Here is a 144,179-nt window from a genome sequence, read left to right on the forward strand (position 1 = left end):
CTTTTTAAAAACATTTGACTAAGCTTATATTTGTTTCATTTTGCTCCACTTTGCTCAACAAGCTTTGAAACATAGAGCCCCACATTTTGAAATTTTAATCAACATTTGAGTATATATATTTAATAATGTTTTAATAAATTATTAAATTATGATTTTAAAATTTGTTCAAACCCCTTATTTCTTTGCTCGTGAATCTGGGTGCATGACATGAGAGGTAGGGCCCACATAACTATTATTTAAAACTTTTGCCTCATTCCCCACATATGTATGTTATTATTTAAATCATGAAAGTGAGTTAAATAAGAAAAGATTAATGTTAATCCTGAGAGCACAACCACAACTTGATGAGGCAAGTTGGGTCCCTTGTGGGCTTGGCCTAATTTTTTTTTGCAAGTAACTAGGCTCCTTGAGTTGACTTGAAACCACCTCAATGTGCATTCAGATAAAAAAATGTGAAGAATATAATCACCGAGTTTTGACTTTTTGACTCTTTTGTTCAGTGACCAAAATGAGCTTGGAGCCTCTGGAAACACTTTTAAAAACTGATCAAATACTAACATGAGACCGTGGCAACTGGCAGACATGTAGACCGATATGTTAGAAATCATACTTCAAAGTGGATTCACATGATGATGCATGGGGTGCAAGATACTAATCACCAAAGTTGATTACTTTATACTTTCTGCACTGGAGCCTGCCAAAACCCTTTCAAACCTTGTTTCATATGCATCGTGGAAAAATAGCAAATGAAATCGCAATGAATTGAAAACTTGCACACGAGATTATTGAAATATAGAGATTTTAGGGAACCAATTGGTTTGATGTGCAGGTCATTGGGTTGAAAGATAAAAAACAAAATGCAGGGCTACTTTAATGGCTTTAACATTGTTTTGTCAGTAAAATTGAACAATCTGCATTTCGTTTTGACCAAGAAAAGATATCAAACAGAGTCCGGGGGCCATACAAACTGGTAGGTAAGCTCATTAAGATATGGAAAATCACAAGAAAATAATAATCATCCAGATGTGAAATCTGAATGCTCAATTTGAGCTCTTTGAAAAACATTTCACTATGCAAACTACAAATGGTTTGGACTTGGCAAACATGTCAAATGAAGTCTTGGGGATTTGACAATTGGCAAAGGGGTACATCAATATGATAAAAATATAGGAAAAATATTGGTTTGTCATGACACTCAACAAGGTGTGAAATGCAAGCCTCCAAAGTAGGTCACTCAGAAAAGTTTTCCAAGGGTATCTTTCATGTGCCCTAGCAAAATCTTCAACATGATTACTTCAAATTCCTTCTAAATTTGAAGGTGTCAACAAGTCATTCACAAAATCCAATTATATTATATATCTTTATCCTTTATTTTTTATTAAATTTTCAAACGCTCAAAGTGAAAAGGTGTACCTAGTGCGGGTAAATTCTGACAATATTTTTCAAACACACATTTAATTATTCCTTTTTTGTCTAATAAGGTATTGTCGTAGCCAGTGGAGTGGACATGTGGTAATATGATGTAGAGGTATTGTTCAACATATTTAATGAAAAATAAATGCGGGACATATATAATAATGAGCATTTAATTTTATGAATTTAATATAAAATTTACAATTTAAGAAAAGGGAAATTTAAAATTTATAGTTACTGTTTGCACTGTGAACCAATAGAAAGGAAGATAAATGATATTTTTTAAATAGTTAAATAAAAGAAACAATTGTAAACTATAGAATTATAATTGAATTTTTTTCATTCTAATCAATGATTAGTTGAATTAATTAAAAAAATGAACTCAATAAATGCATTAGTATACTGCCTATGGTAGGAAATAATAAATTTGGAGGTTTGTAATAGCCGTAATATTGATCTAAGATTTAAAATAAAAATAATTGATGGTCAAATTACATAGACCAAAAATGTAGTTAAATTTTGAAATTTGTCCTTGTGAATTATGGAGCTTTTGTCATTTGTAAAGTAAGGAAACCAACATCAACATATAAAAAGAAATTCGTTTAGACATGATTGTGCTTCACTAGCCATAAAACTTACATAACTATTTTTTTTTTAATTCTTAAGAACTAATTATACCATGTTCAAAATCCTGCTTTCACCAAAGCCTCTAGTTGTCATTCATGTAAAGTAAAATGTAAAACAAATTTTATACTACTGTTGGTGGATGGGGCGAACCCAAGTAGCTGCCACCAAACAAAGGGTATAGCCCTAAAGTGAGCATGTTGCCACAACAAAGAAACCAAAATCTTCTTGAAAAGTAGTGGCTCCACTATCTAGGATGCCAAAAAGATTGTCAAAGCAAAGCATTAAAAAAAAATATAGCTAATAAATATCCCTATTCATAGACACGTATTAAGTAACTTATAAACAAAAGAAAAATAGGAAGGGCATTACTTCCCAACACCAATTCAATGTAAGAATTTTGGCGAAGTGGTAAAAAATAAATTATCGTGCAACAATTACAAGATATAAAATTCACCTTGAAAATCCATCTAAGAGTAATTTTCCATTCTACATTATATTATATTGTTTAAGGAGGTACAAGATCTATGGTATTTATAAATTAAATTAAAATATATTATAAAATTATGAAATTCTTGTAAAATTTGTTTCCAAATAAAATAACTTGGATAATTAAAATAAAATATACTATAAAATATCTAACTATGTATAGAAAGAAGGAAATGCTTCAATATTTAACTGTTTGTGTTTTGACCATAAGAATAAGAGATTGAGTTGAGAGAAAAGTGGAAAATAGAATATATGTTGAAAGAAAAGTGCAAATCTTGAACTTTTATAGTTATTTAAGTGAACGATAGTTATGATAATGTGTTATCAAACAATAGAAATACTTTTTGGTTTGTTTTAAATGCAAAACTACTGACCAAGAGGTCGAGATATAAATGTTAAATTGATTTGAAAAAATGCCTTAGTATAACGTTGCCAAGCAAACCCCACATAATTTAAGATTCATGGACAACACGAGAAAATACTATACTATCTAAAGGCTAAGTATGAGATGATGATCTTTACTTAAATATCATTTGCAAAATCTTGAAAGAGGAAAATGTGGAGGCACACAAACATCTTGGCTCTAAGTTCCATGAAAAGAAATTACATACTTATGAAATCCTAGGAAGACCATGAACACAAAATGTGCAAAAAATAGATTTTGTTGAAAGAATTAGAAATTATTAGCTAAAAACTAATTGCTTAGCGGGTATATAAAACATGCAAATAAGAAAGAAAATAATAGAAGCACCATTAAAGGTGATCGTAGATTGACTACCTTTGCAAAAGGGATAACTTTAAGAAACCACCCCCCGGGCAACTATGTAAAATCCTGGCGAATCGGACTTTATTTTCGGGAGGAAATTTTCATATCGATGGCAAAATGTTTTTTTAAAATGAGAAAAAAATTTATTTTGTATTGGCGATTTTTTTCTAGGGTACGATAATTCCATAAATTTATGGCGAATAATACCTTGTTCTATGGGGAAATATTTATTGTGGGAGGCGAATAATTTTTGTTAAAAGGAACAAATATATAATTGTATGAGCGAAAATTTTTACTCTGAAGGAAAAATTATTTAAATGTATTGCCGATTTTTATCCACCGCTTGAAAATTATTTAAATGTATTGGCGAATATTTTGTTATTTATGGAAAAATATATAATTTATTGGCAATTTCATGAATTCATTGCCATTAATAGACAAGGCACATCACATCACATCAGTACATCACATCACATAAATTCATAATACAATGAGTCCGGACTCTGCACGATTTATCAATAAGTGCGACCTCTTTGACACGTGAAGGGTGACACACCTAAAATCTATCAATGATTTTAAACCGTTCGATGATCGTAGATCAATGGGTGAAGTTTTATTTCGGCCCAATTTTCTGAAGAGAACATAGCTCACCAGAAAGTGCCCGGAATGGAATTGGATTCAATAGACACGTATCAAATGTCACGAATCACGATCGATAATTTTGTTCATTTAATATATATCTATTCACTTACGACAATCCACTCTATCCCCACGACTTCCAATGTGATACTTGCCAATTTGGTACTGGTTCATAGCTATTTCCATTTTTGCACAATAGTGCATTTATGGGAAAGATTTGCAGAGATACGAAAGATTTAAAAACATTTATAGCAGTTAATACGGTTAAAGAAGTAATTATTACAATCAAGAGCTTCAACAATTTATATACGATCTCTGCTTCTTTCATCTTCAATTAGCCTTTGCCATTTGGTATTTAAATCGTCAGAGCTTCAGCTGATGGTGTTTTAGGTTTATAGGCTCACGTAACCAGGTTGTTTAATTTGTTAATCTATTTTCTCAAGATGGACACTCTCATCCGCTTAAGAAGCATTTCTGCAGAGGACCAGAGGGCCTTTCTAGGCTCCGTTAGAGACCCAACCCTCGAATCAGTCTGCAATGAGGTTGGGTCGTTCACCAATGAGGCTGTGCGGATGGTGCTGGGCAGAGAGTTTCTGGAAAATGAAAATAGGTACCGTGTTAACACGAACATTACATCCCGCTTCTTAGCATCTCTTCTGGACCTAGGAGGAGACAAGGTGGATATGCAGATGTTGTTGAGGAAGGTTTTTAAGGATGACTTCCTTGGAGATGACATTACTCTTATCGTCCTTGCAGAAGTAGGGGTAGGGATCCCTTGGGCGAGTGAATTATCCAAGCTTCTCCTCCCTGACCAAGCAATGCCAGTGACCAGGCAACCGTTTCTCCTAAACCTTAATGCGGAGCAGTTGACGCATCACAAAAAATGGGCACGAATTAGCAGGGACTTCCTCCGGAAATGGTTCCTCCTAGACCACTTTCCAAACTACATGTGGCTTGAAGAATTATCTCAGCTTATGCTGTCTGAAGAATTCTATATGGAAGGAGGGCCAGATTCTTAGGGCAAAATTGTAAACAATTCCACTACTTGTGCCCTAGCCCTGCCTGCCTGTAGTTTTTTTTTCGTATGTCCTCGAACCCTAACAGGCTGAGTGACAGTGGCTCACTCATTTTGGCTTTTAAGTTTTTGGGGGACTCAAGTCTCAAACGAAAAAATTGTAAATTTCAAAAGCACAAATATTAATGATAATTTTTCAAATTCCAGTTTGTTTCAGTTTGCCTCTTACAGTCTTATGGATATAAAAATGCTTTCTATGATTCTATTTCATTTTTATTAATTAATTTCTTTCAAATGCTTTTTGTATATGAGCTACGTTATTTCAATTATTTATTTTTGATTAAGTAAAACAAGTTTTAGGGGACCCGAAGCCCTATTACAATTCAAAAGATAAGCATTAAAGAGACGAAACAAAACAACTGGAAACACCAACACAAAAACCAACAGCTAAGAAAAAGACAACAAGAAGCCAACAAGAAGTTGGCTCCAAACCCAGCATTACAAATTACTTGAAAACTTTAATAGATTCCTCAGCATTTTGAACCAAGAGCATCATCACCTTGGCTGCTTCCCTCAGGTTGTTGTTTTCCTCTCTTAGCTGGCTATCTTTTGTATTGATCTCCATCCTAGTAGTGTTTTGCCTTGTTCTGCGCCTAGGAGTCTAGTGGGTGGTGTTGGAAGTTGGAATATCATCAATGACAACCAGATTCTTTTCCTGATTTTTCCTTTCCAGATGATCCACCAAAGCATTCATGTTCTGTGATGAGACTTTGAGGACCTGGAGACTATGGTTCATGAAGTTTTTTAGAGCCTTCTCGGTACAATCGACCCTGGAGTTGATGTTGTCTTTATCCTCTTCAGCCCGTTCTTTCAAGGTTCTTATAACATCCTCCAGGTGTTTCAAATCCCCTTTGATCAAATCTTTTTCTAGCCAATCCTCCATCTCAATAGCTTCATTGGTTTCCATCTCATCAGTCTTTTTCCCAAAGTCCTTAATCAACTTATAAATCTTGTTTTCCAACTCCCTCTGTTTACTTTGCATGTTGGTATTGTTGTCAACAACCCATTTCTGGAAGTTGAAGGACTCCAGAGTACAGTTATAGGCGGTATTTAGGATGGTGTTCGCAGAATCCCTACCCTGTTCTGTGCCCACAGAGTTAGGATTGTCATCCTCCTAAGAATTCGGAGCAACATTCCTGCTATTCGAGCCCATAGGGTTAAAGTGAGGGTTTTCAGAGTTACCCCCTTCATCCTCTTCACCAATGTTCTCATTCTTTTCATACTCCATATCATTTTCAAAATCCTTACCCTTTTCCTTCTCCACATCACAGTGCACCTCTGTGTCTACATTATCTGTGTCAGCTTTCCTTTTTTTGTGGGTAGATGCGCTAGGCTATTCCTCATTCGAATCTGAATCTTTGTCGCTCTCAGAGATATGTGCATTCATGATCAGAGGGTCATCTTTGGTCACCCTAGCCTTGTCCTTAAGATGTTCATAAATGAGCAATATAAGCCCCTCATGGGCTATAGGGTAGGAGTTTGGCTTTTTAGCATGGTTAGTAAGACTCTCATTCAGAGAGGACGCTAGATAAAAAGGCAGGGAAATTTTGGCCCCATGACAGAAGTGATTCAAAATAGCAAAGTGATAGTTATAATTTTTTGTAAATCTATCGTCAATAGTTAAATACTCCATTAAAACCCTAAAAAAAATTTGCCAAAAGGGCTTTACCTGCTGGGGAATGTAATAGGAAATGTTGTCTTTCTTCACAAGCTGGCCCTTCTCATCCTCCGATTTCAGGAAGATTTTGAACGCTTCAACTGCATACTTCCGATCCCTATAAAATTTGGTGCCCTCCGTCTGCAGACCCATGACCTCTGCGACCAGGTTCTCATCAATTTGCCATATCTTCTTGAACAGGGTAACTCTGTTGTTACTCCAGCCTCTGGCAAAACCATGAGAAACAGAATTTCTGCTTCCGTGAAGCTTTTCCATATAGTCAGTAAAGCCATATCTGTGAAGTCTTCTCCAGACTTTTCGTTCGCTCTTCCAATTTTCGCATCCCGGGGGCTTGTTCTTGTTTAAATTTCCACCCATTTTGAGCTCCAGGTAGAAGTACCAGCAACTATAATTCATAGTCCGCAGATGAAACCCCAAATGCTTGTAAATTCTGGAGTTACTGAACAGAGACTCTTTTGTTGTTTTGAAACTTATGTTTATGGCCGCACAAACCCAGCAATTATGATTATAATCTTCCTCACGCATATGATCATGGAAATGATGCCAAAAAGCACTCATTAACTGGCAGTTAATCCACCCCCAAAATCTGTCTTTGGAATTCATTCCCCAAAATATAATCATGATATTAACTAGACCCATTGATACGATCAAAATATAATTGCTCTTCAACCTCCCTTTTACAATGAGTTTCTCCAATATATTTAACATCATTCTCTAAATTGACCCCTTCATTAGCTAAGAGGTTCGCTACCTTATTACCTTCTCTTAGAGTATGAGTTATGCTAACACTAACATAGTTATTTAACAAATATTTAGCACTTTTAACTAAGTTAGTAATATTCCAAGAAACAGAGCTTGTACCTTTGAGGGCTTGGATGATGTTTAAGGAGTCCCCTTCCAGCCAGATTTTTTTGAATTTGAATCCCTGAGCAAGCTGGAGGCATTTTAGCATGGCCAGAGCTTCAGCCACATGATTTCTGATAACTCCTCCACCACCAGACTTCCTAGGATTGCCCTTAGCTGCCCCATCGAAATTCACCTTTATCCAATCATGATCAAGAAAGCGCCAAACAATGTTATCTATCCTATTCTTATTGTCAGATCTGTAGACTTTATGTATTAGGTTCCATTCAGTGAGGATATCTTTTTCCATATCATTCATATCAGTAATAAACCATTGCTTATTGTTCTTATGAGGAATATTGATGTTCTCTTTTATGGCCCTGCAGATTTTTTCAAAATCACCTGAGAGTTACACTTAGCTTCCCTAAATATTCTGTTATTTCTTTCTTTCCAAATGCCTCAGCAAATCATGGGGAGTGTCAAGGACCAAAGGTTCTTGATAAGCTGGCATTTAGTGGGGAAATTCCATTGCCAGATAATATCCTTGATACTCTTGTTCATAACCCAACTAACTTTCCATTTCTCCCACATTTTACACCAAATTTCCCACGTAAAGGAGCAGTGAAAAAAGAGATGATCAACTGATTCTTCCTCTTTCTGGCATAGCTCGCATCTATTAGGGAATTTAAAACCTCTTTGGACCAAATTGTCAAGAGTAAGGATACTATTGTGAGAAGCAATCCAAAAGAAAATATTGACTTTAGGGATCAGGATGTTGTTCCAAACTTTCCTCCAAATGGGATTACTGGTATGAGAAAAAGTGTTTTTGTAGGCTGAAGCAACCGTAAATTCACCTGTAGGATTACTTTTCCAGAGAAAAACATCATCATAGTCTTTGTTAAGGGAAAAGGACAACAACTCCTTCTGGAGTAAGGAAAATCCGGAATGAATAACATCAAGCCTCACCCATTTGTCCTCCTTCCAGTAGTCACACACCATAAGCCCAAACCTCCTTTTACATTCCTCAATAACTTGATTGTTGTCTTGATCATAAAGAGCTTCATTCTTCATCCAAGGGTCCTCCCAAAACCTTATTTTGTCACCATTTCCAAGGACCCATCCAACGTCAGCTTTGGCCACTTTTATGGATTTGATAATACTATTCCAAATGAAGGATCCAACAGGAATGTCTTTAGAGTCAAGGACCCCTTGGATAGGCTGATTCTGAATATATTTATCAAACCATATTTGATTCCAATCTTTCTTGGTATCATAAGCTCTCCATAATTGTTTAGCTAGAAGAGCTTTGTTAAAGGTTTTTAGAGCTTTAATCCCCAACCCTCGTTTGTTCTTTGGTCTACAAACTTTGTCCCAAGCAACCAAGGGTATCCTCTTTTTTTCTTCAACTCCTGACCATAAAAATCTCTTCTGGATTCTTTCCAATGCTTCAGCAAATTTAGCCGAGATACCAAATAAACTAAAGGCATAAACAGGGAGGTTCTGGAGAGTAGCTTGAAGGAGCTGCAATTTCCCAGCCTAAGATAAAATAAAACCTTTCCATCCAACAAGTTTTTTGTTGAATTTATCAATGATCATATTCCAAAAGGAGTTTGGGGGAGTTAAACCCAAGGGAAGACCTAGATAGGTGGAAGGGAGCATGTCCACCTTACAACCAATAATTTTAGCAATTTTTTGTTGTCTTAAGACCAAAGTATTCATGAAATATATAGCCGATTTGTCCCAATTGACTTGCTGACCAGTAGCCAAAGCATAGGAATTAAGAGCAGTTTTGAAGGCTTCAGCTTCCCTAATAGAAGAATATCCCATTAGGATAGTATCATCAACAAACTGTTGATGAGAGCAAAAAACATTAGCAGAGGAAGGTTGAAGACCTTTGATGGTTTTACTCAATTTCAGATTGTGAATCAATCTACTCATGCTCTCAGCCAAAATGGTGAAGAGAATAAGAGATATAGGATCTCCTTGTCTGAGCCCCCTTGACGTTTTAAAGAACTTTGTAGGAGATCCATTAATTAGAATAGAGAACAAAGGAGTGGTGATCAGCTCTCTGATAATTTTGGTTATATTTTCATCAAATCCAAAAGCCTCCATGATTCTGAAAAGAACATGCCACACCACTCTATCATAAGCCTTTGCCAGATCCAACTTTATCAAGAAGCCTTCTTTTTTAGCAGAATTGAGGGAATGAATGTTCTCATGCACAAGAATGATATAGTCCAAAATTTGCCTTGCCAGGAACAAAACCTTTCTGCTCCTCAAAGATGATGAAGGGGAGAACAGCCAAAATTCTAGTGGTCAAAACTTTAGATATGATCTTATAGAAAGAGTTACATAGACTTATTGGCCTAAATTTTCCCATAGAGTCCGCCCCAGCAACTTTAGGGATTAGGGCTGTAAACGTGGAGTTGAGTTCCTTAAGGATTCTTCTAGCTCCAAAAAATTCTTTGAGCGCATTAACTGTGTCTTCTCCCACAATATGCTAGAATTCCTAGAAGAAAAACATAGGGAAACCATCAGGACCCAGGGCTTTATCCCCTTGAAACGAAAAGATAGCTTTTTTAATTTCTTCAGCAGACGGGATAGCAGATAGGGCCTTATTCTGAATAGGATTAATGATATTAGGAATAATATTAACCAAATTGTGTTGGTGGGTATGATCAATGTCCTTGCTACTAGTGAGGAGCTAATTGAAGAACTTGACAACTTCATCCCTATTTTCCTCCTTATTAAGAAGAGTTTTGTCCTCTACAATAAGTTTTGAAATTCTATTCGCTGCTTTGTGTTTCAAAGATGTCATATGGAAAAATTTATTGTTTCTGTCCCCAACCTCCAGCCAGATCGCCCTGGATCTCTGCCTCCAATATATTTCTTCCCTAGAAATAATGTTGTGGAGTTTGACTAGAACATCATCTTCCATGGCTTTGGAATGCTTTTTATAGCCATCTTTCTGAATTGAATTTTGGATCTGATCCAACTCCTCCTTTAGCTTTTTCTTTGAATCAAAAATATCACCAAAGACCTTCTTGTTCCATATCTTAATGTTGACTTTGACATTTTTAAGTTTTTTGGCAACTTTATACATGGCAGTTCCATTTACATCAATATTCCACCAGTTAGCAATAGATTTTTCAAGATTAGGGTGGGAAATCCACATCTTTTCAAAATGAAAAGGGAAGCTCTAATTATTCTTAAAATTCTCAGCAACAAAAGAGATGGGATAATGGTTTGAACCAATTCTATTAATAACAGAAAGGGAGCATCTATGGGAAAGAATCCAATCATTAATGACAAGGGATCTATCAAGTCTTACCTGAATGAGATTTTCAATTATTTGTTAAACAATGGAAATAAATTTAATACTGTGATCTTTTTTATGTAATGCCATAAAAAAAAAAATCAGTTCGTTCCATTAATTATTTGTACATTGAATATGGTTGATTATAATTTTATAAATATACAGTCATTTGAAATACAAAATTTCAAAAGTTTCAAGATACAAAAGTTTATCGGTAAAGGTTTTTTCATTCTATTAATTCAAAAGTTTCAAGATACAAAATTTGCAGTCATTCATGCATAAACGCAGACAGAGAGAAAACCATACTGCCCATAGCTTATAACAAGCAAACAAAAAAACCAGTTCATTGCCGATAGGCTGCTCACTCAGTCTCACTATCCCCCTGAGTCACCTCCTCCCAGTCCCTTCCCTCCTCGGAGGTTGATGCTTTGGCTTTCCCTTTTGCCGCTTCAACTTTCATTTTTGGAATGCAGTTTAGGCACCCGAAGTCGAGGTCGCCCTCCAAGCTTGCAAGTAGCTGTATGGCCCTTCCTTCTTGAGCCCTATCTCTCAATTCCCTACCAACCTCCATCCTTGCCACCACATGCAAAGCCTTCAGGACTTCATCCACCTGGTTAATTTCACAAAGAGTTTCATCGCTTCCCACCCCACTCGGGCACGTTCACGGCACTGGTATTTGATTTCATCCTCTGGGCCATGAATAAAAGGAAGTAATTTGTCCTGGTCGTCCCCTTCCTTAATTCGAATGCCAACTCTCGGCACCACCCACTCCAAGATTGAATCCAGGTTAATAAAAAAATCCCCATCAATCAATTTGACCAATGCGAGTTTTACCTTTTCCACCTCCAGTTCGAATTCACATGCCCACGCTAGAATCAGAGAGTAAACCTCCATGTTAGTTTTATACCTGTGACTGATATATGCCACTTCCTCCGCAAGCATCAGTCGAGCTATCGCCCACAACTTCTCCTCCTTAAACTTGAACAGTCCTTGCATTCGTTTATCAGATACTTTGCCCAAAAAGGGCACCAACTTCTTGTCTGTTCGAAGTGTGAAATTGGCCTCCATGGTCACCTGCAATTTCAAAATCACTTCCTGCAAAAAAATGTCTTACAAAAGCCACGATTCTACGAACTACAGATTTGTTCTGCTTCAAAGCAAAAACTAGAAGCTACGATTCTACGAACTACAGATTTGTTCTGCTTCAAAGCAAAAACTGGTACACAAATCATAAGGTAATAAATTTTGCCTCTGTCTTAACTTTTATAGGTCGGGTAATGAATGTGCACGATAAGGCATTAATGCCATGAGATCAAGAAATAGATTTCCTGCCATCCTCCCCTTCCTCCGTTTGTGCGACATGCCGCAGACAACTCCTTCTGCAACAATTAATCACCACCTTGGCATTTGTACTTTCCAAATTTGCTCGCCTTAACAGGTTGAGGACTGCACATTTTTTTAAATTAATACACTAAATTTATGTTGAACATTTATATATATTTTAAAACTATTTTTTAAAATTATATATCGTAAACATATTTTCAAAGAATTTTGTTAAACTTTAAATTAATATTTTAGATTTAATATTGAATGTTTTCTTTTTTATATTAAACTTTAACCTTTCAAATTGTATATCAAAATTTATATTTTTATTTAGTTATTTGTTTTATTCTAGAATCTAAGTTTCATGTTTTATACTATTTTTGAATTTCAAATTTTTACAAATAATATTAACATTATATTTAATAGTTATCTCAAACTATTGCAGTTTGCACATCTTTAAAATTCAAATGTCTCTTATTATGGGACCGACGACATCTGACAACACTCAAGTTCTCAACAGGTATCATCGTCCGTCGGATGAGCAAAGATCAACGGCTTAGGGTGGATTTCAGCCCAAATGTGGGTATTGAACACATTTGTGAGAACTTCGCTCGGAATGGAACATTGTAAACTTAATTAAATATAATTAAGTCTATAGTCTATAGACTATAAATCTCTTTTTCGGGCAGAATTTTTAAATGATTAAATAGACTTTAAAAACAGACTCGAAAAGTGTCACGAGTATGGTGACGTGCCAGAAAAATGGCAAAAGTCGTGGGACCCACTTCATCTCAAAACAGGTACCATCGACCCGATGACCGTTGGATGAACAAAGATCAACGACTTATGGTTGAATTTCGGCCCGAAAGTGGAAAGTGAACACCTTTCTAAGAACTTCACCCAAAATTGGACATTTTAAATTTAATTAAATATATTTAAGTCTATAAAGCTTTTTTTAGGGCAGAGCTTTAAAATGATTAAATAGACTTAAAAATCAAACCCGAAAAGTGACACGTGTCCGAGTATGGTGACGTGCCAGAAAATTGGCAGAAGTTGTGGGACCCACTACATCTGAAAACAGGTATCATTGACTGTTGGATGAATAAAGACCAACGACTTAGGGTGGATTTCGGGGTGAATGTGGGAAGTGAACAACTTTCTGAGAACTTTGCTCGGAAAAGTGACATGAGTATGGTGACGTGCCCGAAAACTGGCAGAAGTCATGGGACCCACAACAACTGACAACAGGTACCATCGTCCGTTGGATGAGCAAAGATCAACGACATGGTGAATTTCGGCCCAAATGTGGGAAGTGAACACATTTGGGAGAACTTCGCCCGAAATTGAAACGTTTTAAATTTAATTAAATATAATTAAGTCTATAAAGCACTTTTTTCGAGCGGAAGTTTAAAATTATTAAAAAGACATAAAAAACAGACCCGTAAAGTCACAACAGGTACCTTGGGGTCCCTCATCTGTTGGATGAGCAAAGATCAACGACTTAGGGTGGATTTCGGCCCGAATGTGGGAAGTGAACATATTTGGGAGAACTTCACCCAGAATTGAACGTATTACATTTAATGTCCTCAGAATTTATACTGAAGTAATGAATGTTTTGTCCTTCGGCATCGAATAGTTATTAATAGTAATTAATCAAATTACAACATGATTCTAGATATTTTGCCCTTTAGGTTTTACTTTTCTGCTTTTCAGATTTTTCAAAATAAGAGACTCGTAAATCATAATCGTCTTTCATTTCATGGACAAACCTGTAAATCGAGGGAGATTCAGAAACAACTACTAGATTGAGGAATGCAAGTTGCAACAGAGACTGTCTGCGCCAATCTAGTGAAATAGAAATTCCAATTTCCGGGTAAAATCTAGAACACCTACATCCCGCCTTTTTTGCTTTTAGGAATCTTGTGGTCCAATTTGAGGGTTAGCATTTTCAAGTTTTTATCTAGCATTGTTTTGAATTATTAACAATAATAGTGATGGGGAAAACGGGAAGCAGTAGTTCAACAAGAAGCCAAGTGAAAAACAAAACGTACCTAACCGAACTGGTTAAAACACCAGGTTTCACTGATGAATACCATGATATTTATGACCCTGCTATCCATGGTGAAAAGCGTATCATAGATATTAGATATACATTGTCTAGTAAGGCGGGAGATGCATCCAGGGCAAAATTTACTGTTTTCAACCCAATGTTACAACAAAAAACAAATAAAATCGCATCGTGGGATGTTTGATTGGGAATCATGGTGTTACCTGAAGTATTCCCTTGCCCTGATTTTGTCATGGTCTGCGTCGAAAATTATGATGAAGATAAAAAAGCAATTGTCAATAAAAATACAAAAGAGGAAATTCTATCCATAAACGAGGGAGAATTTGCTCGTTTGTTGAACCTAGGATTTGAAGCCCAAAACTCAAACGTCCAAATTGACCTTGAAAAGCTGGCAGGGAATTATGAGAGTCTCGATCCAAGTCGCAGAGATTCATTTGTCAAAGCTTTAATAAAGAGTGGTAGTGGTACTGTTATTGTGTTGGATCAGAATCGTAAGCCTCCTTATGATTCTAACATTTTTGTTCCATGGGTTGGGGATAGTATTTCTTTGCTGTCATTTTGTCTGGGATTGGAAAATGATAGGGAAGTGGGTGAAAGCCTTCTTGAAATGATTTATAATATCCATTGTGAAGGTCAGCCAATAAGATATAATTTTACTGAGCACATTGTAAAATCCATGCAAAAACAATTACTAATGATCAAAAAAGGTTCCTGTAAGACATTTAGGTTCTCATCGTACTTGTGTTATCTCCTATCCAAGTATCGTGCAATATTCGAGACCAACAAGTTTTAAATTGTGAGCTATAAGATTGATGAGAAGACTGGGAAGAGAACAGAGTGTCCAATATATGATTGGACCCCAAAGATAAGGATGCATGATAACAGAAAGAACTACAACCATTTTGTAGACCTCTTTTTGGCACCAATGTATAATGAAATTACAAGCACTCCAATGCCTAGGTTGCTTGTGTCTTGTAGAGATTGCATTCAACTCGGACGTCAAATAGAATTGGCTGACTGGTTCTTCATGGAAGAATTCACTGTGTTAAGGTTTTACGGATTGGCAGTAAAGCCATACAGACTTCCAATACATGTGACAGAGAGGGTATTTGCATTAGAGTATGTACGACAATTGGAGAGCACAGATAGGCACTTCCATGGTCAGCAAAAGAAGAACATATTTCCTTCCTTGCCTTTCTCATTTGGAGGGTTCACATTTGAGAGAAAATCATTCAATGTGGCACATGATTTTTTGATAGTTTTTAACTTTGGTGATGAGGGTCTCTGGCAGTATGATCTAGTCGGTGTAGTTCAAGCAAGGCTTAAGAAAAATGGGAACTCTTCAACGTTATGTCAACATGAAAGTAAACCATTGCTAGAAAAGCTTAGAAACAAGGACTCCTGGGATGAGGTTAAAAAAGAGATGGATAAAATTGCAGCTGACAATAACATTTCAATAGAAGAAATTTCATCACAAATTATGGCATTGCACACACACAGGACAATAGAGGAGGGCCAGGGCATCCAAAATAGGAGGTCCTACAATTTCTACCTAAAATCTGCTAATCCATCTAAGAAAACTATTCCCAAATCAATTATGCACGAATGTAAAGAGAATTATTGGACTCAAACCAAAATAAATGATTTTTGGACTATGAGGAGGAATCTCGATGAACCAAAGACAAGTGCAGAATTTGAGAGCATCAACGAGGATGCAAAGTTTAGCAAATTGTGGAATATGGAGCATCCCACAACATCATATGAAAAGAGTGAAGATGTTGATCAATATGAGCCTGAGGTTGAGCCCACTCAAACAACTACTACAGTCCCTAAAATATTAGGTGCAGTCCATGAGGCAATGAAAGACAAATATAGCAAAGGAGCAAGCATTGTGGAAAAAATGGGATTTGAAGGTGGTGGTCTAGGTCCCAGAGGAGAGGGCATTTGGTATCCACTTCAGGAACAAATTCCATCAGGGTCAAAATCAAAAGGTCCTTATAAACCAGTCATTGGACTTGATTCTTCAGATTCATCACCGATAGGTACTACTCATTACCCTTAGAGTCCACCTACATTTGTTTCAGGTTCAAATCCATAACCACCACCACATCATGGTATCCCCATTGGTGGTGAATGAAGTACCACTACCAGTGGTGGGGAATCTGGGGATAGTATTCCTATTAATGTTCAGTCAAGTGCCGCTTTGATTGGTGATGTTGGCATGGGTACTACTACTGATACTAGTTGTCTTGGTGTTGGACAAGGGCAACAACAAAATATCTTTCACAAGAGGCCACTAGAGATAGATACTCAATGTCATACTATTGAGAATCCTATATCAAGTGCCACTGACACTACAAATCAATCATTTGCAGCTTCAGATCACACACCTCAAAAGACTATGAAAACTACACATGAAAGTGTCAGTGGGAGTGGGACAACATCAGGAACTATTGTTGGTAATCCTGGTCAAGCATTAGTTAAAACCACAGGAATAAGTGGAACTGGAGCCTATGGTACTCCTATGTCACCTTTCAAACATTCAATTGCTTCAACAAGCCCAGATTTTCAATTTCGTGATTACTATGAAAAATATGAACACACAACAAAAGCAAATAAAGAAAAGAAAAGAAATCATTTCATAGGGTTTCCGTGTCTGAAGTTGTAAATGAACAGCCTGCAAGGAACAGGGTATTTCCAACATATGACCCACAGAAAGACATGATGGAGTTCATGGTTGTTATGCCCCCGACCCCATCTAAAGATAAAAATTCACCACACAGTCAGATAGATCCCTCTCAATTTCAAGTTAGCACCCTCCAAATGGATTTTTTCAAAGTACATAATGTGGACAAAATTAGTGTGTCAAAAAGGACTAACGAAGTGGTCTACACTTCACTGCTAAAGGTAGAGAGAGAAACAAATAAATTGGAGAAACAAATAGAAAAGTTACAAGCAGACTTGGAAAACGAAAAATCAAGGAGGAAAGCAACAGATAGCAAGTGCAATGATTTATAGAAAAGGATAAAAAATTCGGGCTCTGCAGTAGAAATTGCAGAGCAGGAGAAGAAGGATGCAGAAATTGAAGGACCTGACAGAAAAACTGGCTAAAAGCAGTAAAAAAATTATTGAGGAAAAAGCCAGTTTTCAAAAATTATACAAAAGTTATGAGTCTGTTGCTGCCGAAATGAGAAAATTATAGGACCTATTAGATCATGGGAAGGAAAAAGAAAAACATTTGCAAGATGAAGTAGAGGAAGAACGAAAAAAATGTGCACAAATGAAAGAAGACCTGCACAATGCAAATGATAAAATAAAAACTTTGGAGGATAGATTGAAAGATAATATGAAAAATACAACGAAGTATATACAAGAAAACATTTGGTGGCAAATAACGCAGAGGAGTGAGAAGTTGTGTGAATGGTTTCAATTGACTGAAAGTATGGGTCTAATTTTTATAAAAATCAAAGGGCACTATGAGAAGAGCATACATGTTTATTCAAAAGGGGAAATGGCAAAAAAGATTCTGAAAGTAGTCTACAGTTCTAGTGACAGCTACTTGGCATCCAAGGGAATTAAGAGCCGCATTGATGCCACAGTTAAGACATCATCTATCATTAAAAAATGCCAGAAGCTAAGGGAAACATCAGAAGTTATGGAAAGTTGTGGAAAAAAGATAGTGAAGCTGCAAGAAAAGAAAAATAATTTGATTAAACTTGGTTTGCCTAAGCCTGTTGACACATCAAATAAATTCATTGGAGAAGAAGCTTACAAAAAAAGCATGGAGATAAAAATGAAGTCTGATTTAGACTTGCTTCCAAAGGACACAACTCTCAAAAGCTTTCTGGAATTCATCCAACCATTTACAACTCTAAATTTGATATTGGACGAAACAATGATGTCAATTAATTCTTCTAAATATGGAATGTTGACGAAGTTGGAGTTGACTTTCCATAGTTTACATAATATTGACCTTCCATCAGATGAAGAGTGGAGCACCCTACAAAAACTAGCACAAAATTCTTAAGAATCATAGTATGTATTGCACAATTTTCTTCTTTTATTCTTTATTTCAAGGTTTTATGTTTTTTCTGTTTGCTATTTTGCTAATCCAGCCTATGAATCTATTTTATGAATAGGAAAAAAAATAGCACTCGCTATTGCTATTTTGCTAATCTAGCCTATGAATCTATGATGGACACATTGCACAGTGCAAAACTTCTCAAATTCTCAAATTCTCCCTTGCTTTAACATTTATGCATTTCTCTATTTTTGATTAGTAGGTTTTAGGCACTGCTATTATCTATGTTTAATTTGTCATGGCGTGAATTAATATTTAATTTTGAACTATTTTTTGAACAGGAGACATCAAAACATGTAGCAGATGTTAAATTGCTAATATGGCCTGTGATGGCCATATAAATTTGTGCTGAGTTTGTGATTTTGATGTTCAGTGTTCACATGTTGCAAACTTGCAATTCGACCTGAAGCTGTTGTTGCTCCCTTGTTTCTATAGAAGGGAATTCATGATCATTTGCAATTTTGCAAAGGGTTCTGAAACTTTGTATTCACTTTTGCATGGACATTGGAGAATCACACATGAGTTGTTGTTGCTCTCTTGTTTCTATAAAAGAGAATTCAGGGTCATTTGCAAAGGGTTTTGAAACTTTGTATTCACTTCTGCAATTGGCATGGAGAATCACACAGATTGGTGTATTACTACTGAATGAATTGTATCATATGGCTATATTTTGAAATAATTAATGAAAATCTAAGTTCTCGACATGTGTATTACTATTGAATGAATTGTATCATATGGTTCTGAAATGTATCACATAGATTTGAGACTCAAACATGTATAAATAAACAATAAACATCTCTGCATCAATAAACACATTATGGTTTTTTTTTCTTATTATGCTAAATAGAAAGTTGAAAAATACAATTACAAATCAATATTAAATTCTAATTGCAAAAAGTAATATGCTTTTGTAATATGAATGACGAGATACAGTAACAAGATTAATAAATACCAATCTCTTACAGTTGCCATTCATCCTCATCAAATTCAGTGCTTTCTTGATTCTCGTCTGTGGTTTCTTCACTTTGAGTCCGAGTCTGCATATCTTCACCGAACTGCATCTCAATGCTACCAATAGGTCCAGTAGTCCCACTGGCACTTTGGTTTGAAGTGTTGTCCAAACCTCTTCTTTCACATTTGGACCTCCAGATTTGCAGTGCCCTATCGTAAGGAAAAGTATGGACATCATACCTAGATGTATAGAGCCTCAAACAATTTTCCAAATTTTTGTTTGGTTTGTTTCTTATCTTCAATTTTAGGAACCCCAAAGCACTGAAAACTCTCTCATCTTCCACCAAACCCAATATCATGGTAAGACATAAATCATCAAGCTTCACATATTCTGGCATTGAATCACGTAAGGCTGTGTTCTCAGCTATATATTTCCAAAGCCTTGTTATTGATCCCTCTTCACGGGGGTTCTCCATTTTGGCATATTGTTCTTTCATAGTGTATGCAAAATGAGATGATTGCTCTCAAAGATGAGTTTCGTCTAATATTCCATTTATAGTTACTCCATTCAATTCTCTGGATATGCAAAATTGTTTTATCAAAGTCAGCAGCTTACTTCAAAAATCAGATGCACTGTTGAGGATCCAATAATGAGGAAACACAATAGACATGGCTTCAAGTAGGTTGTCAGGAGGGAATCTGCTTCTAATTTGTGAGGAAAGATCATATGCAATTTTATTCATAGAAGTAGTTACAGTCTCAACAATCTTGTCGAAAACTCTTGCTAGTTTCTTCCTGGGGCGCTTTCCTGGTTCCTCGGGGTTGACCATGGCATAGAAGTGCATTGGTATCTCAACTCTCCGTACATTGGCACATACCTCCCCGTCTGCACCGATTTGTAAAAAGTTATCAGGATTGTTCAAATCTGTGAGTGTCCGCCACTTAACAAATTTTTCATCAGATAGTGTTGGTTGATTTCGATAGAGATTGTCGAGGGTCATGCATGTCATCTTACGTAACGTAGCATATTCTGCAATATACAGAGCTCTTTTGTGGGCAGCCTTCATAATATCCCTTATTTCCTCTAGCATGGGCAGAAGAGCTGCTAAAGTTAAGAGTGTCTCTAAATTACTTAACCTGCTAAGAAGTTCAGGAAATTTTGGTTGATCTGATTCGTCGCGAGTTGTGTGAAATAGTCCAATCAAGGATGGATATTCTGAAAACACTCGATGCGCTGGACCATCCAAAGAGATCCATCTGGTATCATTATCCTTGAGAAGCTTGTTCCCATGAGTTAATCCATCAACAAAGTGTTGAAATTCCATAAATTGCTTGGGACTTCAACAGAAGTTTGAATAGAGCTCTCTGATTAAAATTTCAATTTTTTTAACCGAAGCAAACTTGCTCACAATTCCAAAAGCTAGATTCATTTGTGAGCCATGCAGTGAATTGCAGTAATGTACGGTGCAAATAAAGTTTCAATCTTTGTACAAAGACCGTTCCTGTGACCTTGCATTACTGAAGCTCCATCTGCTCCAACACAAACCAATTTTTTGGCTACCATCATGTCATTCATACCTCCATATTCAATTAAACTTCTCTTTAGTAGTTGAAATAAATTTTCCACTGTCGCACTCTCCTTCATTTTAGGAACAAATAGTAGATGAGGTTGGTAGGTACGATTCTCTACAATATAAACATGCATGCATACCCATGAAGTATTGTCTACTGCTGTAACTTCGTCTAAAGAAAATGCAATGAAGTTTGACTCTCTTATTTTTTCCTGTACATCTTCTTTTTCAACCTCAGCAAGACAACTTGCCCATTCCCATCCACTGTTTACTGACCAGTGTCTATTAGGATAGTTAGGAACTTTCAAAAAGTGTAATAAACCACTAATTGATGGGAAATTTGTCATAGCACGCCCTTTGCTCAAAATATGAAAAACAACGCTTAACTGAACAACTTTTCCCAGATGGTCTATTTGCATTACTTTTCCAAAAACAACTTCAATAAAACCTTTAACTTCAGCAGGCTTCATCTGTAATTTCTCATGAAAATAATACTCTTCGACATTCCTCACATGCTTACATTCCTCCTTTGTTTTCCATCTTATCATTGATTTTTCAACCCCATCTATCATTTGTTTTTCATAAACTTTACCCATATGCTTTTCTATGGTGTCAAATTTTAGCTGCAACCTAATTTCCTTATTATGTTTCCAAGTGCAAATCTTACACCTGCATTCTATTGGAGGCTCGCCTTCAATTGGATTCTCCACTAGTTCAATGAATGGATACTTTGATGCCCAATTAATTTGAAAATTCCTCACTGACATTCCCACTCCCGATCCTTTTTTGATATGGCTTTTCTTTTCCCCTTTTGTGCATTATCATCAATGGCATTATCACCCAAGTCGATTATATCATTCCGGCTAACTTGGGTATCTACCAGATAATCTTCTTCAAGATCATCCTGATCTGAGATATCAAGTTTGCCGCTGTCTTCAACATACGGTGCAGGTGGCAAATTTTGTACTTGTACTTGTGATGATGTACCTTCCTGATTTTCACCACAATCTTTTTAAATGCCAAAGTACGAAGACAACGTTTTGCTTTTTGTTTTCCTCTCCTGGCCTTCCCCACATTCAGGTTTCCTACCCATCTTCCTGTTCGACATCTCCAACGAAATAAAGGCTGCCAAAAAAATATCAATTTGTTGAAGAAGCAATAATAGACTATAATGTATAATATACCACTTCAAAAATATCATCGCTCACCTTTAGGCTTTAGTCACTAGCAGTCGCCAATGCAGTCAACAACAATGATTTTACTTGGTCTGAAACTTCGCTATTGATTAGAATTCAGAGCCTAGAACCCACCAGATTGTGTGTGAGATAGATCTGATCTTTGCATGTATTTAAATTTTATACCAATCCTTAAATGGCGAATTCCGCGGGAATATTATATGGTATAAAAATATTTGGCGAATCCTGTGTAACTATAACATGACTTATGTAATTTTTGAGGCGATTATAGGTCGTCCAAATAATAGGCGAATACAATATAGTTGGCGAAAGTTGGGGTGAATGGAGACACGCGTCGACAAGATGTCGGGCGAATTGGGTCCCCCTGGCTAACAAATCTTCACATGCCTATAGGCGAATTAAGGTCATCTATTAAGGCAACCTCAGAGAGTGTAGGCGAAACAATTAAATTTACCGTGTGTCCACCATGTATTGTATTGGCGAAATCGTCGCATGGAAACATTTAATCCCATAAAACATATGGCGATCAGGTTGTGACTTTGACGAAAATTGATAATGTCCTGGCGACATGCCCCCCCACCCCACCAGTCGGTACAAAATATTCGCCATTTTCGACATGGCTGACGTGAAAAATTCGCCATTGGCGAATGTTCGCCACTAAAGTAATCTCTGCTTTGCAACCAGTCAAAGCCAACATTAGATGTTCAGACAAACAATTGTTTGAGTTCTTTTTTGGTTGTAAGGAATGTAACTGACTTGAACTATGCAAATGAAATTGAATTTGATGTTGAGCCACACCTATAATTCTAGATTCTACAGAGAAATTGTTTGTCGCCACACAAAAGCTATTTTAAAAAACTTTAATTTAGACATTTCAGAAGCATTAAAGGAGAAAAAATGATAAATAAAGACTACAAATGCTCAAATGATAGATAAAGACTACAAATGTTCAAATGCTTATGTGCTAAGAATTAGTGTTCACATAGGTGAGGAATATTAGGATGCATAAAATTATAAGTTGATAGGTTTGTTGAGTTTGGTAAATATGTTATTATAATAGTGGTATGAATGTGTTTATATTGAGTTGTTAAAACAACTCACCCTGTTTAGGAATATTGTTTCCTAAAAAATAGTATATGAGAAATCCTATAATTATGTTAGGTATTTGAATGAAAAGAATAAGAAGAAACACAATATTATTTGCTTAATTTTTCTTTTTTATAAATTACTAATATGGTATCGTAGCCACTTTTCATTGCTGCCTGCCAAACCTAGGCGGATGGTCTGGCACTGTTAGAATTGCATTTGCTGAAAGTATAGCAGCTGAAAGGAGGAACACAGATCCTTAAGATAGATCATAGCTTGTTTAAAGAGAGTGTGGATTGAATGCTGATCTAGTTGGTGCAGATCATTGCAAGCTAGTGAAGAAAGGTGAGTTTGTCAATTGGAGGAAGAAAGGAGCCCCCATATCAGATCAGCTAAGGTAAGATTGAAAAATTCGAAGAAAAAATATTATATCATCAACCATATGCGTGGAGCTGCCTATTTGATGTCGTTGAAAATATTGGGCTGCTGATATCTATGAGTTATAGAAGATGCACACAACTATTGCAAATAATAGATCAATCAAAGAAATTGCTAAGTTGAAGGTAAGCGAAGCTATTTTCTAAGCATACCGATTGTCTAATAAGTCCTAGACTTCCATCAACTGCTAGGTATTAAACTTGTTCTAAGATTTGAATAGACCAAAATTTTCCTTTTCCCTCTCTCCCTCAGTTATTTTGTGTTTGAGTTCAGGCAGATCAAAGGAGAAATTTGATTTGAAATATGTGTGATCAAAGTCTGCAATTGCTTATTTCTAATCTGCTCGTGGCCAAGACTATGGATGGTTTTTGTTGCAAGGAGAGGAAAGTTAAAAGGATTTGAAGAAGTTTCAATTTTGTCGAGTTTGATGGTTAGCAAAGATATTGTTTGGCAATTTTATTAGCTTACATCAATCTTCTTCAAGGTTGATGTTATTTGGAGTTGTGTAGAAATGTTGTTTGGGAGTTTGTCGATTCTTCAAAGTAGTATGGTACTATAATTTGCTTTATGAGATTTGTCCCTTTTGTCAAGTATCCATAGTTTACACATTGTTCTTCCTTAGCAATTTAATATTCCCAAATGATTCAAAAATATTTAGTTCATAATAGCTCATTAGTAATGTCTTAGTTTTAGTGTTTAGTTAAATATTTTTCAATCGAAGTTAAATTATTATTATGGATATTATATATTGTCAAATTTAAGGTGCATTATTGGTGGAGCTTGACACCTTTAACGTTTTCTAGATTAGGGGGGAGTCTAATAGTGTTTCTTTGAATGGAGAAAAATAATATATTGATAGAAAAATTTCAAGGTTCAGAGTTCCACACGTGGAAAATCAAGTTACAATTGATCCTTATTGAAAATGATCTATGGGATGTGGTAAATGGCAACAATAAGGCCGACTAATGTTGATGAAATTGCATAGTGGACTACAAAGGATAGAAGGGAAATAGCTCTGATTGGTCTTGGACTTTCAAATGCATATCTCCACCACATTTACTTATCAAAAACCTTAAAGGAAGTGTGGGAAAATTTGAATGCCTTGTTTGGATCAAAAGCATCAAGAGCAAATATGGGGTTAAAGCAGAAATTGTTCGGGCTGAAAATGATGGAGGGTGACAATATTATTCAACATATTAGTAAGTTTAGCTCCCCATCGAATCAATTAACTGGGATAGATGCTAAAGTAGCTGATGATGATTCAAATACTATTTTGTTAAATAAGCATGCCTCCTAGTTATGACAACATTGTTTTCACATTAAACAAAGTAGATGTTACATTGTCCACTTCAATTGATGAAGGAAATAAGAAAATTGAATCAACATAGAGGAAACTGCAATGTATGGGAAAAATAAGCCTAACCATTCCTCCAAATCTAGTTCTTCCACATCAAAGGAAAATTGTTTCTTCAAGAAGAGAATTTTGTGCTACTATTGCAAGAAGAAGGGACACATTGTTATGAATTGCACTCAGTGAACGAAGAATCTCCTTGATGCAAAGCTAAATACAGATAAGGCATTGGCTGTAGATGATGATGATGAAGATCGCGTTCATGGGGTGGCTACTGAAGACCCTCTGCATGAAGATAGTGAGGAGGAACATGTTCTCTAAATCAAATCAATTGGAGGATGGAAGCACAAGAGGCTGGAGGAAATTCAACGACCTCTCGTCAATCACTAGTGATGGGGTTGTGGAAAATTTGCATTAGTGATAAAATTATTTGTGCCAAAAAGACTAAAACCAATATTAGTTTCCAAGTGGCAACGACAACCATCTCATAACATTTGTGATCAAAGTGGCAATGATCTATGATGGTGGCTACATACGCAACACCAAGGGGCTTGGTGTTCAAACTTTTATGTTGTGGTTGGATGTGTATGTCCCTAATCACTTTTCTTGGTTGTATGTGATGTGTTTGTCCCCATTCACAAGATGGTGTAAGTGATTGGAAGTGTTTGTGACTAGTCACGTAAGTTGGTGATTATGATTGGATATGTGTGTACCCAATCACAACTGCTGTGAGTAGAAGTGTATGTCCCTATTCATAACTTTGATGTTGGTGTATTTGGATATAAGTGTTAGTTCCTATCTGGATGGAAGTGCAATAAGCATAGTGAGGCTAGTTCTACTACTGCTACTCATACCTTATATTACTGGTGAGCTACTATGTGTGGTCATCAAGTATTGTGATGTACTTTCACCCCATGTTCACACTAAGGGGGGGTGTTAGGAACCAGTGTTCACATAATTGAGGAAGATTAGGATGCATAAAATAATAAGTTGATAGCTTTGTTGAGTCTGTAAAATATGTTATTATAATAGTGGTACAAATATGTTTATATTGAGTTGTTAAAACAACTCAGTCTATTTAGGAATATTGTTTCCTAAAAAATAGGATATGAGAAATCCTATAAATATGTAAGGTATTTGAATGAAAGAATAAGAAGAAGCATGATATTATTTGCTTATTTTTTTTGTATGCTTCTATTATTTTGCGTAAAATTACTAATATTACGTAGCTCCGATAACGTACATATTAATTTGCATTTGAATAATCTACAAACTTTAGATAGAAAAAGAAACAATGAAGTGAAGATGAAGCTTATATTATATTGACATGAAAATGGTTACAAGAATGTAACACTAAAAAATATTCCACCATTGCACAATTGATACAACATGAACTATTATCCTGTTTTTGTGTATATACACGTTTAAATCTTTTACATTTTAAAAATATTGCAAAATTATAAATCTTAAAAAATTATATAATGAAATTTCCACATTTTAATTTATTTATATTTTAGCTATATTATTAAATTAAAGTCCTAAAAAATTGCTTAAAGATTTATTCAAAGATGGGGAATCCATAAAATTGGAACTATAGAAAGCTAATTCTTTTAACCAATTAAATAGTAATAAATTACTTCGAACAATTTTAAAACTTAAAAATTATACATTACACTAAAATAAACCAATTTCATAATTAAAATAAAATACAACAAAACTGTTTAATCACGAAAGGCAAGTACTAATAACAATAGAAGCCCTTTAATAAGAACACGCAGTTTCCTATTTAAGCCCTAGGACTAAAATAAAATATGCCACTTTTTTCATACAATTTGAAAAACCTTCTTTTTAATCCTTAGCAAAGTTTTACGCAGCAGTTATTTATTCCGCTCTGTGGAGTTACGTGTATTCGATCTACCTATTCCTTCAGTTATCAGTGGTACAAAATTTCTTACGCAACCGAAAACTTCCGTGCCCTCTGCTCACTTTCTCCATCAATGTCTGCAGCAATGGGGACGCCATCCATTCAACGAGGCCTGGTCAATTGTTTTTCTTTTTTCTTCTGTTAATTATTCTCTCTTTCGTCTATTCGGTCAGTATACCACTCCACAAACATGGGTTTGTTCAATACATGGTAATTTTGTGTTCAGGTAGATTTAGTAGAATTCGTAGAATGGCCCGGAGTGGAATGCCTTAATCAGAACCCTGCACATTCCCTCGTCAATGCATTAAAACAGGTATTCATAATGATTTTGTAGAAACATGGAGAAATGTATTTGTGTTTGTAGAAACACGTGTGTACTAATTTGGGTTTTTAGACACATGACAATAGGAACTTGTAGTACATAATTTAGGTTCTAGAAATATGCATTAAATTGTTTAGGTTGTAGAAGCATTTATTGATTTATTTGGGTGAATTGTGAATGTTACTTACATATAATGGACACTGTTCTGGTGGTTTTCAGGGGTACAGGGAAGATGATGGGCTTTTTCTTGAAAGCGATTCGGATGAACAGCTCTTAATCTATTTACCTTTTACACAAGTTGTTAAATTACATTCTTTGGTGATCAAAGGTGGTCTTGAAGAAGGTCAGTGAACTCTTTTCCAAAAGCAACGGTAAAATTGAATTATTTGGAATTTCTGATAGGAAGTCTAGTTTTCTCGTAATATCTGTTTCTTCTCCTTAATCTAAAGTTTCTCTATTGTTTATGCAAGAGGTAAATGTTGATTCGATGAGAGGGGTTCTTGGGGATAAATTTAATTGCCATCTAAAGTGAAATCAGAAATTGAAGTTGTCCGAATCTCAGTGCAAGGTAGAATTAGAGATCAGCGGCCGACCTATTAGTTGTTTGCGGTGATATTTTACACATCCTTTGAAAAGGGGACTGATTTGCTTAGGGACTATAATGAATGTCGCTTTTTGGTAGACTAATTTATTTTAAGAAATCAAGCGAATTTCTCTTAAATAAGTATGAATGAATGTTTTTCAAATTTAAAGTTTTGTGCTAGAGAAGCTTTTTTAATATTTAAATGTAGTTTCTAACAAAAGCTATCTTGGGGAAGCCTACTTGACTCTTTCATGTTTGTTTGCTTCCTGATTTTTATTGATTCGGCTATTACTTCTTATTACTCCTTTCGGTTTACCTGTTGTGATTTGCCCCTCTTATTTAGTTTTATTGCTTTGTAGCTTTGGTTCGTAGGTTCTCCATCTGAGCTGTTGGAAGTATTTTGAATACTCCTAATTAACTATTATAACTTGTAGGTTTGAATCTCACTAACATACTTTGGTTGCTTGTGGACTTTGATAGCTTTTTTAGCTTTCTTTATGTCAACATTTTATGTTATGTGGATGACAAAATATAAAATGTATATTATGCTAAACTAAGTTTTTCCTTTATGCTAAGTTGAGGTTCCTTGTTGGCAACTTTTGTTGAATTTTCAAAGCTCTGATACCATGTTAAATTTTCAAAGCTTTGATATCATATTAAATTTTCAAAGCTTTGATACCATGTTAAATTTTCAAAGCTTTGATGCCATGTTGAATTTAACAACACAAAAGATTGCAACACAAGCCTGCAAGAGCAAACGACAAACAAAAACACCTTCCACAAATGAGAGCTGCACAAAGAATGCTACATTACTCAAAAGCAAAAATGCGTTACAATTGACAACGAGGTGCTTATAAAGAAAGCACCGAGCTAAATTTAGGAGAACTAAAGTGTAAGTATGAGGAGCTAAATAAAGCTCAACTCTAGCTAAACTAGACACACAAAATCTAAATTAGAAGCAAGCACTCTTTAGTGAACTTAAAGCAAAAAAATCATAACTAGTTGTAAAAAAGCAACTAATAGTTAAATATGCTCTACACCCTCCCTTACGTGAAACTTAGTGTGAGTAAAACACTCTAAATGCATGAATGTAGAAATGGATCTCGACAACAAAAGGTCTGATTAGGTACCCATGTACAAACCAATGAAGTCTCTCTAAGCGGAGAAAAGGAGAAAAACCATGTGGGAAAAAATCCCTCTTCAAAAGCGAGAGATGCGATGCATGGAAAGAAACATGAACTGCTAAAAAAGTAAGGCCTCAAATAGATCCCCAAGGACAACTTCCTTCACGCCAAGCATCGATCACAATTGAAGATAATGTGTGGATGCCAAGGGTTTAGTGAAGATGTCTGTAACCTGCTCCTTTGTAGGTATGTAATCCAAGCTGAGAAGACCATCTTGAATCAATTGCCGAATGAAGTGCATGTGGATCTCAATGTGCTTAGTTCACCGATGCTCTATTGGATTGTGAGAAATATGAATGGCAATCAATCCCATGGCCTCATCCATCTTGATTTTGTGCTGAAAAACCTCAAATGGACGATACAAGGTGGGTTGGGTCTCATCCATAAGCAACTTAGTCATCTTATCCTTTTAGGTGTGATAGTTATGGGGCGTGAGATGAACAACAGAGTCTGCCATAGGGTTGAGTTGTGAAGAGGATTTGAAAAAGACAAATCGACCCCCCCACAACAAGAAAACACAAACCCTATACCATGTGGAATTTTCAAAGTTCTGATACCACGTTGAATTTTCAAAGTTCTGATACCACGTTGAATTTCACAACACAAAAGATTGCAACACAAGCTTGCAGGATCAAACAACAAACAAGAACACCTTCCACAAACGAGAGTTGCACAAAAGAATGCTATATTACTTAAAAGCAAAGAATACAAAATGATTACAATTGTACAATGAGGTGCTTATAAAGAAAGCACAAAGCTAAATTTAGGAGAACTAAAGTGTAAGCACGAGGAGCTAAATAAAAATCAACTCTAGCTAAACTACATGCACATATGCTAAATTAGAAGCAAACACTCTTAAGTGAACTTAAGCAAAAAGCATAACTAGTTGTAAAAAGCAACTAATAGCTAAATATGCTCTAACAACTTTATTTGTCAGACTCTTCTTAAGGTGGAAGGGAGACCTTGGGTTTGTGCTTGTGGGGTAGGAATAAGGTGAACTACATTGAGGCAAAACCCCTCTTGGGGAATGGAAGGGGCTATTGAGGAATTGGGCGTCCCTAGTTGCATTGGTTACTAGGCCTTGCGTAGGTTTACTAATGATTTTGTGCCCATGTTGTGATCTGTCATACTAACTCTGGGAAGCTCGACAACATGGAAACCCATTTTGCTCAATTGGCTTTTCCAAAATTTGGTGGAAACTAGGAAATCTCTAGAGAAGGCTGGTTTTCTATGTGTGAGGGCAAGTGTTGGTTGCCTCGAACTACGTTACTCTAACTTATCAATGCAATGGTGCCAGCAATCCACCTTTGTTGCTATTTAGCTTGCTTCAATTCATGAAGGGAAAAAGGGTTGGAGGACATAATTCAAGGAAACAAAAAGGAAAAAGAGGTGATGTACCAAAAGGATGGATGAATTTGGCCCCCTCTTCAAAGCTAAACCTTCTATCCACCTTGGGTGTATTGTGCAACCAAAATTAGTTCAATACTGGTGGTTCAATGCTCAACTAACAAACAAATTGCATAGATAAATAGTAAGCAAAAGCAACATTCTAGGGCTTTGTTAATTAGAGACATGCCCATTTAAGGACCATGACCAAGCACAATAAACACAATAATCCAAATGTGAGGACTCTCCTTGAGGTGAATTGTTAAGCAACACATTGTAGGGACCATATTTGAGGACTTTCTTCAAGGTGAATTGTTAATCAACATAATGAAGAGAACATAAATTACTTAGTGGACCAAAAGATATTTATAAGTGGAAGTTATTTCCTATTTATACAACAAGGCAAATTTTTGGGATCATGCCACTTATAGTGATTTGGGCTACAAAAGAATTATAATGTACAAAAGAAAGGAAAGAGAGAGGGAGGGGGACATATTTTGTAGAGACGATGATCCTCTTGATGATCAAATATAGATGCCTATTGGAGTGTTGGGATGCTTGATAGGTATGGTTGGGCACTTTCTACCCTTTGCCATGATAGAATGAGATGAGTTAGAGGGGAATTTGATAATTGTTTGAAATGCACCTAAGAAATCTAGTAAATATAGGTTGTTGGATGGGCAAGTGGATGATTGTTGTTGGTGTTGAAAATGTAGCTAGATCGTATCCCTTGATTGGGCCGACCTAGCTTGGTAAATTTTAATGTGGCCTTCAGCCTTAAAATTTATTGTGTATGGGCCTATTTGGGATATTATGTAATTTGATTTAGGGCAGGCCCTATTTGGGCGAATTACATATGTGTAACTTGTAAACACAAAATAGGTCAAGACCTATTCATGTAACTTGTAATATCATATGAAAGGCATTTGTATTTAATTGTAACTTGGTGCCAAAATTAAATAAGGCCGACCAAGGTTTAGTGTAGACTTGAATTCATATATATGTGAGATGACTTGAGGATCACAAGTAATCAATCTGTCAAGCGAATATTTCTATCTCTGCTATGTGCGAACTACCTAGCGGCAATCAGCATTTGCAAGTTACTTCTGCATTGTTCTAAGGCAGTGAATTAGACCTCTCAGTCAGTGAACTGTCCTCCTAACTGGGTGAATATCTTTAAGGTCTGCCGAAGTTGTTCTAAGGCTACCGAACCTGCTCAGGCTGCCAAATCTGCTACAGAGTATCGAATTCTTGTGCTAGGGGCGATTCCATCAAGTCTGATCGGAATTGTAAACTCAGATAAGTTACTTTGTGTTATGCCCTAGAAGGGTTAAATTGTAATCTGGTTCTGCGCCTATTAGTAATCAGATCTGAGTTATTCTTGCTGGGTTTTTCACCTCCAAGAGGGAGGTTTTCCCAGGGTACTGCTGTGTTCTTGTGTGTTATGCTGTTATGTGTTTATTTTACCTTGCATTTTATTTTCTGCTAATTTCTGCTAATCTGATAACCAAAAACTAACAGTTGGTGATGATGACCCTATTAGGCAAGTTACCTATTGGTTGTGCATGCCAAACCATTGAGCTCTTTAGAAAAAAAGAAACAACTAGAAGCAACAATTATCTATAAGTAAGGTGAGTGTGTGTGAATGTGTGCAATGAAGGACCTTGAGTAGGAAATTGGAGGTTGTAGATCCAAGAGAGCTTCTATGATTTTCTAGCCTATGGATGTGTGTGCATATTGGAGGGTGCTGAGTTGATGTGCACATAGGGGGTGGGTCATGCGGGATGGAGCTTGTTGAGGTGGCAAATCTGTCTCATGTGATGCAAGATCAATGGCGCGTGGATGTTTGTTTTAACAACGACACTCAAAATTTCTGAAAAGTTCTGCTTGCACCTATTGAGATTTCTTTCAAGATGAAACACTTTAGGATGCTTGTTTCTACAAAAGGTGGTATAGACTCTTGGATTTGCTACCTTGGTAGGCAATCATGTTGAAGATGGTGGTGGAAGAGAAGAGATGTTCTGCTGACTTTTTTGGCAAATGTTTTGTGTTGAAACGAGAACCATTCCTTTCATTGAAAATAAAAATACATATGGACACTATTTACATCTTATTATTTCAATTTTATTTATCTATATGTCAATTGGTATCATGTAAATTAAGGAAAAGAGAATTCATAAACACATTCAAATTAAAATAGCATTGAATGATGCATGCAAATGTTTTCTTGAATTTTCTAATGTAAATAATTATCCGAAAATTGGTTTGGATGTTTGGTTTTGGTTGGTTCTATGCTAGGAACATGCTACAAGTGCACTTGCAGCAAAGAGAAAAGTCTCTTCGATGTTTTGAAGAGTATTTTGTATTCATTTAAGTCCACTTGCAACAAAGAAAAACCTGTTTAAGGTTGCTGCAGTTGAAATAGTTTATAAGTAGTATGTTGCAAGTCATTTGGACTTAATCTTTTGTTGATGTTGTTTGGTTTAAGTGATCTAAATTGCTTTCAGCAATGATTTGAATGCTGAGAATGCGGAAAACAAATATATGGTTGGAGTTTGGGTCTAGTGGTGTCATGGTAGTGGTTTGGAACAACATGATAGAGTTTTGTTATCCATTCGTAGGTTTGCTGCAGGTTAACTCTATCCAATTCTACATGTTGGAGGATGTTGAGGTAGACGTTTATCAGTTAGATTGGTTTGTCTCTTGTTGGCAGCCAATTGACTTTGCTAAATCATGTATATAAGCTCATGTAGAGTCATTTAACGACCACCAATAGCTATGCAGACTAGCAGATTGTTTAACTATTGGAGGTTGCATCTACTGCTGCTTCCTCTAGTGGGCTACACTTATGATCCTTGTCCGCAGCCATTGGGTTTGAGAGGAGGGTCGTTTGGGTGGCATTGGGTATGAGTGGGCAGTTGGATATTTGCAAATGTGCAACTATTCCCTTTCCAATGCAACAATTCACCTTTCCCCTTGTGTAGTGTGGCTAGAGAAAGTATAAAAGGAAGATTCGAGTCATTTTGAAAATTCAGTTGGCTTAGGAAAGTGATTCTCATTTGTGATTTAATCAAGGAGAAGGTAGTTTGCAAAGTTATTCTGTTGCTTGAGTAGGGTGAAGGTAGAGGAGTGTGCAAGTTCTATTATAATACTCTAGAAGACCATTGAAATGGCATTGTACTCCATGAACTAACATCCTATATCGATGGGATGCTAAATGCATACCTTCATGGAGTTTTTCACCCAATTCGGGATTCTCTAGAGGAAATTTTGTGTTGTGTGATCTGTTTTCTTGTGTGTATGTGCTTTGTTATTTGATTTTCTAGTTGTTATTTGAATTATGTATTGCTATAAGTGATTTAATCCTTTCAAGAGTAGTTGTTCAAAGTTTTTCAAAGTGTAAATCCAAGAATCCATAGTTGTTGAGTCATTGGAATTAGGAATTTAGTGATTTATGGATCATGTGGTACTAAAGCCTAAAATTTTGGTTTATTTATTAGGTTTTGGACATCTTATGCCATCTACAAGGTTGCAAGGCAATGAGATGCTAGTTTCTTACCAACTTGAAATTAGAATAAGTTAGTGAAATAGGCTTATAAGAGCAATGTTTGGAGAAGGGGAGGACAAAGGAGTCTATTTAGAAGACTTGAAGAAGATGTAGCAAGGATCTTTAATTTAGTAGGGAAGATAGACTTGATTGAAAGCTTCATGCAAGCCTTTGTTCAGAAAATGGGAATGATGCTTAAGCTTGAGGAAGAACCACAACACCATGAAATGACCATCACATTATGCCATGACCGGCCCTTAGATTTAGATTTAGATGCATGTTTATCTGTCAAAAGTTGAATTTTGAGGTTTGAGCACATGAATTTTGCTTCATGCTCTACACTTCAACCTTGTGTTGGTGATCCAAAATGTATGACATAATTCAAGAGGATGAAATCATGAACCAACACTTAGACTTGGGGATGTTTGTCAGTCAAGATTAATGGGATAAGACTTATGGTCAGACTTGCAGGCAATTAAAGGCCAATTGACAAGAGTGGGTGACTGTTCTGCACTTTTGGCTCTTCAAGGCCAAGGAGGGTGATTTTGGAGGTCACCAACAAGACAATTGCTGAAAAAATAACAACACATTAGGTTGTTACATATGCCACACCTTTTCTATAGGATTGTCCCAAGGATATGTTAATAAAATCTTCACTATATTGGCTCCGTGACAACAAGACTAAAAATATCCTTTAGGTAGATAAAGAGAAACTATGTATGCAATCAAGACTGTTAGTAAAGGCTTTCTCCTTTGTGTGTGTCTGTGCATATATTGAAAAGTACAAAATTGAGCCCAAAATTTAGAACACAGTTGATAATTTATAATTTAATGTCGAGTGTCAAATAATAAATGTTAATGATAAATCAAAATAGTTTATATCATAGTAGTATCACTTGGAGTTGGGATTGACTCAGCAAACCAGAAGTATAAATTCAATTCAATTACCTGGGATTTAATTAGGAAAAACTCAGGAAAAAAACAGTGTTTTCCATTTGGTGCAGTGCAAAACTACCTTATATTTTTGTTTTTTAAAACTGGAGCAGGGTTTTGGGGGCAGCAGTCCCTAGTGGGTGTCTAGGGGCAGCACCTTTTGATGTGTTCCCTCTCACAATATAGGGCAGAGTTGAGGGGCAGAATCTTTGCGGCCAAGCCCAAATTAAAGCCTTCTAGCCCATAAGGATCTCCATGGCACATGCTGTTTATCCTTCATGCTTGCAGAAGTAAATGTAAGAATACAAATGGCAAATGATTAAAATGTAAAATTGAATCTGGGCTAGGGTTTTTGGGAGTGAAATATGTTGGTTTTTTGTGTAACTAGGATAGGAAAATAAATAGGATTTGGATTGCCTTAAGGCATCATCCGAATCCTTATAGGGCAGGGCCCTATCCATTGTATTTATATGTAATGTGTAAAACCATTAAGGGCTGGACCTAACATGTAAAGGGGCGCATCTCAAGGTCCAACGTGTGGACCTATCTCCAGCACACACATTGTGTGGCGTATAGTCTTATGTATTGATCATTTATGATGGGCTGGGCCCAAATGATTGTATTATTAAAAGGACGCATCCCTTCTCCAAACGTGTGGTCCTATATCTTATTTTAGCACATCTCTATGTAGCGTGGGCTCTTGTAACGTGGAAACTATATTGTTTAGGTCCCATGCTTATGGTAGCGTGTGGAACTAATATTATAGTGTTGGCCCCAAGGATCGATTGGGCCGACCCAAGATAGGGCTCACCTCTTGTATATATGCACAAGCATATCTCTAGTCGTAAATGCAATCAAGCAATCCGAATATTAGACAATCAATTTGAAGACCCTGTGCTCTGCAATAAAAGGTCAATGCGAATTCTGATCAAGGAATCAGCGAATTACTTCTGCCATCAGCATTTGCCATACATGCGATCTTGGACAGTGAATACATTGAAGAGGATAGCGAGTTCCTCTTGAAGGTCTACAAACACCATTAGGTCTGCAATCTTCAGTGAAGAACTACGAAGAGCTGGAAGCTGTATGCTGATGATATTCTTATATAAGAAAGAGATAAGTCTGCTATCTTCTGCTGTTACATTGTGCCCTAGCTGGGTTACGACTGTAACTCTAATTCTGCCCTAGGTTGACAGTTATATCAGATAAGTAATCTGATCTTTATTGCCATTGTATTCTACAATTAATAAAAGGATCTAGATCTGATTTGTTGCTGGGTTTTTCCTCCAAGAGGGAGGTTTTCCCAGGGTATGTGTTGTGTCTTGTCTCTTTTGTATTCTTGCATTCACATTGTTCTCTGCAATCTGATCACTAAAGTTAACAGTAATGTCCTTACTTTGAAATAGAATTTAATGGTAAATAATAATAATAAAATATAAATATAAATATAAAAGAATATAATTAAATTTTAATTAAGTTAATGAATGGACAAAGGACATGAAATGAAAAGTTGTGACTCCCTCAAACATGAGATATAAAAGGGAGAAGAGAACCTCATTTGAGGGGGATAATTTGGGAATCAGAAGTGCATTTCTGATTTAAGTAAGGAGTGCAGAAGTGATTGTGAAAGGTTGTGTCCCTTTCAAAGGGCAGAAATAATAAAGAGTTGCACTCTTTTAAAGGGTGCTAAGGGTGAAGGGTGTGTCTCTTGCCAAAGGGCATACATGATGAAGAGGTGTGACTCTCCCTCACATTGGAGGATATAAAGTGGAGAAGTTTTCATTTGAGGAGGGATCCATGGAATAGAACAAAATATCTGAAGCATTTTTAGGAGCAGACCTAAGTCAGAATTATAAGAAAATCTGGAAGAATGATATGAACATTTATCGAAGAGATGAGAACACAAATACAAATCTGCGAACAATAATAAAGTAGACATCAAAGGAAAAGAAGAAGAAATATTAAATCAATAGCCAGAGAATCAGACCTGATGGAATAGAAAGGATTCTCATGCGTGCGCGCACACACACACCTGTGCATTTAAAGAGGGAAACAAAATCGAATTAAATCTGTTCAAATTACCACAACAGACTGAAAATAGATAACCTGCAACAATTCTACAAGTATATTGGGCAAGATTGAGTGTCCTCGCAAAAGGGGACATTACAGAGAGCCACACACATGAAGTGTATTTAAGGTCAAGATTAAGATTGACATATGTGATGGAGAAGTTTGATTGGTTGAAAGGATGTTTGCAGCCATAATAAATCAGACCTGATGGAATAGAAAGGATTCTCATACGCGCGCGCACACGCACACACACACACACACACATATATATATATCTGAGTATAGGCAGCCGATCAGATTGATATAAGCAGCAGACCTGTGCATTTAAAGAGGGAAACAAAATCGAATTAAATCTGTTCAAATTACCACAACAGACTGAAAATAGATAACCTGCAATAATTCTACAAGTATATTGGGCAAGATTGAGTGTCCTCCCAAAAGGGGACATTACAGAGAGCCACACACATGAAGTGTATTTAAGGTCAAGGTTAAGATTGACATATGTGGTGGAGAAGTTGGATTGGTTGAAAGGATATTTGCAGCCATAATGAACTATTTCCACATAACTCCACAAGGAAACAATATGCAAACAAGTTTTCAAAATCCACAATGCAAAAGAATGGACAAGCATACCATCAAGATGGCACAAGATGTACCTTGGGAAAACCCTCATGAAGGACAAACCTAGCTTTAAAAAACATCCACACTCAATGTATTATCTTATTAACAAATAGTACAAGACACTTGCAGAGTCTCCATAACTGCTTTTGAATCATCAAGCTCCCTACATGCACTCCATGTGAACAAGGAAATGAGAATCATAATCACACATCCCAGTCCATGCTTCCTCTCCTCACATATGCAACCTACAAGAGATGCTCAATAAATCTTAACCAACAAGCCAATGGTTATGATAGCTAACCTCAACAATTACTCATGTGCTTGATTTTATAGAAATAAGCTTGCATTAAACCACCAAGTGTTATTACATAAGCCATGTGATTGATGCCATGAGCTTGCAAAACCATGCTCCCCCATTTACTTTTTTTTTAATGAAGTTTTCCCAATATTAAATATTTTACCAATGTGCAAACCCACATTAAATATTTATCCCAATGTTATATACTACATATAAAATGGCTTCAAGAATGTCTTACTCATGCGTTGAATGTGTAACATCATAAAAAAATAGGGAAGCGACAAGTATCATTATACCAACTATAATAAAATAATATCATTACATAATTTATCATCATAATGATAAGGAAATTATTCCATTTGAATTTCACATCCGGACTATAACATAAATTCTTATTTCATAATAAGGCATTTAGTGTTTCAGAACAACCAGAAGTCGGCATATGAACATACTATCATAGCAACCAAATCTTTCATAACTTTGAGAGTATAATATAAATTTTTTGAACTGAAATACGTCTTAATTGGTAAAATTTTAGAGTAGACATAGCAACGAAAGGCAAACCTATTCCATCCTTTCTCCATTTTCTGAGCGAAAGAGAGTGAGAGAGGGCATCACTGCAATGATAATTTGTACCGTTCTTATTAAATAGGAATGGTATTTCCATTAAACAATGGAGTGAGGTTACACTCAAGTGTGTTTTCCATTAAATGCTGTTGGTGGTTAACAACTATTGTGTTGAAAATAGTGTATTTGAGATTTTACAGGGTATATAGCTATTCCAAAGCTTCTAGATTGCTGGTCATAAAAGTTCACTGGATAAAAGCTGTGGATGATTGCACAGGTTCAGGCAAGGGGCTGAAAATATACTACATAACCACAACAAACATGATGTGAAAATGAACTTCATGATGCTGGGGTTGAATTGTTTACTTTTTTTCAATATGCTGGTATTTAACAGTTTGAACTATATAATTATAGAGCTGGTTGTGGACGCAAGACTCATAACTTGTTGCTGATGATGGGTGGTATATGACTGCTATGAATTGCTATAGCAGTCATGTGGAAGTGTAATTTCACTTCCTTAGTCAGTCCAGTTGTCAACATGGGTTAGCCTATAATTAGGGTTCCCGTGGGCTAACGTGGTGGATAGGGAATCCATTTGGGGATTTGGTGACCTTCTGAGGAGTATTGGAGACGTTTTGGGCGTATCATAGCAACCAAATCTTGCATAACTTTGAGAGTATAATATAAAATTTTTGAACTGAAATAAGTCTTAATTGGTAAAATTTTAGTTCAGACATAGCAACGAAAGGCAAACCTATTCCATTCTTTCTCCATTATCTGAGCGAAAGAGAGTGAGAGAGGGCATCACTGAAATGATAATTGGTACTGTTCTTATTAAATAAGAATGGTATTTCCATTAAACTATGGAGTGAGGTTACACTCAAGTGTGTTTTCCATTAAATGCTGTTGGTAGTTAACAACTATTGTGTTGAAAATTGTGTATTTGAGATATTACAGGGTATATAGCTATTCTAAAGCTTCTAGATAGCTGGTCATAAAAGTTCACTGGATAAAAGCTGTGGATGATTGCACAGGTTCAGGCAAGGGGCTGAAAATATACTACATAACCACAACAACCATGATGTGAAAATGAACTTCATGATGCTTGGGTTGAATTGCTTACTTTTTTTCAATATGCTGGTATTTAATAGTTTGAACTATATAATTATAGAGCTGGTTGTGGACACAAGACTCATAACTTGTTGCTGATGATGGGTCGTATATGACTGCTATGAATTGCTATAGCAGTCACGTGGAAGTGTAATGTCACTTCCTTAGATAGTCCAGTTTTCAACATGGGTTAGCCTATAATCAGGGTTTCCGTGGGCTAACATGGTGGATAGGGAGCCCATTTGGGGATTTGGTGACCTTCTGAGGAGTATTGGATATGTTTTGGGGCAGTTTTCTATTTTTTAGGAGGAGACTGCTAGCTGACTGTGACCACCGGAGGGCCGAGGAGCATAGCAGAGTGGCTTAGGAGTGTTTATCATCTATTTGAGACAGTCTCCTAATTTTTAGGAGCACCCCTACTTTTTAGGAGGAGACTGCCAGTTGCATTGCCACATCCAGTCATCATCCTTGGACAGGTGACAACATTCAGTTTTCAGTTTGGGGGAGGCCAAGTGATGGAATTTGAATAAAATTAAATATTAAAAGTTTTGACTTTGATATTTAATAAAAATAAAGTTAAATGATTATAATATCACTTTATAAAAATATTTATAAAGTGATAAAATGATCATAAAGTCACTTCAACTTATTTAATAAAGTGACCCCCCATGCTGTTTTAAAAAGGGAACTTTTATATCATGAAGGAATAATGCTTGGAGAAGTTCGAACTTCTTTAGAAGGGCAAATATTTAATAAAGTTTATTAATTTGCAACTAAATAAATTGAAAGAAACCCGAAAAGCCACGATTAGGGTTTGAGGCAATAAAAGAACATTGGAGGCAACCATTTGATTATCTATCAATCATTTTACAATCAACTTTTTGGGAATTGTGCTCTGCAACTCATTTCAGCAGCATAGCAACTTTGAGGAACAAAATCTCCTTGAAGACAGGTGGATTTGGACGATACCCCAGTTCACAGAATGGAGGGATTGATTCAGAATTCCTCATTGTGCTTCAATTCAGACTTGTTACAGCAGTTTCAGAGGATTAATTGTAGATTGGAGAGGGTTTGGAGACCTTAGAAGGCAGCCATACATTCATTTGCAGCAGCCGTATCCTCCCATAGCAGGCCATACCATCCTACAGACCACAATTTATCTAGAACAGCCGCACAACATAGGAAAGGGTTTGAATTTGTTCCTATCTCTGTTGTCCACATCTATCAGCAAGAATCTGATAATTACTTCAGGTTACAGGAGACAAATGTGGACCAGATCAGTGATTCATTGAGGAAAACTTGGTTAATTCTTAGCAGTTTCAGTATATTTGTTTTTTTTAATTATGGTTGATGCCAATAAACTTGTTTGGAGTCATTGAACTTCCCTGGACGCTCATGTACTGTGATCTATTTGAGAATTTCAATAATACTACCCTGGTTGAGCGCTGGACTCCTACCTAGTATGCGATCTTGTCTTGTTTCAAATTAATTCTAGGAAGTTGCTACCTTGCTGTTTTAAAAATCAGAATTCAGAAAATAAAAATCAGAACTTTATATTTCTGCAAATTGAATTTCAAAGAATTATATCTCTGGTGTATAATTCCATTCCAAGAGTTTTTCCTATCATTGGCATCCTAAAACACATCAAAACCACTTGAAAACTATCCTAAAACCTCAAACCAGCAGCATTAAAATTCAGAAAATTTGTATCAAAATTGGCTGGGGATCTTTCAGGAAGCCTATAATTTCATCTGCTTCCCCATGGCTATTGTATATTTTGCAACAGTCACATCTGTCATATTCCCTTATTTTCTTATAGGAGAATTTTAAAACAATAGTATTAATTTGACAGATCTTAATGACTATTTACATTAAATATTAATTAACTGTTAAATGTTAATTAACTGTTAAATATTAATTGATTGTCAAATATCAATTAACTGTTGAAGATGAATTTGTTATTATGATATTAGATGTAACCATTAAGTGGCTGGAAATATAACAATGATTTGAGAGGGGCAGCGACCTTTCCAAGGGGTTGCTGCCATCAAAAGTTTTGACTGATGGAACGTGACTGTCCACTACGTAAGGGGAAGATTAAATACCCCCAAACAAATTGGGCAAGGGAGGAAAAAAAAAGTTTACGGTTGGAGAAAGCAGAATTGAAGGAACAAGTTCCACTCACACCCACACGATAGTAATTGGTGGAAGATGTCTTCTGGTAAGGATTTCCTGTGCAACACTATTACAGTATTTATATATTTATGTAACTGGCTGTACATAAACAGCTTTGGTAAATCTTTAAGATAGATAAAAAAAAACAACATTCTGTATATTAGTAATCTGAAATATATGTGTTTATATAAGTCTGGCTCTAAAATAATTGCTGATATTCTCAGAAGAGATTGAGAAAGAGGGAGAATGGTTCAGACACCCTCATAAGTTTGAAAAGAGGGAGATCGGTTCAGACACCCTCATAAGTATGAAAAGAGGGAGAACGGTTCAGATACCCTCACAAGTATAATAAGGGGGGAGAATGGTTCAGACACCCTCACAAGTAGATTTTGATCAAGGGAGAACGGTTATTAAGGCACCCTATCAAGTCATCCAATCTAACTTGCTATAATCAGGAACCATCGCTTGAGTTCATCATAAATTAATCTTCTCTATATAACCTTTTTGTTTATTTATGAAACATAGTTAGATTTCTCTATTTCATGAATCATAACTGGTCTATTCTTTCTTATTATTCTTTATTTTCTGCATCAGTACAATCAGCTTACACTTACTAAACACTTACATGTTATAATGAAATAGGTCATTTTCTAACTTGTGTTGCAGGTCTCTCTATTAAAGCAATAAAAGGTATTTCCATTTTTTGATCTATTTTTAGTAGCAGAGAATAGTCTTCTAGGGTAATCTGGGTCATTTTGGAAGGGGACATTACAACATCCAACCCTTAATCAAACATTCCAAATCTCTAAAAACAAATTATGCCCTTCTTGAGAGGTTTTACAGTAACAAAAAATGGTTCAGATGTGACTGTCTTTTCCTTTGATGGTCAATCAGTTTTTTTAAGAGCTTTACATATCTCCTCTTAGCTAGGTTTTAATGTAGTTATCCAAATATCACCAGCATCCTTTTCATAACAGTTTTTACTCCATTTTATGCATCTATGAAATTCTTTTGCAACCAGGAGCTAATTTCAATTTGAAGTACTGCTCTTTAAATTCTGGAACTGTATCACAAATTTCACTGGAGACTCCTAGGCATCCCTGGGACGGTCAGGGGACTCTTAGGAGTCTCCGGGACATTCCGCAGTCCCTGATGTCTTGGCAGCGATGGCAGTGTGGCAGGGGGACGTTTCCCCTAAGTTCCTGCATCCCGAAAATGTCTCTGTCCTGGAAACACGAGGATTTTTGCGGGGGCTCGTCCCCATGATTTAATGGTCACACCTTTACCATTTCCAACTAACATGTTATCAACATACATGACAATGATTAATAGACTATCATTAATCAATTTAAAATAAACATAATGATCACAATCACTACTGACAAACCCATGTTGCAATGCAATCAAACTTTTGATACCATGGTCAAGGTGTCTACTTTGGAGTATATGAAGACTGCTTTAACATGCAAACTACATATTCTTTTCCTTTTACCACAAAACCCGCTAGCTTTTTCATACAATTCTTTCCTTCTACCACAATTTTATTTATCAGATGTAATCAATTATATAAAGTGAACTTACTAATCAAGTCTAGTACAAGTCTTAATCTTTTATACGGCAGCCTTATCGTATGCACAACATTATTGTAGGTTCTTACGGTCAAAGGATATTCAAGTAAACAAAAGTCTATTGGCTCACTTGAAAACCGCATAATATGTTTAACATTTTACTTTAAGCATAGCATTCTATTATAACTGATCCTTTTTCCAGAATACTTAGCTGGTAATGACAAACTTACGTGTCCTCACTGTTAGGATTTCAAGCAGATCCGAAGCAAATATGAACTAACAATTATATGCAGATTTAAATACAAAAGATAAAGAAATAAAACAGGACACAGATAACACAGAGATTTAACGTGGTTCACCCAGAATGGGTTACGTCCACCATACACAGCCGTCCAATCTTTCTTATTATCCAGCAAAACAGTACATCAACCTTACAATGCCTTAAGCATCCCAACCGCTTATAACATGCGTTTTTTTAGGGCAACAAACAAAGTCGGCCTTTTTAGGGTTTTATTACAATGTCGGTTTTCATCAACAAAAAACGGCAAAATTTTTTTTCTCGGGGGCTGCCGCCCTCGAACCCCTGCCCGGGGCCTGGCCCGGCCCCGGACCTTGGCGAGGATACGTGCTGAGTGTACAGTACTTTGCTGATCAGTCGCCACATTTCAACAATCTCCCACTTGGAGACTGATTAGGCTCCACACCGAACAATCTCCCACTTGGAGACTGATACTACACGACACCACTGTACATGCAACATCCGCTGGATAAAACACGAGGACTTGACTGGTATAAATTCCACAATTATTAATCAAGAAGACCAACAAAAACTGATGAAGAAATCAGCTTCTCCTGTGGAGCTGCCTTTGTGAACATATCGGCAGGATTCTCACTTGTGTGAATCTTCTCAAGCCGTAACTGACCCTCCTCCAAAATAGTCCGGATGAAGTGGTACCTGAGCTGAATGTGCTTTGTCCTTGAATGAAAAGCAGAGTTCTTCGCAAGATGAATGGCACTCTGGCTATCAGTATACAATGGGCTATCCTCTTGTGTCTGACCCAATTCCTTCAGAAAACATTGCAACCAAATCATCTCTTTGCTGGCTTCTGTAGCAGCAACATACTCAGCTTCAGTGGTTGAAAGTGCAACAACCTTTTGTAGCCTAGAAATCCAACTGACTGCAGTTCCCCCTATAGTAAAAACATACCCTGTAGTACTCCTCCGTGAATCAATATCACTCGCCAGATCAGAGTCAACAAATCCACTTAGAGCAGCATTAGATCCTTTGAAACATAATGCCTTCGTAGTAGTTCCTTTCAAATACCGAAGAATCCATTTCACAGCATTCCAATGTTCCATACCCGGATTACTCATAAACCTGCTCACAACTCCCACTGCATGTGCAATATCTGGCCTTGTGCATACCATTGCATACATCAGACTGCCAACAGCTGATGAATACGGGATGTTAGACATTTTATTAACCTCTTCCTGTGCCTTTGGACACATCTCCTTAGTCAATTTGAAATGACTAGCCAAAGGTGTACTAACTGCTTTTGCATCCTGCATGTTAAATCTTTTCAACACCTTCTTTATATACTCACTTTGGGACAAATTCAAGGTTCTATTTTTCCTGTCCCGTGTAATCCTCATACCGAGAATTTGCTTAGCTGCACCCAAATCCTTCATAGCAAATGACCTGGCTAATTTCTGTTTAAGATCATTTATATGTTGCATGTTAGACCCAGCAACAAGCATGTCATCAACATAAAGCAATAGGATAATATAACTGCCATTATCAAATCTCTTAAAATATACACAATGATCAGAATGACATCTATGATAACCGTGTTCAGCCATGAAACTATCAAATTTTAAATACCATTGTCGGGGTGCTTGCTTTAGGCCATACAGACTTTTCTTCAACCTGCACACCAAGTTCTCCTTACCTTTGACCTCATATCCTTGTGGTTGCAACATGTAAATTTCCTCCTCCAAATCTCCATGGAGAAAAGCTATTTTGACATCTAATTGTTCAAGATGTAAATCATCTGCAGCCACAAGACTAAGTACAGTTCTAATTGAAGTCATTTTTACAACTGGAGAAAATATTTCATCATAATCTATACCCTTTTTCTGTGCAAAACCTTTTACCACAAGTCTGGCCTTATATCTTTTCTGACCTCCTTCCTCCTCCTTCAGCCGATAAACCTATTTGTTAGGCAAGGCTCTTTTTTCTGCAGGTAAAGGGACTAAGTCCCAAGTCTTATTTTTCATCAAGGAGTCCATCTCCTCTTTCATGCCTAGTTGCCACTGTTGTTTGGCATCCACCTGCATTGCTTCTTCATATTCTTCTGGTTCACCAGAATCTGTTAATAAAATAGAATACAAAGAAGGAGAAAATCTTTCAGGGGGTCTACTTGTCCTCGTAGAACGTCTAACACTTGCAGGAGTTTGTGGGACAATCTGTTGTTGCTGAGCATCAGGTACCTGTGGCATTTCATTTTCAGGAATCTCATCCAACACCACATATTCTTGTTTGTCCTGTTCATGCTTCTTTTCCTGCATTTGTTCTTTATACATAACCTTCTCATTGAATATAACATCTCTACTTCTAATTATTTTCTTATTTTCAAGATCCCATAACCGATAGCCATATTCATCTATCCCATATCCAATGAAGGTACATTTCTGAGATTTAGCATCAAGCTTGGTTCTGTTTTCTTTATCAACATGGACAAAAGCTTCGCAACCAAAAGTTTTTAGAAAAGAATAATTTACCTTTTTACCAGTCCATGCCTCCTCTGGAATACCACCATCCAAAGGGGTTTAAGGTCCTCTATTTATCAAATAGACAGCAGTATGTACAGCATCTGCCCAAAAATGTAAGGGCAATCCAGCATGCAATCTCATGCTCCTCGCATGTTCCATGATGGTCCTATTCATTCTCTCTGACACACCATTTTCCTGTGGAGTTCCTGGAACTGTCTTCTGCTTTCGAATCCCATTTAAGGAACAGTAATCTTCAAATGCTTTGCTGCAATACTCACCTCCATTATCCGATCTGAGACACTTCAACCTTTTTCCTGTCTCATTCTCAACCAAAGCTTTCCATTTCTTAAAAGTTTCAAAAACATCTGATTTTTGTTTTAGGAAATATACCCATGTTTTTCTGGTTGAGTCATCAATAAAAATAACATAATAACAAGAGCCACCAAGAGATGATACCTGAGCCGGTCCCCATACATCTGAATGTACAAGCTCTAACTTCTTACTCTTCTTCTCTTTCCCAACCTTGAGAAATCTGACTCTTTTCTGTTTACCATAAACACAGTTCTCACAGAACTCTAAATCAATCTTCTTTAGTCCTGGCAATAGATTTTTGGAGTGAAGGATTTTCATCCCTTTCTCACTCATGTGCCCAAGCCTATGGTGCCACATTATCGAATCTGTTCTTGCAACATTTATTGTTGTTGTCCCTGCAGTAACTTTATATGTAGCAACTAAGGTAGAGTAAGTGTTACCAGTACACAGATATAATGTGCCTACCTTGGCACCTTTAGCTACTACTAATGATCCTTTAGTGACCTTCCACATACTGTCTGAGAAGGTAACTATGCAACCTTCACTACCTAGTTGCCCTGCAGAAATTAAATTTCTTCTTAAATTAGGAACATGTCTTACCTCCTGCAGAAACCAGTCATTACCATTCTGCAACTTGATCTTTATCTTTCCTTTTCCAACAATTTGACAAGGCTCATCATCACCCAAATATACCTGTCCAAAATCACCTTGAACATAATCTAGAAAATATTTTCTATAGGGTGTAGCATGAAATGAAGCCCCAGAATCTATTACCCAGGAATCATTAACATTATCCAAACATAAGATTAAAGCATCTTGTAAAGTATTACTTGCAATATTAGCTTCCTTACTGTCATTTTCATTTTTGTCTCCTTCTTTGTTTTTCCGAGACCAACAATCTTTCTTTAGATGACCAGGCTTTCCGCAGTACCAGCAATCTTTCTTTCCTCTAGATTGAGAGCGTCCTTTCTTTGACTTCCCTCGTGACTTCTCATTCCCAGGGCCTTTTCCTCTTTCCTTTGATCTTCCTCTGTTCTCCACATTCAAAACACTACCCGATGATGTTGGAGTCTCACCTGTGCTTTTCCTTCGCATTTCCTCGCTTAGGATAACACCAACAATATCATCAAATACCAAAGTATTTTTACCAGAGACAGAGTTACTTACAGCCATAACCAAGCTATTGCAGCTTTCTGGCAAAGAACATAAAATCAAGAGAGCCCTAACCTCTTCTGCAAAGGTAATTTTTACCGAAGACAATTGACTGGTAATTGTATTAAATTCATTTAAGTGCTCTGCTACAGATCCTCCCTCACTCATTTTCAAATTAAACAAACGCTTCATAAGAAATACCTTATTCGAAGCCGAGGGTTTCTCATACAGCTTAGCCAATGTTGCCATCAAATCTACAGTCGTTTTTGCTTCTGTTATATTGAATGCTACAGACGCCGCAAGGCACAATCGAATGGATCTTAGTGCCTTTCTATCTAAAATGTCCCACTCTTCATCTGATATTGTGGTCGGTTTCTTTGCCTTTCCTTCCAATGGCCGCCACAAATCCTTTTGATACAGGTAATCCTCCATCTGCATTTTCCATAACTGATAATTCTGGCCGTTAAACTTTTCGACCTTGAATTTGGAATCCTCCATTGCTCCCACTCAAATCTGAAAGTCCTGCCAATTTACAGAAAACCTCGCTCTGATACCAATTGTTAGGGTTTCAAGCAGATCCAAAGCAAATATGAACTAACAATTATATGCAGATTTAAATACAAAAGATAAAGAAATAAAACAGGACACAGATAACACAGAGATTTAACGTGGTTCACCCAGAATGGGTTACGTCCACCATACATAGCCGTCCAATCTTTCTTATTATCCAGCAAAACAGTACATCAACCTTACAATGCCTTAAGCATCCCAACCGCTTATAACATGCGTTTTTTTAGGGCAACAAACAAAGTCGGCCTTTTTAGGGTTTTATTACAATGTCGGTTTTCATCAACAAAAAACGGCAAAATTTTTTTTCTCGGGGGCTGCCGCCCCTAAACCCCCGCTTTCTCGGGGGCTACCGCCCCCAAACCCCTGCCCGAGGCCCGGCCTGGCCCCGGACCCCGGCGAGGATACGTGCTGAGTGTACAGTACTTTGCTGATCAGTTGCCACATTTCAACACTCACAATAGGTTTCTTAAGATTAATCAAGCACAAATCATATAATGTAATGCAATTTTATTCTAACTTTGTTTCAATGGAATTAAGAGAAGATGGTTAGATGTGGGTTTTATTTGTCCTTCTATCGAATATGTTAGGTTTATAATTTTATCAAGAACTATTCAAGATTATTATCACCCATAACTTGCATATATATATCTTTGCAACCCTCTTGGTCATAGTTCAACTTTTAGCCCTCTATGCCTCTAACTCCAAACATAAAGATATTCACAAGTTGATCAATTTTAGTCATTGATTCTTTAAGGTTCAGCGTAGTCTTCCAGATTAACACACCCTTCACATCAAAACCTAATTAACTCCTCTACTGAAGATTCCCAGTTAGGTTAGCACACACTTCTAGGTAGTTAATCTAACTCATTTACCAGTACCAAGTTACTGGATTCTTTTAGGGTAATGATAAATCCGATTTGAAGATATAAGAGCAAGACACTCAATTAATAAAATGTGATTGATTTGACTCCATGGAATTCCTTCTTGTAATGGTTTGCCTACAAATCCGTTTCCATGGAATAAAGACCGAGGTAATTCTCTTAAGGTCCATTGTTTTGATAATTTGTAAATCTGTTAAATAAAGATTGCTGAGTCTACAGGATATTATCAAGGTTATCTTTACCAATAAATTTTCACATCCCCCTATCAGCAACAGTCACATAAGTCATAAAATTAATAATAATCATATATTAATTTATTCAATCAGGTTAAATCAAGAATTCTCAATAAACTTTTAAATTCTCTCAAATGATAATGGTTGGGCTAAAACAGGAGAGGTTTTTCTGTAAATTCTAGGCCATAATTAATTAAAAAATTTCAGCAATTTTGTTTTGAAACACAGTAAGACATAATTAGTTCATATAACCTCCCAAAATTCATGTTGGCCACTTCATGAGAACACCGAGGTACCTAAAATTCTTGATTTCCTTGGATTGTTCTCTATTATAGAAAAATAGGGCCAAATTAAATGAAAGTTTGCTATATTTAGCACTGTCATCCTAAAACTTAAGGGTTTTAATTTTTTTTTTCAAACTTTACTATAACTACATGAATTCTTCTTTTCATTTTATATCTGTTACAATATTTTAACTACTTTCTACTTCCATTAAATTGAAAAATAAACAAATAACATATCCAGCTTTTTAGGGCATGTAGAAGGCAGTGCTCAGTTTGCATATTGCTGACAAATGGATAAATGATGAACTGCATATAATAGGGTAATATTGCAGCACATAATACTAATAAAAAACTGAAAGTAATGACTTCCAAAACATACATAATCAGTTTTTCAGTTGTTTTTGTTTCCCTTTGGTCAGATACAGTTTTTTATTTTTGCTTGGGATGTCCATGAATGACATTTTGCAGCTCCATTGTGGTCTTCCATGGTGTCCTTTGGAGCTTCATGACTCCCTTGAGGTTTACTATGACCAGAAAGGAATATCTAATTGCTAACAGGGGTTAATGGTGTTGCCTCCATTGAACAATGCCTACCTTTTTCAAGATATGTGGCCTGTAAAAAGGGTCTGAAACAAAAACATTTTCAAGCCAAGGTTTGCAGAATAGGAAAAAGTACAAACTCCTTGTTCTACGAAAATTCCATCACAAGGTAAAAATAGCGCCCCAATCTTGGACAAGGCGCCAAAATTACTAAGTCTTTGAAAACTTCAAAAGCACGAAATTCCTTCCTCCAAGCAAATTAACGCCCAGGTCAAGGAGAAGGTGCCAAGTTCATGTTGCTTTGGAAAATTCAAAAAAGATGGAATTCCTATTTCATGGCAATTCAACACCCAAGGAAAAGTTGAGGGCACCAAAACAAGGGTGGCAAGGAAAGATGAAAACAGTGAAATTCCTTGCCTTGAGTGAAATAGCGCCTACGCATAGAGAGGGGCGCCAAATTGAGATAGTCAGGGAAATTCCACATGTATTGAAAATTCTGCCATGTAATGAAATTGAAAGTTCAAAAGGATGAAATCATGGAAAATTTGAAGAAGATAGAAATTCCTCTAAGATAGTGATTCCATGCCCAAGTCAAGAAGATGAAAATTGTCTAAGGCAAGGAAAATTGAGGGTCAAGGATGGATTGAAAAGCAAAAAATCCCTTTGGGAAAAATTATAAAAAATCCATTTTTAGGCATCAAATCTCATCCAAATTTCAAATTTTTTATGGATTTGGATTCATAGGAGAATTTTCTATCTCTCAGACCCAAAACCCTAATTTGTGGAAAATTCCTAAAAAATAGGAAATGTGGCAAATTGATGAAAAAGCCTCCTCGGCACAAGATTAACTCAAAAAGCACAAAAAATTCCTTCCTCAAGGAACAAATCTCCAAAATTTCTTCTCCAGTTCCAAAATGTGCCTAAGGTTGGAAGCAGAATGTGAAAATCAAGGTTCAGAAAGGAAACGTCAAGAATTCAAAAAATTCCTTCCTCGAGGAAGAAATGCGCCCAAGGTGAAGAATTCCAGAAAAGGTGAAAATTGACTAAGTGTTGGAATTTCTTCCTTCGGGACAAAATTCCAGGAAAGAGGAAAAGTTGACTAAGTGTTGGAAATTCCTTCCTTCAAGATAAAATTCCAGAAAAGATGAAAATTTGACTAAGTGTTGGATATTCCTTCCTTCATGACAAAATTCTTGGAAAAAGTGAAAATTTGGTGCAGTGTTGGAAATTCCTTCCTTCGGGACAAAATTCCAAGCAAGGAAGAAATCACACCCAAGGATGAATTGAAGATAAAATTTCTAAGGCAAGGAAGGAATCAAGGATGAATTGAGCAAGAAATTTCCCCCAGGGGAAAAATTTGGAAAATCCATTTCCGGGCATCAAATCACATCGAAATTTCAAAATTCATTCAGATTTGGATTTGTGAGAGAATTTCCTCTCCCCTAGAACTCGGAACCCTATTTATGGAAAGTTCCTAAAAAATAGGAGATGGTGGAAAATCATTAAAAATCTCCTCTAGAGCAAGGAAAGTTCGAAAAATTTCAAGAAAATTCTTCATGGATCAAAATTTTCTCTCCTGAAGTTTTCTCTCCAAGGGTTTCTCGTCAAGTGGCAGTCAGGTCAGCGCATGTTGAGTCAATGGAGCATCTTTTTTGCATGTAGCCATCGCGTGAAGGCATAGTGGCGCATTCATTGTTGGAATATTTGACCATGGTGGCGGCTAATTCATTGCATGGCAACTGTCGTACTTAACGCAGTGGTGGAGCATCTTTCGCATGTAATTATCGTATTCAGGAGATGGAGCATTTATTACACATTGGGCGAATTTGAAAAAAATGGTGCATTTAATGCATAATGGATGCCATTTTGGGCACGTAAAATTAATTGTATATGGGCATGATGGGTCATTAATTGCTGATTCCCACCTTGTTGCATCATGTGTGGGGAATCTATTTGGGAAAACCCTAATAAGGGTTTGCATGTGTCCTCAAGGCATGAAGCCTATATAAAGGGGTGACCCCCCTCATTTGTAAAGGGAGGGAGATTTGTATGAAATTGTTGCGATAAGTTTTTGAGATAATAACGGTGAAGCATTGTTCTTTGATGGTGTAGGTTATTTTTTTCAAAACTTTCCTCACTTAGAGTAGAATTTTATTTTCTTAGTTTTTAGATAAAGTGCTTTGATTTCAAAAAAGAATGTAATGGTGTTTGATGAATTTCCATGGTTCATACTTTTCGCATCTTGTTGATTATAAGATGCAGTGCAAAGTTAGCTTGAACCGCAAATTTATGCTAAGTTTGATTGTGAATAGTCGTTTGGATTGCACCGTGTTTGGTATTCAAATGCATTTTCTCAATGTGAAAATCCTTAAACATCCTCAGAAGATTGTACTGGTTCTTGCAAAGTTGTAGTTAAACTTGGCGAAGCAGAGCTTGGTTTATTTGGAATTTGTCCACCAGAGCACTATCCATTGATATCACTTCCCTTAGGAGTAGATTTAGATCTTCTAACCCTTTCCCCTTTAGTTTCCGTTGATTCCAGTTCAGTCCATTTGAAGCAGAAGCATCGCAGAATTGCCATATCCAATGATGAAGTTCCAAGCCACAACAAAGAAGTGAAAGAATGATCCAAACATAAGGCCCCTTGGATTACTAGTATATCACATCTGCCATCTAAGTCACGTCCGTTGCATGAAGGAACCTTGGAGTCGATTGTCTGAACTTTCCACAATCTTAGCATACAATCGCACTTTGATCAAGAGAGAGTGAAGTGACCATTGGGAACTTTATTCTGTGTTAGACGCTGTCCTAAAAAACACGTCAACATGTCCCAAAGGAGAAGGGTTTGGAGAAGCCCTAACCTCTAAGGTGACTTTATTTCGAACACAACTTTGATCTGCCATAGCAACCAGTCCGCAGAAGCACCAAAATGGTCTGCCCCAACATAGACCCTGCACAAACCCTCACAAAACAAACAAAGGAAGAATGACCCCACACACCAGCCACAAAACACGAGTCCTACTACTCACCGCCGGCTTCCAGCCTTGCAAAAACAAAACAAAGTAAGAGCCATGACCCATATTGCCATGACCTTCCAGCACCCCGACAACACCAACAGCCCTCTCATGCAGCACAACAAGAGAATGGTTGCGGCTAGGGTTTCCTCTAGCATGCACACAGAATGCGCCTCCGGACCGCATACATTCTTCCCCTCAAAATCTATATTCCATTGTAACTTTTTGAATATTCCCCTTTCTTAATTATATTTTCTAAAAGATGAGATAATTTTTCAGAAGAGAATTCTTCCAACGTTTCCTATATGTAAACATTGATATTGAATTCCTAAGATAAAGTGGACTATAAACTTTCGTAGGTGTATTATAACCCTAGTTACAAACAGATTTCTCTTTATCATTTTAGTTAGTTTCTCTAAGATTTGAGAAAAAACTTTCATGGACATTTTCCATACTCTTAGACATAAAATTTAGAATAAGTAAAACTGTAAAAGTATCACATATCTCAATTACTTCATCCTCTCTCAAATTCTTCTCCCTCCCATGATAACTTGAATTACAAATTTATTGCTCTTCAGAAACCCTATCAAATTCTTCCCCCCTCTCATGATAACTTGCTAAAATTCTCCTCCAATTTCTCTTCATAAAAGGGTTTTATAGAATTTTTTCTTCCAAAGAGCTTCACTTGTTTTTCTATTCATACTTTATTTTTAAGTCCTTTTGGTGCAATTATCGATACCCGCTTTTTCCAAGCTGATGCTTAAATGCAAGTAAACACATCCCTTATCCAAATGTCATAGCCATGGGCTCATTGAACATACCTACTTCTTTTTAAATGCTACACACTAAATGTTTCTATTTAACCATTGACTGCTCATTGATACGTGGCCATTCCTTTTAAATGCCAACATCAAATGTTTCCATTTGACCATGACCAAATAATAAATTCTAATTAATAATCTAACCTATATTTAAATTAAATAAATCAATTGATGTCCAAATTGATTTATTAAACCAATTAATCTAGTCAATCAACTAATGCACTAAGTTAAATTGAAAGTAGAATAGACCCATCAAAATCAAATAATATTTCTAAATCAAAATATACTAGTAACTAAATAAATTAAATATCATATGTAATTAATTTAACGACTTAACGTTTAAATAGTTAATTATTACTTGTAAGTTGCAACCAATTAATTAATTTTTGTCATAATTTTGTGGGTGTTACATACTTAATTAGTTAGAATCATCCTAGATAATAAGATATAAACAGGAGGGGCATTATATCAGGGGGCAGCCTACACAATCCTTACAATCAGAGCAGAATTTGCAATATGAATGAAGACGATGAAACCTCTACCTCCTATTTCTAGCATAATTAGGCTTATGGTGATCCCATGATACCAATCATGCAGACTACTCAAATGACCAAGTGAGGTTATTAGTGTCACAAGTCAACCTCTCCATAACCCAATGCATCCAATAGACCAAGGGTGTAATGGGCTGCAACCCACTTTATTTTTGCAGCATGGCAATTGTCTCCTGGAAAACAGGAATGAGTGATCTACCATTTCCAACATGTGCATTGGCCAAGGCAACTTTTAATCATATAGCCATTGTTTTCTTTAACATCTTTGAGGGCACCATGTCTTAAGTGATGACAACATTACCAGCTTCTCGTACCATATTGCTCAGGAGAACTTCTAGTCTGTGTGCCAAATTTTTTGAAATAAATTATTGAGTTGTATAACGAAGAAATATATATCTAAATCTATCAAAAGTTGCATTATTATGTTTCTTTTGATATTATGCTGGGATAGAGGGTGAATTAATTTCCCCTTGCACTTGTGATTCTTCTACCTTTGGTAGAATATCCTCTTTGATGTGATCACACCCTTCTTGAAGAAAACTCATCTGAAAACTATCTGGTTTGAATGAACTTCATGTTTTTGAGAATTGCTTATAAATCTTCCAAATTTACATGTTCAATCATGTCCTGATAATGCAAGTGTTTGCTAATTTGTGAATAAACTTGAAAACTTTATCCTTGTATTCTTACCTTTTGTCCAGCTTACTGGAAATTGTTAAATATGAGATTTTCCTTTTAATTCATTTGTTCACTAACTTAGATGGAGGGTAATTTTTTATTTTATTTTTAATCTGTCAATTTACTGAACGTTGTTGATATGAGATGTTAGCATCAATTTGTCATAGCACGGTCAAGTCTACAAGTATGGAATGCGATTTTTCATACAAGTGTTGTTATCTTATTGCAAGGAATTAGATGAATTTTAACTGAACTAAACCTTTGAAAGTAAGCAGTATTTAGGTAAATGTTCTTACTTTAGATGGTTTACTGGACATTATTGATACTGGGTACTCAGTGATTAGGGTATCTGCAACAATGAGAAACATTTATATTTGTGTGGCAGATCTGAACCTTCACTTTGAATTCATGTTGAAAGCTTAGTATAGTTATGTCATTGCAACTCATAAAACAAAAAGACCAGCTCTTTAAATGTATGCACTTGCTGGATGCATATATTTATATTGAGTATTGGTTCATTTGGGTTGTCTTAACAATAAATCTTGGGGGATCTGCAGTAAATGGTAGTACACATTTTATTATGGAATATTCAATAAAGGTAATTATTCAGTTGGGTGGATGTATATGTGTATACCAAGTATTGGTTCATTTAAACAGTAGAGCTTGGGGGATCTGCAGTGAATGGTATAGTCAGGGAAAATTCAATAAAGGTAATTATTGAGCTTGTGAAACAAGAAAATAGCACGTCATTTACTGAGGCACTACTGCATTGCCATTTTTTCAGCTGCACTAACTCTTTAAACTTTGAAGTTATTTGGTTGAATTTAAGTCTTGCCCTCACCAGTGTAGTATGTGAGGGTTCATAATTTATGCTTAAGAATCGCTTTTTCAGTCGCAGTAACTATAAGAAATGTACACAATTATTTTATTCTTGATCTTCTAATCAGAGATCATAAAGCTTAACAATTATGATGTCAGGGTCTGTTTTATAGGCAATTATTGCAATACTTATGTAAATTATACTTATGATAAACAAACAAACTGCTTACTGTTTGTTATTGTCTTTAGAATCCATTTTGAATGTAAAATGCTGAATTTTATTTCTTGATTTTTTTGGATTTTGTTTCAATAGGTTCTGTTTAATTAATTGCTAAACCCTTTTAAAATTATTTTTTACAGGTCCCAAGACAGTGAAACTCTTTGCAAACAAGGAACATATGGGTTTTAGGTGCGTTTTTATTTTATAAGTATGGAAAGTTTTGATATCTTTTGTGGGATCCATAAGTTAATCTTTATGTTGGAATGTTTAAGTAAATTATGTTCATTATCAAATGATATTTTGCAGCAATGTGAATGATTTTCCTGCAAGTGATACTGTAGTTTTGTCACCAGATAATCTAGAGGTAATCCTGTCTCTTGCTTGTGCTTGATGAAATGAAATAATCTATATTTTCCTTTCTACTTCATAATCTTCATAAGATGGTGGTTTTGTTAGCTCTTTCTTTGTAAGGGAACTTTGATATGGTTATTTGTTTCAAGTATCATCTCAGGATTTGGTATTTGCCATTTTTGAGTGATTCACATTTCTCTTTACTGCATATGCATTTGTATTTATCAAATATTCCTTTCTTATTGCAGGGAAAACCAGCTGCCTTAAAGTACGTGAAATTCCAGAATGTTCGCAGGTTTGTCCTATGCAAAATGGAATACATATGTGTGTGATATCTTCATTTGATGCTATTGGTGGAATCCATCTACGTGGTATCCATCCTGATGATGGGTCACTTGAGTGGTCTGAAACGTTCATGACAAGAGAATTTTTGCAGTCTTTACCCAGAAAATCAATTCTCAATCTATCTACTTTTCATGTATTTTGAAATCTTTGTAACATTATGACATTGTAACTGCATAAATGAATTGGACCAGTTTGACCATATTTGTTGAGGACAATCAAGGTGATGCTGATGTTACTAAAGTTCAGAAGCTTCTTCTTTATGGTACCACGTATGTCTATTTCTTCTCTCAAACAGTTTTCAATGCTTTTGATGGAATTTATTTTTATTTTTCAAAACATAACAACTTATTTTGATTTTTAATATAACAGAACAGAATAGAAGAATTTTAAGGCCCATGAGGCCAAAGATAGCCTATGGGACAGATATGGAAGCTTAGGCCATGCACTCTAAAACATAAAATTCATGATATTGTAACTTAAGCACTGGTTTTATAAATTTTTACATTGTAGTCATTGATGCTCGGGAATAATGAGAGGTACAAAATAAGATGATGTGTGCATAGTCTCAGACAAGTCTCAGCCTCTGCGTTATTGTGCAACCATTTTCATAAAACCTGCTAAGGCTTGGTAGTGCCAAAATGTTTTGTTTGTTTAGTATCTGCTTCAGAGTTGATTCTGGCACAACCAACTTTACATATGACCCGCTTAAACATCAAAATTATGCAGACCATACCTAGGGTTGCCTTTGTGCTAATGTTAGTGTTTTCAAACTCCACATTGGCCGTACTATTGATCCATTTATGCATTCAAATGCCAAATATTGGCTAGAAAGCAGTACACTAATGTGGTGCCACCAATGACCTTCAATGACAAAGCTTGTGTGTGACCTTCTTGCTTGTGTCACAATTTTTAACCAAACCATGCATCTCTCAAGTTCCATGTTCAGTTGGTGTAATGATCTGTTCTTAAATACCAAACGTTCTGCAACTTTTCACTTGTGCATGTTTTTGCATAAAAGTATTTGACCAAATTGTTTTCTTCATCGACATGTAGTTTATATGCCTAACATATCTATAGGTAGGAACTTAGAAGTCTTTTGTTTTATAAGTTGTTACCTTCTCTTTTGCACTTATGTTTACCTCTGTTAAATCTTTGTCGCTCGAGGTTTTCCTGAGCACCGCAAGTTAAAAAGGGGATATTTTTAATGTCGTTTTAAATAAATTAAATCTGATATGTTTAGGCATGAATGCTGCACCCAGTAGAGCCTATTATTAGCAGAGTTGGGGGTGCTATTGTTAGCAAATTTTTATTTGGTGCAGTCTTTAGATAGGTTCTGGTGCGGATCTAGATTTTTTTTTATGTTAAATTTTAAGTATATTTCCTTGGATAAGGGTGTCTAGAATAACTGAAAGAGTTGATTTTTATGATCAAAGAACAATTTTTTTTTGATAAGTCGAAAAACAAGAACTTTTTGGCATGCCAAATTTATGGATTATTTATTACCCTTGGCGTTTTTGTTTTTTTACTTGGAATTCTTTTCCAGAACAATAGAATTATCTTTTTTTTTAATATATTTAAAATTTTTAATGACTGCAGTCATATTCTGATTTCAAGATTCATTGTTTATTTTTCATACTTTCAGTTTTTTGTATATGCCATTTAGGGCACATTAGTTGTGGATTTGACTCAACTCATTTAAGGTTAAATTTTTTTTCTTTGATCGGTAATTGGTCGAAGCCTGAATAGCTTTTGACTGGAGCTATGAACCAATGGGGACACAGTAGGGGGCCCCATCCCCATTACATATCTTTTAATTATTATTATTATGTTTGATTAGATTGACCCCAAGACCTTCCCCATCCTATGGAAGGCCAAGAGTCACAACTTAGAATTCTACTTCAGATGTCCCTATTGGAAATTGAACTTGGGTCTCCCCAGTGAGAACCCAGTGTTTTAACCAGTTAAGCTCAACCCCTTGGACCGTTTAAGGTTAAATTTTGTTAAACCAGAGTGCAGAATTTACATACCATCTGGTGAATTTTAACATGGTATTAGAGCAGTGTTAATATTTTCTAGATTTGTGAATGGAATTTGCTGCTGCTTGTGCTAGAGAGTTGGAGGAAAATTTCAAAGCCTTACTTTAGTGATTGAAATACCTGTGAAAAATTACAAGGTGTGACACCCTAGTTTATCTAGTGATTGGAGTGTTGATATGTACCTTGATGGGTTTCTGATCTCATCTAATTTCAACTGATTTGTTCAGTTTCAATATATTCTAATAACTGCAGTCATTACTACTCTTGGTCTCAAAGAGTGTAACTGCCTAGAGGGAGCTTCAACTTTTACTCTTTGGAATTGTAGGTTGTAGATGTTGTTGGAAGAAGTTGATCTTTAGGTCTCTGTGGAATCTATGTGCAGTTGATCCTGCTCAGCTGGCTAATTTTTTTAAAGTGCAGATCACACAACTGATTGGAATTTCTTTTGATAACAATATATATATATATATATATATATATATATATATATTGATTGTAATGTCCCCACTCTAGTCAGTCTTAGTGATTGATGGGTTAGTCTATTATTTTGGACTATCGTAGGCTAACATTTTGGATAGAGAGTCTTAGTGGCAGTTCTACTTCTTCAGTTCAGTCTTGGTTTCAGTTCCAGGGCCTTTGCAGTTAGTGTATGGGCTTAGTTGAGGGACATACTATTTATAGTAAGTCAATCTGGCAGTTGTGATATTTTTAGTCAGGGCCTTAGACACATGGGGGTTATTCAGTGTTGACCCCAGCTTTTGACGGCACGTCAAAAGACTGAATATTGAGGGAGATATTAATATCTTAGTGGTTAAGTTATTTAATTAACTTATATGGATTTTATAAAGTCATAAAGTGACTTTATTAAAATTATAAGCCACTTAAATATTATAAAGTGACTTTATAGAAAATTAAAAGGTCACTTTAAATATTAAAAGTGATTTTAAATCACTTAAATGAAAAAGTGCGTTCAAGATGAATTTGAACTATTGAAAAGTGATTTAAATACATTTAATGTATTTAAATTTGCATTTGGGCGTAATTTTTGAGTATTGGCCATTTGGGGGTTAAAAGAGAATTGAAGGCAATTCAAACTCATTTATTATTGATTATTTGACATTGCTTGATATTTTCTTTGTGGATTGTCTGAGACAAGGGTTTCAGAGGGTTTGCTATTGAAGAACGTTCATTCTTCATGGATTTGTGGTTCTGACGCTGTGAAAGATCAACTGAATTATTGCAAACGGAGAGGGCTTCACAGATAAGTCTTCATGTGCTACATCAGAGGTTATTTGTGTTAGTTATTTGCAAATTTTGAATAAGGAAGGAGGCAATACAGGTTAGACGCCTCATTAGCAGCATTGTACCAGTTCAATAACCAGCTGTACAAGATTCCTTGCTGGCAGTACCAATCAGCTTTGGCACGTGGGTTCCAGAGAGAGGGTGTTTTGCTTGGGAGGTTGAAATGCCTACCCAAAGTGCATTTTGAGTGCACATTTCCCAACGCCTAGTCTTTTCAAGCTATTCCATCCACTTTCTGGCTCAATGAAATCACATTTTGGAATTGTACGGCCATTTTGGTTAGTTTCCCAGTTTTGGCTGGCAAACATCAAATTTCTTCATTTAAAATAAGCTAAGAACCCACGGATATGCAACTAGTAGTAGGATTTATTGTAGCAGTTATCTTATACATAATATAGTTGCAGTTGCTCTTTATTTTATTTCTATTTGGTTTTATGTGCAATTCTTGCCTGGCACGTGTTATTTTCTGCTTTAAAATTGTTCAAAAACCTTGAAAATCCAAAATCACAACAGCAATAGTATTTCAGGAGAGTTAGAACCAGCAGGGTTCTTATATATATATATATATATATATATATATATATAGTTTAATGCCAGATGATAAACAACAATATTGGAGTTCATGTTTTCAGGAGAGTTAGAACCAGCAGGGTTCTTATATATATATATATATATAGTTTAATGCCAGATGATAAACAACAATATTGGAGTTCATGTTTGATCAATATACATTCAATAACCAGCTGTAGTACACGATATATCAGACATTATGAAGGCAGATTGGGATTATTGAGCAAATACCCAGATATAAGTGTCACTAGGTGACTTGTAAATAGGAAACTGACTTTGCCTTTACTGCTTTTACACTTCCAGCTGCTCCACATGAGTTCCCAGGTGTCATGTACTTTGCAACGGACTTCTTGTTGAGGTCTGAGTTCGCCCATGAAGGCTGTTGACCTTGCTATAAGGTTCAGTCACCAAAAAAACAAGATCTGGGTCTTCTTTTTTGACAGCCCACAAACTCCAAGCCCACTACATTCAAGGCATCTCCTTGTAAATGCTCATAAACACCTATGATGCAACAATTATTCTCATATCATTGTAGGTTTGCAATCACCAAACAAGGTGATTGGCAAGAGTGGCGTCCAATATTGTGCCTCTGTAAATCCACGAAGTTGGCAGCCAGATTGGGAATGGAATGAAATAGAATGAGTGAACTCCGCACAATACCCAGCCACGGATAATCTCTCAATAAATTTATAACCTGCAATAATTTCCTATTCTTCAAGATAAAGTCCAATTGTGAATCCTAATTGAATCCACCTACAATTTGACTACGAAGAAACCACTTTTGTGAAGCCAAATACCCTTAGGAGGGTTTCAAATTGAACAAGTGTCCAATCTTCTCAACATAGAATGAAAAATGACCACAAGATATGAAATTTCTCATTTGCAACTCCTTTTATATCTCCTTTTGAATTAATTAATCAAACTAAAGTTGCTCGTAAAATAATAATGTAAGACCAATGAAATTTAATTAACTAAAATATTCCCTGTCCAAACCCCTAATTAGCCAATGGAAATGAAATAGGCTAAGGGTCCTCTTTGAACTCCTAGGTTGAAAAAGGGGACATTACTGTCCTCCCTCCCCAAAATTTTTTGTCGTCAAGCAATTGTAGATTTGGATGCTAAAGAATCTGCTTCCCTTCTCAAGTAGCAACTTCTAGAGGCAAATCCTCCCAACAAATCATGTACATTGAAATGCTCATGTTCTTGAGTTTCTTCTCTCATGTAATAATGATAGCTTCTAGAATACGGATCAATTTTTCGTTCTCATCCATTGGTAATAACTCTATAGAAGGAATAATGTGCTGCTTGAGTGCCTTTTTGAGACACAAAATATGAAATACGCTATGAATTCTGTTGTGCTCAGGCAGTCCTAGTTCATATGCAACTTCTCCAATCCTCTCTAGGATCTTGTAAGACCCATAAAAGTGTGGTTTAAACTTCTCCACACCACTTTTCTTAAGTGAGAAATGTCGATAAGTTTGCAACCACAAAAAACCAATCAACTTTAAATGAACTCTTGATTCTATGCCTATTGGCATACATCTTTTGTTGATTTTGAGCTTGTTGGATGTTCTCCTTTAAAGCCTTCATAATATCATGGTTTTCTTGTAACCGATCTCTAGACTTAGGTGCTTTGCTATTAAAAATGATCAAGTCTACAAAAGATGTAACATCATACCCATACAATGCCCGAAAAGGTGTCATGCCCATACTCATGTGATGAGTGGTGTTGTAAGAGTGCTCTCCCAAGTACAACCATCTGACCCAAGCCTTCTAATGCCATGCTATATGGTTTCTTAGATATCCTTCAACCGATTTGCTAACTATTTTTGTCTCACCATCTACTTATGGGTGATCACTGGTGCTTGGTGTCAACTTTGTACCTGCCAATTAGAAAAGATCTTGCTGAAACCCACTGAGTAACTTGCTGTCCCGATCAGTGACAATGTTTTTAGGCAACCCATTGAGCCTAGACACCTCTCTCAAAAACAACTCTACAACTTATGGTGCCTTACACAGAAGATATGGTGTAAAAGTGAGCGTACTTGGTCAACCTGTCCACCACAACATAACTGCAATCTTTGCCCTATACTTTGGGTAGACTTGTTTTAAAATCCGTTGATATGCTTTCCCATTTCTGATTAGGAATAGGTAGAGGCTGCAATAAATCCTATCCTTGTAATAAATGCCAAGACCCTATATCTATCATCTTGAATCTTCCCATCCAAGATCTCACAAGCCAAGGTGTTTTTGGAGCACTTAACCAAAAGGGGATCCTTGAGCCTTTGAATCAGCTGATATTTGAGATATAGAGCATAAAGGATCAGCTACCACATTTTTCTTTTCTTTAACCTACTCAATATCAAAGTCATTAGCCTATATTTTGCTTACCCACTTAAGCTGACATTCATTCAAGTCTTTTCGCCCAAGGAAGTATTTCAAGTTGTTATGGTCAGTTCTCACTTCAAACTTCCCTCCAACCAGGTATTCGCCAAACTTAAAAAAGGCATGTATAATTGCAAGTATCTTGTAATGCCCCCTTCCTAATTTGCCTTAGAATCACAATTGCAACAAATTAGGGTTAGGGTTACATCAAATAAACATTTTTCTAATATCGCATTCCTAAATTTGAATTCTGCAACTACAGCATATGCAATATACATGTATATATATTTAATCATTAGGGTTAGGAAATACCACATCATATTCGTAGAGTACAAACACATTTGGGGGAAGAGACATGATTGGTCTGCTCGAAGCCATTTCTACACCAAGCCCAAGATGGGTGTCTACCTCAGCCCTCTTGCTTGCTTGGCGGCTTGTACTTGCTTTCGCTAACCATGTCTCATCTTCCTACGGACAGTTCCCATCTTGTGGAGTTGGGCAGAGGTTGTAAGGGATTCCTTGACTCTGTAAGTGCCCTTTTTGTCTTAGGATGCTATGGTCCTCCTAGGAAGGCCTACTTACGAGCCCACTTGTCAGATAACTCTTATACTTCAGGCCCTTCCTACAAATTGGTATTCACAGAAGTTGTTTTACAGGCATAAACATGCAGTAACCACATATATATATATATATATATATATCAGAATTGAGAGGGGATATAAATATGATAAGTATACCACAGAATGAAAGTTCAACAATAATAATCTGAAGTCTTGAAAGCTGTCTCCTTCTTGGTTGCTGCTGTTATCTTATGAATCCCTTGCCTCTTGATCTGCTGTTCCAATACTTTTATTTCTGCAAATGTGTTGTGGATGATTGATGATCGATGATGGTTGATATTGATATTTTTTGAAGATGCATATTGCTGATTGCTGATCTATATTGGTATCTGAAGATGTGTTTTTTTGTATCGATTGATGATGATCCTCTACCATCCTGTCTTCCCTTCTTATACCCTTCTCCCATCACTGAAGGGATGTGTCATTTTGGATGGATCTTTCTCCTGAAAGGTGGCGTTGCTATTTATGTCTTAATCACTGCTCTCTTAATTAACTTGCTGCCTTAACAAACCGTTGGGAAACTAAGCCATTATCTTAAGCAATTGCACTTGATGCTCTTCCTTAATACGTGGTGATTAATCCATGCTTTGAAAACCGATCATGGCTTGTTTGCTTTTGTCATTAAACAAATCTGTATTGTATGTTTGGTTTGGTGATGCTGATCACTGCTTCTATATGTATCCTTCCTTTGTTTAATCCTTGCTAGTTAATTCATCTTTGAATATTGACTTTTGTTTTTTCTTGAATTGAATGACATCAATGACAGTCTATTAATTGTTGTTTGTTCTAAACAACCACCCTCTGCATTTCCTCTTAGTAAAGTCACTGTCATAACATAAACCTTTAATTTCATCGTTGCTAGCACTGTAATTAACGATTAAGGGGAAATGGTGAAGCTTACATATTGTAAGACAATTTCCAGCTTGTGATTAAGCTTTATTTATTGTTTTGGTCTAGTGTCATTGGCTGGGACATGACATATCTCCTTATCATAAGTGGAGTAGTGGCTCTTTGTATCTTTGAGTTTCCAAATGTGAAAAGCTATAGGGTGCTTATTTTGCATAAGCATAGCTCCAATCCCCTCTCTCCAATGCGTCACATTCTAAATAACAAAGGGTTGAGAAAAATTGGTAAGTGCTAAAATTGGACAAGTTCTTATCAACTTCTTAAGTTTGTTAAATACTTGATAAGATGATCCATCCAAGAGAATAATCCCTTCTCAGTCAAGTCTATCAAGGGTGCTATTAGCTGCAAAAACCCTTTTACAAACCTATTGTGTAGTTGCATAGCCCAGTGAAACTCTTACATGTGTCAATGTCTTTGGTGGAGGCCAATCAAGAATGGACTGAATCTTGTCTTGATCAACCTTAACTCTATTAGCACAAATCACATGTCCCAATTAAAGAACTTTTTGCATTTTGAACTCACACTTGAAGGACTTAGAAATTAGTGATTGTACTTCTATAATGCCCAATGCCTACCTCATCAATATGCTAAAGATGATCTTCCAGTGTATTGTTGTAAATAAGGATGTCATCAAAGAAAACAAGTACAAATTTCTGCAACTGCTTGTTAAACACATGAATCACACAAGATTGAAATGTACTAAGTTTATTGGTCAATTTGAAAGGCATGACTAGAAACTTGTAATGATCATAATGACATTTGAAGGTAGTCTTTGAAAAATTAATTGCTCAAATAATCAATGTATTAACAAAGGAGACGAAGGCTCCTTAAATAGAGATTTACAAGACAGTGTACAAACCGTTAATTGGAAGATAAACTTGACGATAAATATAGCAACTGTCAGTTCAACTCTAAGACACTAAAAAAGAATTGAAGATGACAGCTAAAACAACTAAGATGACCATTATAGAATAAATTTAATATTATTTTAATACACTCCCTAATGGTCATCATACTCAACACCCTACAAAAGACACTGTAGGTCTTTTAATCACAGATGCAAAGAAGGCTGCCCCTTCTCTGGAGAGCACTTTGCTGCTTCGGAGACCCTCCTAGGATCTGTAGAATGTTAACGACCAAGAGTACCAAAAGCCGGCCAACCTAATGTAACGCTCACACGTGAATTATTGAATTGTCACACATGAATTACTGAGCCAACTTGATGTTGGGTAACAAAACTAAAACCTGAAACCATGATTTTGAGGAAAAATTGGCAAACCCTCCAATGAGCAACAAACATGATTTTGTCAAAAACTGCAAAAACTTTTGCAAATGAGTACTGAGCATTGTTTGCTTCAGCAACTCCCAAAACAGACTGCAAGATAGCACGGTTGTAGATGTTCACCTCAGCAACGCTAGGGGCGACAAAAAATAGACTGCAACAAACCATGATTTTTGCGGAAAAAATCGTCAAACCCTAAAATCTGAGGTTACAAATCATTGTTTTTGTGGAAAAAATAGTAAAACCCAAGAAAAACAAAATCCCAAGCGAACATTGCGAATTACAGATGATACACGATTTTTGAGGAGAAAAATCGATCAAAACCCAACAAACAATTTTTGAGGTTAAAACTCGTGAAAACCCACAAACAATTTTTTAGGAAAAAATATTGAAAACCCATACAAATAGTTTTTGAGGAAAAATTATAAAAACCTTCCCATGATTTTGTGGCAAATAAAAAATCAAAAAACCCAAAATAATTTTTAAGGGAAAAAATTAAAAAACTCAGAATAGTTTTTGAGGAAAAAATATTAAAACCCAAATTTTTTTTAAAGGGACAAAAATCAGAAAAAACCCAAAAATAGAACTAAACCCTTGCCAGCGGCACAAACCCTAGCCGCTGTTAGAAAATCTATCGTCAAAAATTTGAGACCTGTTGTAGGAGTCACAGATGTGCGCCAAAAAAAGACCCAGATCGTGCCCATGAAAAATTGCGGACTTGGGAGAAATAGTGGACCTAGGAATCGCGAATTGAAAATACAAATTGTGGGTTGTCGCAGAGACAAACTCGCAGAAGAAAAAAGGTCTCGCGTGCGGATAGAACACGACACAGAGCCATCAAATGGGTCACGCGGGTTCTATACACGGCCACGGGAGCAAAACTGAGAAAATTTCCAAACATGGGCAAAAAATAAATCCGCGCGAAAACACTAAACAACCATGCAAAAATCACAAAATCTGTCTCACGATTCGCAAAAGCTTCGAAATTCTAGACGTGGGTGGATCCTTGACCACGAACTAGAAGAAAGAAAAACTTGTGCGATTAGAAACCCTTGCAAATCCACCCACAAATTTTAAAAGGTTAAAAGCCCTCAAAAAATTTCAACAATTTTTTTCATAAAAAAAATGATTAAAATGTTTTTGGAAATAAATTTTAGGTAGAGGCTTACAAATTTTTATTAAAAGAATTTGCTAAATCCTAAAAAAGCCCATCAACCTGCTCTGATACCATGAAAAATTAATTGCTCAAATAATTGATGTATTAACAAAAGAGATGAAGGCTCCTTAAATAGAGATTTACAACATGGTGTACAAACCATTAACTAGAAGATAAACTTGACACTAAATATAGCGACTGCCAGTTCAACTCTAAGACTCTAAAAAAGAATTGAAGATGACAATTAAGACAACAACTAAGATGACCATTACAGAACAAATACAATATTTTTTAATGGTCTTATTTATATCCTCCTCCCTAACTCTGATTTGATGGTACCCCAACTAAAGAGCAATCTTAGAAAATAAATTGCTTCGTTGAGTTCATCAATAAGCTCATTCGGTCTTACAAATTGGAATCCTATTTTTAATTGTCTTCTTGTTGAGTGCATGATGGTCTATGCACATCCTCATGATCCTATCCTTGTTCTTGAAGAAGACTATTGAAGAAGCAAAGGGGCTAGAGTTGGGTTTGATGCATTCCATATTCAATAGCCCCTGGATGGCCTTCTTGATCTACTCCTTGTGTCTTTTTGGGTGATGATAGGGAGTGGGAATCTAGCCTTGTCTCCCTTCCCTTCTCTAGTTCAATAATATTCTCAAAATCTCTTTTTGGTGGCTTGCCTGGAGGGTTGTTTTGAATACCAAACTGTGTTGATCCAGCAAGGACAAAATATCCACATGATATACTCTCTTCTTGTTCGAGGTGTCCTTTGTAGAAATAAAGCATTAGGTTGTCCAAGCTACATCACCATGATGAAAAATACTTTCCAATCTCCTGGCAGTAAGGACCCTGGGTGTTCTATCAGACATCCCATGATGAACAACTTTCTTTATGTCCACTTTGAATTTCAACTCCATAGTTTGGAAGTTTTGCGAATATTTTCCAAGCAAATGCAACCACTAGACTCTTGAAACAACATTTGTATTCCCAATAACTACAACATGTAAGTCATTAGCCATTGTATAATTGCCCAACGCAATGCTCAATTGGGGTACTTTCTTGGTACAAGTTATTGTGAATCCATCCGCCACCATCACACTGACACCTTCAAAGTCTTCTGCTTATAGATCTGTCTCTACCACCAAGGCATCATCAATGAAGTTGTGGGTTGCCCCACTATCTATCAACACTGTCACATGTCAACCCTACAATAATCCTATCACCTTTAATGAATTATATTTGGTCGACCAGAAAGTGTAGCAATGGTACCTCCCTTAACTCCCTGTGAAGTTTGCTTCTTTGGTTCAAGTCATTCTTCCTTTGATTCACTTTGTTCACTAATTGTACGACTTTCTATTTTCTCTTCTCTGCTATTAAAAATAACCTCAAATAGTGCACCTCGCCATTCCCTAGGCTTCTGGTACCCAGTTCCCATGACTCCTTGCAAGAGAAACGCAACTTATTTCTTTGAAGCTTATTCTTTGCCTCATTTGACATGTTGGGTTTCTTGTGCCACTCCTTTTTAAGGGGTCTCTTATTGTTCTTTGATGGGGGAAACTTCAGATTGAAATTTTGTTTTTGGGGTATAGAACTATATAGTTCCAGCTTGCTTGATGGTATCATGTAAAGTTGGTGGATTAAATGCCTACACTCAACCATATAGTGGGTCTGATAACCCCTCAATGAAGAGAACTATAAATGTCCTATTGGACACATCTGACACCATTACAAGAAGCCTTTGAAAATCTAAAATTTAAGCATCAATTATACCATTTTGTTTAAATTAGGCTAACTCTTGAATAGCAACTCTGGCTCTTTCATGTCAAACCTATCTATAATTCTCTGACCAAACTCAACGTAGGAATTAATAATATTGTGTCCATATGTCAACAAACCATGGTACCATGATTCATGTGTCTCTCTTTCCAAGTGCAAAGTGGCATACTTGATAGCTTCATTTTTGAACATGGGATTTAATGAAAGATATTTATCCAATTTCTGAATCCAAGACCTAGCAGTGCATTTCGAACCATCAAAACTGGGAATAGATAATTTACCCAGCCTCTAGTGAATTCTGGTTTTGAAGACCCCTGTCCCTTTTGGGTCGATTATTCAATTTGAGTGTATAGAAGTCTGGTAGAGACATGGCAGCATGAAGCTCCTCACCTAATGACTGATACTCATGTAACCAATCCACATAACCCTCCTCTGCAATTGCTGAATGCTTCCTTTTGTAATTGCTGAATGCCTCCTGCTACAACTTTATTCTGTGAGAATGTAGGCATCAAATGTCTAGATGTTGCTCCAGTAGTTGCCATGGGGTTGTTGGCTGGAATGTTTGTGTTACTGGCTTCCCTGTTATTTCCTTGGTTACCATTGTTACTTGCATTGTTCTGATTTGCATTTATATTTTGCATCATCCATATCATCAATTGAACTAACTGTTGCTGTCCCCTAGCAAGATCATTAAGAATTTGCATTGAATTACCTTCATTTTTGTCTCTCATGTTTCTTGGTGTCTTTTCTCCAAATAAACTTGGAATAGGAATTTCCCCTGTAATCTTAGGATTCTTTGGTGGATCGTTTGGTCTTCTTCTGAAAAAACACCTGTGTGACCCTTCCAACTGCATAACAGACTATCTCATTGAATTCAACTGAAACTTACCACAAGCTGGCACGAAAACTAGCTCCGATACCACTGTAATAACCCCACCACTTAATTTTGGTGAATTTGCAGATTTCCACTTACTCTTTTTATTTTACTTAAAAAATGGCAGAGTGAACTTGATATATTTTTTTAAAAGTGCAGATCACACAACTGATGCAAACTTCTTTCAATAACAAAGATTCTTACATGGAATGAATGAACTCATTATAATATATAAATATTATAATATAATGACAGATGATGGACAACAATATTGGAGTTCATGTTTAATCAATATACATTCAGTAACCAGCTGTAGTACGTGTTATATTAGCCATTGTGAAGGCAGATTGGAACTATTGAGCAAATACTTAGATATAAGTTTCACCAAGCAACTTGTAAATAGGAATCTGACTTCGCCTTTACTGTTGTTACACCTCCATCTTCTCCATGTTAGTTCTCAAACCTCTTGTTGAGGTTTGAGATTGCCCACAAAGGCTGGTGACTCACCATAAGGAAGGGTTGGCTACCAAAAAACAAGCATTGGTCTCCTTTTTCGTCAACAACCCCTCTATTTATTGGTACGTTCCCAAATTTTCCCTCCTATTTCTCTAGCTATAGCTCACAAACTCCACGTCCACCATATTCAAGGCAACTCCCTAAAAGTGCTTATAAACACTTATGAGGCGGTAGTATTCTCCATCTATAAGGCAACAAATATCACTGCAAGTGTGCAATCACCAAACAAGGTGACTAGCAGGAGTGGTGTTCAATATTGCACCTCCATCCTTGAAGTTGGAGGCTAGATTGAGAATGAAAGAGAATGAGCGAACTCCACACAACACTTGACCACAAATAATCGCTTAATAAGTTTATCGTTTGCCTATTAACTGTCAATAAATTTATATTCGATAAGCTACATGAACTTGCAACAATTTTTTTTTTGTTCAACATTAAGCCCAATTGCGAATCTTGTTTGAATCCACTTGCAATTTGACTAGGAAGAAATCACTTCGATGAAGCTAAATATCCTTAGGGTTTTTGTCCTAGTGTTTCAAATTGAACAAGAGTCCAATCTTCACAATGTAGAATGAAAAGTGACCAAAAGATATGAAATTTCCATTTGCATCTCCTTTTATATCTCCTTTTAAATTTTTGAGAAGCTTTTTATTTTACTTTTCATAAAGTGATCAATTTTAATTTTTAATTCACTTTTGGGTCCCTTAAAAGTCACTTTAACATAAATGGTTATTTTTAAAATGTAATAGTTAATTAAACTAAAGTTGCTTGTAAAATAATAATGTAAGGTAACTTCAATTTAATAAATTAAAATTTTCCCTATCCAAACCTTGAATTAGCCTATGGCAATGAAATCGGCTAAGGGTCTTGTCTGAACACCTAGGTCAAAGAAGGGGACATTACACTTTTGTTCACACCTTTAGTTGCCACCTATGGTAAATATGTTGTATGAATGCTGTATTGATAGCCAGTCACAAGTTTCAAATAGGAAAAAAATCACACGAGTGAATTAGGGGGCATGTTGGTAGGTTGGCGAGAGTTTACTTGTGATTTACAAATGATTCAAACACAATTAAATCCCCATAAAATGTTGAAAATCGTGGTCAATGATCTTTCCTTGAAGCATGGTTTCTGGTAGGAAAAGGTTCCAATGATCTTCATTTGAGAAGAATTGGAGCACATACTCCATCCACTCAATAAAGCGCAATAGGCTACACTCCAAAAAGGTGGAGGAGTTGGTGTTTGTGCATTCTAACTTGGGCTCCTTACACACAAAGAAAATGCCTAGAAAGAAGGTGAGACAAAGAAGTGGGATATTGAGCTAGAATTCTGAGTTGGATGCATCAATTTCCCACCTTGCTGCACTTGGAGTTGATGATGACTCTAAGCCACCTAGTGAGCATGAGAGTGTTGCCAGTGTCAGTGCTAGTGCCATTGTCAGTGGCACTATTTGTGGCTCTTCTAATTTACCACAGCATATGGAGGAGGATGATAACATTTTTGATGACCCATATGATATTTGATCAATGATGGCTGATTTTTGACACTTGACATTATTATTTTTGAACTAAAACTCCAATGTATATCATGATAGTCAATTTTTGACTATTAATATGGTGGTGTATTTTGGTATGTTTTTTGACTGTTAGTATAGTGGTGCATTTTGAGCTTAATTACTGCTCCAAATATGTATATATTTTTGTATGGACGAACCCAAAACGAACCCAACCCCCAATTTTTTTTTTTTGCCCTAACCCGCAAACCAAACTTGAGCTTGAACCTGAACCGACAACCTTGGTTTGTAGTAGTTAGACCCAGCTTAGCCTTTTGGTTATCTACCAAGAAGATACATTTCCCAACAATTGAAATTCTCCCCAAATTACATTTGTTTCTTAAGATAAATCATTCTCGGTCATCTCAATGAACCTTGCCTTTGTGCCATATGCTAACATAGTACCTACCATTGAACTTGGGAAAGTCTGTGTCAAGTCCTGTCTTATTCTACCTCAACTAATGCCTTCTGATGTTCTGTGCCCTTGGCATGACCCTATTGTTTCTTTGGATTCATGATTTGAATTAAGCTAGTGTTTTAGGGTACAATATGCTTGAACAATATAGAACACAACATAATCGAAATAAGCTTGACAATTACTAAATAGTTTAAGAAAATAGATCTTTATTTCAATTGAGATATTATACAAAACGAGCAAAATCTGTAGGAGAGATGCATGCCTTCTAGTTTGATCACATGCTTTGAATTTAAATAATTTTTTAGAAATACATTATAGGAGGTGAAAAACTTAGTAAAAATAATAAATTAGGTTCTTGGTGAGAATCAAAGAGTCAACACACTTGGTAGTGATTCGTATGCTTCTTGGAAGTTGAAGTAGATAGTTGAATAATTACAAACATTTAGAAAATTGAAAACACTTGTTTGAGTTATTTAATTTTGGAACCTTTCTTTTTTGGGGTCATAACCTCTAGTGCGCTACCCACAATTCAAAGTTTGATATGTGTTGGAAAGCTTGGGTCACAAAGTAATTAATGTGGGTATGATCATTGTGTAAGCATGGTCTGGTTGTTGCATTGCAAAGTTCTACACTTGGGGTCCTCGAGAATGCTAAACATGGAAACATAGATCATTACTAAAAAATTAGATTTTTTTGGGAAGTTTGTGAAAACATAGAACCTTACTAAAAAAAGTAGACTTTTGGGAATTTTTATTATTTTGTACGAAACTGCTACCTAGATAACCAAAAGATGTTCTTTGCATCATTCATCCTTCCTTGAGAAGTAATGAGCCCCATTGCTTCTATTTTTTGCACTAGTTTAGGGAACTTTTGATGAATTTGGCTCCTAGTGAGCAACTTGCCTTGATGTGGAAATTATCATTCCTTCATTACCGAATAGGACATAATTTGTTTATTCTTCATCTCTTTGACCAATTTATCAATGATCCAATTTGTAGGAATTGTAGTAGTAGTGTTAGGGTTTAATTTTGTCCTCAACAACTTTCTAGCAACTTTCCCTCCTGCACTATTTATTTCATCAACTATCTCTTTTATCCTTTGACCATACTGCTCGATATTCTCACCTTCGGACATTCTCATTTCATCAAACTTTCCTCTTAGGCTCTCCTCTTTAGCAATCTTAACATGTTCATCACCGCTATAAATCTCTTCAAGTTTTTTCCATACTTCATATGCAGTTTCAAGACCATGAACATCTACATATTCAGCATCTCACAGGGAACTGATAATAGCCTCCAATGCTGGATGATTTTCTTGCTGTTCTTTCTTCTTATCATCATTCTGAGTTCCAATAGGTGTAACATACTGAGTTTCTACATGATCCCAATACTGACTTCCCAAACTCTTAATATAAATCTTCATTCTGTCGCTCCATATCCTATAGTTATCTTTGTTGAACTTCAGACCTTCCTTCTTCATAATGATCTACAAGATCTTTTCCTCAAGCTGTTAGGCTTTATATTATAGAGGACCTGAGACGTTCTGATACCAATTGATGGTATGATGAAAGAATAAGTATCCAGTAGATTACTAAGAGGGGGGGGGGGAGGGGGTGAATCAGTAAACTGAAAAACCGATACAAACTTCCCAAACTCAAACTCAATCACACAAAGTAAACTTATCAATAGAATATCACTATCAAGATCAATACTCATAAGAATACTCGACATCAACCGGTTAACTGTTCTAGCAACTTAACAGTAAACAACTTTAAACTTGTAAACATCCAAATGCTTCCACACATAATGCCTTATCAGAAGTTAATCAAATCAACAAATAAGATCATTACCACAAAAACATTCACCACATGACACAAATGTTTATACGTGGAAAACCCAAATAGGTAAAAACCACGGTGAAATGAGACTCACAAGATAGCTATCTGAACTCTTCTGAAGTTCGCCCTGTTAGGAGCCAAGCCTGTTAAAGTTTTTACAATAAGTCCTGTTAAGAACTGATTCTGTTAGGAATCACCCGGTTAAGGGATTTACAAAATGCCTTGATAAAAAGCAAATACCTTGTAAGGAGTAACCTCGGTAGAGGATTTGAGAATCCAAGCTAATGGACCACCTTGTTAGAGGATTTAAGAAGTAACCAAGCTTGTTAGAGCTTACCCGGTTAAGGGATTTCAATTCTGCTGTAATTGTTAGAAGACAATAGGTTTTTCTTGATCTGTCTGAATAGCAGTACATTTGCTTGATCAGATCCTTTTAAGCTTCAATCTGCCTTTACTCAAACTGCAGATCCATTCTCCGGTTAGGCAACCACACACTCAACTGATTTCTGCCAACACCTTTTACAAAACAACTTCATCGACCTTAAATACAAATCAATTAGGTTGGTAACACAACAAAAACCTAATTCTCTCATAGAGATTACAAACAAATCGGTTCAAGTGTGACCGTTGGATTTACATAACAATCTATACACATTCTTCAAGAAAATTCCAACTGCTCCATGATCACTGCTTCATCGGACTTGTAACTCATCACGTGCTTTGCATTAGATGCAATCCACTTTGCTCATTCCCTAGACAATCAAACAAACGTGCCAAAACAATCTGAAATTATCTTCATACAATGACCACACGTGTCACCATCATTACCGCTCATCATCAAATAATAAACCAACACAACCATTTCAGCAAACTTAATCGGTTAGGGTTTAAGAAAAAAGAACCGGTAGGGTTTACCGGTTACATTGCATAGAAAGGGAAACCTTATACACCGGTTAGCGGTTCAACTCACACACTTATATACCGGTTTACAACATCTTCCTCAAAGCTCTTCCTACCGGTTACAAGACAATATCAATAATAACAACAATATCAACAATATCATAAATACCATTATCGGTTCAATTGACATCAATGACAACATAACATATCATTAATGCAATCTTCATGCAAATGCCAACAATCTCCCCCTTTGGCATTGATGGCAATACAAATATCAACGCCTCTGATTGTTGCTGTGAATGGTGAATAGGAATCATGGTTTACATTACCAAGTATTCACCATGTTTTGTCTGTCTTCAGCCTGTCGCTGGTTTCCCTTTGCCATAATCACATGATTCTTCTCCTAATCACATAATTCTTCTCCCCCTTTGACAGCAATGCCAAATTGAAAGTAAAACATGTAATATCAAAATTTTTACTGTGCATCAACAACATACTACAACTTGATGCTCCCCTTGTGGAGTACATCCACTTCTAAGACACTCAAATGTAGTCTTAGGCAGAGGTTTGGTAAAGATATCTGCAAGCTGCTCCTTGGTAGAAACATGCTCTAAGATAACATTTTTATTTTGAACTTTTTCCCTCAAAAAGTGATACTTCAATTCAATGTGCTTGGTTCGTGCGTGCAAAACATGATTCCTAGAAATATTTATGGCACTTGTATTATCACATAAAATCTTTATAGGTTCTGAGATTTTCATCTTAAAACCTTCCAAAATGTGCCTCATCCAAATAGCTTGTGTGCAATTCAAAAAGCTGCAACATACTCAGCTTCAGCAGTAGATTGTGAAGGACAACTCTGCTTCTTACTACTCCATGAAACAAGCCTTCCTCCTAGAAAGAGTGCTCCACCGGTAGTGCTTTTCCGGTCATCAACATTTCCTGCCCAATCAGCATCTGTGTACACCTTCAAGTCAAAGTTTCCTCCATATGGATACCATAATCCATAGTCAACAGTACCTTTCAGATATCTAAAAATTTTCGTGGTTGCTATCAGATGTGCTTCCTTAGGATTCTTCTGGAATGTTGCAAGTATACCAACCGCATGGGCTATATCCGGTCTACTGTGAACAACATAGTGTAATTTGCCAATCATTGACCTGTATTCCTTTTCATTAACAAACTTAGATTCATCTTCCTTGGACAACTTAAAACCTGTAATCATTGGTTTTCCAACTGGTTTACAGTCACTCATACCAAAAGTCTTCAAAACCTCTTTCACATACTTAGATTGGGTAATGAAAATACCATTCTTCATTTGCTGTATCTGCAAGCCTATGAAATTTTTTATTTCCCCTACTAAAGACATTTCAAACTCATTTTTCATTTCATCTGCAAAACTGTTGCTCATGACATCATTGCCTCCAAAAATAATATCATCAACAAATACTTCACTGACCAGTATTTCATCTCCTTCAGACTTGAGATAAATATTACTATCATCACTGGTTCTTGCGAATCCTATCTTCATCAGATGTGTATGAAGCCTTTCATACCATGCTCTGGGTGCTCGCTTTAATCCATACAAAGCTTTATGCAATCTACACACCATGCCTTTCTCATCTGTCAAAGCATAACCATCTGGCTGCTCTATGTATACCTTCTTCTTCCAATATCCCATTCAAAAATCTAGATTTAACATCCATCTGGTATACCTTGAACTTCTTATGGGCTGCAAATGCAAGTAAAGTTCTAACACCTTCCAGTCTTGCTACTGGTGCAAAAGTTTCACCATAATCTTCTCCTTCTTCTTGCGCATAACCCTTGCAAACTAATCTTGCCTTATTGCGAAGTACAACACCATCTTTATTTAACTTGTTTCTGAGTACCCATTTAGTACTTATAACATTCTTGTTTACCGGTCGGGGTACCAGGGTCCAAGTGTTGTTCTTCTCAATTTGATCCAATTCCTTCTCCATAGCTTTAACCCAATAATCATCACCAAATGCCTCCTTAGCACTTCTAGGTTCAATGGTGGAGATCATGCAAGATTTCTCTCTTATTCCCCTTCTAGTTAGTACTCCAACATCCTTATCTCCAATAATCTGCTCTGGATTGTGATTCAGTCTCACATATCTAGGAATAACATGATCATTCTCTTCAAGTTCAGCTTCTTCATTATCATCTTCTTCTGAATTTATTTGTTCCGGTTGGACAAGTGCATTAGAATTTGCTTTACCGGTTTCTGATTTAACGGTTTCAGGTTCCAAAAGCAAAATGCAAGGATCTTCATCCTTTTTCTCTGAACTGGTTCCTTCTAAGACTTCAGGAAATTCATCTACTCGAACATCAACACTCTGAACAATTCTCTGTGTCCTGTTGTTGAAGCATTTATAGGCCTTACTCTTGGTGGAATAGCCAATAAATATGCCTTCATCACTCTTAGCTTCAAACTTGCTAAATCACCTCTTTTAATAAAACATTTGCTACCGAATATCTTAAAATAGCTAACATCAGGTGATCTTACATACAAATATTCATAAGGGGTCTTGTCCTTACCTCTTGTCCTTAAACTGAAAAACCGATACAAACTTCCCAAACTCAAACTCAATCACACAAAGTAAACTTATCAATAGAATATCACTATCAAGATCAATACTCATAAGAATACTCAACATCAACCGGTTAACTCTTATAGCAACTTAACAGTAAACAACTTTATCTTGTAAACATCCAAATGCTTAATCATATATCAACACACTCCATCTCTCAATGCTTCCAGTTATCATGCCTTATCAGAAGTTAATCAAATCAACAAATAAGATCATAACCACAAAAAACATTCACCACATGACACAAATGCTTATACGTGGAAAACCCAAATAGGTAAAAACCATGGTGAGATGAGACTCACAAGATAGCTATTCGAACTCTTCTGAAGTTCCTCCTGTTAGGAGCCAAGCCTGTTAAAGCTTTTACAAGAAGTCCTGTTAAGAGCTGATCCTGTTAAGAATCATCCGGTTAAGGGATTTACAAAATGCCTTGATAAAAAGAAAATACCCTGTAAGGAGTAACCTCGGCAGAGGATTTGAGAATCCAAGCTAATGGACCACCTTGTTAGAGGATTTAAGAAGTAACCAAGCTTGTTAGAGCTTACCCGGTTAGGGGATTTCAATTCTGCTGTAATTGTTAGAAGACAAGAAGTTTTTCTTGATCTGTCTGAATAGCAGTACATTTGCTTGATCAGATCCTTTTAAGCTTCAATCTGCTTATACTCAAACTGCAGATCCATTCTTCGGTTAGGCAACCACACACGCAACTGATTTTTGCCAACACCTTTTACAAAACAACTTCATCGACCTTAAATACAAATCAATTAGTTCGGTAACACAACAAAAACCTAATTCTCTCATAGAGATTACAAACAAATCGGTTCAAGTGTGACCGTTGCAATCTATACACATTGTTCAAGAAAATTCCAACTGCTCCATGATCACCGCTTCGTCGGACTTGTAACTCATCACGCGCTTTGCATTAGATGCAATCCACTTTGCTCATTCCCTAGAAAATCAAACAAATGCGCCAAAACAATCTAAACTTATCTTCATACAATGACCACACGTGTCACCATCATTACCGCTCATCATCAAATAATAAACCAACATAACCATTTCAGCAAACTTAATCGGTTAGGGTTTAACAAAAAACAACCGGTAGGGTTTACCGGTTACATTGCATAGAAAGGGTTTAACCTTATACACCGGTTAGCGGTTCAACTCACATACTTATATACCGGTTTACAACATCTTCCTCAAAGCTCTTCCTACCGGTTACAAGACAATATCAATAATAACAACAATATCAGCAATATTATAAATACCATTACCGGTTCAATTGACATCAATGACAACATAACATATCATTAATGCAATCTTCATGCAAATGCCAACAAAGCAAGCTCTCAGCCCACGTGTAGGGATACTTAGATACTTTGAGTGATACATCTAGATAGTGTGGACAATCATGCGGTGGGCTTCTTCCTTCTATCCTTATTTATTGATGGAATAATGTGGGAAAACCCAACAAGATTTAGCAAGGGTTTGTTAGGAATTTGCAAGGGCGTGTACACCTTGTATTTTATTGGTTGGCTTTGCAATGGCAAAGGCTATTCAAGATTTGATGTAGGAAACAACACCATGATGTAATTTTGGCTATTAGAAGTGCTTTTGCCAAATCTACCACTCTTTTCTCAATGCCATAGTGACCTCCCACCCAACTATGGTGAGTTTTGGAAATTGTCTTCTAACATTCATTAGCTTGAACATATATATGCCCTATATGACATAGGAGTCCATTTTCCAAGTATTTAGTAACCAATTTTTCTCAGTTTATCAGTTTATTTCTTAGTTTATTTTCTTTCAAATGTTTGTAGGTTTGGATGATAGCGTAAATCTATTTGTCACATATTGGATATTTGCCGAATTGTGTTAAAAAAGTTTTTTCTATGGTAGGTGATAGGGTGGCCATGTTGAGTGAGAGCCATAGCAAGTGTGTGCTTTGAGGCTTGTATCTTGATCTCAAAATATTGTTGCAGATCAGGGATAACAAGGATTGATGCCAAACATAGCCTTTGTTTCAATTGGTGAATGTCTGTTTTTGCTCCTTTGTCAATATTGGCGTATGTTGTGCCTTTGTACATGTGAACTTTGCTTTTGGCCCCCCTTTTTTCTTGGTATAGAGGCATGCAATGTGAGACAACCTAAGCATTAACCCTTCGTAAAAGTTGGCTTGACCTACAAGTTCATTGGGAGTTTTAGGAGTTGAATAGTCTTTTGATAACCCAAGTCTTCTCTAGGTTGGCACTACACCGTCACTATAAAAAATGTAGCTGATTTATTCGATTCCCTATATTCCAAAATAACAGACTTATACTTTTGTGTAGAGCTTATGCAGGTGTAGATTTGAGAGAACATGTTGAAGGTGAAACATGTGATCCTCCCATGTCTTATTGAAGATGAGAATGCCATCAAAGTAGACAATCAAAAACTAATCCACAAAAGACTTTGAGAACTTGCTCATCATCTACATGAATGTGGCGAATGCATTGGTTTGGCCAATGTGCATACCCAACTACTCAAGTAAACCCTCATTAGAATTGAGACGATCTTCTTGACATGCACCTAATTTTTCCTTGCTTTCAAATTTATTCTTGTCAAAAATTCTGCTCCTTGAAGTTTGTCCATGAGGTCATCAGTTCAAGGGATTAGATACTTGTTTTTTTACAATGATCTTGTTTAGGGCACGGTAGTCTAGCAAAGTCACCATGTTCCATTCTTATTTATGGGCAACACAATTGAAGTTTTACAAGTGAAGGCACTTAGCCAAATGTGCATTTTTGAAAAAATCCTAAATTTGGTTGTTAATCTCATCATTCTCTATGATTGATCTCTTTTTGCATGGTGGCTCATTTGCTTAGATTGTGTTGTCAAATGTGGTATGGGAATGTGTGTGTGTGTATTGGAGACGTGATTTGTGGGAGCCCCTTTTGGTATTATGTACATTCTATTGCGGAGTGTATATGTAGCCTCATAGACACCATGACACTTGTATATGTAGAGATGTTTGAGCATGACATTAGAAATATCTAGGTGTGCCATAGCTCAAAATACCCCTTCTTGGAAGTGTTCAATAGAAGAGGACATGCAACATTGCCCATTGGCATAGATGTTTTTGATGGCATATGGATGTGGATGAGGTGTTGTATATAGGTTCTCTTTCTTCATTATTTCAACAAAATCAAGTTAATTTGACTTTCATTGGCCACGATGAAATTTAGGGCCTTTACATTCAACCATGCCTATGAGTGGAATAGCTGTTTGTCAACCTTTGGTGAAAGGATCCTTGGAGTTGCAACGGGGGCGTGTGGGTGTGCATAAATGATATGATTTTTTTTCGTTTTCCTCGAACAAATTTGTCTCTTAGAAGAACTTTGTTGGTGCAACAAACCTTCATGCCACAAGAATTGTGGTTCCAACACCACATGCTTGAATTCTTCTGGGTTTTCTTGCTACTTTTCTTTGGTGGCTATTTTTGTAGCTAAGTATCCATATTTTTTTGTTTCCTTGTAAACCTATTGTCTTCTCCCTTCGGATTAACACTTGCAAAATATTCTTTCTTAGCTTTTGGACTGATTTTTTTTCAATCTTCACCACAAAATGGTAGGCAATCCCTAGGGTTTTAATAATCTAAAATGCCATCTTTGTCTAAATGTAGCACAGTACGATACTTTAGGAGTCAATGCTTCTTAGAGTCTTTGATGCTCAATTTTGCAAACAATTTATTTAAAGTATTAGTGTAGTCTTGTATGAACTAGTTCTTTTCTTTTAGTCATTGCTATATACTTTTCTTCGTATGTATCAACATGAAAAATATCTTTCTTGATAGCTTGTATGAAATTTCCACTTGATGGAATTTACCTTGATCAACACATTATAGTGAAGCTTCCATGATTCCAACTTGGCAACTGTTGTGACCTTTTTCACACATCGCCCCATTGCAAATGGGGACCCTCCATTTTTTTCCTGCTTTCTAGGGTTTTTGTTAGTGTCCCGTGGCCTTCCGCTTCAGTTCTGCTCGGTTCTGTCAAGTTTTGAACGGTTTGAGTCCTAGAGATTGAAAGTCAATTTGTGCAAGCCAAGTGATAACAGAGTCCAGACACCGTCAAAGTGCCTAGAAAGGCCAAAGGACGAAGAACGCAATTGATTTGAGCGAATTTGAACAACTTTCTATTTTTAGAAAGTTTGCTTTTTCCTATTTTTTAGGAAGTTTCGTTTTTGGCATTTTTAGCTTGATCTTCGGTATGGCTATTTTTAGGAAAGTTTTCCCTATTTTTTAGGGATGCTTGCTTTTTGCTTTTTCAGAGTGGGGACCCAGGGTTTGCACTGGTACCACTGACCTTCGATCGCGATCGAAAATTTTCAAGTTTTGACCTAGAAAACTACGTTCCTACATTTTAGGGGGTCATGATGCTTTAGATGATTTGCCTGAGTATGGGTTTCAAATTTCAAGTTAATTTGGTTAAAATTGAAGAAATTGTGGAATTTTGAAGTTTTCCAAATATTTTCTAAGTCTGGCTAATCAATGTGTAATGGTGAATGTTATGACAAGAGAGATTAAAAGTCCGCCTTGGTATGTGGCGCTTGAGATGGCAAAAGTCTGCCCAAGTTGTGAACTCTAAACTCCGCTGTCATGAAAGGAAAGTGGCATGAATAGGAAAAGTCCGCCCAAGCTGTGGTCTTCAAAAGTCCGCCCAAGGTGATAAGTCATGAACTCTCCAAAGTCCACCCTGTGGAGAGGGATGAAAAGTCCGCCCTATGGAGATGCCTAAAAAGTTCGCCCAAGGATTTGGTGAATGGCAAGTGGTCATGAAAAGTCTGCCCTCCCACTTGAGAAAAGAATAATTTGAACTCCAAAAGTCCGCCTTGATCAAGCTCTCCAAGGTCCGTCCATGATGAAGAAACCGCCCTCCAAGCTGCCCAAGAAACATGAAAAGTCCGCCCTATGGAGATGAAGCCTTCCAAAGTCCATCCATGGTTCCTAAAAAGTCCGCCCTCTTCATGGTTGAGTTCCAAGTCTTCAAGAAAGTCTGCATGGAGCAGCCAAGAGTGATGATAGGAGGTATAGAAAGTCCGCCTTGGGTGATGAAGGAGTTTCAAGGGTATCATTAAAGTCCGCCCTGTGAAGTGAAGAAAAGTTTCTAAGTATTGGCCATGGTGCAAGGAAGTCTCACCAACTCCGTCCAAGTAAGGCACTTAGCTGTTCAAAGTCCACCCTATGGTGTCAAGGATTATTCCAAGTTTTTGAAGAGGTCATGGTGCGAGGAGGTATTCAAATCCGCCCTAGGCTGATGAAGATGTTATGCTTTTAAAGCCCTCCTTGAGGTAGCAAGCACAATGTTTTCAAGTGCTGCAAAGTCTGCCTAACAACATAGCAATGGATAAGGAAAGTTTCCAAGTGTTTAGGCATGATGTCGTGAAAGAACCAAAGTCTGCCCTATGCTGGAGCCACTTACCTATTAAAGTCCGCCTTGCTGCAGGTTGAAGTGCCTAACTCTTCTTCAAAGTCTGCCTTCTTGATGCCTTGGTGCCATGTGTTGCTCAAACTCCGCCATCCATGAGCTAGAAAGTCCGCCCTACACTTGGAGGTCAAGCAAAGTCAACAGCAAGTTCGAAAATAAGTTTAAAATGCAAGTGATGTCATCAAATCCATGAAAGAATTCGAATTGCTAACTGATTTAGAAAGTTTTGGAAGAAGATATAGTGCAGATTGAGAAAGAATTCGAACTGTGGATGGAATTAGAAAGTTTTGAAAGAAGATATCTCAAGATCAAGTTCGAATTTATGGACTAAAAAATCAATTTAGAAACTTGCACTTTGTGAACCAAGAAGAAGATTTTCGAACTTGAAGAGATGACAAGCCAACTAAAGACTAAAATAGAAACTTTCTTTGTGGATACGATGGACTGAGGATGAAATAGAAACAAATTTTTAAAGGATTTGCGTGTTTCTAATTGTGAAAACCAACTCTAATACAAACACATTATTCATTCTCTCATTTTTGCACAATAAGAGTTTGAATTTTATGAAGAGAGAGAGCATTTTCAAGCAAGCTTCTTTCAGGTCTGAGTTTTTTTTTTAAGAAGTTTTATTGCAGATTGGAGGTGTTGCTGGGTGATTTCTTGCAGATTAAGCAAAATTTTGAAGGAGTTTTAATTTTTCAATCTCTTTCTTATCAAGTATCTGCAGATTTTGCAGTCCAATCAACTAATAGAAGGCAGAACTTTCAAGTTCTTCTGAGTTTTGTTCCTTCTATATTCTCATTTCTGTCAAAGGTGAAGTTGATTGGTGGGCAGACTTATCAATTTTCTCAAATTTTCAGAGTGTATTGGGGGTGTCTTTATCGGGTTTATCCAAAATTTTGATAAGAGGATCATTTTGGATTGAACGTTCTTTCTTTCAAGCATGACCTTCTAAGTATTTGCAGCTTGTTTCAAAACTAAAAGTGTTGAGAAATCAGAAGATCAAAGCATTCTGCTATCTAACCTTCGAAACTTTGCACTAAAAGATAGATTTCTAACTTAATTTCCTTTGGTTTTGCAGGTCGTAAATGGTAGTAGAAGCGGGATCATCATAGAGATCGCAGTTGGAGTTTCAAGCCAAACGGAGGATTGAGGACAAGTTCATGGGCAAGGTTCATCCCAGCGTGAAGATAGCCAAAATTTGGCTAAGTATGGGAACTATTTCACAAAGAAAATTCCAATTTCCTCAATTATGGTGAAGGCATGGAGAAATTCTTCTCCAAATTTCAGGGTATCAAGAAGGAGGGCATGATCACAACGAATGTCTAAACAACTTGATCTTATCATTTCATATTTTCAAGGGGTTATCTAGAAGCTTTCACCCTCCTCTCGCGCAACATGAATTGGGGCCACAAAGAAGCAAGCATAGAGTCATCAACAAGAAATTATTTTAAGAAATTCAACAATTTTCCTTCCGAGCTTCATGGGCTTGTCAATCATTCCTCCTGAACTAGGCAGAGAACCTTGTCCAGTACTTCAGCCAGACTTGGATTTCAGCGATGAACAAGAACACATTATCACATAATTGTACAACTTGGCATGGGAAGTGAAAAGAAACACTCCTGATTGGTATCGCATGTGTTTTATCCTTGATGAGGAACTAGAAATTGCCGCATGTATCAACGCGAAGATAAGAAGAGAGCAAGATCCAGCTCTCGTACTTGCTCTTGCACCGCCTCAACAAGATTAGGAGTGACTCACGCTGCGGTGGCGCCTCGTCATCTTCCGACCAATTAGATTGCTCCAAGTCAACATGCCCAGATTCAATGAACTTGACTTATCCAAAAAGGAAACTAGGTGTATGCTTTAGTGAGAATGGCAACTGTGCCACTTGTCATGTTCTCGTTCATTCTAACTGATAGAGTTTTGAGAAACCCTAATTAGGGTTTATAACTTTCAATCTGGGCCCTTGAACACGGTTTGATCTCGGCCATTCATTATTTTCTGAAAACTATATAAGGCTACCTCCTCTCATTTGGAGAGTGTGAGGTTTTTGATATATTGTTGCGTGAAGGTCATTTTTTCAAATAATATATTGCATGTGCGCTTTCTCTTAAGGCTTTGTAATCTCTGTTGTTTGAGTGATTAGCATGGTTTCAATTTCCTCAACACATTAGTTAAAGTTAATTTAGATTTGCTTTCATGTTGCTAGAATTGAATGAAGGATTTGATAAGTATTAATTAATGGTGTATCTCTGCTCATACTTTTGGTGAATGGATGATTTCCATTTCATTGTGCAAAGTTAGTCTGAGCCTATCCCCTGTGCATGCCAACATTTCGATCATAAGCACAACCCATTGAAGATTGCACCCGCTTTGTGTAGTTGTCCTCAGTGTGGCGAAGCAAAGTGTGGTTTCTTGAGAACACCCAGTTAATACCGTCTCCAGAATTCGTAGGTTTAGATCAGCTTTCTTAACCCTATGGTCCCTATCTCCCTTTTTCCCTTTTTGAAAGTCTAAATCCCGGAAAATCAAAAAAAGAAAAAAGAGAAAGAGCCTAAAATTGATAAATCTATCCAAGTCCATAAGCTTAAAAGACATTCATAAATGTAAGTACCCCTTGAGATTTTCAACATACACTACCCAAGTAGCTATCCCACTAAAGTCGCTTGTTCGCACATATATACCTTTGAATCAGCAGTGATTTTTCAGGAGAGGATAGAATACCTTTGGGTATCTTATTCTAATGTTTGGTAGATGATAAAACAGACACCAACACTAACAAGCTAGAATATTAATGGACAAGGTGTTTGATTTTCAAGAGACAAAATGTGTTTTTCTTTGAATCTGATAAATTATATATAATACTTATCCAATTTGGAAATTTAAGTCTCAACAACATTTGCATCAATTTTTCCTTCAAAATTTAGGATGTCAAAGTTTACCTAGACTTTTAAGGGAGCTTAATTGCCCAATGGTCCATTGTGGAGGTTCGATGGGTTTGAGGTGTTTTGGAGCATTTATGCAAATTTCTAATCATTGTGTTTTTTGAGGTGCTTCAACCAATGCCTTGAAGCAATTCAAGAGGTTGGCACCATGTTCTTCAATACTTTTTTGTGATCATGTGCTTCGATTAGGAAGATTATCCAATGAAAATCTTGTCTTCAACCCAAGTTTCTGATAAACTGATCATGACCGGTGGTATGTGTAGGAGTGAATAGGCTTTGATATGACTAACTTGAATTAAGTTGGTAATTTAGGAGACAATACACAAGTTGAGGAACTCAATGTATTATGAACTACAATTGAGCAAAACATAAACAAATGAAGATTGACAATGTGTAGTTGAACAAAATATAATTTAATTTTTGGTAAGAGCTTATACAAAATTTGCAAACTCTATAGAAGAGATGTATGCCTTCTACTTTGATTGCATGCTTAAATCTTAGCTATCAAATAGGTTTACAATAGAATAAATAGAAAACTTAGTTGAAATAGTAAATTAGGGTTCTTGGTGAGAACCAAAGAGTCCTGATGCTTGGTAGTGACTTGTATCCTCCTTTTGTGGAAGTTGAAATGGACAGTTGGATAAAGACAAACTTATTAGGAAACTTAAAATATTTATTGGAGTTGATTTAATTTTATTATCTCTACTTGTCAAAGTTATAACTTCTAGCTTGCCTCTTAAAGTTCAAAGTTTGTACATGTGTTGGAATGCTTAGGTCACAAACTAATTAATGTGGGTTCGAATGTGGTGTAAGAAGGTGTAACTATTGTGTTGCCAAATTATGCTTCAGAGAGCTTTGAAAGTGCAAGATATGAAACTGTAGAAAATACTGAAAAAAAAAAAAAAAAACATTTTGGAAATTTTCAAAATTTTATTTGAAATTGCCACCTGGGTCAGTTGAGCCGTTCTCTTGACCAATTTACTTACTAAGCAAGTTTCATCTCCAACTCATTCTTTACCAGATTGGCCTCCTAATGCTTTGGTTCTTTGGATCCCATCTCAGGATGACCACATATCTCGCCCAATCCCCTCTTAAGGGCAATGATAAGATCTTGGGTATTAGTTAGGAGGGACATGGTTCGATATGTGGTTTTCTGTTGATCATTGTGTTGTGATTAAGGTGTCTCGACCTTAGAGTCCAAACATGTTTATTTTATTACACTCACTTTGGAAGTCTTAAAAAGAGGGGACTAGTGTCATAGGTTGCAATGTTGGAACTATGACGGTTTCTTTTATTTACTATGACAGTTGCTATTTCGATGGAAGAGTCATGGAGAGTTATTATTTGTCAATTGGCATTTATGTTTTGAGTTCACTTTTGACAAGTGGTGAGATTTAGGTGTTGCATATGGCAAGGTGATTGTTACGGATGAGTTATGCATTGTTGCTTTGGAAGTTGCTATGTGCAATGTGTCATGGGTTTAGCAAGTTGTTGTTTATGACAGCACATACCTGTTTGGCATTAGAGTTGGTTTTGGAAACCATGTGTGCTTTCCGCTTGTGTTGAGCTATATTAATATGTGGCTTCTTAGTGTATTTTGTATGATAGGTTGGATATCTTCTAAGAAGCTTTGATGTGCTGGATATTCTCTAGAATTCTCTGCTGCTGTATTTACTCCCGAAGAGCATTGACTCTAGGCATTGTATTGTAACTGATGTTTGTTGCTGATAATACAATTGAGTTTGGCTTTTGGAGTGTGGGTTTTATTCCAAAAGGGTTTTCCCATGTATATCTGGTGTTGTGAGTTTATTTGTTTAAATCTGATTTTGCATATGTTTATCTAATCTGTAAGAGTTAAAGGTTTTTAAGAAATTTTTGCATCATCTCTCGTTAGATTTAGCATTTGGAAGTGTTTATTCTGCACTTGGCTTCCTTTTACATTGGCCTAGATGGGCCCAACATTGACATTGATTGCACTAGCTTGGGTCTGTGCCATGATGCAATTGTGACAAGGCAGACACAAACCAGAAATTAGCAAGCCCAAGGCCCAGCTTTTGAAGCTGCTATGATACCATAATGTAACTACCTTGGATTTTGATCTGAAACAACCTGACAATCATTTTTCTTCTTTGGAGTCAATCCTGATGTTTCTTGAGCTGAATTTATATGCAAAAAAGAAAGGTTTTAAAACCTGTTCATTAGACCATCCTTATTTATGGTTATAAGAAATTGAATCTAATGAGACCTTATGATACCTGTATTTACCCTTGAAAGATGGTTCCAATAATAGGCTGATTGGAGGAAATATTTCGCCCATCAAATTTAGTTTATTACTTTTTCCTAGGCATAACATCTAAGACCTTAAACTTTAGAAAGATCAACTAGATGCTCCTTCTCAGTAGAAATGCCAATAATGAGTACATGAGGCCTGCACTAAAAATGAGATCAAAATCAATAAGAGGTTACCTTTAAATTCCTTTCTGATCCTAAATGAAGAGAAGAGGCTGATATTAAAATCAAGGTGCAATTGGTCGACACCCCTTTATGTACATAACTTTATAAAGCCCAAGATACTAGGGCCCACCCATGAACTTCAATTCCATTCAATATCTTAAACCCCTTATCTTTATGAATACTCCCGGTCCAATGCAGAGCAAATCAATAGCTAACGTTTTTATTCTATAAACAGATATAGTTACAATGTTGTTGTTTTAGGAGTGTTTTGAACTAAAGATTAAGTACATAATTATAACATGAATCACTTCGTTCCTTTGATGAGTCTCCAATGTAGAGAATAGAGATGAATGAAATAATTTTGATACAGGGTACCTCATAATGCAGTCACCGTCCACAGATTATGTCATGCCTGTTAGGTCTCCATCTTAATGTATAAAGGGGATGTTGTGGACAATGTTTTGTTCATTTCATAGAGTTTCGCTCATACCCATCACCCATTAAAATAATGGATGAAGTTACGGATACTTCTCAAGAGTTCATATGGACCAATCACAATAAGTATGTTTCCCATTTCCATACAAAATCAGATTTACTAACAGTGCTAAATTAACTACTAATGGATTTCATTACCAAACTGGGAGTGTAGTTAGTTCATGGTCTGAACATATAGAGTTACAACTCAAAGTAGATCATTTCAAGTTAGTTACTACTTAATGGCAAATGCCACCTAGGAAGGATGCTTGAAGGAGAGAAGACCTGCAACGAAAAGGAGAGTGGATGATAGAGAAAATATGGAGGCCCTTTTATGCCATGTATAGAGACATGTGCTCCTTTGCAAATCCTTTTGTGAGGGCCATCAATCTGGGTACAAGATATATGCAAGCAGACTCATACAGAGATGCATGCTGAAAGGGGGTGAAACAAATTCATATTTATGCTTTTGCTAAAGGCTAAGTCCAAAACAACATAAATACTTCTTATTACTAGATTTATATGACTAAGACTACAATTTGTACGTATAGGCATTTAATGCTTATGTTAATTATGTAATAACACCACTATTACTTATGTCTACAAAGTAATTTACAATTAAGCTACAACCACCATGCAACTTTCCCATTCAATAATAGGTACAAGCCACCTTCATTGAATTGTGTGCCATTCAATCCTCTCAGAGACTGTGCATTCGTTCTTCTAACATTTTTCTGTTTCCCAAGCTCTTAATTGAACTCCAAGTATCCTTGGTTCAACCCTTCCTAAATCACTTGGCAACTCAAGTATACGAAATCAGATGTTTAAGTCCACAGTAAGAAAGAATTAAGATATTCAATCGAGTTTCAACATTCTTATTATCAGTCAGATAAAGCGGCCTTTGACAGGCTTCGGGCCATATGCTACAACAAGTGTCACTATACCAAGTTGCATCATAATAATACTATCATACAAAAGATACCAAAGGCCATGTCATGTGCTCTTGGTCATCATAGGTTTTTTGTTAGAAGTTATAACTACCTTCAACCTTCTTTAAAAATTTGAGAATAAACTAATATTCTCTTATTTAAATCAAATGATAGAACATAATTCTACGAGAAAGTAGTCATACCCTAAGTCTCAATCAATTTCAAAATTATCATTATACTCTCATCCTAGGCTCCAAATTGAAGGGAATTTTGGATCTCCTAGGGGCCAAATTGAAAAAGGTATTTGAAAATGGTGCCCAACTTCATTCGGATTATCCAATTTCATTTGAGCAATTGCTTCATTTGAGTTTGAATTCGATTTTTGCACTTAAGGATGGAAATCCTTGGCTACACACATTGAGAGATTAGGACGAAAAACCTTGCCTTACTTGGCAATTCTACACAACAATTGCATGGTGGACTGAACTTGAAGAGTTGTACAAAATTTTAGTGTAATGATCAAGATTTGCAAACAAATATAAGGAGCAATTGGCTGATTGATTGGAGCACCATTATTTGAGGGGATTCAACATACATCTTAGGCCACATCACTACAACATTTAGGCCGCATACTGTCATTGTAAAGATATATCCTGTGGTGTTTGTTTTCCATCATTTTCAGGTCTAGTCCAAGACAATACGCAAATGGTTACAACTCTAGGACTAGTTATGTGGGTTGAGGAATATGTGGTGGACATAGAGGATGTAGCTTTATGTAGAGAACGGTTGTGTGCAATATGAAGTTGGTTGAGTGGGTTGTTCAGTGTCGTTTAAGTTTGGCTTTGAGAGCATCTTATGACAATTTGTGGCTTTTGGTGTATATCCATTAGACTATTAGTATGTTATAGTGTCGTTTGGTTTTAGTTTTAGGTGTGGCAAGTAGCTATTTTTCCCTTCTATGGCATTATGGTAAGAAGTATGTTATTACCAATGGCGGAGGTTGAGTGACAAAGGGAGCGATCTATTCAAACAAGGGCCTTGCCATTTGCATAGGGGCTGACAACCTTAGATAATGGTGGCAACCATAATGCCAGCTGTGGCACTTTTAATCTACACAAAGCATATGATGCACCCAAGCATGAATTTAATGTGCTTGCTCACATTTTTAATGGCTTCTATCTTTGGTACAATCCTTACCAAGCCATGGCTCATTTCCACTCTTTCCTAATTTTGCTTAGTGTTCCAGTAGCCTTCTTACAAGCTTTGCAAATGAAATTTTGAATGTGTTTTTTGTTGTTGTAAATTGTGCATTGCAGTATCTATTAGGGCTGACCTATACATTTTGCAAGCCATAGTAATGTAAACTGGCCTTTGTGGACTGCCATTACTACAAGGTATTTAGTATCTTGAAGTTATTGTTTTCCATGAAGCCTGATTTAGGGCAAAACATTTTTTTATGCATGTTTGTGTAAATTCCCATGAAGATCCAATTGTTTCTAAATACCTTTTACTAGAGAAGCCAGAATTGTTGAAGAAAAGAATTCTGCTGTGCATTTTTGTAAAGCCTAACAGGATATCTATTAGTTCGTTAATTCCTCTTATGCAACTTATTTTACCCACAAATTTTTCTTTGATATTGTAAGATTGACAAAACCTAAAATTTGGCTTTGATACCATGTTAGGAATTTAGGACAATGAGGTTTAGCCAAGATGACCATTAATTGCATACATTTGAATGTTGCAGAAAGAGTTAAATAAACAGGAAATAAATGATAAGATTGCTCAGAACCCAAAAACTATGTGGGGGAAAACCATTCTATCAAACCCCACTAAACAGCATTGCATTATTTTGAGAAAACTTACTTTATCTAATAGACTAATAAAAATACTCTAGAACCTGGCTTCCAAGTCTCTCCTCTTATCCTTTTAAATGCATGGCTTCAAATACCTCCTACAGATCTCTTTGCCAAATACAACATATATCCAATGAAATATTTTCCACTCACGGGATTACCTTAAATATAGGATAGATGCAACCATCTGTTACAGTTTGGGCAGTCAAGCCTTTTCATCGAGGTATATGATTTCTTGACTAATAAAATAACGCATATTAAATTTATTAATTATTGATCAGTAATCATCCTAAATGGCCAGATATTCCATAAATAAAAATAAAGGCTAAACTTTATATCAAAGTCTTATTAATGTTACTGGGACAACTTATAAGTAAGCGTGCACCCTCCAATAAACATTATGCTCTAACATATCATCTATCTTTTTGCTCCTTCCTTTACCTCTAGCCTCTTTGAGGTTGCAAATAACCAACTTTGAAAAGTCTTGTTTATCATCCTTCACTAATTAAGAGGCCAATTGAGTGAGGTTCCATGTGCTAATTTTGCCCTGTTAAGCATTTTCTACTTTCTTGGACATTTCTGTTCCTTCTTAGTTGGCTGATGACAGATTATAATGAATTGAAGAATTTGACTACCATTGGTCATTTGTAGATATTTTATTTGCTGCATTGATATTCAATTTTATAATTTGTCTATTTCCTTCGATGCCTGAGGATGTGTGGCGTTTGTTTACATAATTTCGTGCATTTCAATAACAATCATTTTTTTAGTTATCATTGTTTATCAGTGAATTTGTTTTTAAGTTTTTCTTATAGTTATTGTCTAATTGTCAACAATATCACCATGATTCTTTTTTGTTATTTGGTTACATTCTACCTACTGGTATCAGAAGTTTTGAGGTCACTTCTCCAGTGCAATTTATTTTGTGATTAAAGCTCTTAAAATAGTGTGCATTGTGTTTTTACCTCGATTGATTTAGATTGCAAAATGAGATGACAGCCAAGGTCTTTGAAAGGTGTCAATCTGGTGAGTGAATAGTTTGGAAAATTTTGTCTCCTGCATATTGATGTCCTGTTCTGTCTGCACTTGTAGGGTGGAAACTACAAATATGAAGGAGCTAAAGAAGATTAATGAAGACCAATAGATGCCAGAAAAGATTTATATTGTAATCTTATTTGTGTATGTTTCATTCATATATTTCTAATTTGATCTCAAACCCTTGTAAAGGATTTTAATCAGAGTGCAATATATGAATTTACGTATAACTTTTCATTTAGCTTGTTACCATTCCAAAATTTTGTGTAACAATGGCAACGTGCCAATACTAGAAGAAAGAAATTGCCATTAGTATACACAGCCTTGGAAACTGCAAAGCTTTGTGATGGATAGCATAATGGAAACATATCATATCATCTGAATATTTTGCATATGCTTTCAAAAATATTATCCCTTTTGAGGTCTGACTGTTTTGTCTTAGAAATGTGGCTGTGATCTCATAGGTTGTTTGTACTATTTTATGGAGTTATATGTAGACACTACTAAAGTTATTGTTATATTAAATTTTAATTCTTTGAATGACTAGTAATTTTGTTTTCAAGTTTTAATGAAGAATTTGTGCGTTGTATTTAATTCAAATTGTGTTGATAGTCCAACGTTGGAAGTTGTTAGTGGGTTTGTTCTCAGTTTATATTCACACCAAGTGAGAGTATTGTAGGGTGATGTAACAAGTGTAAACTGACTTGATTGTGGCAAATGTCTTGTAATTACAACTTCCCAAAGCCTAAGATAGCATGTAAAGTGAGTGTGCCTAAAGCGACTTCACATGTTATTATTGCTTTTATGAACAATGATGAATAATCATGTAGTGGCTATTCTTGTGGTAAGAGTAGTAACAGTAACTTGTATAAGAGTTTTTGCATCACATACAAGTGGAAGCAAAGTCAATGTAGTAGCTTCTTCAATAATAGTACTTGCAATTTTCACAAGAGCTAATTATCGTACATTATACATAAGGCTATCTGATGAACCATTAATTTAATCTAAACTATCTCACCAGCTACCTCCTAATTCTTTTGTGTAATTGTCACATGAATAATTTTCTAATATGATTGTCCCCGAATATTAGGCTGGGAATTTACATTTGCAAAAGCTTTTGATTCCTTAATTTTTTTAGGTATTTTGCAGACGCATTACCCTAAAATATTATTTTAAGATTAATTTACTCATAAGGTAATGACTACTTGAGTTTGTGTAACTGATGCTTGACTTTTGGAAATCTTGTTGAAAATGCTTAGACTCCAGTTTTCAGCCGTGCTTCAAATACTAATTCTGATTGTGGAGGCTATTCTGAAATGAGTTCTTTCTTTTTGCTAGGATTTGAACTCTTTTGTTCGAAGGCAGCTTGTGTATACAAGTTAGGGCATTTGAACAGATTCGTAGCTCATCAGACTTCCTTTGCTTTGAGAATACAGGGAATTTTACCGTTGATTCTATAAATTCTTTTCTGTTTCGTTATTCTTATAGAGATTACTTTTATATCCCCCTTAAGAAATCTCAATGCAATTTGACATTTTTTTTAATATCTTGTTGACGTTTTACACAATTTTAGATTAAATAACAGTTAGTTATTGAATTAGTAGTTAGTAGAGATTAAGAGAGCAACTATTATCCTCAACAATTAGTGTAACTTTCATGGAGACTCCATTTCAGGAAGCTCTCAAATATTTTGTGTCTGTGCGTGCTGGTGACCTTACTGAACCCTGAATGTGGAGACATCTTGTAACAGGAGACCTAGTTTTACCAAAACTAGAGCAAAATCAGTTAACTATGAAACTTAAATACCCTCTCTTCCTGGTGATTTCTCTTTTCTGCCATTAGACTTCATTCTTACATCATCTGTAAAACAAGTGTGCTTAACAAAGAAATAGAAAGATAAAAAAATGCACAGTCCCTCTTTGTGCCCATATGACCAGCAAGATCCTCATTCACTCTATCTTTTGGCTTAGTCATGTAATCTGGGGATCAGTATCCAAAGAGCATGGGGGTACTTCAGTTCCAAGCTTACCAACATCTTGTTTACCAAATTTGACAGTTCAACTTAGATGTTTAAAAATATGTATTTTGGTTCCAAAGCTTGAGGTATTCTGGAACCCATTTCAGCTAATGTAAATCATTATCTTTCTTGATGTCTTGACCCGTGTGATTCTTCTACAACATGAATGGGAAGCCATCAATGCCAACAATATTTGATTCTTGTTGTCTACTATCACCGTGTAACAGAGCATCGATCTTATGTAGTCTGATTTTCTAGCCGATTAGAGGGAAGTTTCATCCTACCTAGACTAAAGAAAGCAGATTTTGCAGAAGGGGCAATCAATCATTATGATGATTGGCAATAACATCTCACTCCTCCCGAGCAATTAATCATTATGATGATTGGCAATTTGATGATGACTCCTTGTGGAATGAGGTTGTGCCTCTTATTGCTATTGTGATCTCTGCTACCCCCTTGGATCCTACTCCTATTGATGTGGCCTCCCCTGGCCCTAAGGTTTTTACTCATGTTGCTCTTGTTTTGTAGCAGCAGTCTGCTCCAGGTGCCGATAGACACAAGGGGATTTCCCCCCTTGATCCCACTTGTAATGATGTTCTTAAGAGTAGTATTGCTTTGGTTGTTGTTTGTCTTAAGCAAAAAGGTAATTGTTCGCCTCGCCCCGCCCCCCCCCAAACTCTTTCAAGTCGAGTTGTGGGTGATTCTTCCCATTCTCGAGTTGGGATTCTAGCTTTCTGCTAGTGTGTTGTTGATGGTTTGTTTGGCCTTTGTTTTGTTAATAGTGGTCTTTTGACTTGCTATTAATGGCTTGTTTGACTTGAGTTTGTATAGGGTCAACACCCTTGTTTTGAAGCTTTTAATATGAAAAACATCCCACATGGGTTTTAATAATTTGAACACTAAAGAGCACTCACCTCTCACAACAATTATATGAACCTGTAATGTCCCTACTTATGACTTAAACTAAAATGATTAGGGGACAAAACTATCTTAACATGAATTCGGTCAGTGACAACATAATCTTCTTTCTGATATTGAATTGATAATTCAATCTGATTTATAACCTCAGTTTTACTTGTTCTTTCAAATCACTATTTCTATATATATGTATAGTACTATATTTTATATTTCACTGAAGAGTAGTTCTTATAAAATATTATAGTAATTATATTATATTATTTTCTATTATTATATTATTATTAAATTCTGCATAAGAACATTATCATGCTTCGTATATTAAACATAACAATTAAGTGCATCCCACATTTCTGATTCTGTCAGCACTTTATCCTTGCTGTCCTCCCTTGTCTTATTCCCCAAAGTCTGCTCCAAACTAAGAAAAAAATAACCCTTACCTTTCTACCCCCCTTCCCTTCCGTCCAAATAATCAAATCCCATTATGTATTTCTTGTCTCAAAGAGACGTAGCTTTTAGAATAGATATCTCTTTTAAGAGGGATATACCTTTTCAATTACTAATCTTTATTCAACAAACAAATATTCCTCAATATACCTATTCATTAGGAATAGCTGTTGCATATTCGTCGTGAATCGTGTTCTTTGGTTTGGAGGCATCGGTTCATGAAATGGTCATCGGTTATGAGTTTCACATCTTTTCACCATATCCCTTGGTGAACGGTCTCTTTCCAAAATAGAAATAATTAACGTGGCAGTAATACTAATCCCTAAACATATTATTTTATTTGATTCTTATTTTCTATTTAGTTTAATGTTTGATCCATATTTAATCGATGCACCTTTATAAATCAATCCTCCGTTAAATATATAAATTATTCTAAGTAACATCTGCTGTCTTTAGTTATGTATATGATCACTGACCTTGTTTATCTTAAAACACGGCTCTTCACTAATATGGTTTAGATACTATTCCTAAGGCTCTAAATATTGCCGCCTGGACAGAAATCATGTCCCTCCATTCATGTCACATATTATCTTATTTATTACTTGTTATCTCCCCTCATATTTAGCCAACCATTTGAATGATAAAAACACCTTTATGTAACCATCTTTAGAACAATATAAAATAATCGCCCAGCTTGGAATAATAGTTTGTTGATTTGTTAAGGGCCCGTCTTAATGCTCCTTTAATACAGTAACTCCAGCGATAATTATTGTTCAAACATAATCCTTGTAAAATGTATTAACCACTTCTTTATCGTTGTGTAATATATTAATCCTTTATTAGTATAATCACTGCTCTCAAACATGTCTTTCATATTAACATAATTTAATGTTTACAATATAATATTAATTTATTTTTATTTGAATATCTCAAGAATATTATTAGAAATAAATATTAATTAAATAATAATATCTAATAAATAAATTTCCAATAATCATTTGTAGGTAACTATTATATTAATTAATATTAATAATTACTTCATTTAGGATATATATTACGATCAAGGAGAGGATATGACAGTCTTATTATAATATTAATATTATTTTTATATTAATGAATGATTAATATTACTATTAATATTATTAATTACATAATAAATGATAATTTATTATTATTATGAAGAATCACAAAATCTATTATTGATTACATCACCAGGATGTGGGGTTATGACAACCCTCTCACTTAGAGGAAAATTGTGAAGTCTCATAAATGAGACGATTTTCCCATATTATTAAATGTTAATTAATAAATGTTTTAATTATCGTATTTATTTAATCACAATAATCCAATGTCCAAAGAGGGGTTATGACAGTCCGCCCTTCTCGAATTTGCTTGTCCCCAAGCAATTGTTTATTTTAATTTCATCAACTAAGTCATCTACTAACATGAGTTAAACAACACAGAGCATATACATGGGAAACACGAAGCATACACGTGGAAGGCACAAAGCATACACATGGAAAACACGAAGCATACATATATGCAAACACGGAGTATACATGTGAATACATACATTGTGAAATTTCTTTCTTTAGGAGTAGAAATACAAATCAACATTTGCCTGATGCAAAAATATAAACATCCAATCTAGTTTGTGATGTCCCCAACTCCGCAATCTAAAGAAAACATGTAAACAATAAATTTTAATGATTGATTAATTCATCTCGGGTATAATTAGTCAAAATTCATTTGAGTTCATTTGTTATCAATAAGTCAATTCCATATTTAATTCCTAGTGGGATCAAGAGGATAAGCTACCTTAGGATGCTCGTAGCGCTTATCAGGCCCAAGGGCGGTACACTCCCCCTTGGCCCTCCTGCCAGAAGCCCTTTGTCAACTGCAGTGGGTGGCCTACCTAACAGAGGCTTAGTTCTTGCTATCCCTGTTGCCTAATTCCTCATTTATCTCACTGGGTTTGGATATGCAATTGTTTTATTCATTAACTTGGTAGTAACTTATATCATTCACCAATTGTAACCTCAGGTAGAGTATTTAAGAATTTCAATTGGAGTAAATGTAATGAGTCTGATTAGCCATATCGACAAAGAGGATAGATAGCACAATGTTTGGATACTTTCCTCAAGTATTAAATGGACTATGCTTAACTCCCTATTCGCCATTAATGTGAGAGAAAAGATTTAGACACAATGAGACGCTCGTAGCGCTTATCAGGCCCAAGAGCGGTACACTCCCCCTTGGCCCTCCTGCCAGAAGCCCTTTGTCAACTGCAGTGGGTGGCCTACCTGACAGAGGCCTAGTTTCTGCTGACCTCATTGTTCTGTCTCTCTCCCACACTAGTGGTGAATGTGAAGTCTACATCTTATTATTAGTCAATTTCTTTAAGATTATACTGTTATCAATGAGATAATTCCACTATTTTAATTTGAGTTTCTCTGAAGTCATACCCATTCAATATCTATTTGGCTGATAATAATATATTTTAAATTCATCTTACGAGATAGAACCTTCGTTGCTTATCGGTCATGGTACTTGCCTCTGTTCATTGACTAGAATAATTCGTTGATTTAATCTTACCCTACAGGATGGCAAGATCATAGCTCTGATACCATTTGTAATGTCCCTACTTATGACTTAAACTAAAATGATTAGGGGACAAAACTATCTTAACATGAATCCGGTCAGTGACAACATAATCTTCTTTCTGATATTGAATTGATAATTCAATCTGATTTATAACCTCAGTTTTACTTGTTCTTTCAAATCACTATTTCTATATATATGTATAGTACTATACTTTATATTTCACTGAAGAGTAGTTCTTATAAAATATTATAGTAATTATATTATATTATTTTCTATTATTATATTATTATTAAATTCTGCATAAGAACATTATCATGCTTCGTATATTAAACATAACAATTAAGTGCATCCCACATTTCTGATTCTGTCAGCACTTTATCCTTGCTGTCCTCCCTTGTCTTATTCCCCAAAGTCTGCTCCAAACTCAGAAAAAAATAACCCTTACCTTTCTACCCCCCCTTCCCTTCCGTCCAAATAATCAAATCCCATTATGTATTTCTTGTCTCAAAGAGACGTAGCTTTTAGAATAGATATCTCTTTTAAGAGGGATATACCTTTTCAATTACTAATCTTTATTCAACAAACAAATATTCCTCAATATACCTATTCATTAGGAATAGCTGTTGCATATTCGTCGTGAATCGTGTTCTTTGGTTTGGAGGCATCGGTTCATGAAATGGTCATCGGTTATGAGTTTCACATCTTTTCACCATATCCCTTGGTGAACGGTCTCTTTCCAAAATAGAAATAATTAACGTGGCAGTAATACTAATCCCTAAACATATTATTTTATTTGATTCTTATTTTCTATTTAGTTTAATGTTTGATCCATATTTAATCGATGCACCTTTATAAATCAATCCTCCGTTAAATATATAAATTATTCTAAGTAACATCTGCTGTCTTTAGTTATGTATATGATCACTGACCTTGTTTATCTTAAAACACGGCTCTTCACTAATATGGTTTAGATACTATTCCTAAGGCTCTAAATATTGCCGCCTGGACAGAAATCATGTCCCTCCATTCATGTCACATATTATCTTATTTATTACTTGTTATCTCCCCTCATATTTAGCCAACCATTTGAATGATAAAAACACCTTTATGTAACCATCTTTAGAACAATATAAAATAATCGCCCAGCTTGGAATAATAGTTTGTTGATTTGTTAAGGGCCCGTCTTAATGCTCCTTTAATACAGTAACTCCAGCTATAATTATTGTTCAAACATAATCCTTGTAAAATGTATTAACCACTTCTTTATCATTGTGTAATATATTAATCCTTTATTAGTATAATCACTGCTCTCAAACATGTCTTTCATATTAACATAATTTAATGTTTACAATATAATATTAATTTATTTTTATTTGAATATCTCAAGAATATTATTAAAAATAAATATTAATTAAATAATAATATCTAATAAATAAATTTCCAATAATCATTTGTAGGTAACTATTATATTAATTAATATTAATAATTACTTCATTTAGGATATATATTACGATCAAGGAGAGGATATGACAGTCTTATTATAATATTAATATTATTTTTATATTAATGAATGATTAATATTACTATTAATATTATTAATTACATAATAAATGATAATTTATTATTATTATGAAGAATCACAAAATCTATTATTGATTACATCACCAGGATGTGGGGTTATGACAACCCTCTCACTTAGAGGAAAATTGTGAAGTCTCATAAATGAGACGATTTTCCCATATTATTAAATGTTAATTAATAAATGTTTTAATTATCGTATTTATTTAATCACAATAATCCAATGTCCAAAGAGGGGTTATGACAGAACCTAACTGCACAAATAATTGGATCTCTCAACCCTTGGATTGGACTCTACAAAATTGATCTCAAATGTTGCATAAAGCCACGCATGTTGGCTATCAACATTCTCTCTCTTGTCGTAAAGGTGCTGCTACTTGGTGGAAAGATGCTATTGCTGATCATTTGATTGTCATGGCTTCTAATTTTGATGACAATGTCTCCTCAAATGCAAAAGAGGACCCCTTCCAGGTTGAGGATGTGCCTTTGATTGTCAATGTGGCCTCTATTGGACCCTAGTTGCTTCCAGTGGAGCCCATTATGCCCTTGAGGCTACGTCTCCTGTTGCTCTTGTCCTTCAACAACCCGCTCTTGGTGAGTCTACTCCTGTTGCAAACAATTTGGCTATGGGGACCTCCTAGCTTGATCCTTATTTTGATGTTCCGAATGAAAGTATTGCTTGGATTGTTGTTTGTAGCAAGCGGAAAGGGAATTCACTCGCCCCACCCCCACCCCCACCCCCACCCCCCCAAAAAAACAAACAAACAAACTTCTCTAGATCGAGTTTTTGGTGTTTCTCCTCACTCTTGAGTTGAGTCCTTTTGGGTTGTTACTAGTCTTGTTTTCTCTTAATAGCAGTTATGTGTTGTTGTTAATGGCAACTTGACTTGAGTTTGTTTCTTTTCCAACATATGGGCTGTTTGTAAATAGGGCCAACACCCTTGTTTTGCTGCTTTTTTAATCAAAAACATGAAACTTATTCCTTATTAATTGGGCTATCCAAGGGTGGGTGAGGTTTCCTGGAAGAATCAAGAGGCAATTTCATTGCAAGAACTCCCTTATTAATAGGCAATTTCATTGCAAGAACTCCCTTATTAATCATAATATTGTTTGATTGGAAGGGGCTAGTGCTTGATTATGCCCAATTCCTTCAGAGTACTAAGCACGTAAGGGATGGCATGAATAAAGGGGTGAATTTGAAGTGAAATGAGTGCTAAAAGAAATCAGGTATGATGGCTGGAGACAATTAAAGTGGGGATAGAGTTAAGAAGAAGAAAGTGAAGAAACAAAGGAAATTGATGAGGGGAATTGAAATGTGATTATACCAAGAAATAGATTAGAGTCAGAGAGAAATGGATTGAAAGAGAGTAGAAAGACAAACACGAAATGGAAGAAAGGTTTAGGAGAAAGCAAAAAGAGAGAAAAGATGGAGAATGTGGAGGGTGCTTCCCCAAACAAGATGGAATGAACCAACATAAAATTGAAGATGTGAAACTTAAAATGAGAATATCCAACATACTTAGAGAAAATGATACCTGAAAGAGAAACAAATTATAGTAACCATTTGAGATAGAGGAGATAGAATCAAGAGACTTTTGTAGAAGAATAAGTGAGAACAAAGCTAAGATGAAACACTTGATAGGTTATCTTGAAGTTGTAGAATCCTTGTGAGTGATCACATAGGGATGAGTAGGAGAAGATTGTTTGAGTGTAGGACTTGAAGAGGGCATGAAGTTATGAGGAGAGGACCACAAAAATTAAAGACCCTTTCTTTGAGGTGGCTAATGATACAAAGCACCATAGTAAAAGGTGCAAGAATGGTGAAGAAAGACAAAGGAAATAAATATTAGCAGGAGAAAATGATGTAGAGGAAGTAGGTTAATGTTAAAGTAGAGGAAAGGGAGGAGAAGAAAAAATAGATAATTATGAAGAAAAAGTAGAGGCTAGGGACAAAACATGCTGACCAAGAGTTAATGATAAATAATGAAGGGTTCCAAAAAGACACACCCCTTAACATGAAGAGGTTCATGAGGAGATGGTGCCCTCATGTTGCTTGAAAAGTATAGGTTACCTAATGAGGTACCAAGGTAGGAGATAAGTAGAGTTTCAAGAGGAAATATATGGCTGCAAGAAAATAAAGTATTAGAAAGAAAATATTCTTTAATATTCTTAGATTGAGTTGTAGATAAATAAAGGAAGAAAAAATCCTTTGCTAAAACAAAATAAAGTAAAGAAATAGTAAATGTCAACACAATTGAGATATTTTAATAATAATAGAGGATATCTAGGACATCCTTACTCTTTGCAAATGACAACAAGTAAGATGAACATTTTAATGTATTTGAAGGATACTAAGAATGCAAAGGAACACCTATTTGTGTTCCTATTGGAGAAGCTTAGGGATCACATATAGTCAAGTGAAATATTTTTGTAGGGATCCCAAGGGACGATACACTTAAAGTGGTATATGAAGATGAGTCCTAACCATAATCTATCTTGGATTAAATTGAATATGACCTTAAAAAAATTCCATCTAGAATTCAAATTGAAAGTGTTAGTAAAATGAGGGACACCGTGCAAAATGAAGAATTGGTGAAGGAATTTGTTCAAAGATTAAAATACTAGTGCAAAAACTAGAGTTGTTCATCAAAAGTAAACAATCAATTGGTTTGTATCATGATTTTTTCCATACTTAGGAGCCTAAATGGATGTAAAGACATTTGGAACTTTTGTAAATGTGTGGGAATCCACTTTGTAGGTAGGAGCACAACCATAGAGAAGAGAACAATCATCAAGTCAAATTTGGCTAAGAGATGGACCAATTAAGATTTAAATAGGAAAAATGGTGCAATCTCTATTGAGAGGTTCATCTCATGCAAAGGTTTGGTGCACAAATTATTGCACAGAAGGGTACAACTAGAATAAATGTCAATGCTGCAAAATGCTACACAAAGTGATAATGCTCCAAACAAACACAACACTGTCAATGGGTGGGGCAGCCTTGAAGGAATATTGTGGTGAAAAGTTTGTAGGTAATGTAATATAACACAATCAAAGTAGATATCCTCCATTGGAGGTTGGCAACCTACACCATAATTGATGTACTACAAAACTTGTGAGTTGTTTAACTACAAACATATAATCTGGGATATTTAAAAGGATGTTGAGGAAGAGTTATAAAAACCCAACAACTCCGTGGATTTTGAACCCTCCTTTCCTTCAATAGTACCAAATGCCAACCTTTCCTTAAGCAACAAAGATAAAATAGGGGATGCCAAATTAACAATATAATGGATGCCATTCATGATATTGAGGTGGTTATCTAGGAGGATATCATTATGGATTATGTGGCGTGAGATATATTATAAAGGATACAATAAAAAAGATTAACTAAAATGTTTTGATTAAAAAAGCAGCGATAACTAGTGCATCGACCCTTTACATAGTTAGAGACTATCAAAAATACAAATGCGACAAAAAAACCTACAATTCAACAACAACCCAGACCCAACTCAAGGAGGGGTAGGGACACTCGCACCGGGAGGGGTTTGGGGGGGTGGGGAAAATTTCCCCATTCGCATGCGACAAACAACAGTCCAGGCAATACTGTCCTTGGGACCAACAAGAGAGTGGTCAAGTGGTAAGGTCCCTGTTTGGATACCATTAGAAGGTTCGAGGGAGTGCAGCTAAAATGTTTTTGATTGAGGGAATAATAGGTTTTGAAGGGGAATCAAAACCTCTGACATAGAAAAACTACAACCAAGGGACCTCAAGCCCAAAAATTATAGAGCAACAATTGAAACAAGAAGTAGCTAAATAACGCTTGACATTTTTCTATCAATCTTCAACACCTTATCCTTCAAATAAGAATTCAAAACTAATTTAAGAAGACCTTTTCATTCTTTGGATGATCATCCAAGAAACGTCTCATCTAGATCAACCGAATGAGAAGGGATGTTGTTGTCCTCTACCACCACCTCCAAGCAAACCTCTTGCGAAGAGGACAAATGAATATCCAATGGAGTAGAGAGCTATATCAACTGCACAACATCCCAAGACCTCCCAAAGTCCTCCAATAGGTTCACTTAAACAAAGAGTCTTGTCAATGGAAATAACCGCAACAACCCAAGGGGAAGATTGCAAAGGAGTAACAACAAGATCCATTGAGAGGGAAGGAAAATCCTCAACTACCAATGGTGGACAAATAATAGGGCCATCTACAATCAAATGACCAACAAAAGCATAATGACACTTAGAAGCCAAATGATGGTGGAAAAGCATTATCTGCATGGAAACAAAATGTTCTCATAGTCAAGTGGTTGAACCCACTTCTTGTCTTCCACCATCAATCATCTCTCCATGAAGATGCATAGAGATGTCCATGTCCACCTTCAAAGAATGACCACTAGTGTTTCCGATATCCTCAAGATGACAATTCTCCCAATATTGGAGAGGGAGGTGAGGCAGTCTTACCCAAACATGCACAACGTTGAGAGATTTAGTCCACATGTTGAAAGAGGGAAACCATAGTCTGAGAGATAGGGAGCGATTTCCTTAAAACCATAGTCAAAAGGATGAAGTCCCTATCTCTCAGACTATGGTTTCCCTCTTTCAACACGTGGACTAAACCCTAGCAAAAGGGTGAAGTCCACCCATGTAAATTAGGGAGGGAAGGTGACAACCCATTGAATTTGCAAACATGATTGCGACAAGAATACAAGAATGTCATCTCCAAACACCTCCTTGCTAGAGGCCACAAATAGGGGAGAAAGAGAACATTGCAACAATGAGCCTTCCCACTCAAAGGAGAAGAGGGTAGAGCTAAAACCACCACAACAACAAAGGAAGGACCAAAACCACCATTTGCTACCAAAAAAGAGTGGCTTTGAGCCATAGATGTCACACCACATCCACTAGTAGAACAAGGGAGAACCAATGTGTTAGAGGCAAACCATCCAAAGGGTTTTCAAAGACGATACCACCAAAGCCACAATGACCACTAGACCCTACATTGCCACTATAGCCACCAACACTACAACATGCATTGAGCAACTTATTTGAATGTTGTAGGGTTCGAATAAAGGGCAAGAGAAATGTTGACATTATTTCTCCTAATCACTAACATGGTATTGAAATGTTATAAAAGTTGGAGACATGGCCATCACAAAAATTTACCAAGAATAAAAGCCATTGACTTGTAGGTTTTGTTATCACAAGTAATCCACGACTCCTTTTGTTTCCCCAAAGACAAATGAGCTAGTAGGCGCCAAGCCAAGCAAAGGGAACTAGAATCCTATATATTTGAGAGGCAACAAGGAAAAGTAGTTATTGTAGCTTTCCCTCATACCATCATCATTAGATATGGGAGGGATTAACAAAGAAAATCTTTGAAGGTGTTAGGAGGGAATGTGAGATTGGAGAGTCTAACCAAAAAAAGAATGCTAAAAAAATGGTGAAAGAGGAGAAATCATGAGTAGTAGTGACTACTTGTCATATAACTAAAATATCAGTGAGTAAATAAATAAATAAATTAGAAGCAAGATCAATAAATGAGAGGGAGGAGTAGCCAAATATAAAATAATATGATAAAGTAGAGTAGGAGAATAATAGAGATCTAAATAAATGATTTTTTTGAGGAAGAACAGATAAAAGTTTTGAAGGTAATGGTCGAGTTAGCAAGAAAACAAGGCATACTAGAAACAATTTTAGTAAATATTGGAAAAAGCAACAAAAAATAAGAAAATGCAAGTGGTAGAAAAGGTAGGAAAACTATATGAGAAGCATTTTCAATACATTGAGGAAGTAGAAGAAGAATGCAATCTTGCTAGATACCAAGTTAGGAGTATGGGTAAGAGATGGTTTTCTAAACTTAGGCATTAACATCAACATCATTCCATGCAAAAAATGGAGTACTTTTGAAACCTCTCCTAGTAGCCACTTAGTTGCGCTAATTGATGTTTAGGTCAGTTTATGGGCATAGAAAAAATGGTTAGTTTCAAGTTGAGATGAATGTGAGAACAATTCAACATCCTCCCCATTACGCTTGAAGTTGAAATGGTTTGTTGATTATAATGCTAATTTTGGGTAGATGGAGATGAGAGCAATTAGAGCATGTTGAAAGGCATCTATATAGTTGGAAAGGTGCCAAGATTAAATGTAGATCATGTGCTCAACTAGAGGTGGTGTTAGAAAGTGAATAAGCCAAATTAAGCTATACAAGCTTGATAATACAATTAATCATAATGAAGGGTTAAAAAAGTAGTATGTTTGTGGGAGTAGAAATCACATTTAGTTCAATACCATCCTAGTGTGGTACCACCATGATCCTTGAAGTGCTTACATAAAATAATCAGGTGGTGTCTCACATGAAATTGCTAGAATATACTTGAATTATACATGTGAAGGACTACACAGGGAGTTCAAAAAGAGTATATCCATAATAGGAGACTAGAATTCATATATTAGATGGTACATTGACATTAATGCCACACAATGGTAAAATTATCAAAAGGAGAACAAATATACATTGCAAACATGTAGATATTGATCAAGAAAGGGTATATCAAAGAAGGGTATTTCTATGAGATAAAAAGGCATACTTGCACTTTTATTCCATTAGCTCACACTGATAAATTGAGCATTATTAGACAAAAATTGGAGAAATATACAAACACACGTGGGCCTAATAATTTCTATTAGACCCTAGATGCTAGCACCAATTTTGAGAACATGGCCCATGCATCATGAGCTAAGGAGATAAACTAAAAGTTGGAAGAGTTAAATATATGCTTTTGTAGAGCATTTAATTTTTGGGAGATGAAAAAGAGATTGTGCTCCCATGGAAGATTAGATCTTTCTTAATCATGCCAATAGAGTAGGTTAAAGAGTAATTTAGTTTGATAAAAGAAGCATTACCACAAGGAAACACAACTAATTAAAAATCAAAAGGGTTCATACTAGAGATTCCATAGTAGTACAACATGAAATTACTAGTGCTTTCATGCAAAAAAATAAAAAATAAAATTGTTTTAGATAAAGAAAGGGGACCAATAAACTTAGATGTAGAAGTATAAGAAGGTAAGAGAATCAATAATGGTAGAAAAAAAAAAACAGTTTCACCAACAAAAGTAATAGAAGAAAATATAGTGGAAGGTGGAAATCCAAAAGTGACAAAAGTTGGACTATTGGGAAGAAGCAAAAAATTGTAATGTATTTGAGTTGTTAAAAGATTAAGAGGATTTTTCAAAGAACATTCATAGAACTTAGGGGAATAAAGGAAGATATAAGATTAATGAAAATCCAATCTATGAAGAGGAAAAACCAATCAAGAAGTGACCATGATACCTAAATTTTGTTGATAAGATACAAGTAAAACAAGAGTTATATAAGATAATAAATGGGGTAACAATTGTACCTATGGAAGATGCATAGTTGATTATTGCAATGACAATAACAAACAAAAAGATGAGATATGATCATTTTGTGGACTATTGGGGGTGGAACATGTGTCCATGATCTTTTCCCTATTTCTTTTATAAAATAAAAAACTAGAAATGATACTAGGATTGAAATTATAATATTTTTTGATGGATTTTCGAGTTATCATCAAGTGAATATTGTAAATGAGGATTAACCTAAAACCATTTCTATGACAAATTTGGTATTTTTCATGTGTATAGTCATGGCATTCAAACTAGCAATTTCTAGGCAAATCATGGTGAAAGCTTGTAGAGTTCATATACAAGTTCTTAGAATTATATTAAGATCATTAGACAATTTATGGATTCTTAAAAAGATCATGTCTAAGTCATTAGGATGATGTTTGAGAGATGCCACTGTTTGATATAACATTAATTTGAATAAATGCATCTTTGTGACACCATTTGGGACATTAATAGGTCATACAATATGGAAGGAGAAAAACATTATAATAATATAACTTCTATCACCAAGAATACAAGGGACATAAGAAATTTGAAAGTATAATTCCATTTCAACACCGATAGAGGAACTCTTGAAAAAGAAGAATAAGAAATTTGTATGGTCTAAAAAATGTCATGAGGCATTTGATACATAGAAATCTTAGATAACCAATAGATCAATCCTAGTATTTTTGGATTGGAAGCTTCAATTTAATGTTCATGTGGATACATAGTGTATGACAACTAGGACATTGTGAAATCAAAAGAGAAAAGTGATCAATTAATCTCTTTTGGAATTATGAATTTAGCAAAGGAAGAGTTGAATTATATCAAACAAAAAGAGAAGCATTGGTAATGGTATAATACATGTGAAAAAATTCAAGACACTACTTGTTGCTAACCCATTTTGTCCTTTAAATGGAACATGAACCTTCATAACACTTGATCAAGAGATAAATGGTTTAGGGTAGGATGTGTCATTAGTTGATTCTATTCTATGAGTTTAAATATAAGATCATGGAAAGGTTGGGGAAAGAAACGTATATAGTTGACTATTTGTATAGGTTTGATAATAGAGATGACTAAAATCAATTGACAATGAGTTCCCTTGAGCGCATTTGTTCCAAAAAAAGGCACAACAATATAATATAAAAATAATAGCCACTAGAGCATACATTAATAATTTTAATAAATTATTAAGGAAAAAATCGCTAATCTTGACACTCCAATTTACCCTAATAAAGGGGCATATATGTAAAATGGAAAAATGTGATATTTTGGGAAGAGCCGCATTATCACAATAGAGGGTGTTGAACCTAAGAGAAGAACATAATGGAGTAGTAAAGGAGCACAATGTGAGATAAGGGACAACACAAAGTATTATTAGCTTGTCTATGGTAGCCTATCCTAATTTTGGATGCACATAAGTATGCTGGAGCTTATGAGATATGCTAATGGACTAGAAAACCTAAGAGATCGAATGCCCCTAAGTGTACTGTTGGTGTTAGTACGATTTGAAAAGTGAATGCTAGAGTTCATTGGGCTAGTAAAATCCACAAGAAGAAAAAAAATTTGGTTTAGTCTAACTCGCATTGAATATTTGACAAGTTGGGAATAACCAATTCCAATCAAGGATTGCATAACACAAGCAAAAAAAATTCTAAATGGAAACCTCATCACCAAGTTTGGTTTCACATTAATTGTCAAAAAGTGATCAGAGAAAACAAGTTATAAATGATACTATCCTAGAGCTATTGAAGAACTTCTTAATCGTTCCTAATGTAAGTAAATCCTACCAACAATTGCATAGAAACATTTAACAGAGTCTTTGAAAGAGTGTTAAATAAAATATGTAGTCTAGAAATTGGGCATTGGCATACATATATTACAATGATATTGTGGAATATTGCACCGCCTATAAGAGATTAAACAAGTACTAGACATTGTAATTAGTTTGTAGACTAGATGTTGCACTATAGAGAAAAAATCTAGTGCTCATCTTGTGGATGAATTTATACTAGGGATGAATAAAGAAGATATGGTGAGAAAGGTTGGTAAAAATAGAGAAATTGAACAAGAGAATTTCTCTAGTGGAATATAAGTAGAATCAAGAAGAGGAGACAAAAGACACATGAGATGATTGCAATTGTAAATGCAAATAATTTATACTTGGAGATCAAGTACTCTTGTATGATAGTTAAAAATAACATCCAATTAAAATCAAAATTAGATTCTTAATGTCTTATATATACACCACCTTTTTTCATTAGGGGTAATAAAACTCAAATTGCTAAGTGACAAGTTGAAGACAAATATTGAATCGAGCTAGACTTAAAAACTTATGTGAAAAATTTAGAGAAATATTTTTGTAGGTGGATGTATATGGTAGAAGACGTAGTAACTGAGTATGCACAAATAGTTATGAGGACACACATAATAGTTTGACCCATTGGCAATTCTTTTGGCCATTTCCTGAAGGTTGATGATTCCATTTATTTCATAGGGTATTCTACTTTTGTTTGTATTTTGGTTGATATTGACATCTCCAAACCTCTTCATTGGAATGTGGTTTTGATGGTTGGGGATAGGTCGTGGACTCAATCTCTTGATTATGAAGGCCTCCTTTTTTATATTGTCGATGCTTCTAAACTAGTCACTTGGCCACACATTTTTATCTCACATAGCGAAGGTGCTACTACTTGGTGGAAGAATGTTGATGGTGATCACTTGACTATCTAGGTTGATGGTGATGATGATGTGCCTTTTGTTGTTGGTGTGGACCCTATTAGAGACCTCTCACCCTGTGCTTGCAACATACTCTACATGTTATTCCTATTCAGATCTAACCTTTGGTGGAGGATGTTTTGCCTCATTAGGTTTCTACTCCATGTCTTGACTGACTTTATGAGGGGGTTTCCTCTCATGCTTCCCCTTGTAATGGTGTTCTAGATGATAGTATTGATTGGACTTTTGTTAGTCGATAAAGGAAAGTTCTTTCTTCCCCCTCTTCCCAAACTCTTGAACCTTGAGTTATGGTTGAAAATTCAACCCTCTTGATGTGGGTTATTTATAGTATTAAAATTGTATTGTAAGTGGTTTGTTAATGACCTATGTATTATTGTAAGTGGTTTGTTAATGAGATATGTATTGTTGTAAGTGGTTTATTTTTTACTATGTATCTTTTTGCTTGGGGCTTCTGGTTGTAATGGCTGAACACCTCAATTTGTTGCTTAATTAATAAAAAACAACCATGCCAGACATTCTTGTAAAATTACTCACCATATATTATTGACACACCAAAGTCATTCCAACTACCTATTAAAAAGTACCAACTAAGAAAGTAGTATAGGCAAAAATATGAAAATGTAAGCCTCATCATTTGTAAATCAAATCATAATTGATACACAAAATTAGAGAAAAAGAATGACATCATTTCAATTCACACAATCCCCTCTCAACTAATATAACTCAAATCAATGGATCATATAATTTAAAAAAATAGGAGAAATTTATTTATAAAATAGAAAAGAAGAGTTGAATTATCCATTTATGTTTTAACTTCAAATAATATCAAACTATAGAAATTGTATAAGATAAGCCATAAAAGAAGATCCACATGATTGGTCTCTGAGGGAAAAACGGTTAATAGGAATATATATATATATATATATATATATAAGCTATGGGCTTGGGGAGTGCACTCCCTCTCTGTAAGCCTTGGACAACTTATTTTAACCCTCTCACTAAACCACTTAATGTACATCCAGTTTGGGCCAGGCTTATCAATCTCCCTCTTCATTTTTGGTAGCACTCTTGTTATGAGGCTATCAGTAACTCTATTGGGCATTTCCTGAAGGTCGATGAAGCTACGTCCTCAATGGACCATACTACCTTTGCCCGCATTCTTGTGGACATTGACATCTCCTCTCCTCTTCTCTTTTGGGAGATGCAGTTCTTATGGTGGGGGATAGGCCTTGGACTCAACTACTCGATTTTAGGGCCTCCCCTTTTTCTTGAGGAGATGCTTCTCTGCCGGTCATCTCGCTTCGGACTGCTCTATTTCACGACACAAAGGTGTTTCTACCTGGTGGAAGAATGCTACTGCTGATTAATTAACAGTCAATGTTCTTGACTCTGCGTCTATTGGCTCCTCTCATGAGGATGATGTCGATGTTGTGCCCCTCACAACTACTGATGCTCCTGCTGCTCCTTTTGTGGACTCATCTCCTGAGATCGCCTCTTCTGCTTCTCTTGTTTTGCAACCACGATCCCCTGCTGCTGGATCTTCTTCTGCTGTTGTTGTTTCGTCACAGCCTGCGACTTCTCTACAACAACCTACTACTTTTCCTGTTGCAGCACTCTGTAGACACCTCTGTTTGTAACCCTACGGGGTCCCTTCCGGTTGATCTCTCTTTTGATGGACCTAATGACAACATCACCCGGACTGTGGTTGCTCGTAGGCGGAAGGGGAAGTCTTCTCCCCTGCCCCAAACCCACCCTCGTTGGGGTTTGGGTGGGTCTCCCCCCTCTTGAGTGGGGTATTTTTGTCCCCCTATTGGATAGGATTCCTTGCTGGTCTGACTGTGTTTGTTTCTAACCGCCTTTGGGTTGTTGTTCTTTTTGCCAACATCATCTCTCTTGATGTTGCTTGTTTTTTGTTGATAGTTTTTCACTATGTTAAGGGTCAGTGCCCTAGTTAACGCTGCTTTACTAATAAAAAACACACAATAATCAAGACAAGTTAAAATCCATTCTAAAATGGTGTGCCAAACAAGTCATGGTGGGATAGTTTCTTTAAATGTCATCCAAATTTGGTAAGGGGGATTCTAAGGGTCTTGATAAAGATAGCTCATAGTCATGTTTTGACCAGTAATTGTGACAAATTTCTTTGACAATACTCATCATTGTGGGCCAATGAAGATATGAAATTATGGCGAAACAAGTGTACATGCATGAAGATATGGAATTATGGCGAAACAAGTGTACATGAATACAAGTTATTGCAAAGTTGTGTAGTAGAAGTGTGATACACATCCTTGCAAAAATGTAGACCAAATAATAATATTATTTGTACTAATTGAATTTAAGGCACAAAGATGGATAAAAAAATTCATAGTTGACTATGAAGTAGGGGCATGCATAACAACACAACCAAATGCTTGAATGATCAAAGATCTCTTCTTGAATTGGCTGCATTATTTTGCTCGATCAGTCCTGGGTGGATTTTCACTCACCATAACACCTTATTTTATAATGAACATGGAAGCAATTTGGCTTTCAACACAATATGAGAGGCAAAATATTTGGGCATTGATATTCTCCTCATCTTCCTTGTCAACAATGCCTTGAAAAGCTTTCGATAGAATTTTTTGTTCTATTGTTTTGTGAGTGATATTATGTAACCACCATAAACAAATGACCTTATATTTTTAAATATATCATCATTCACATCTACCATAAATTGAATGTGTAGAGATATTATATATGTACCATTAATTTAGTGTGTTGTGATATTATGTAACCAACATAAAGAAGTGATCTCATATCATGATATATACCATTAATTGAATTAGGAAGGATAAAATGTAACCAATATTTCCATCTATCATGTATGTATTTAGGTAAATACACACATATATTATATATATGTTAAAACTATTTTTAACACACGTATATTAAAAAAAAACACACACACATGTAATTATATGCATGCACACGATTAAAACCACAATATTAAGGCTCAAATTTGGGACATTACATTCTTCAATTTAGATTAAGGTGAAAAGTGGGAAGTGTCTTTCTTTGAAAGTGAGTAAAAAATCACCTTTATTTCAAGCTGTGAAATTAAAAAAACCTTTAAATGAAGGTAATTTCCTAAATGGAAAAGGGACCTTCATTCATAGGCCCTTTTTTTCATTTTTGAAAAATAGTTCCATTCAAAGGTTTATTAATTTTTTTTAATGGAAATGAGATGCCTTCGTTTGAAGGTTTATTACAAAAAACTTCTCATTGAATACCTTCAAACAAAGGTCTTAAACGCGACCTTTCCACTTCAAGCCTCAAATATTCCTTAATCTTTTCTTCCCAACCTTGAGTTGGACCAACAAATGGAATAAATATGAGAAGATAACTTGTAGGATTGTAACACTCAAAATAAGGTTTCAAATCAATATAATATTGATTATATTTTATTTATTTATTATAATATTTTCTATTTTTTAGTGAACACAATTTTTTTAACAATAATCAAGGTTTGTGTTTCACATGACAAAATAGTGAAGTAGAGATTTTTTTAAGTAAAATATTTGAACAATAGGTATTGAGGTCCTTACAAAAGAGAAGTTAATTTAGATACATACAAAAGAAAGTTATGATATATAAAAGTAACCTATGTCTAAATTATAGTTAATCTCACTTCAAAATTTTATAAAAAACAAGAACAAAAAATTATGAAAGATATATGCACACTAGATTTAGTGTTACAAATCTATGTTTTTGATTAAAATAAGCAGCAAAACGAGGGTGTTGGCCCTGTATACAACAACCTGTAGGTGGCATAAAAGAAAGGAAGGAAAACTAGGGTGTTGGCCCTATACAAGCTCGGGTCTAAGAAGCCATTAACATCAAGTCAGAAGACCACTATTAAAAGGTTTGCCAAACCAACAACACAATAGCAAAAAGCTATAAACCTGACTCAAGAGTGGGGAGAATCAGCCATAACTCGACAAGAAAGAGTTTCGAGGGGGGAAGACTTACCTTTTCGCCTGTGATAATCAATAGTGTAGGCAATACTATTATTGGGAACATCATTGCAAGTAGGATCAAGTGGAGAAATCCCCTCAAAGTTTCTACCAACACCAAGAGTAAACTATTGATGTAGAACAACATCTGGAGTAGACTGTTGTTGTAGAACAACACTTGAAGCAAAAGGATGTTATAGAACCCTCAAAGAAGACTATTGCTACATAACAAGAGTATTAAGAGTAAAAACCTTAAGGCCTGTTAGTGAACAAATTTGTCTTCTCAAAACACCTGCACAAAATGACTCCTAAACACCCAAGGATGAAAGACAAACTTGCAACACAACAGTTGAGTCACTTGCCACAATTATATACAAGTGCTCTCTGCTTATTTTCCAAGGCGCAGCTACCTTCGAATGATTTACAAAGAATCAAATAACTTGCTATGCCTTTAACCCGAAGACAAAGAAGGTAAACTAACATTCATCCATTAACATGAGATGAATGTGATTATAGATTTAATGAGTTTAAAGAAAACTAAATGAAAGGCACAAAGGCCATTTGTCTAATCTTCCAACTTCAAGGAAACAAAAGAAAGATTGATATTTCATTTCGGATATATGAGTAATTAAAATTCAAAGATTTTAACAAACACACACACATTTCAAATGAACAGGATAACATCTGAAATGATTGGGACAACCCAAAGATCATCTCCAATCAAAGAAAACATACATAAACTCAAAGATTTAACATACATTCTCTTCTTTTTACAAATACCAAAAGCATGGCTCAAAGACCATTCAATCCTGCAGAAAATCTCTCCTTCTTTTCTTCCCTACCATCCCCATCAGTTTCTCCCATAAATCATTTTGTCATAACCTCTGTTTCTTCTACAACCGATTCTTGAAATGTAACCGGTTCCACCTTTTTTTACTTTACCTTTCCTTTTTACTTTCTCCACCCATCCTCTTTATAAAATAAAGTCTTTATAAACTTTACATTAAATATTTTATAAATGTCATTTTGGCATATTTGGACAGGTGGGATATGAAAACATTAGTCCAAAATAATAATAAAAATTTGATGCTGGGCGGATGTTTTTATGACAGTCAAATTGGGTCTCTCTGTGGGGGGCATAACTTTTTACGCCACCGTTGGATCTTGCCAATTTTTGGATATGTTGTTGCATTCATAATTTAGCACAACTTGACCGGAGAGATCATGAAAATTATGTCTGAGGAAAAAGTTATTGATGTCTGAGTGGAGGTATATAAAACTGTCAGAACAATCAAACTTGCTGTCCAAACTCCAACATTTATCAAGTGTTCTTCAATGGTTTCCATTAACAATTATTCATTTAGAATTGAAACCATATTACTTTAATTTCCTCATTGAAGAGTACAATAATTTCTCATTGCCTCTTATAAAAGGATGTGGAAATGCAACGTTTCTTCACATGCTGTAACAAAAGATCTTCACATGAATGGCCACAATTTGTAGATATAAGCCTGCCTGAACCAATTGTACCTTGTTGAAGTTGATCTTTGAACTGAACCTTTGAAATAAACCTTTGAACATCTTCGAACCTCTTTGAACTTGGTTCGAAGGGGTTCAATACTCATTTTTAATAGATAAAATATCCACCAGCAAGGATTGACACAGAGTAGACCCAAATTCTGAATTTTTAAATTTGGCTCTATATGGGGCTAACATTGGCTCTACAGGGGGACTATTTTTGATACAAAAATAGAGAACTCCAGCATTCTTTGGTTGAAAAGACAAGTGCCTAGCACAATTGGGCAATAGAGTCACAAAGAGTGGAAGGGAAGCTTCTTGCAATGTGGGTGGAGGGGAGCAGGGCTAAACTAACAAACTAAAACAGAAAATGAGGAAAGCCAAAACAACAAACCACCCAGACAAGTGGCAGGCCCAAAGCTTGGGCATTATTCGAAGTAACGTTACACACACCAAAAGATATATACAATATGTACATAAGTAGGAAAAACTCCTACCACAATAACCGGAAGCAAGAACTTACACGAAGCCATTGACTGGCTGAGAGAAATAGGAGCCTTTACGGAGCAATTGACGGTGCCTCTTCGGTGTAGTCCTTAAAAAATGCCATCTGACGACTCCATTAATGTTATAAATCATATTAGTAACATGCAAAACTTTCTTGAATAACCATCCACCCCTAAAACGCCATTCTTCATCATAAATTTCTGATTTTCCTTGGGCTTTTTGCATATCATTTCCCAAATGATTTTCAATTTCGGGCTGAAAGAAATGATGTCTAGAAACCTCCTCAAGGGAAACTGCATAATCTTAAAAATAAATGATACCAAGATCATCATTTTTTACAAAATCTCTAGTATCATGACATATTTCAGCAAAGCAAGCTATTTTATTAAGCATGAAATCTGCTCTCACAAGAATACTTACTTTACTTTGTGAAAGAAGCACATCATCATTACGCATACCAAGCATCCTATCTGTTTCTTCATTTATCAAAACATCATGGTGCTCAACCCCATTTCTATATTTTGGAATTTTCACAGTGGGGTTCTCTTCTTTGATAGTTGATCTTTCTTGTTGCTGTGGCATCTCATAGGTACAATCATCTTCCCGTTCCATCTTAACATTCTTTTTGTAAAATAGATTTTTAGAACTGGATAAATCTTTATCATGAACATATGACATCTTATTATCAACACAAATTCTAATAGGGGAACATGATATTACTTCAATATCACCATTGACAGATTCTTTAGTTGGCTGATTACAAATCTCAAAGTGCAAAGAATCATCCTTGTTTGTCCTTTCAAAGAAACTAAAAGCCTCACACTGCTGCATACTAGTCTGAAAATCTTTATTATTAGAACTACTTGAATCTAGATGACATCCCATACCTATGGAGTTGAGAGATTCTACTTCTGGGCTGAAGAAAGATTGTGACAAAACCTTGTCATTTGAATTCACGAGCTCTTCAACACCAATTTGCTCCTTCTTGCTTGCTGATGGTTTTTGCACGACGGATTTTCTCTTGATAAGGACAACACCATAGAAGGATTTTAGAAATCCTACTTCCCTTGCCAAGTCTTCTGTAACTTCTTTGATTGGGTTTTCTTTAAATGGTGGAATAAAGATAAAAATATCAGAGATATGTTCACTTCTTGCTGGAACCCAATATTTTAAAATTTCGGGATATCTTTGATATACCTCATGGTTTTCATTTTCAATAGAGCCACCAACCTCCATCCCCGGGGAGGTACCTTCAAATTTATGAGAAAAGAAAACATTGAGACTGCGATTCCTTTCCCTAGCGGAGTCACCAAAAAATCTGTTAGTGAACAGATTTGTCTTCTCAAAACACCTGCACAAAATGACTCCTAAACACCCAAGGTTGAAAGACAAACTTGCAACACAACAGTTGAGTCACTTGCCACAATTATATACAAGTGCTCTCTGCTTATTTTCCAAGGCGCAACTACCTTCGAATGATTTGCAAAGAATCAAATAACTTGCTATGCCTTTAACCCGAAGACAAAGAAGGTAAACTAACATTCATCCATTAACATGAGATGAATGTGATTATAGATTTAATGAGTTTAAAGAAAACTAAATGAAAGGCACAAAGGCCATTTGTCTAATCTTCCAACTTCAAGGAAACAAAAGAAAGATTGACATTTCATTTCGGATATATGAGTAATTAAAATTCAAAGATTTTAACAAACACATACACATTTCAAATGAACAGGACAACATCTGAAATGATTGGGACAACTCAAAGATCATCTCCAATCAAAGAAAACATACTTAAACTCAAAGATTTAACGTACGTTCTCTTCTTTTTACAAATACCAAAAACATGGCTCAAAGACCATTCAATCCTGCAGAAAATCTCTCCTTCTTTTCTTCCCTACCATCCCCATCGGTTTCTCCCATAAATCATTTTGTCATAACCTCTGTTTCTTCTACAACTGATTCTTGAAATGTAACCGGTTCCACCTTTTTTTACTTTACCTTTCCTTTTTACTTTCTCCACCCATCCTCTTTATAAAATCAAGTCTTTATAAACTTTACATTCAATAGTTTATAAATGTCATTTTGGCATATTTGGACAGGTGGGATATGAAAACATTAGTCCAAAATAATAATAAAAATTTGATGCTGGGCGGATGTTTTTATGACAGTCAAATTGGGTCTCGCTGCGGGGAGAATAACTTTTTACCCCACTATTGGATCTTGCCAATTTTCGGATATGTTGTTGCATTCCTAATTTAGCACAACTTTACCGAAGAGATCGAGAAAATTATGTCCGAGGCAAAAGTTATTGATGTCTGAGTGGAGGTATATAAAACTGTCAGAACAATCAAACTTGCTGTCCAAACTCCAACATTTATCAAGTGTTCTTCAATGGTTTCCATTAACAATTATTCATTTAGAATTGAAACCATATTACTTTAATTTCCTCATTGAAGAGTACAATAATTTCTCATTGCCTCTTATAAAAGGATGTGGAAATGCAACGTTTCTTCACATGCTGTAACAAAAGATCTTCACATGAATGGCCACAATTTGTAGATATGAGCCTGCCTGAACCAATTGTACCTTGTTGAAGTTGATCTTTGAACTGAACCTTTGAAATAAACCTTTGAAAATCTTCAAACCTCTTTGAACTTGGTTCGAAGGGGTTCAATACTCATTCTTAATAGATAAAATGTCCACCAGCAAGGATTGACACAGAGTAGACCCAAATTCTGAATTTTTAAATTTGGCTCTATATGGGGCTAACAAGGCCAAAGGAGTCCTCACCAGTAGGAGTAGGATCCAGTGGGGTAGTATAGGCCATAACAACAATAAGAGGTACAACATTATCCTGGGAGGAGTCATCATCAACATTTGAAGAGTCATCAGAATCAGGAGCATCGACAGTCAAATGAACTTCATTCGCATCTTTCAACCATATTGCACAACCTTTACAATATGAGAGAAAACAATCAGTAGCTAAGTGACAAATTGAGAAGCATCTACGACAACGAAAGGGGAGTCCCTCATAATCTAACAATTGAGTCCATGACCTATCCCCAACCATAAGAACTACATCACCAAGGAGAGGCATAGAGATGCCAATGTCAATAAGAATTCTAGAAAATGTAGAATGGTCCATAAAGGATGTGGTATCATCCACCTTCAAAATGAGTTTGATAGTGTTGTCAATGGCCTCATAACAAGAAAGCTCCTAAAAATGAAGAGGAGTATTGTGAAGACAAACCCACACTGGACGCACATTGAGTGGTTTATGCAATATCCCCAGCTCATATAGGTGTAGAAATGGTTGTTTTTGACACAAGGAATATTGTCTAATACTTTACTTACAAGTCACAATCTACTGGTTTGAGTTTGAGTTTGATACAATGCATGTTATTGACACCACAACACCAATAAAGATTTCAAAATGACCTCAATAGTGTTTGAACTTGAAGCACAATACATGAACAACTTCTATTTGACCCTTCCAATGGATATACATGACTGAAATAGTAAGAATGTGCATCAACATATGACTGTCATTTTATCAAACAGTTGGTGTGCATCAAAGAGATTGAAGCCACAACATAAGGAATAAATGCAACCTTATTCCTCCCTTTAATAATAGATAATTGGCTGATTACAATATCAAAACAATGGCCATCTTACAATTGAAGCATAACTCAGAATTTACTGAGTATTAATGGCAGCGACAATTCACTCATATAACATTGAAAACTTATTGAAGCAATGTCAAAGAGAACCTGAATTAAATTGCCCAAGTTGATGTGTGAGAGAGCAAGCAATATTGAGTATTTTGATGCCTCCAAGTTGGCAAATCAACCTAATTCCAAAATCGCCTCTACAACAATAAAGGTGGTATGATATTAATGATGATCAACAATTAACCATCAATCTTCACTCCTAAAAAGTTCATCTTCAACCCTCAAGTGTGTCTCTATCTCCTTTGAAGAATTTTGATGCCAAGATGTAAAGTTATGAACCAATTTGCTGGGTATGGAGGTCTGATACAAATTTATCTTCAGACCTTGTTTGTCACTGATACCTTCTCAAACAACCTTCAAATTTGCCTCCAAAGAATTTCCCTAGACCCCTGATGCCAGTGTTGTCCTTGAAGGTAATCTTTTAATGCTCAAATAAGGTATATAGGCGAAATCGAGGGTTTGGGCTGACTGACACGATTTTAATTTCAGATTGATATGACACTTAACCCCTCCACAAACACCTTCAAACTGTTTCCAACAACATCGCCTAACTCCTCCAAAGATATTGTTGGCCTTAGTGGAAAGATTTGATGATTTAATGGTGAGGTCTGACCCAGATCGTGGGCAAGGATGTAAAATATGAATTTGTCTTCAGACCTGCAACTTACAACAACAAACTCACAAATCCTCTTCAAAATGTTCTCCAATAAAATCGCCTCACTACTCCAACCAAAATTGATATACTATGTGTCCTTAATCTGAAAATTTAATAATTTCATGAACCCCATCTACCATAGATATGAAACAAAATTTGATAAGCACAATATGAAGGACTGACTTATCCTCCACTCTTAGAGATTACTTTAGTGGCGAATATTTGCCAATGGTGAATTTTTCATGTTGGCAATGTGGGAAATAGTGAATATTTTGTACCGACTGGGGGTGGCCATGTCGCTAAAACATTATCAATTTCCGTCAAATTCACGACCTGATCGCCATATGTTTTATGTAATTAAATGTTTCTATGCGAGGATTTTGCCAATACAATATACACTGGACACACAGTAAATTTAATTTTTTCGCCTAGACTCTCCGAGGTTGTCTTAATAGATGACCATAACTCGCCTATATGCATATGGAGATTTGTTAGCCAAGAGGACCCAATTCGCCCGACATTTTTCCGACGCGTGCCTCCATTCACCCCAAATTTCGCCAACTATATTGTATTTGCCAATTATTTGGACGACCCATAATCGCCTCAAAAATTACATAAGTCGTGTTATAGTTACGCGAGATTCGCCAAATATTTGTATACCATATTAAATTCCCACAAAATTTGCCATATAAGGATTGATATAAATACATTCAAAGATCAAATCCATCTCTACACAATCTGGTGGGTTCTAGGCTCTGAATTCTGATCAATAGCGAAGTTTCAGACCAAGGAAAATCATTACTGTTGACTGCATTGGCGACTGCTAGTGACCTAAAGGTGGGCGATCATATTTTTGAAGTGTTATAATATTATTTTGAATTTACATATATTTGTTTGCAATGTTGAGTTCTTTCTTATTCAGTGGGGACTCGTCAGTGCCAAGTGGTCATCTGGGAGATTCAGACCTCAAAAATCTAGATTGTAGGTTGTAAGGCCAATGAAAATATATTATACTTTATAGTCTATTATTCATTCTTAAAAAAATTGATATTTTTTGGCAACCTTTATCTCATTGGAGATATCGAACAAGAAGAAGGGTAGGAAACCTGAATGTGGGGAAGGTCATGAGAGGCCAACAAAAAGAAGAATGTAGTCTTCGTACTTTGTCTTTGGAAAAGATTGTGGTGAAAATCAGGAAGGTACATCATCACATGTACAAGTACAAAATTCACAACCTACACCTCATGTTGAAGACAACAACGAACCTGATATCTCAGATCAGGATGATCTTGAAGAAGATTATCTGGTAGATGCCCAAGTTAGCCGGAATGATATAATCAACTTGGGTGATAATGCCATTGATGATAATGCACAAAAGGGGAAAAGAAAAGACATATCAAAAAAGGATCAATCACAATAAAAAAAGGATCGAGAGTGGGATATGTCAATGAGGAATTTTCAAATAAATTGGGCATCAAAGTATCCATTCATTGAACCAGTGGAGAATTCAATTGAAGGTGAGCCTCCAATAGAATGCAGGTGTAAGATTTGCACTTGGAAACATAACAAGGAAATTAGGTTGCAGCTAAAATTTGACACCATAGAAAAGCATATGGGTAAAGTTTATGAAAAGCAAATGATAGACGGAGTTGAAAAATCAATGATAAGATGGAAAACAAAGGAGGAATGTAAGCATGTGAGGAATGCCGAAGAGTATTATTTTCATGAGAAAATACAGACGAAGCCTTTTGAAGTTAAAGGTCATATTGAAGCTAGTTTTGGAAAAGCAATGCAAATAGAACAATTGGGAAAAGCTGTTCAGTTAAGCGTTGTTTTTTTAATATTTTGAGCAGAGGGTGTGCTATGATAGATTTTCCATCAATTAGTGGTCTATTACACTTTTTGAAAGTTCCCAACTATCCCAATAGACACTGGTCAGTAAATAGTGGATGGGAATGGGCAAGTTGTCTTGCTGAGGTTGAAAAAGAAGATTGAAAGGAAAAAATAAGAGAGTCAAACTTTATTACATTTTATTTAGACGAAGTTACGGCAGTAGACAATACTTCATGGGTATGCATGCATGTTTATACTATACAAAATCATGCCCGACAACCTCATCTACTATTTGTTGCTAAAACGAAGGAGAGTGCGACAACGGAAAATTTATTTCAACTAGTAAAGAGAAGTTTAATTGAATATGGAGGTATGGATGACATGATGGTTGCCAAAAAATCGGTGTTTGTTGGAATAGATGGAGCTTCAGTAATATGAGGTCACAGTAACGATCTTTGTACAAATATTGAAACTTCATTTGCACCGTACATTACTGCAATTCACTGCATGGTTCACAAAATGAATCTAGCTTTTGGAATTGTGAGCAAGTATGCTTCGGTAAAAAAAAATGAAATTTTAATCAGAGAGCTCTACTCACACTTCTTTCAAAGTCCCAAGTGATTTATGGAATTTCAACACTTTGCCGATGGAATAACTGTTGGAACAAGCTTCTCAAGGATAATGATACCGGATGGATCTCTTTGGATGGTTCAGCGCATCAATTTTTTTCATAATATCCATCCTTGATTGGACTATTTCACACAACTCGTGATGGATCAGAGCAAGCAAACTTTCCTGACCTTCTTCGGAGGTTAAGTAATCTAGAGACACTCTTAACTTTAGTAGCTCTTCTGCCCATACTAGAGGAAATGAAGAATATTATAAAGGCTACCCAAAAAAGAGCTCTGTATATTGTAGAATATGCTATGCTGCGTAAGATGACATGCATGACCTTCGACAATCTCTATCGAAATCAACCAACACTATCTAATGAAAAATTTGTTAAGTGGCGGACACTCACAGATTTGAACAATCCTGATAACTTTTTACAAATCGGTGCAAATGGGGAGGTATGTGCCAATGTACGGGGAGTTGAGATACCAATGCAGTTCTATGCCACAGTCAACCTCGAGGGACCAGGAAAGCGCTCCAGGAAGCAATTAGCAAGAGTTACAAGGGAAGATTTCGACAAGATTGTTGAGTCTGTAACTACTTCTGTGAAGAAAATTGCCTATGATGTTTCCTCACAAATTAGAAGCATATTCCCTCCTTACAACCTACTTGAAGCCATATCTATTGTGTTTCCTCAATATTGGAGCCTCAATAGTGCAGATGATTTTCGAAGTAAGCTACTGACTTTGATAAAACAATTTTGCATATCTAGAGAATTTAATGGAGTAAATATAAATGGAATATTAGACGAAACTCATCTTAGAGAGAAATCATATCGTTTTGCATACACTATGAGGGAAAAATATGACACAATGGAGAACCCCTGTGAAGAGGGATCAATAACAAGGCTTTGGAAATATATAGCTGAGAACGCAGTGTTGCGTGATTCAATGCTAGAATATTTGAAGCTTGTTGATTTATGTCTTACCATGATATTGGGTTTGGTGGAAGATGAACGAGTTTTCAATGCTTTGGGGTTCCTTAAATAAAAGCTAAGAAACAAACTAGACAAAAAATCTGAAAATTGCTTGAGGCTCTATACATCTAGGTATGATGTCCACACTTTTCCTTATGATAGGGCACTGCAAATTTGGAGATCCAAATGTGAAATAAGAGGTTTGGGAAATACTTCAAACCAAAGTGCCAGTGGGACTATTGACTCATGTACTAGACCTATTGGTAGCATTGAGATGCAGTTCAATGAAGGTATGCAAACTCAGAGTGAAGAAAACACATACAAGAATCAAGAAAGCTCTGAATTTGATGAGGATGAATGGCAACTGTAAGAGATTGGTATTTATTAATCTTATTACCGCATCTCATCATTTATATTACAAAAGCATATTATTATGGTTGATAACTTGATGATATTTTACGAGTCTGTCAACTTTTTGCAATTAGAATTTAATATTGATTTGTAATTGTATTTTTCAACTTTCTATTTCCAAATTTAAAATAGCATAATAAAAGACCATAATGTGTTTATTGATACAAAGATGTTTATTTAGACATGTTGAGAACTTAGATTTTCATTAATTCTTTCAAAATATAGCCATATGATACAATTCATTCAATACACTACTCTGTGTGATTCTCCGTGCAAAAGGCAATACAAAGTTTCAGAACCCTTTGCAAATGACCCTGAATTTACTTTTATGGAAACAAGGGAGCAACAATAGCTTCAGGTCGATTTGCAACATGTGAAGACTCAACATCAAAATCACAAACTCAACACAAATTTACATGGCCATCACAGGCCAGATTAGCAATTTAACAACTGCTACATGTCTAATGTCTCCTGTTCAAAAAACAGAGTTCAAAATTAAATATTAATTCAAGCCATGACAAATTAAATATAGATAATAGTAGTGCCCAAAACCTAGTAATCAGAAATAGAGAAATGCAGAAATGTTAAAACTTGGGAGAATTTGTGAATACAAATTTACAGGCTGAAGGTTTGCACTGTGGATCATAGATTCATAGGCTGGATTAGCAATAGTGAGTGTTGGTTTTTTCTTGTTCATAAAACAAATTTATTTCAAGTGATGCCAAATTCCAAACAGAAAAAACATAAAACCTTGAAATCAAGAGTAAAAGTAGAAAACTGTGCAATACATACTATGATTCTTAAGATTTCTGTGCCAGTTTTTGTAGGGTGCTCCACTCTTCGTCTGATGGAAGGTAAATATTCTTTAAACTATGGAAAGTCAATTGCAACTTCATCAACATTCCATATTTAGAAGAGTGACTTGACATCACTGTTTCACCCAATACCGCATTCAGAGTTGTAAATGGTTGGATGAATTCCAAAAAGATTTGGGAAGTTGTGTTCTTAGGAAGCAAGTCTAAATCAAACTTCATTTTTATGTCCATGTTTTTTTTGTAAGCTTCTTTTCCAATGAAACTATTTGATGGGTCAACGGTCTTAGGCAAACCAAGTTTAATCAAAGTAGTTGTCTTTTCTTCCAGCTTCAATATCTTTTTGCCACATTTATCCATAGCTTCTGATGTTTTCCTTAGTTTCTGGAATTTTTTAAGGATAGATGATGTCTTATCTGTGGCTTCCATGTGGATGTTAATTCCCTTGGATGCCAAATAGCTATCACTGGTACTATAGACTACTTGCAAAATCTGTTTTTCCATATCCTCTTTTGAATAAACATGTATGCTCTTCTCAATGTGCCCTTTGATTTTCATATAAATTAATCTCAGACTTTGATTCAATTCAAACCATTCACATAACTTGTCACTCCTTTGCATTATTTGCCCCCAAATGTTTTCTTGTATATACTTCGTTGTATTTTTCATATTATCTTTCAATCTATTCTCCGAAGTTTTAATTTTATCATTTGCATTGTGCAGGTCTTCTTTCATTTGTGCACATTTTTTTCTTTCTTCCTCTACTTCCTCTTCCAAATTTTTTGCTTTTTCCTTCTCATGATCCAATAGGTAATGTATTTTTCTTATTTCGGCAGCAACAGACTCATAACTTTTGTATAATTTTTGAAAATTGGTTCTTTCCTCGTCAATTTTTTTAACTGCTTTTAGCTAGTTTTTCACTCAGGTCCTTCAATTTTGCATCCATGTTTTCCTTCTCTGCAATTTCTACCATAGAGCCCGAATTTTTTATCCTTATCTATAAATCATTGCAGTTGTTATCCGTTTCTTTCCTGTTTGATTTTTTGTTTGCCAGGTCTGCTTGTAACTTTTCTATTTGTTTCTCCAGTTTATTTTTTTCTTTCTCCACCTTTAGTAGTGAAGTGTAGAGCACTTCGTTAGTCCTTTTTTGACACACTAATTTTGTCCACATTATGTACTTTGGAAAAATCCATTTGGAGGGTGCTAACTTGAAATTCAGAGGGATCTATCTGATTGTGTGGTGGATTTTTATCTTTAGTTGGGGGCATAATAACCATGAACTCCATCATATCTTTGTGTGGGTCATATGTTGGAAATACCTTATTCCTTGCAGGCTATTCGTCTAAAACTTCAGTCAGGGCAACCCTATGCAATTATCTTTTTATTTATTTATTTGCATTTCTTGTGTGTTCAAATTTTTCATAGTAATCACAAAATTGAAAATCTGTGCTTGTTGAAGCAATTGAATGTTTGAAAGGTGAAATAGCAAAGGCTCCAGTTCCACCTATGCCTGTGGTTTTAACTAATGCATTACGAGGATTACCAACAACCATTCCCGATCCTGTCCCACTGTCACTTTCATGTGTAGTTTTTATAGTCTTTTGAGGGGTCTGATCTGAAGCTGGAAATGATAGATTTGTAGTGTCAATGACACTTGATATAAGATTCAGAATAGTATGAGTATCTACCACTAGTGGCCTTTTGTGAGAGATATTTTGTTGTTGCACTTGTCCAACACCAAGACAACTAGAATCAGTAGTAGTACCCATGCCAACTCTACCAATCGTAGTGGTACTTGACTGAACACTAATAGGAATACTATCCCCAGATTCTCCACAAGTGGTAGTGGCACTTGATTCACCACCAATGGGAATACCATGATGTGGTGGTGGTTGTGGATTTGAACCTGAAACAAATGCAGGTGGACTTTGAGGGTAATGAGTAGTACCTTTCCGTGATGAATATGAAGAATCAAGTCCAATGATTGGTTTAACATGAGCTTTTGATTTTGAATCTGATGGAAGTTGTACCTCAAGTGGATACCAAATGCCTTCTCCTGTGGGACCTAGACCACCACCTTCAAAACCCATTTTTTTCACAATGTTTGCCCCTTTGCTATATTTTTCTTTCATGGACTCATTGACTCCACCAAATATTTTAGGGATTGTAGTCGTTATTGGAGTGGGCTCAACCTCATACTCATTTTCATCTTCACTCCTGTCATATGCTATTGTGGGATGCTCCATATTACACAATTTGCTAAACTCTTCATCCTTATCGATGGAATCAAATTCCGCACTGGTCTTTGGTTCACCGAGATTCTTCCTCATAGTCCAAAAATCATTTATTTTGGTTCAAGTCCAATAACTATCTTTACATTCTTGCATAATTGTTTTGGGAATAGATTTGTTAGATGGATTAGCAGATTTTTGGTAGAAATGGTAGGACCTCCTATTTTGGATGCCCTCCTTTGTTGTCCTCTGTGTGTGCAATGCCATAAGTTGTGATGACATTTCTTCTGTTGAAATGTTATTGCCAACGGCAATTTTCTCCATCTCTTTTTTTACCTCATCCCAGGAGTCCATGTTTCTAAGCTTTTCTAGCAATGGTTTACTTTCATGTTGACATAGCATTGAAGAGTTCCCATTTTTCTTAAGCCTTGCTTGAACTACACCGATTGGATCATACTGCCAGAGACCCTCATCACCAAAGCTAAAAAATGTCAAACAATCATGTGCCACATTGAATGGTTTTCTCTCAAATGTGAACCATCCACATGAGAAAGGAAAGGAAGGAAATATTTTTGCTGACCATGGAAGTGCCTATCTGTTCTCTCCAATTGTTGTACATATTCCAATGCAAATACCCTCCTTGTCACATGTATTGGAAGTCTGTAGGGTTTTACTGCTGATCCATAAAACCTTAACACAATGTATTCTTCCATGAAGAACCAATCAACCAATTGTATTTGATTTCCGAGTTGAATGCAATCTCTACAAGACACAAGCAATCTAGGCATTGGAGTGCTTGCAATTTCATTATACATTGGTGCCAAAAGGAAGTCTACAAAATGGTTGTAGTTCTTTCTATTATCATGCATCCCTATCTTTGGTGTCCATTCATATATTGGACAATTTGTTCTGTTTCGAGTCTTCTCATCAATCTTATAGTTCACAATGTGAAGATTGTTGGTCTCGAATATTGCACGATACTTGGATAGAAGGAGATAGCACAAGTAGGATGCAAAACTAAATGTCTTACATGAACCTTTTTTGATCATTAGTAATTGTTTTTGCATGGATCGAACAATGTGCTCAACAAAATTATATCTACTGGCTGAGTTACACAATGGATATTAAAAATCATTTCAAGAAGGCTAGCATCCACTTCCCTATCATTTTCCAGTCCTAGGCAAAATGTCAGCAAGGAAATCGTATCCCGAACCCATGGAACAAAAATGCTAGAATCATAAGGAGTCCTATGATTCTGATCCAACGGAGTACCACACATTATTAGAGCTCTGATAAATGAATCTCTATGACTTGGATTGAGACTCTCATAATTCTCTGCCAACTTTCCTAGGTCAATGTGGACGTTTGAGTTTTGTGCTTCAAACACTAGGTTCAACAAATGAGCAAATTCTCCCACGTTTATGGATATAATTTCCTCTTTTGTATTTTTATTGACAATTGCTTTTTTATCTTCATCATAATTTTTGGCACAAACCATGACAAAATCAAGGCAAGGGAATACTTCAGGTAACACCATGCTTCCCAATCCAGCATCCCACGATGCAATTTTATTTGTTGTTTGTTTTAACTTTGTGTTGAAAACAACAAATTTTGCCCAGCTTGGATCTGCCGCCTTATTAGACAATGCATATCTAATATCTATGATACACTTTTCACTATGGATAGCAGGGTCATAAATATCATGGTATTCATTAGTGAAACTTCGTGTTTTAACCAGTTCGGTTAGGTCTATTTTTTTTTTCACTTGGCTTCCTGTTGAACTACTGCTTCTTGTTTTCCCCATCGCTGTTATTGTTAATAATTCAAAATAATGCTAGATACAAGCCTGAAAATGCTAACCCTCAAATTGAACCACGAGATTAAAAAAAGTAAAAAATGCGGGATGTAGGTGTTCTAGATTTTAATCGAAATTTCTATTTCACTAGATTGACGTAGACAAACTCTGTTGCAACTTGCATTCCTCAATCTAGTAGCCGTTTCTGAATCTCCCACGATTTACTGGTTTGTCCATGAAATGAAATACGATTATAATTTATGAGTCACTTATTTTGAAAACACTGAAAAGTACAAAAGTAATACCTAAAGGTCAAAATATCTAGAGTCCTGTTGTAATTTTATTAATTATTATTAATATCTATTCGCCGCCGAAGGACAAAACATTCATTGCTTCATTCTAAATTTTGAGGACAGTGAAAATGTCACCAGACTCGAGTGACGAGTCACTTTTCCAGACTGTTTTTGAAGTCTTTTTAATCCTTTTTAACTTCCACTTGAAATAGAGCTTGATTATAGATAATTAAATGTAAAACGTTCAATTCCGGGTCAAGTTCTCAAAAATGTATTTACTTCCCACATTCGGGCCGAAATCCACCCTAAGCCGTTGATCTGTGCTCATCCAACGGACGATGGTATCTGTTGTTAGTTGTCGTGGGTCCCATGACTTTTTCCATTTTTTGGGTACGTCACCACACTCGAGTCAGTTTTTCAGACTATTTTTTAAGTCTTTTTAATCCTTCAACTTCTGCCTGAAATAGAGCTTTATAGACTTAATTATATTTAATTATATGTATAATGTTCAATTCCGGGCGAAGTTCTCACAAATGTTTTACTTCCCACATTTGGGCCGAAATCCACCCTAAGTCATTGATTTGTACTCATCCAATGGATGATGGTATCTGTTATCAATTGTCATGGGTCCCATGACTTTTGCCATTTTTCGGGCATGTCACCACACTTGAGTCACTTTTTTGGACGGTTTTTTATGTCTTTTTAATCCTTTTCAACTTCTGCCCGAAATAGAGCTTTATAGACTTAATTATATTTAATTAAATGTAAAACGTTCAATTCCAGGAGAATTTCTCACAAATGTGTTTACTTCCCACATTCGGGCCGAAATCCGCCCTAAGCCTTGATCTGTGCTCATCCAACAGACAATGGTATCTCTTGTCAGTCATCGTGGGTCCCATGACTTTTGCCATTTTTCGAGCACGTCACCACACTCGATTCACTTTTTCGGACTGTTTTTTAAGTCCTTTTAATCCTTTTCAACTTCTGCTCGAAATAGAGCTTTATAGAATTAGTTATAGTTAATTAAATGTAAAACGTTCAATTTCGAGCGAAGTTCTCACAAATGTGTTTACTTCCCACATTCGGGCCGAAATCCACCCTAAGTTGTTGATCTGTGCTCATTCAATGGACGATGGTGTCTGTTGTCAGTTGTCGTGGGTCCCATGACTTTTGCCATTTTTTGGACACGTCACTAGACTCGAGTCACTTTTCCAGACTGTTTTTGAAGTCCTTTTAATCCTTTTCAACTTTCGCCTGAAATAGAGATTTATAGACTTAATTATAGTTAATTAAATATAAAACGTTCAATTTCAGGTGAAGTTCTCACAAATGTGTTTACTTCCCACATTCGGGCCAAAATCCACCCTAAGTCGTTGATCTAATTGATTCTAATCCTGTTCTCTAATTGAGTTTGAGAATCTTGAATTTTCTTCTAATGACCTTGGCCTTGAGTCTAATAATGTGGTGAATCTTATTTATAAACCTACACCTCCTAAGGACGTATACAATAAACATTACCTTTGATCCTAGTGAGACTATTGAAACACCTGATGGCCCACTATATATCACTACAAAGATCAAAGACATACTCTCACGAGGGGTTCTCATTGATCCAACATGTATGGTGAATGTAATAACTTAAGCATATCTTTATACTTTACAATTGCATGAAGTAACATATGATAAATTTGATTTAGTGGTTAAGATCTTTGATGGTTTCTCTTGTCCTACTATAGGTTCTATTACTCTTCCCGTTAAGGTTGGTACTAAGTGCTTAGATGTCATTTTTGCTATCATTCCTACATCAGATCAATTTTGTGTGAAGTTGGGACATCCTTGGTTCTCTTCCGTGAAAGCGATCCCATCTACCGTTCATAAATGTCTCAAATTTCTTCATAATGACAAAATCGTAACTATAAATAATAGCATGTACCAACCCATGCACACACTAGTTCAAAACTTCAACAACAAGTAAGTTGGACTTTTAATTCACTTGTTTTTCATGAGATAAACATCTTTTTTTTTTAATATTTATAAAATTATAATCAACGATAATCAATCTAGAAATAATTAATGGAACGAACTGGATTTTTTTTATATATATTAAATATAGAGGAAGAAACATTACATAAAAAAGATCACAGTATTAAATTTATTTCCATTGTTTGACAAAATATTGAAATAGCATAGCTCATAGACAAAAAGCATTTGCAAAATTATCATTAGTAAAATGAAATAGAAAGCATTTTTATATCCATAAAAGGCAAACAGAAACGAATTGGAATTTGCAAAATTATCATTAATATTTATGTTTTGGAAATTTACAATTTTTACATGTCTGAGACTTTAGTCCCTCAAAAACTTTAAAGCCAAAATGAGTGAGCCACTGAGTCTGTGAGGTTACGAGGACATAGCCAAAAAAATAAAACTACTAGGGGGTCGGGGCTAGGGCACAGGTAGTGGACACATTCATGGTTTACCTTAAGAATCTCACCCTTCCTCCATGTAAAATTCTTTAGACATTATAAGTTGAGAGAATTCTTCAAGCCAATTGTAGTTTGGAAAGTCGTCAAGAAGGAACCATTTCTAGAGAAAGTCCCTACCAATCCGCGCTCATTTCCTATGACGCATCAATTGCTCCGCATTCAGGTTCAAAAGAAACGGTTGCCTGGCCACTGACAATGTTTGGTCAGGGAGGAGAAGCTTGGTTATTTCATTCGCCCAAGGGATCCCCACCCCTACTTCTACAAAGATGACAATGGTAACATCGTCTCCAAGGAAGTCTTCTTTAAACACCTTCCTTAACAACATCAACATATCCACCTTGTCTCCTCTGAGGTCTAGAAGAGACGCCAAGAACCGTGATGTAACGTCCATGTTAACACGATATCTATTTTCGTTATGCAGAAAGTCTTTGCCCAAAACCATCCTCACAACCTCATTAGTGAACATCCCAACCTCCTTGCAAATTGATTGGAAGGTTGGGTCTCTAACGAAGCCCAAAAAGCCCTCTGGTCCTCCGCAGAATACTTCTCAAGCAGATAGGAGTGTCTATCTTGAAAAATCAGATTACCAAATTAAACAGCCTGAGCCTATAGACCCAAACTAGAGGCAGAATTTAAATACCGTGAGCTCTGATGATTTATCTACCATAGGCTAATTGAAGATGAAAGAAGAAGAGATCGTATATAAATAGCTGAAGCTCTTGATTGTAATAATACCTTCTCTAACCATAGTAATTGCTTTAATTTTTTTAAATCTTTCGTATATCTCTGCAAGTCTTTCCCATAAATGCACGAGTACCAAATTGTAAACAACTATAAACTAGTACCAAATTGGAAATAGCTATAAACCAGTACCAAGTACCACATTGGAAGTCATGGGGACAGAGTGGATTGCAGTTAGTGACTAGACATATATTAAATGACCAACATTATCGACCAGGACATTTGATACGTGTCTATTGAATCCAATTCCATTCCGGGCACTTTCTGTTGAACTATGTTCTCTTCAGAAATTTGGGCCGAAATAAAACTTAAACCATTGATCTACGATCATCGAACGGTTTAAAATTATTGATGGATTTTAGGTAAGTGTCACCCTTCACGTGTCAAAGAGGGCGCACTTACCGATACATCGTGCAGAGTCTGGACTCAATGTGATGTATTGATGTGATGTGATGTATCATGTGCCTTGTCTATTAATGGCAATGAATTCATGAAATCGCCAATAAAATATATATTTTTCCATAAATAACAAAATATTAGCCAAACAAATTAAATAATTTTCAAGCGGTGGACAAAAATCGCCAATACGCTTAATTAATTTTTCCTTTAGACCAAAAAATTTCGTCCATACAATTATATATTTGTTCCTTTGAATGAAAAATATTCGCCTCCTACAATATATATTTTCCCCATAGATTAAGGTATTATTCGCCATAATTCTATGTAATTTTTCGTACCTTAGGAAAAAATCGCCAATACAAAATAATTTTTTTTCCTACTTTGAAATTTTTTTTCGCCATCAATATGAAAATTTCCCCTAAAAAATAATGTTTGATTCGCCAGGATTTTACACTTTTGCTCGAGGGGTGGTTTCTTAAAGTTATCCCTGCTCTCAATTGCAAAATTGCCTTCGAAAGAAGACTTCACAAATTAGGTGGTGATGTAGATTCCGTCACAAATCCACTCCCAAGATGAATAACTAGGGGTCTGTCCAACCCTTCTATCAATCTGCTGAAGGTTTGCGTCCTCAGAGATTCAACTAATCCAACACATCAGTCAGTTCATCCAATCCAAATCCATTCTCCAATGATCATACAATGAGGCTCAACCTCTATTTATCTTTTTTCTCCATACGTCATAAACTTCTAGAGGATTCTCGAAATAATATTATTTCATTTTAGTGACTATAATTAATTATTTTATTTTAAGTCATAAATCAATTAATTAAATATAAAGTCACCCTTTTAATTTTTTAATTTATTTCATTACTTTATAAGAAATTAATTAATTAATTTCTCCTTATTTCTCCACTTAGTCAAAAGGCTAAAACTTCATAAGAGGCTAGAAAAATGGGGACATTACTGTTTAGTAGGAGGGTTAAAAGAAGTTGTCCAGGGTTTGACTGAGAGAGATTTAACTCCCCAAGCCCACAACTTTCTCAACACCAAGTCTATGTTAAAAACTTATAATATTTTCCTTTCTACAAAAAATATATGTTGTAGTGGAAGAAACATCACTTTTTAAAAATATTATTAACTATAAAAAACAATCAATGTCATTAGATTTCCACAATCCATTAGTTTATCTGAATATGCTTTTGGATTTGATTGTGTGAGTTTTTGCATCAACGTTTCAGATCACACTCTGTGATCCATAATCAGGATGATAGTAGAGAGCACAAGGAGAAAATAGATAAAATTGCAGACCTGGGAACAATAAAAAGATAGGTGGGGAGAGAGAGAGAGGAGGTGTCAACACAGGACAAGTGGCAGTTTAGGGTAGGGAGATAAAAATATAAAAAATTTGGAAATTAAAAAAGGAACCAACAAGTTAAAAACACATCAATGAGCAAAACCAAATGGAAATAAAAGATGCCAAGGAACATAAAAATGAAACCAAAACAAAGAGAGCCCAAATAAATAGACCAAACAATAAAATAAAATTAAAAATATAATTAAAATAATAATAATAAAATTAAAAACTAAAACAAAGTAAAATAAAAATAGAAATTGGTTGTCCCAACCTATTTCATGTCTTGTTATAGACTATCTAGCAGAGCGGCTACTTCTCTAGATGGGATGCTGAAAAAATTCATTTGGGAAGGTCATAAAGAGGGAAAAAAATTCCCTTAATCAATTGGGACACAACATGTTTGTTAAAGGAAGATGGTGGGGCAGGTTTAAGAAAGATGAGCCTTCAGAATTTGGCACTTGGTGCTAAATTAGCTTGGAAAATGTATAAATACCCCCACAAGGGATGGTGTAGACTGATGGCAAATAAGTATCTGGATACGAATGAGCCAGAAAGAATATTCACTATGGAAAACACCGCAGGAGGTTCATCTATTTGGAGATTTATTTGGGAGAGTAGGAAAATAATTACAGAACACCTTACATGGAAGATTGGTGATGGGAAAAAGGCTAAGTTTTGGAGAGATTCTTGGTGTGGGGAGGAGACATTGGCAGAAGTGATGGTAGATCAAGACTGGGTCAATCGGGTGGAGGTAGAAGTAGGTATATTTGTGGTAAACCATTTCGGGCTATTTGACTCCCAGAAGGAATCGATTATATGGAAAAGGGTTGGAATATGGAACATGGGAAACTGCTTAAAACTGATAGAGATTTTAAAAGGCAGGAAGGTTTACATCTCGAATGAGGAGGACACACTAATATGGAATGCGACAAAATCAGGTAACTACAAGTTAAGTTTGGGCTGTGAATTGCAAAGAAGGAGACAAAAAGACAGTAATTGGCTAGTGATCCTTTGTTGGGATAAAAGGGTACTTCCAAAAGTTGGTGCATTCTTATGGATTGCGCTTCATGGAAGGATACTAACAAGTGACAGGCTAAAAACAATTGGCATTTCTGGGCCTAGCAGATGATATCTATGCAAGGAAGAGGAAGAAACAATTGATCAACTCTTATACGGGTGCAAATTTTCAACTCAATGTTGGGAATGGCTTTTAAGAATGTTGCAGAATCACATGGTCCGTAGTTGTTCTTTCAAAGATTTCATATTTGCTTGGCCTATGGGGGGTAAAATCTCAAAGTGGGGCAGCTTGTGGATCACAGGGCCATCTATGGTCATATGGAAGATTTAGAAAGAACGAAACCGAAGAGTTTTCAGGGGGAAAGAATTGGAGGTCACAACACTCATTAACAGAGTCCATGCGGCAATTGAAGAGAACGTCAATGCAAAGATATATAGACAGAGCTACAAAATATACTCCAAGTGGGATATGGAAATGGAGCAGGTTTGGAACTTGAAACAGTCAAGTTCACACAGTCTAAAGGATAAATCAATTGGTAGGAAGAATGCCAAATGGTGTCTGCCGCCTCCTGGTTGGAAAAAACTTAATTTTGATGGTGCTAGCCGTGGCAATCTGGGCTTGTCGGGTTTTGGGGCTATGGTCATAGATGAGGAAGGTAGTTTTGTAGGGGCTGTTTGTGGGCCCTCAGGAATTGTTTCCAACAATATGGCAGAAATCATTACGCTTAAGGAGGGGCTTAAATGGGCGATCGCCAATAAACAATCAAAAGTAGCGATCAAAGGGGACTCTCAAATTATTCTAAATGGTATAAAAAAAAAAGATTTACCAATTGGAGGCTTAATGCTTGGATCCCGATAATAGACCAGCTTATGTAAAAGTTGGATGACTATCAGATAAAACATGTTTATCATGAAGGAAATTGTGCGGCGGATTTCCTTGCGAATCAGGGTGTAGTTGAATCTCAGAGAAAGGCCATCTCGACGAAGATTCGGTATTCAAGGAACTTAGTCATTTTTTGGAAGCTGACAGAGATAAGATCCCAAGGATGGGAGTCGGGTAATCCCGACCATAGGAAGGAACTATTGGGATAAGAGAAGTACTTTCTTATCAGTTTCATTGTTCGAAGGCAGGGCAAGTGTACATTTGGACTCAGGTAGATTTTCTTTGGTTTTTGGGACTCTGGAGGGCGCAGAGATGGTGATAGATTGCCATAAAAATTGTAATGGAGTGATCAATTTCGTATTCACTAAGAGTTCACCATATCATACGTTTTGAGAAGACAATAAAACAATAGACTTTCTGGCGGATATGGGGATTGAGGAGGATTTTGGTAGATATTTTGGTAGGGATGACATGATCTCGATTGGGCTAAAGATGATCATATCTTTTTTTTGCTTTCAATCCCAAAGTCAGGAAGTGGATAAGATCTGCAACTTTCAATGATGATAGGATCCCAGAGTGGTGTTCTCCCGTGAACGAGGATATCTTTTACTGAAGGGAATAAGCTTGGGTACAAGGAGACTGACATACAAATTGTCCCAAGCATTATTGATTTGGGTGTCGTTGACACACAGGCGATGGGGAGGTCTATTTATGGACTCTTGCTCGGCCTGGTTTTAGTAGAAAAGAAAATGGCAGAGCATTTGGGCATTGTCTCTAAGTGCAACAAGGTGGTTGGCTTGGAGGATTCGCTTGAGGAGCAGGTGGAAAGACTCTTCAAAAAATAAAACGAACAGGAGAAAGAGACTATGGTTGATATTTTGGGACCTGAAAACTGGTCTAGGGGACACGTCCATGATGGAAGGCTGATGGAAGACTTGTTCCAACCGATTATTCAGGTGCTGGGACATGCTCTATCGGCAAATTACATTCTGCGTAGGACGGTGGAGGATGGGATCTACCTGGAGGTGATGAGAGATTTGGATGGGATAGTCTCCACTCCAACAGATGGGTGCATGTTGGGTTACTTCAGTTTGTAGTCAGTGGGGAAAAAGAAGAAGATACAGAAGGCTTGGTCCATTTTCAAGGCTGGCATAATGAAGGAAAACAGTATGGAAAGGTTTGCAACGTTCCTTCAGAAAAATAATGACCTCTTTCCAGAAGGAGTAGGAGATAGGTTGATGGTAATAGGTAATGGGATCAAGTATCTTTATAACTAATCCCATATGAATGATTGTATGTGGAATGACATCTCCTTCACCCTTTGTAAAGTTTTTTCTTTTGGAAATATAATGGGTGCTGCCCCCTAGGCAGAACTTGCTTAAAAAAATAAAAAAATAAAAAAAAAAGAAAAAAAAGAAATCAAATAACTAACAAATCCATAATACAAATAAAAGTAAGGTAAAGAAAGTAAAGAGAAAACCTAAATAAAAGGAGTAAAGCAAAGGCTAAAAATGAGACAAAAATGAAAAGGAATAAAAGCTAATGAAAGAAAGAGTGTATATATATATGAACATAATTCATAATGAAACACTCAAAAACACAAAAATTAATGAAAAGGAAGCATAAGAAAATAAAAAATAGCTATAAAAGAATAGAATAACAATACCATGAAAATAAAAAGAACACACACACATGAATGAACATAATTCATAATGAAACAATCAAAAACACAAAAAAAAACATAAGAAAATAAAAAATAGCTATAAACGAATAAAAATAATAAAATAACGATACCATGAAAATAGCTATTTTTTATTTTCTTATGTCACCTTTTTATTTTCATGGTATTGTTATTTTATTATTTTTATTCGTACATATATATATATATATATATATATATATATATTTGTTCCTTTGTCGTCTTTTTATTTTCATGGTTTGTTATTTTTATTTATTTTTGATCGATAATTGGCCGAAGCCTGAATAGCTTTTGACTGGAGCTATGAACCAATGGGGACACAGTAGGGGGCCCATCCCCATTACATATCTTTGAATTATTATTATTATTATGTTTGATTAGATTGACCCCAAGACCTTCCCCATCCTATGGAAGGCCAAGAGTCACAACTTAGAATTCCACTTCAGATGTCCCTATTGGGAATTGAACTTGGGTCTCCACAGTGAGAACCCAATATTTTAACCAGTTAAGCTCAACCCCTTGAACTCATGGTATTGTTATTTTATTCCTTTATAACTATTTTTTATTTTCTTATGCTTCCTTTTCATTAATTTTTGTGTTTTTGAATGTTTCATTATGAATTATGTTCATATATATATATATATATACTCTTTCTTTCATTAGTTTTTATTCCTTTTCATTTTTGTCTCATTTTTAGCCTTTGCTTTACTCTTTTGATTTAGGTTTTTCTCTTTACTTTCTTTACCTTACTTTTAATTTGTATTATGGATTTATTAGTTATTTGATTTATTTATTTTTCTATTTTTTATTTTACTTTTTTTTAATTTATTATTTTATTATTATTATTTTAATTATATTTTTTTATTTTATTTTATTGTTTGGTCTATTTATTTGGGCTCTCTTTGTTTGGTTTTATTTATGTTTCTGGGCATCTTTTATTTCCATTTGGTTTTGCTCATCGATGTGTTTTTAACTTGTTGGTTCTTTTTTTAATTTTCATATTTTTTATATTTTTATCTCCCTACCCTAAACTGCCACTTGTCCTATGATGACACCCCCCCTCCTCCTCCTCTCTCTCTCCACCTATCTTTTTTATTGTCCATAGGTCTACGATTTTATCTATTTTCTCCTTGTACTCTCTACTATCATCCTGATGATGGATCACAGAGTGTGATCCGAAACGTTGATGCAAAAAAACTCACACAATCAAATCCAGAAGCATATTCATATAAATATAAAAAATAAATTATTAGAAGTTATCTAAAAAAATCACAAATTATTTCTTAATTTAAAAAAAATAAATTTATAGTATACACATGAAATTTCAAAAAACACTAGAGCTCACATCATCTTTAAATTCTTAGTAGTTTAGTTGTTGTGTGAGAGTCGAATTTTGATTAAAAATATTGACTTTAATGTTCCACTTTGACCAAAAAGTGGTACACACTATTGTGGATCATGCACACACATGTATGTATGTATTGTGGACATTCTTTTGGTAGTATGACCTTTCACCCCACATCACCACTTTTTGGTTTCTTTGGGACCAAGTTGTACCTAGATATTGTAATTTGTTTGAAAGGCATTTTGAAAAAGTTTGTTTTTTACTTGTTACCAGCACCTTGACATGGGTCCATGAAATGTAAGCAAAAAAGATTGGTTATAATATGTGTATATGCTAACTTTATAGTATAGAATATTCAAGGTGCAATCCAATAAGAATGAGCATAATTCCTAGATAAATGTGCAAGTTTCATCATTTATTTATTTTGTTCATAATTTTTCATCTTTTATTAGTCAAATAAATAACTATGAATATTTTAATTAAAAAATATAATCTTGGAGATGGTATGCTACCTAAAACTTTAGAGTCCAACTAATTAAAAATTTAGTAATTTAGTAGTTGCTAATATACTATTTATAAATAACTAGGATACCTATCTTAAAAAATTTCTATGTAAAAGATGTTGAGAGATATCATTCTTAGGCACCTATTTCACTTAGATCACACATTCAATTAAAGTAAAGAGCTTCAACAATGATCTCTTAACATATTTTATATAGATTTTTCTAAAAATGGGATTGAATTTAATTTAATTTATGATTAATCAATATTTATCAAATAATAGAGTTTCTATTATTTTTTAAAATAATAGGTCTTTTTTCGACGAACTATCGTCGTAATTTAGACATATTATTGTCGTAGATCCGATGAAACGGCGAAAAGCTTTTCGTCCCTAAAATTTCGTCGGGTTATTCGACAGACAGATGTTCGATGGAATTCCGATGCCTTCTTTGTTGGAAATTGATACATAATGTAGCGGTCTAATTCGTTGGAATTCCGAAGTAGCCAATCTTTCGACGAACCATGCACTGGGTTTTTCATCTGAATTTCGACAAAAAAGGGCATTATGCTCCGACGAGAATGGTGCTCTTGCAACATAATTTTTCATCGCAGGTACAACATTCCCATTGGAGCATAGTGCCCTTTTTTGTCAGAATTCCGACAACAAATGCAAGGAAGCTCCGACAGGAATGGTGCACCTGCAACAAAAAATTTCATCGTAGGTACAACATTCTTGTCGAAACATAGTGTCCTTTTTTGTCGGAATTCTGACAACAAATGCAAGGAAGCTCCGACAGGAGTGTTGTGTCTGCGATAAAATATTTCATCACAGATACAACACTCTTGTCGGAGCCTATGTTGGGTAATGTCTGTCGGAATTCCGACGAACATGCTATATTAAAAAAAAAAAAAAAAAAAAAATTGCCATCAGGGAATATAGTGCATTACAATTATGGAATATGATTTGATAAGCTTTCTCAAATATTGAATTACCCCTATATAATTCCTTACCTCAATGACTAACTAACTATAGTAAACTAACATTATAAAGATCTCATTGTACTGTAGTAGAATGCATAATGGCTACCTAACATTATAAAGATCTCAAACCACAAAGTGACCTCTCACAGTCCATAAGAAAAGATGTTCATCTACAAGGATTGGATTAGAAATTATTGTAGCAAGTTAATGACAGAGAGTAGAAGCAGTTAACAACTTTACCCAAGTAAGGATTTGATCCAGTGCCAAAAGGGCCAAAGGCAGTTACAATGATTTAGGGTTAAAGGGGTATAAGGTTTAGATGAATGAGAACATGATAGTATCATAGCAACAATATGAATAAATCTTTGATAGTCCCAAAGTTTGATAGACCTACAATACACAGTCAAAATAGTAACATCATTTAAACAAAAGGACAATTCACATTTATATAGACTATCAAGAGTATCGGTCATAACAAAATGCAACCATTGTCACAAAATGTCAAAGATCAAGCTACATTGATAGTTCAAAGCCTCAACATAGAACCAAGACAATTATGATAAATCCGAAGTCTTGATTAAGGTGCATGATGGTTTTACTTGTCCCACCATTGGTTCCATCACCCTCAAGTTAAAGTTGAATTTAAAAGCATAGATTTTCCTTTTACCATTATTTCTACCTTAGACCAATTTCATGTGAAGTCGATTCATTTTTTAAGGCAGTGCCTTATGTAGTCCATTAAAATGTTGAAGTTCTCAATTCAAGGACAAGTGTAAACTATATTTCATAGTGGGTTCTAGCCCTTGTTTAGACAACTATTTGGTGTATTTGGTGACTCCTAATTGCTAATCTTTGATCTCATACTTAGACAACTATTTGGTGTATCTGGTGACTGCCCTTTTAAAAAGTTAAATGAATATTTGGCTATGTAATCAACAATATGAATATAAACAACAAAATCTATTTTCTGTAATCAGCAATATGAATATAAACAACAAAATCTTAATCAAGGACCTTACCTTTGATAGTCTCCACTAAGTAATTTCTTTTGTTGTTGTTTGTGTTGGCTCTATTGGACCCTGCAATTAAGATTCGATACATATTATTCAATAAGATCAACAGTGGAGCATAATAAAATATTACCAACCACGTGAAGGTGGAAGCTCATTTGGCCCTTCCCCCCCCCCCCCCCCAAACATCACTCTAAATTCTCCGTTAACATATAACATTCATTCATTCTTTCATCCATTAATAAAATATAACATTCATTCATCATCACATAATATTCATTAACATGTAACATTCATCAACATTCATTAATACATATCATTCATTAACATTCATTAACACCTAAAATTCATTCATTAATAAATAATACGATTACAGTCATTTTTTATTTTTTATTTTTTATTTTTTTTTAAGCTAACTAAACACTAAGTGGAGCATCGTTTTCTTCATCATTTTTTCCCTCTTCAGTTGTTGTGCCATCTGCTCATGATCTTAATGTATGCCTAGCCATGTACTCACGACGAGGATGCCTAGGCAAAGGGGGCTCCACTGCAATTACATAGAAATGGGTTAAATTCATAAGATTTTTAATTATTGTTACAAGTATTTCATTAATTAAAAGAATATTATAGGGGTGCTCTTTACCTAATGGGCCCACATCATCTTCCTGATCATTTTGTCTAGCCTCATCCTCAACATCTTGAACACCCTTTAAATCCTCTAGAGTTGAAACACACACGAAAGGTTACATTAATCAATACACCAATTGCAATTAAATTCGTTTAAAGGAATAATAGTGGTTCTCTTTACCTGATGGGGGCACATCATGTTCCTGATGTTGTCTACCATGATCATGCTCCACTTGTTCACCATGCTCTAAAATAAAAATAAAAAGGTTACATTAATTACTACATCAATTTCAATTAAAGATGTTTAATTGTATTGTATTAATAATTACATAAAAAAAATTGTATAGCACATGAATACCTCCAGTACCAGGATGCACACCACAACCTTCATCATGTGTGAGTTGTGTTTCACCCTTAGCAGGCTGCATTCCAATGCCATGTGCATTGTTATCATTGCTTGCTTATTTAAAACAAGTATAGTCACTTTATGTTAGAAATTAACATTGAATAGATTATTGCTCAAGTATTCAATTTTAAATAATTTTCATTTATCTTATTTACCTGTGTCACGGATGCATCAGAATCTTGTGTTTGCCCACTCAATTCTCTTAGCCGTTCAACCATGGCTCCATAGCCTTGCTGGAAGGCAATTTTCATGTCATCTTCTGTGGCCGCTCTATTGAATTCAGAGCCCTACATTTTTGCTTAATATCATGTTTTTTTCTTTTATTGTTTGATTAAAATTAATTGTTTATAATTTATTATTTTGATGCGATATTTCATTTATTGATACTTACAATTCGTGCAACAACTTTCATATAACCACCAGAGCCAATTTTGTGTTGCCCGTGCTTTTCTAGTCTTGCCTTAGTTGCCTTCAATGTGTCGGGTAGCCTATGAAAAGTTTGAAATATGTTAGATTATGTAAATATTAAGAGTAATTAGTATATAATTATATTGTTAATAGTATCACATACCTTCCTTCACCTGGTGGTGTATGTCCTTTTCTCTTTTCAACTTTCTCCTTTCCATCTGAAACCAGGTCCTTCCACTCCCTCTCTGGAATCATGGGGGGATGCTCGTACTTTTTGTTCTTCTCTAAATGTGTCCTATATTGGTCCCTCACATACTTTAGATATGTGCTAGCTTTCTAAAGGACCTTGGTTTTGTTGAATGTGTCGTTTCCGAACAACACAGCCAAACGGTTTATGAGTTCATCTTTTAATGGTTGATTTTGGGCATTCCACCATGTACGATGGTGGGGCCAAAGATCTCCAATGTAATATCATTTAGATGTTTATAAAAAACATCATTGCCTACAAAGAAATCATGGGATCATCAGTCCAAAATGAGTGATCAATAAGTAAATTACAATTGGACTATATATAATAATTAT

General features: G+C 35.7%; 1 protein-coding gene across 2 annotated transcripts; it reads left to right on the forward strand.

The window, feature by feature from the left end:
- Positions 1-26,660: 26,660 nt before the first annotated feature.
- LOC131029746 (PITH domain-containing protein At3g04780) lies at positions 26,661-93,070 on the forward strand. Of its 2 annotated transcripts, XM_057960388.1 has the most exons (8): positions 26,661-26,947; positions 27,059-27,145; positions 27,374-27,497; positions 56,184-56,232; positions 56,350-56,407; positions 56,643-56,689; positions 56,931-57,008; positions 92,700-93,070. In XM_057960388.1, exons 1-8 carry the CDS (start codon positions 26,906-26,908, stop codon positions 92,749-92,751), a joined length of 537 nt encoding a protein of 178 aa, XP_057816371.1. In that variant the 5' UTR covers positions 26,661-26,905; the 3' UTR covers positions 92,752-93,070. The 2 variants fall into 2 exon arrangements, with proteins under 2 accessions (XP_057816371.1, XP_057816372.1); XM_057960389.1 differs by lacking the exon at positions 56,931-57,008 and having other exon boundaries at positions 26,688-26,947.
- Positions 93,071-144,179: the final 51,109 nt, after the last annotated feature.

This window comes from Cryptomeria japonica, chromosome 9 (genome assembly GCF_030272615.1).
Source record: "Cryptomeria japonica chromosome 9, Sugi_1.0, whole genome shotgun sequence".
NCBI lineage: Eukaryota > Viridiplantae > Streptophyta > Pinopsida > Cupressales > Cupressaceae > Cryptomeria > Cryptomeria japonica.

Coding starts and splice junctions, on each gene's coding strand:
- LOC131029746 (XM_057960388.1), top strand. CDS start 26,906: ATGTCTGCAGCAATGGGGACGCCATCCATTCAACGAGGCCTG. Junction 26,948..27,058: donor CATCCATTCAACGAGGCCTG/GTCAATTGTTTT, acceptor TTTTGTGTTCAG/GTAGATTTAGTAGAATTCGT. Junction 57,009..92,699: donor CTTCTTCTTTATGGTACCAC/GTATGTCTATTT, acceptor CTGCACTTGTAG/GGTGGAAACTACAAATATGA.